Genomic DNA, 144,179 nt, shown 5'->3' with positions numbered 1-144,179 from the left:
CTGCAGCTAGCGACTGGAACAAGCTGCAACAAACACTCAAACTGGACAGTTTTATCTCAATCTCTTCATTCAAAGACTCAATCATGGACACTTACTGACAGTTGTGGCTGCTTTGCATGATTTATTGTTCTTGCCCTTTGTTCTGTTGTCTGTGCCAAATAATGTTTGTATCATGTTTTGTACTGCTACCATGTTGAGCTGCTGCCATGTTGTGTTGCTGCCATGCTATGTTGTTGTCTTAGGTCTCTCATTATGTAGTGTTGTGTTGTCTCTCTTGTCGTGATGTGTGTTTTGTCCTATATTTATTTTTAATCCCAGCTCCAGTCCTCGCAGGAGGCCTTTTGCCTTTTGGTAGGCCGTCATTTGTAAATAAGAATTTGTTCTTAACTGACTTGACTAGTTAAATAAATGTTAAATAAATAAAAAATAATATGGCTACAGGTTAATCTGCCTCACCTAAAGCCCATTCTTATGGGAAGCTGCTATAGACCACCGAGTGCTAACAGTCAGTGTCTGGATATGTGTGAAATGCTTGATAATGTATGGGATATCAGCAGAGAAGTATATTTTCTGGGTGATTTAAATATTGACTGGCTTTCATCAAGCTGCCCGCTCAAGAAAAAACGTAAAACTGTAACCAGTGCCTGCAACCTGGTTCAGGTTATCAGTCAACCTACCAGGGAAGTTACAAATAGCACAGGAATGAAATCATCACATTGTATTAGTCACATGTGCCGTATACCACAGGTGTAGACCTTACAGTGAAGTGCTTACTTACGAGCCCTTAACCAACAATGCAGTTGAAAAAAATACAGATAAGAAATAAAAGTGCCAAGTAATTTAAGAGCAGCAGTAAAATAACAATAGCGAGACTATATACGGGGTACCGGTACAGAGTCAATGTGTGGGGGCACCGTTTAGTTGAGGTGTCACGACTTCCGCCGAAGTTGGTGCCTCTCCTTGTTCGGGCGGCGTTCGGCGGTCGTCGTCACCGGCTTTCTAGCTGCCACCGATCCACATTTCTTTTTCCATTTGTAATGTCTTGATTGTACACACCTGGTTCCCATTACGTTATTATTATTTCCCTATTTAACCCTCTGGTTCTCATTATGTTTTGTGTGTGATTGTTCCTGGTTTTGTGTTAGTCTTTTGTGTTAGGGTTTGTTATCCCTGCATGGATTTATTGGCTGATTATTTTTCAGAGTAAAGTACATTATTTTACTCAGTTCTGTGTCCTGCGCCTCTGCACAACTGACACTTGACATGAGGTAATATGTACATGTAGGTAGATGCAAATAGTCTGAGTAGCCATTTGACTAGATGTTCAGGAGTCTTATGGCTTGGGGGTAGAAGCTGTTTAGAAGCCTCTTGGACCTAGACTTGGCACTCTGGTACCACTTGCCGTGCGGCAGCAGAGAGAACAGTCTATGACTAGGGTGGCTGGAGTCTTTGGCAATTTTTAGGGACTACCTTTGGCAAATTTTAGGGCCTTCCTCTGACACCGCCTGGTATAGAGGTCATGGATGGCAGGATGCTTGGCCCCAGTGATGTACTGGGCCGTTCGCACTACGCTCTGTAGTGCCTTGCGGTCGAAGGCCGAGCAGTTACCATACCAGGCAGTGATGCAATTAGTCATGATGCTCTCGATGGTGCAGCTGTAGAACCTTTTGAGGATCTGAGGACCCATGACAAATCTTTTCAGTCTCCTGAACGGGAATAGGTTTTGTTGTGCCCTCTTCACGACTGTATTGGTGTGCTTGGAACATGTTAGTTTGTTGGTGATGTGGACACCAAGGAACTTGAAGCTCTCAACCTGCTCCACTGCAGCCCCGTCGATGAAAATGGGCGTGTGCTCGGTTCTCTTTTTCCTGTAGTCCACAATCATCTCCTTTGTCTTGATCACATTGAGGGAGAGGTTGTTTACCTGGCACCACATGGCCAGGTCTCTGACCTCCTCCCTATAGGCTGTCTCGTCGTATGTGTTCAAGCCTACCACTGTTGTGTCATTTGCAAACTTATTGATGGCGTTGAAGTCGTGCCTGGCCATGCAGTCATGAGTGAACAGGGAGTACAGGAGGGGACTGAGCACGCACCCCTGAAGGGCCCCTGTGTTGAGGTTCAGGGCGGCGGATGTGTTGTTACCTACCCTTACCACCTGGGGGCAGCCCGTCAGGAAGTGCAGGATCCAGTTGCAGAGGGAGGTGTTTAGTCCCAGGGTCCTTAGCTTATTGATAAGCTTTGAGGGCACAATGGTATTGAACACTGAGCTGTAGTCAATGAATAGCATTCTCACATAGGTGTTCCTTTTGTCCAGGTGGGAAAGGGTAGTGTGGAGTGCAATATAGAGATTGCATCATCTGTGGATCTGTTGGGGTGGTATGCAAATTGGAGTGGGTCTAGGATTTCTGGGATGATTGTGTTGATGTGAGCCATGACCAGCCTTTCAAAGCACTTCATGGCTACATACGTGAGTGCTACGGGTCGGTAGTCATTTAGGCAGGTTACTAATGTTAATGTTCTTGGGCACTATGGTGGTCTGCTTAAAACATGTTGGTATTACAGACTCGGACAGGGAGAGTTTGAAAATGTCAGTGATAACACTTGCCAGTTGATCAGCGCATGCTCGCAGTACACGTCCTGGTAATCCGTCTGGCCTTGTGAATGTTGACCTGTTTAAAGGTCTTACTCACATCAGCTGTGGAGAGTGTTATCACACAGTCTTCTGGAACAGCTGGTGCTCTCATGCATGTTTCAGTGTTATTTGCCTCGAAGCGAGCACAGAAGTAGTTTAGCTCGTCTGGTAGGCTCGTGTCACTGGGCAGCTCTCGGCTGTGTTTCCCTTTGTAGCCTGTAATGGTTTGCAAGCCCTGCCACATCCGACGAGCCGGTGTAGTACGATTCGATCTTAGTCCTGTATTGACGCTTTGCCTGTTTGATGGTTCGTCGGAGGGCATAGCAGGATTTATTATAAGCTTCCGTGTTAGTGCCGCTCCTTGAATGCAGCAGCTCTAGCCTTTAACTCAGTGCGGATGTTGCATGTAATCCATGGCTTCTGGTTGTGGTATATACACGTACGGTCACTGTGGGGACAGTATTCAAATCCATAGGATGTAGTGATCACAATATAGTAGCCATATCTAGGAAAACCGAAGTGCCAAAGCCTGGGCTTAATATAGTGTATAAAAGGTCATACAATAAGTTTCCTAGTGATTCTTATGTTGATGATGTAATGAATATTTGCTGGTCTGTGGTGTGTAATGATGAGCAACCAGACGCTGCAATTGACACATTTATGAAATTGCTTATTTCAGTTGCTAATAAGCATGCACCCATTAAGAAATTTACTGTAAAAACTGTTAAACCCCTTGGATTGATGAGGAATTGAACAATTGTATGGTTGAGAGAGATGAGGCAAAAGGTATGGCAAATAAGTCTGGCAGCCCAATCGATTGGCAAACGTATTACGAATTAAGAAATCATGTGACTGAACTAAATAAAAATAAACTATACTATGAAATGAAAATGAATGATAGTAAAAAGCTTTGGAGCATCTTAGATTAAATTTAGGGAAAAGGGTAAACTTGGCCTCATTATTCATTGAATCAGATGGCTCATTCATCACAAAACCCACTGATATTGCCAACTGTAAAGTCTGCTTCCAACTCACACTCTCAAAACACCTAGATCCCCTGAACGCAGCTCACTCTCCAGATCCCAATCACCTGTTCACACACCTGTATGTCATTATCACACACTATTTAGTTCAGTTCTTTGCACCCCATCACTGTAAGGCATTGTTTGTTTTGTGATACACGTCTTCCAGAGCTCTGTTTTTCCCCGTGATTTACTCCTCCCGTGTATGATAGTTTTTGTCTGATCTCCCGGACTACGTTACTAGCCTTTTCCCAGCCTGTACTGTTGCCCTTTTGGACCCCCTGTGTATGACCTTCTGCCTGCCCCTGGATCCAGCTACCTGCCTCCTCCTGTGGTCCTTCGCAATAAACACCTGCTGTGCCCTGCGCTTGAAACCAGCTCTGTCTCCCCTCGTTCATTACACCAACTACTTTAATGACTTTTTCATTGGCAAGAAAATCTAACTTAGGAATGACATGCGATCGACAAAGACTGACGCTACATATCCAAGTATATCTGACCAAATTATGAAAGATAAGCGTTGTACTTTTGAATTCCGTAGAGTGTGTGGAAGAGGTGAAATAATTATTGTTGTCTATCAACAATAACAACCCACCGGGGTCTGGATGTAAAATTACTGAGGATAATTGCCGACGATTTTGCCACTCCTATTTGCCATATCTTCAATTTAAGCATACTAGAAAGTGTGTTCCCTCAGGCCTGGAGCAAAGCAAAAGTCATCAGCCTGTTACCAACCCTTAGTAAACTTCTGGGAAAAAATTGTGTTTGACTAGATACAATGCTATTTTACAACAGACTTGGCTGTATACTCCCCCTGCTATATTGTGGATATATACTTGTCTAACAGAACAGAGAAGGTGTTCTTTAATGGAAGCCTCCCCAACATAATCCAGGTAGAATCATGAATTCCCCACGGTAGCTGTTTAGACCCCTTACTTTTTTCAATCTTCACTAACGACATACTACTGGCTTTTAGTAAAGCCATTGTGTCTATGTATGAGGATGGCTCAACACTATACAGTACACATCAGCTACTACAGCAACTGAAATAACCGCAACACTTAAAGAGCTGCAGTTAGTTTCAGAATGGGTGGCAAGGAATAAGTTAGTCCTAAATATTTCCAAAACTAAAAGCATTGTATTTGGGACGAATCATTCACTTAACCCTAAACCTCAACTAAATCTCATAGTGAATAATGTGGACATTGAGCAAGTTAAGTGACTAAACTGCTTGTAACCCTGGATTGTAAACTGTCATGGTCAAAACATATTGATACAAAAGTAGCTAAGATGGGGAGAAGTCTGTCCATAAAAAAAGAGCTTCTATGCCTTCTTAACAACACTATCAACAAGGCAGGTACTACAGGCCCTAGTTTTGTAGCACCTAGACTTATGTAATGTGGTCAGGTGCCACAAAGAGGGACTTAGGAAAATTGCAGTTGGCTCAGAACAGGGCAGCACGGCTGGCCCTTAAAAGTACACTGAGAGCTAACATTAATGATATGCATGTCAATCTATCATGGCTCAAAGTGGAAGAGAGATTGACGTCATCACTACCTGTTTTTGTAAGAAGTGTTGACAAGCTGAATGAACCGAGCAGTCTTTAAACTACTAGCACACAGCTTGGACACCCATGCATACCCCACAAGACATGCCACCAGAAGTCTCTTCACAATCCCCATGTCCAGAACAGACTATGGGAGGTGCACAGTACTACATAGAGCCATGACTACATGGAACTCTTTTCCACATCAGGTAACTGATGCAAGCAGTGAAATCAGATTTTTTAAAAACAGGTAAAAAATACACCTTATGGAACAGCGGGGACTGTGAAGAGACACACACAAAAGGTACAGACACGCGTACATTGTAATATTGTTGTATGGTGGTATTATACATTTTGTATTGTAAATATGTAGTGGTGTAATAATGTTATGATGTACTGTTTTATATGTAATGTAAGTGCTTTAATGTGTTTGGACCCCAGGAAGAGTAGCTACTGCGTTGGGGATCCCTAAGAAATACTAAATTCTTATCCACCCTCCATTGACCCCAACATATACATTCCTTATACTTTATTTTACATTTATTTAACTAGGCAAGTCAGTTAAGTACATAATCTTATTTTCAATGACGGCCTAGGAACAGTGAGTTAACTGCTTTGTTCAGAAGACAGATTTTTACCTTGTCAGCTCAGGGATTCAATCTTGCAACCTTTCGGTTACTAGTCCAACACTCTAACCACTAGGCTACCTGCCGCCCCAATGTAACCATTAACTTCTAGAATAGTGAGTATATTTACAGCTAGAATCCAACATCATGAATCAGCAAATTTTTATGGATATATACAAAGACATTTTAAAAGAAATGCAGCTAGTTTGCAGTCTTTCCAGCTTCAGTTTGAAGTGATTGTGTTAGCTGTGTTGGCTAGCTCCTCTGAACAACAGTGATGAGAGAGCACATTGTCTATGTCAGGTGAAATCACGCATCATTAGCCCATTGTTATGGATGTTTCCAAATAAATGTCACTAGAAAACAGCTTAAACAAATGCAAATGCTGCTACTTTGCTGTTACTCTGGCTGCACTGTTTGACGTGACTAAGTTAGCCGTAGTTGGCTAGCTAGCAAGCAAGGGATAAAAACGTTGCCAGCCAGTATGGCAATAAAACAGTTTGAACAAACAACTGGGTCACGTCCATTGATACAGAACAAAAAGACTTAGCGACTGGGTCGCGTCTCTGGCAACTGAACCGATAGAACGAACGACCAGCCGGCTTGGGTAGCAACTCTAATTTCGTGTCGGGGGCTCGTTTCAGCTACTTTTCTTGTTCTTGTTTTGAGGTGTTTTGACTGATTTCATATCAATGCTAATATGGCGAAACATTTGCTAGCTAACTAACCAACAACTGTACCGATTTATTTGAGACAAGTGCTCATTGTGCACATTTATGTTTTCAAATATAGTTGATATGTTGTGAACAATCTAAGCCAATCCTGTCTGTTTTGCCCCATACAGTAGTTGCGCACTCGTCGGTTTTGTTGCTAAACAATCATCCAGTCTATATTCCTGGATTTCAAAGAATGTCCCTGAGCATAAAGCTACATCTCAATAGTCTAAAGTGGATTCCTATACTTGTCTCCTTTCATTCATCTGCACTGAAGGCATTATAATAAATAACTGCTGGTAATGTCCATTCATCTGTCCAGTTCTTTCATTTCAGTTTTTTTTATAGTTTATATCAGGAGGAAAGGAGACTAGGCGATATGATGCGTCAACACTTTGGTTTCGGGATGCTCTCATTGGGTTTCATGTTTATCATCGCCACTGTTGGAATTGCAGGTGTGTGTGTGTAGCTGATAAGGCATGTGGACAGAACCATAATGGACTCCTTTGTGAAAGGTCCTTTGATCAATGACAAAACACGTCTGTGGCTTTATTTGATTCTATTGATTGATTCCATTCAACTGAATGCCAACTGACTAAAATTAAATGAAAACCTTTCCATTCTACTTAAGTGTTGCTATAACTGTATTTGCATGGTAGTTACATAGGCAGCTACTGTAAAACTGTAGTGTTTAGTCAGACATTGTTATATTGCTTACAACTATGTAACATAGTATACTAGACATTACGGTACTATACATTACAGACCAAGGTTAAAATGCTTTCAAATAATTGAGCTGCACTTGATTTAGTTTTCCCGGTACTATGTCCCAAAAGTGCATACTCCAAGCTAAATCAGTATTTATCTAGGTCTGCTATATCCCCTTATATAACCACAATGAAATCTCATTTTAAAATGAAAGACCATGTGTCCCATACAAAATATTCTATTCAAAACCCATGATATGAACATATACTGGCTACCTCAGATAATTGTACATGATGTACATGTTGCTGAAGGACCTCAATTAAACTGCTGTGCCTGAGGATGACAATTTCTGTCCCTTTCGATATAGAGATATACAGTACCAGTCAGAAGTTGACACACCTACTCATTCAAGGGTTTTTCTTTATTTTTACTATTTTCTACATTATAGAATAATAGTGAAGACTTCAACTATGAAATAACACATATGGAATCATGTATCCAAAAAAGTTTTAAACAAAACCAAAATATATTTTATATTTGAGATTCTTCAAAGTAGCCACCCTTTGCCAAGATGACAGCTTTGCACACTCTTGGCATTCTCTCAATCAGCTTCATGAGGTAAAGGGTGGCTTCATGAGGTAGTGCCTTGTTAAAAGTTAATTTGTGGAATTTCCTTCCTTCTTAATGAGTTTGAGCCAATCAGTTGTGTTGTGACAAGGTAGGGGTAGTATACAGAAGATTGCACTATTTGGTAAAAGACCAAGTCCATATTATGCCAAGAACAGCTCAAATAAGCAAAGAGAAATGACAGTCCATCATTACATGAAGGTCAGTCAATCTGGAAAATGTCAAGAACTTTGAAAGTTTCTTCAAGTGCTGTGACAAAAACCATCAAGCGCTATGATGAAACTGTCTCTCGAGGACCGCCACAGGAAAGGAAGACCCAGAGTTATCTCTGCTGCAGAGGATAAGTTCATTAGAGTTACCAGCCTCGGAGATTGCAGCACAAATAAATGCTTCACAGAGTCCAAGTAATAGACACATTTCAACATCAACTGTTCAGAGGAGACTGCGTGAATCAGGCCTTCATGGTTGAATTTCTGCAAAGAAACCACTACTAAAGTACACCAATAATAAGAAGAGACTTGCTTGGGCCAAGAAACACAAACAATGGACATTACACCAGTGGAAATATTTGACCAAGAAGGAGAGTGATGAGTGCTGCTTGATGACCTGCCTCCACAATAACCCAACCTCAACCTAATTGAGATTGTTTGGGATGAGTTGGACCATAGAGTGAAGAAAAAGCAGACAACAAGTGCTCAGCATTTGTGGAAACTCCTTCAAGACTGTTGAAAAAGCATTCCAGGTGAAGCTGGTTTTGAGAATGCCTAGAGTGTGCAAAGCTGTCATCAAGGCAAAGGGAGGCAACTTTGAAGAATATAAAAATATATTTAGATTTGTTCAACACTTTTTTTGGTTACTACATGATTCCATGTGTGTTATTTCATAGTTTTGATATCTTCACTATTATTATACAATGTAGAAAATAGTCAAATAAAGAAAAACCCTTAAATGAGTACGTGTCCAAACTTTTGACTGGTACTGTGTGTGTGTGTACACCTCTCTTCTCTCAAAGCTCTCTATACTTTATTGGGGGAACATTGAGTTAAGGTAGTTTTCCGCGTAGCGCTCAGGGCCTCTTTTTCACCAACATCTTCATTGTGCAAGTGGTGTAGAGGCACTATCTGTGGATTGTCCATCTGACTGTCCAGGGTTTTCTGTTGTAAGTCCCACCAGAGCAAGCCAGGGTCAATGGTATTTCTCTTGGTAGGTCCTGTTTAAACAGAAAATATAATTACACACAGTGTGTATATATACAGTGCATTCGGAAAGTATTCAGACCCCTTCCCCACTTTGTTAGGTTACAGCCTTATTCTGGATTAAATTACATTTTTTCTTCAATCTACACACAATAACGACAAAGCAAAAACAGTTTTGTAGAATATTTTGCTAATTTATAAAAAAACAAAAATACCTTATTTACATAACTATTCAGACCCTTTGCTGTGAAACTCGAAATTGAGCTCAGGTGCATCCTGTTTCCATTGATCATCCTTGATGTTTCTACAACTTGATTGGAGTCCACATGTGGTTAATTCAATTGATTGGACATGATTTGGAAAGGCACACTCCTGTCTATATAAGGTCCCATAGTTGACAGTGCATGTCAGAGCAAAAACCAAGCCATGAGGTCGAAGGAATTGTCCGTAGAGCTCCGAGACAAGATTGTGTCGAGGCACAGATCTGGGGAAGGGTAAGAAAAGATGTCTGCAGCAAGGAAGGTCCCCAAGAACACAATAGCCTCCATCATTCTTAAATGGAAGAAGTTTTGAACCACCAAGACTCTTTCTAGAGCTGGCCGCCTGGCCAAACTGAGCAATCGGGGCAGAAGGGCCTTGGTCAGGGTGGTGACCAAGAAACTGATGGTCACTCTGACAGAGTTCCAGAGTTCCTCTGTGGAGATGGGAGAACCTTCTAGAAGGACAACCATATCTGCAGCACTCCACCAACATGATTCTCTGGTCTGATGAAATTAAGATTTTACTCTTTCGCTTGAATGCCAAGCGTCACGTCTGGAGGATACCAGGCACCATCCCTATGGTGAAGCATGGTGACAGCATCATGCTGTGGGGATGTTTTTCAGCGGCAGGGACTGGGAGACTAGTCAGGATCGAAGGAAAGATGAACGGAGCAAAGTACAGAGAGATCCTTGATGAAAACCTGCTCCAGAGTGCTCAGGACCTCAGACTGGGGTGAAGGTTCACCTTCCAACAGGACAATGACCCTAAGCACACAGCCAAGACAACGCAGGAGAGGCTTTGGGACAAGTCTCTGAATGTCCTTGAGTGGCCCAGCCAGAGCCCGGACTTGAACCCAATCTAACATCTCTGGAGAAACCTGAAAATAGCTGTGCAGCGACGCTCTCCATCTAACCTGACAGAGCTTGAGAGGATATGCAGAGCAGAATAGGAGAAACTCCTCAAATACAGGTGTGCTAAGCTTGTAGCATCATACCCAAGAAGAATCAAGGCTGTAATCACTGCCTAAGGTGCTTCAACAAAGTATTGAGTAAAGGGTCTGAATACTTATGTAAATATGCAAACATAAAAAATAAAAAAACGTTTTTTGCTTTCTCATTATGGGGTATTATGTGTAGGTTGATTGAGGTAAAAAAATTAATTGAATCAATTTTAGAATAAGGCTGTAATGTAACAAAATGTGGAAAAAGTCAAGGGGTCTGAATACTTTCCGAATGCACTGTATGTCTGTCTGAGCTGAATGGTCAAGACATGGTATTAAACAATAAAAACATTGAGGAAACGATAAAGAAATTGTACTTTTATTACCTGTTGCATAGCTCACAGCTACCCCAACCAGCACCACTGAAATTGTCCCCACAGCACCAAAGTAGAGGTAGGACATGGAATAAAAGTTCTGCAGACTCGTCAGTCTGTGGAGAAATGTTTCCTTGGTCAGCGTACCTCATAAGGCCAAGAGCCTTTCCTAACCATGTGACCGGACCAGGAACATCTGGGCCATATACTATCAAACATTCAAGATAAGAGACAAGTTATTGAGTTATGAACACTTCAATGAGATATATGATTGATGATAACACACTTTTGCTACTTCTACTGGTGGTACTACTCTCAGTTTGTTAGTATCTCTCCATATGTCTTCCTCACCCATGTTGATATAGGGGAAGCGGCGTGGAGGCGGAGGGTGTGTCCATGCCCAGGCTGCTGTTGACTGTGCTGTTACTTGACGGACACTGATCTGTATAGGTGGGCAGGACTCCCATGGTCTGCAGACTGGGAGGATGGAGGGTTGATCCAATGACCAGCCACAAGGAGATGGAGAAGCCCACTGCCACGCCACTAAACACGCCCTGAAGACACAAGTAAAAAGACTTGTAATATAATCTCTGAAGGCAATCAGTCATTATGAAATTCTCTGGAATGAGCTAAAACAAAACTGTGGCATTAGCTGTACCAACAATCTTCCTATGGAGGGTTAGAATTACAAAGGTGAAAAAGGGTACTGGGCAATACCCCCATATCAAATCATGGCACCCTCCTAAGCATCAAAATAGAACCATGGATGGACACCCCTGTAACTCTTATTACATGAGCAGCTGATCTTCTCTCTCTTCCCAAATGTTCCCATTGTGCAAACAGCATCTTGTCCAACTCACCGGCCTGTTACTAGCGGGAACAAACATCCCCAGGATGAAAGCCCCAAGAAGTGGGCCACTGACCACTCCCATGACTGTGAAGGACCCCTGAGGAGGAGAAGAATAGGGACAATGTGACACTGGACAAATCCTTCATTATTCTCAGTCCCCAAGGCTTATGGCTGTATGTCAGGACAGCATTTTGGTATACTTGTATTGGTGTCCATAAGAAAGCCTTTTGTGTACCTGATCTGAGTCCGTGGCCTACAGAGACTTTAAACATGAGGAGGGATGTAATATGGTGAAGGGAGGAACCTACTTGAAGAACTCCCCAGTCCAAGAAGGATGAGAGAGCAGCCACCGTGATACATCCAGCCCCATACATGAAAGCTAAAACACAGCGACACATTAGATGCTACAACGCCGGCTTGATAAGGTCACATTGTTTTGTACCACATTGATTATTTAATAATTTGGTACACAAACTAACTATTTAGGGTGTTTTTCACTTTAGAGAAAGAGTTGCTGACCTAATACAAAAATATAACTTTAAAATTGCGCTTACACAGCCCTCTGGAAATTAAAATCAACCTCTTCTGTGACATGTTGGCTAGAGTTGGTTTCAGTAGATCATCCATGGTAACAGCTGCCATGGCGTTGATGCTGGTGGAGGCGGTACTGTAAAGCAGTGAATTACCAGCAATGATGTCATCAGTGGTGTCAGTCATATGCTGATTTATGACTTGATGCATATTACAGATAGGGATTGGATACCTCAGGGTGCCACTGTATGCACAAGCCAGAAAAAGACCAGGAAAACCAGGGTGGTCTTGAAAGATGTCCAGCACCAAGTATGGCATATACTTTGAAAGAGAGAAGAGGGGAAATGTATGAGAGCCCAAATATTAACACAAGCGCAATAATTTCATAAAAAGGGAGAAAATAAAATGTTTACAATTCTGTGAAAGTTCATTGGGTGCATTTACTTTAGCTCTCCTGGTACCTCAAGTGGATGTAGATTTCACTTTAGGACCACCCCGGTCCCTGAATACCCCCAACAGTACACATTTTTATTGTAGTCCTTGTCAAGCACACCTGATTCAACTTGTCAACTAATCATCAGGCCCTCAATGAGTTGAATCAGGTGTGTTTGTCTGAGGCTACAACAAAAGTTGGGAACCACTGGTGTAGATTGTAGTAGTTATGTCATTACTCATTACCTGGTCTGGAGCAGCAATCTTTCCAGACTTCAAAGGGTCACAGTGGGAGTACAAGGCAAACATGACAATGCCGCAGGTGGCTGCACTGCCCACAACGAGACACAAGCCCACTTGGTTGACAAACAACGCCCTGCAGAGAAGGACAAGCAACCATCTACGTTTAGTCCAGTACAGCCTTGTGGGACATTATTTTTCAGCAAACATCCTTGTTTTATATTATCGGTCAATAGACAGTGTTTTATCAGTAGACGTCCTGTTCCTCCTTGTAGCCAAACAGTTGAATTATCATAAATGATCATTTCCAGGGACCATATTCATAAACAGTTTCAGAGTAGGAGTGCTGATCTTATTCATTATATAATAAAAGGTAAAACTTATCCTAGATCAGCACTCGTTATCTGAGGATCACACTTTATGAATAAGGACCCTGGTCTTGTGGGTAAGACATGGACACCCTTCCCTCTAATCCAACTAATCTGGGACAGGGACTGTGCTGGACTGCCATCATTTGAGTGATGGTCTAAACCAGGGCTCTCCATCCCTGTTCCTGGAGAGCTACTGTCCTGTACGTTTTTCACTCCAACCCTAATCTAGCGCACCTGATTCTAACAATCAGCTGGTTGAATCAGGTTAGTTACAACTGGGGTTGGATTGAAATCCTACAGGAGAGTAGCTCTCCAGGAACAGGGTTGGAGAGCCCTTGTCTAAACATATACTGAACATTTTTCTTACAGAAGTGCTGTGCGTCTTATAGAGTAAAGTGAGTCATTCTGGAGTGATTTGGGAATCATTACATCCTTCTGGTTATAATTACTCTGAACATTCCTATCAGTAATCAGCCTTTCATGTGTGAACTGATTGTGATTTGTGGCTCTTATTTGTAAATAATAAAAACACCATTGCTCATTTGACTTACTGTATAACAAACTATTGAACATGCACTGTGCTCCTCTTAACGTTAATTTGATAGCCTGTATGCGTCAGGGTTCCTTAGTATTTCAGAACTCCCCTTTGCTTCTGTATAAATCAAGGGGTTGCGTATTACCAGTTTATTTTATTCCATTTCCTGTAACTACTAGTCCAGTTGGTTACAGTTATATTCCTCCCTTTTTTTATATAGGAAGGTCTAAAGAATCTAGAATCTGCTTTTATTCATTGGCAGCGTTAAAAATACATTAATATATTTCACAAAATGTGAATTTGCATATGATCTTAATCTTACATTATCTTGCTTTATCTTATGTGAAAATAAGAAACTGTGATCCTTAGGCTTTGCTGAAAGCGGATGTCTGCACTCACCACTGGGCCTGTCGCTCAGTTCTGCAGGAGATGTAGCGTTGTACCTGTGCCTGGTTCACACCATACATGGACAGCCACAACAGCGTACCGCCAACAGTAAAGCTCCAGAATGTGTATCGCCTCCTTGGGTCGAAGTCAAAACTGATCAAAAGAGAAGGTATTGATGGTGTAGTAACGGTAAGTGTGATTTTTTGGGGCGATTGTGCAATGGATAGCTGAAAGGCATATTGTTAGTTGAATAAAAGGCCGTTTTTTACTCATTAAAGTTCATTCGTGATCCATTGTTGGCAATCTCCAAAACCATTGCTGGCCCACCAACCAAAACAGTGCCCTGGATGAAGATGGCGATGAAGCCCGAGAGCATGACCAGGATCTGGAACACATCTGTCCAGATGACTGCTTTCATGCCCCCCTGTGGTGCGGAGGAAAGACAGACAGACAAGATAGATTCAGAGTAGCACCCTGCGCCAATACAGTCCATTTACTATGAAGTATGGAGAAGTCTTACCAATGTGGTGTAAAGAGTACAAATGAACCCAGTTGAGAAGAGGGATGCCCACATATTGAGCCCAGTGGCTGGAATACAATAATTAAAACATATTAATAACAATTGTACGTAACACATTGATAATGTATCACACACACAGGTGGTATAGAGCATTATAACGCTTACTAAACCTTCACAACAGCTCATGGTCTCTATAGTCATACATGCATTTATAATGAATTACATACAGGAGGTTGCATACACATTATTGTGCTTCTCCAGAGGTCATACCTTGGCTCAGGATTAAGGCTGGAGCATAGATCACAATTCCTGTGTAGAGCAGCTGGAAAAAATGATAAAGTATAAATCAATGGCCAATTGACGCTATATGTTATACACACACACATATCTAATATGTAGGTATGTATGTATGTATGTACGTACATACATACATACATACATACATACATACATACATACATACATACATACATACATACATACATACATACATACATACATACATACATACATACACATTCTGTCCTCAACATTATGCATAAGTCATATGAGGATGACTTTGCGCATGCTCTATCAGTTTGCCTTACTTACTGTTGAGACTATAAACTGGACACTTCCAAGCAGCTGCATCTCTCTGCCAAATCTCATCTTGAGGTACTGTGACAGCAAAGCAAAGAGTAAACAAAACAGCATCCTTCCACACATACTGTTCTTCCTATCCCTCCCCCTACCTTTCCCACACACACAAACATTTAAAGTTCAACAGTTGCTTGGCCCTATTTCTTACTTGCATAGATCTAGTAGCTATGTGTTGTATGTGCATGGCATCTATGAATACTGTCAATGTAAAGGGTAACAAAACCTCATTGGTGCTGGTGATACCAAGGCGGTAGAATACTGGCAGGAACAGGTATGCAGTCAGACAGGAGTTGATGGTTTGCCCGAGGCACATGTAGAGGAACTTAAAACCATAGAGGGAGGCTTCGGCTGGCACTCCCAGGACCTGGACAGCTGACATGAAGCTGGCACACAGTGACATTCCCACGGGTACGGCTGGCATACTACGGCCACCGGTGAAGAAGTCATCCACCTTAGCATCACCCGGTTTCTTCTTCAGGGCCTGGAAAAGCCCTATTCCCATGGAAACGAGCAGCATGGCAGCAAAGACGACGTAGTCTGCCAGGACAAAGCCTGGTCGGGGTCGTTCGGTGATATGTTCTCCATCCATTGCTTTGTCCTCCTTGTCGTGTTGGATGGTAGAATCAGATGCTCCAGGTGTTTCTTGGGACTGAATAGGATGTATGCATAATGAGTATAAATTACGACGTAGAGGATATGATACAAATACTAATACTAGGTTTTGACCTTTCTAGGGAGTTTTTCCTAGCCACCGTGCTTCTACACCTGCATTGCTTGCTGTTTGGGGTTTTAGGCTGGGTTTCTGTACAGCACTATGAGATATCAGCTGATATAAGAAGGGCTATATAAATACATTTGATTTGAAATTTGATTTGATACCGCACCTTTAAACTGCTGTTTTGACCTTTCAACTGCAATTGATGCATCTGATAAAAGGTTTCTAGGAAAAATGTATTGAATGAAAGAAACTTAACATTTACAAATAAAATGAGTCCCAGTCATATATAGTGCCTTCAGCAAGTATTCACAACCCTTTCCTTTTTCCAAATGGATACACATACAGTTCCTTTTTTTAAATGGATACACATACAGTTGAAGTCGGAAGTTCACATACACCTTAACCAAATACATTTAAACTCTAGTAAAAATTCCCTGTCTTAGGTCAGTTAGGATCACCACTTTATTTTAAGAATGTGAAATGTCAGAATAATAGTAGAGAGAATATTTTTATTTCTTTCATCACATTCCCAGTGGGTCAGAAGTTTACATACACTCAATTAGTATTTGAAGCATTGCCTTTAAATTGTTTAACTTGGATCAAACGTTTTGGGTAGCCTTCCACAAGCTTCCCACAATAAGTTGGGTGAATTTTGGCCCATTCCTCCTGACAGAGCTGGTGTAACTGAGTCAGGTTTGTAGGCCTCCATGCTCACACACGCTTTTTCAGTTCTGCACACACATTTACTATAGGATTGAGGTCAGGGCTTTGTGATGGCCACTCCAATACCTTGACTTTGTTGTCCTTCAGCCATTTTGCCACAACTTTGGAAGTATGCTTGGGGTCATTGTCCATTTGGAAGACCCATTTGCGACCAAGCTTTAACTTCCTGACTGATGTCTTGAGATGTTGCTTCAATGTATCCACATAATCTTCCATCCTCATGATGCCATCTATTTTGTGAAGTGCACCAGTCGCTCCTGCAGCAAAGCACCCCCACAACATGATGCTGCCACCCCCGTGCTTCACGGTCGGGATGGTGTTCTTCGGCTTGCAAGCTTCCCCCTTTTTCCTCCAAACATAACAATGGTCATTATGGCCAAACAGTTCTATTTTTGTTTCATCAGACTAGAGGACATTTCTCCAAAAAGTACGATCTTTGTCCCCATGTGCAGTTGCAAACCTTAGTCTGGATTTTTTGTGGTGGTTTTGGAGCAGTGGCTTCTTCCTTGCTGAGCGGCCGTTCAGGTTATGTTGATATAGGACTCATTTTACTGTGGATATAGATACCTTTGTACCCGTTTCCTCCAGCATCTTCACAAGGTCCTTTGCTGTTGCTCTGGGATTGATTGCACTTTTGCACCAAAGTACGTTCATCTCTAGGCGACAGAACGCTCCTCCTTCCTGAGCGTTATGACGGCTGCGCGTTATGATGGCTGCGTGGTCCCATGGTGTTTATACTTGCGTACTTTTATTTGTACAGATGAACATGGTGCCTTCAGGCATTTGGAAATTGCTCCCAAGGATGAACCAGACTTGTGGAGGTCTACCATTTTTTATCTGAGGTCTTTGCTGATTTCTTTTGATTTCCCATGATGTCAAGTAAAGAGGCACTGAGTTTGAAGGTAGGCCTTGAAATACATTCACAGGTACACCCCCAATTGCCTCAAATTATGTCAATTAGCCTATCAGAAGCTTCTAAAGCCATGACATCATTTTCGGGGATTTTCCAAGCTGTTTAAAGGCACAGTCAACTAAGTGTATGTAACTCCCACTGGAAATGTGATACAGTGAATTATGAGTGAAATAATCTGTCTGTAAACAATTGTTGGAAAAATTACTTGTGTCATGCACAAAGTAGATGTCCTAACCGACTTGCCAAAACTATAGTTTGTTAACAAGAAATTTGTGGAGTGGTTGAAAAACGAGTTTTAATGACGCCAACCTAAACTGTAAACTTCCGACTTCAACTGTAATACCCCATATTGTTTTTAGAAATTTTCACAAATTAATTAAAAAAAGAAAAGCTGAAATGTCTTGAGTCAATAAGTATTCTACCCCTTTGTTATGGCAAGCCTAAATAAGTTACGGAGTAAAGATTTGCAAACAAGTCACATAATAAGTTGCATAGACTCACTCTGTGTGCAATAATAATGTTTAACATACCCCACACATACAGATAATTGTAAGGTCCCTCAGCCGAGCAGTGAATTTAACACAGAATCAACACAAAGACCAGAGAGGTTTTCCAATGTGTCACAAAGAAGGGCACCTATTGGTTGATGGGTAAAAAATGACAAATATCTCTTTGAGCATGGTAAAGTTATTAATTACACTTTGAATGGTGTATAAAAAAAACACACAGCTATAATCGCTGCCAAAAAGGTGATTCTAACATGTATTGACTCAGGGGTGTGAATACTTGTGCAAATTAGATATTTCTGCATTTCCTTTTCAATGATTTGCAAAATGTCTAAAAACATGGTTTCACTTTGTCATTATGGGGTGTTGTATGTAGATGGATGAGAAAATAATATTTAATAATTTGTTTTTTTCAGGCTGTAACAACAAAATGTGGAATAAGTCAAGGGGTATGCATACTTTCTGAAGCCACTGCAGGACAAAACTTTATACTGTATAATAAACTGGGGCACAACTTCCCCGACAACCCCCCCCCCACAATTATTATACAAAAAGTGCTGCAGCAATGCAACCCTTAACACTTGCCTGGCGACTCATCCTGAATTGAATTTCGATGCTCTATCGATTGTGCCAGTGTGAACCTGCTATCCAAGAAGTCGTTTGTGTTTAAGTCAAAATGACATGGTTCAGGATTCGGTTTCTCGGACCAATCAGAACGGTTTGAATGTGTTCCGATTCAAGAAGTCGTCGGGGGTGAATCAAATCCATACTCATCGTAGAGAAGAAATGTTAGTGTGCGTGGTGTTTTGCCAGAGCGATGTGGATGGGTAGCCAGGCAAGTTTGACACCGCAACCAGCGGCTTCTATAGCCAGCGTGACAGTGTGGGAATTTGGCAGTTTGGGTTATTACCTATTATGACCCCATTCCTGAAAGCTAAGACTCCCAGGAACTTACAGAGCTCGAAAAGTATTGTGACAGTGAATTTGTTGTTGTTATGGCTCTGTACTCCAACACTTTGGATTTGAAATGATACAATGACTCTGAGGTTAAGTGCTGATTGTCAGATTTAATTTGAGGGTATTTTCATCCATTTTGTGTGAACCGTTTAGAAATTAAAGCACTTTTTGTATGTAGTCCACCCATTTTAGGGGACCAAAACTATTGTGACATTCACTTACAGTTTGTGTATCAAGTTTGTGTATCAAAGTAGTCAAAAGTAGGCCAATGTCATCACAAAATGCAGCCTAAATAACGTGAATCAGTGAAGTACTCCTTCAGATAAAGGTCTGTATAGCTCTTGTTCTGGCACATAATTTGATTATATGCTGAGGGTATGAAACTAAATGTTCTGGGGCTAAAGTGTTTCAATTTGAAGGGACCAAGTAAAATTTAAAGGATCTTTAAAATGTTTTACTTCAATTTGTCCATGTGCCCTGAAAGAAGTCAATGGGGCCAGGAGAGACTGTCATCCACAGTTTTGTTTTGTTTCAAAAGACACTGCTAACTTAACAAAAAAAAACAACAGATAGGGGAAACATCGCCATGTTTAAAATGGCATGACCAAATCAACTCAGAAACTTGGTTCTAAGTTACTTTTACATGGTGAGCTGGTCCCTATCACTCCCATAGTTTTTGGGTTATTGTTGCCTTAAGTTAGCTTAAGTTGGACGTGGCTTTTGAAACAAATTTGAACCATAGATGACTGTCTCTCTTGGTCCCATGGATTACTTTCTGGGTAAATGACAAAACAGAGTCGGAAAGAGTGAAGACTATAACTATATATTCATGAAAACTTTAACAATTGTCTGACTAAATTTGTTTGATATAGAGGAAGTCTTCATAAAGACCATCAAAAGTCATTGTACTTTGCGTTAAGTTCCATTTGTTAGGCTATTTGGTTCAAGGTGCAATACAATATTGATTATTGAATTACCTTTGCTCTAGTTTGTTATTTTATCAATCCTTTAACATGTTTAATAATGATCTCTTAGCTAGCTTGATGACAGTGGCCCCTTTTTGCTTATTTTTGATTTTCATAAAAATAACTGAATAGAAGTGCCATGGATCATGTCAAATTTGTCTAGAAATGCAGGAAATGGGCTTTAGGTGGCAAGAGAAATGTCTCAGGGAGGACCCCGCCACTTTCTGTCTCCCCTACCTCTAAAACCATAGTGGGTTCATAAATATTGTCTCAATAACCCAACATTTGGTTATGAGACCATTATACAGGTTAAGCGGGAAACTCATACCATTATAACCTGTATCCATGATCAGATTAAAACCACAAAACAATTTGACAAACTTGAAAAAGTTCAAAAAACCTTACCTGTGTCCTCTCTAAAACTCAAATTCCCAGTCTCTGAAAACCCTTTACCTTCTAACCTTCTTCTTCTGCAGAGTTTCAATTGGCAATAGCCTAAGACATTAGGACATTTGTAGAATGCCAAGTGAGGACAAAGAATAGCAGCACCTTTCATTAAAAGTGGCTTTGCAAACTTGGTGAGTGGAAGGTGCTTCGTGTGTTGAACAAGGTATTGGGGGAGGAGCACGAGTAAAACAGGTCAGGAGGATTAGAATAAGAGGGATTTTAATAAGTTGAATTGTTCCTTATTGTCATGCTGCTGAAATTAACTAATGGGAAAGGAATGGGCAATCGTATGTTGTGTTAAAAACACTGTAAATGCATTAGAATTAACACTGGTTTAGATCTTGATTATGTTTAATTGAGTATATGCAGTTCACTTTCACCTACATTTAAAATGTGCTAACATTTCAGGATTTTATAAAAACATTCAAGTTCAGTTCTTTTGATGCCCATATGAGTCAACACGGGCTGAAATCCATGGGCATAATATACTAATTGACGTCCATAAATAGATCAATAGGTAAAACATTTAATTACATGTCCTTGTGTATGCAGACACATCTTTAAAGCAACAATTAGCAGTTAAAAAGATAAAGCATTTTCCCTGCCCCGTTTCTGTAAAAAGCTGAGGGATGGAGCTTGCGAAAAAAAATACTTTCAAATTCATAGACAGAGCTTTGGGATGCAAGGACTGACCATCCATGATATCACTTAAGATTTCATAAGTCCAAAAATGGATGTAGCATCTGCAGACTGTACCTTTTAAGAACTAAACACAATGGAGAATATTCAACACAAACTTGCTTTACAAATACAATTCACAAAGAGAGGTTGTGGTATTTGTGACTCCCCTCTTTAGCTTTAAGTTACCCTATTTTACAAATAGTACAGGTTAATTCTGTTTCATGCTACAAATCACCTTTACATGGGAGTCTTGAGTTCCCATTGAATGCATTTCACGATATTAGTTTAGCCATAAAGGGCCTGAACACCAAAAGTACAGGAGATCCGGCAGTGTAAATGTATTGGAAAACTCACAACGACTCAGCTTTTGTCACAATACTAGTTGTCGCAATGCCTCTTTGAAGACTATCCAACTGAATACAGCTGCACTTGACAAATGAGAATTGTATGACTCCTGATGTAGAAACACTTCACTAGCTCTGGCTGACCAACAGCTACCGTCAAGGCTCCAAAAACGTACACATACCTAATTGACTCGTTTGCTTCTTCCCTACAAGCCTACACAATTGGTTCCTTCACCAGCTACCAAATATCTGGTACGTCATCCAATATTGGAGAAAACAGCTGGTTGCAGAGTTGTATCGACAATGTCTACAAAAAAGTGTACTCTGAAGACTTTTGTAAGCCCTTAAAAGGTCCTGAAAAGATTCTGATTCCCATGTTAAAACAGCCTTTTGTGTGACTAAAATATTACCTATAATACTTTTTGGGAACAGAAATGCTCTAAAATGTGGGGAAAATGAAGTTTGAAGAGACAGACTGAATGGGCGGGAAGCTTCTAACAATGTGCTCGCCTTGACTGACAGTTCTTTGAAACAGCTATGTTAAGAAACTTGGATGCAGTGAGAAGTGTTGCAGTAAAATCATCTTAAGCAAATTTGGTGATACACAAAGCAACATTGAAATTGCATCAATGATGCCCATTTTTTATTTTTTTGACATCTCTCGTTTGGCATGTCTCTTGTGATGCGGTTCACAGCAGCACTGAGGGATGTGTTGACATTTGTAGTTATTATAGATCCCCATTAGCTGCTGCCAAAGCAAATAATACAATTTTTAAACATTTAAATGCATTTTAAAACAGATTTCACAATACATTAAGTGTGTGCCCTGACATGACAACTGCGTCAGAGTTTTGAACAAACCTTGTCCCCCCCCCTTTTTGTTTCATGCTGGCTGAAGACCTAGCTACTATAGCCAGTAACTAACTAACACTAGACAGATGAAAGGGAAAGCATAAGTTCACACTATTCATCTATGGCAAACAAATAATTTAATTATCTGATACCCTACAGTCGTGGCCAAAAGTTTTGAGAATGACACAAATGTTAATTTTCACAAAGTCTGCAGCCTCAGTTTGTATAATGGCAATTTGCATATACTCCAGAATGTTATTAAGAATGATCAGATGAATTGCAATTAATTGCAAAGTCTCTCTTTGCCATGCAAATGACTGAATCCCCCAAAAACATTTCCACTGCATTACAGCCCTGCCACAAAAGGACCAGCTGGCATCATGTCAGTGATTCTCTCGTTAACACAGGCACAGGTGTGAGTGTTGACGAGGACAAGGCTGGAGATCACTCTGTCATGCTGATTGAGTTCGAATAACAAACTGGAAGCTTCAAAAGGAGGGTGGTGCTTGGAATCATTGTTCTTCCTCTGTCAATCATGGTTACCTGCAAGGAATTGCTTTGTCATCATTGCTTTGCACAAAAAGGGCTTCACAGGCAAGGATATTGCTGCCAGTAAGATTGCACCTAAATAAACCATTTATCGGATCATCAAGAACTTCAAGGAGAGCGGTTCAATTGTTGTGAAGAAGGCTTCAGGGCACCCAAGAAAGTCCAGCAAGCGCCAGGACCATCACCTAAAGTTGATTCAGCTGCGGGATCGGGGCACCACCAGTACAGAGCTTGCTCAGGAATGGCAGCAGGCAGGTGTGAGTGCATCTGCACGCACAGTGAGGCAAAGACTTTTGGAGGATGGCCTGGTGTCAAGACGGGCAGCAAAGAAGCCACTTCTCGCCAGGAAGAACATCAGGGACAGACTGATATTCTGCAAAAGGTACAGGGATTGGACTGCTGAGGACTGGGGTAAAGTCATTTTCTCTGATGAATCCCCTTTCCGATTGTTTGGGGCATCCGGAAAAAAGCTTGTCCGGAGAAGACAAGGTGAGTGCTACCATCAGTCCTGTGTCATGCCAACAGTAAAGCATCCTGAGACCATTCATGTGTGGGGTTGCTTCTCAGCCAAGGGAGTGGGCTCACTCACAATTTTGCCTACGAACACAGCCATGAATAAAGAATGGTACCAACACATCCTCCGAGAACAACTTCTCCCAACCATCCAGGAACAGTTTGGTGATGAACAATGCCTTTTCCAGCATGATGCGGCACCTTGCCATAAGGCAAAAGTGATAACTAAGTGGCTCGGGGAACAAAACATTGATATTTTGGGTCCATGGTCAGGAAACTCCCCTGACCTTAATCCCATTGAGAACTTGTGGTCAATCCTCAAGAGGCGGGTGGACAAACAAAAACCCACAAATTCTGACAAATTCCAAGCATTGATTATGCAAGAATGGGCTGCCATCAGTCAGGATGTGCCCCAGAAGTTAATTGACAACATGCCAGGGCGGATTGCAGAGGTCTTGAAAAAGAAGGGTCAACACCGCAAATATTGACTCTTTGCATCAACTTCATGTAATTGTCAATAAAAGCCTTTGACACTTAGGAAATGCTTGTAATTATACTTCAGTATTCCATAGTAACATCTGACAAAAATATCTAAAGACACTGAAGCGGCAAACTTTGTGAAAATTAATATTTGTGTCATTCTCTAAACTTTTGGCCACAACTGTACAGTCAAATTTTGGCACCAGTAGATTGACTGTCTAGCTAAACTCTGCAAAAAAGAAACGTCCCTTTTTCAGGACCCTGTCTTTCAAAGATAATTCGTAAAAATAACTTCACAGATATTCATTGTGAAGGGTTTAAACACCGTTTCCCATGCTTGTTCAATGAAACATAAACAACTAATGAACATGTACCTGTGGAACGGTCGTTAAGACACTAACAGTTTACAGACGGTAGGCAATTAAGGTCACAGTTATGAAAACTTAGGATACTAAAGAAGCCTTTCTACTGACTACTTCCTACTTCCGGCGCCGACCGAGATGGCCGCCTCGCTTCGCGTTCCTTGGAAAATATGCAGTATTTTGTTTTTTTATGTGTTATTCCTTACATTGGTACCCCAGGTAATCTTAGGTTTCATTACATACAGTCGGGAGGAACTACTGAATATAAGAGCAACGTCAACTCACCACCGTTACAACCAGGAATATGACTTTCCCGAAACGGATCCAGTGTTTTGCCTTCCACCCAATACAATGGATCTGATCCCAGCCGGCGACCCTATGCGACGCCGTAAAAGGGGCAAGCGTAGCGGTCTCCTGGTCAGGCTTCGGAGACGGGCACATCGCGCTCCACTCCCTAGCATACTACTCGCCAATGTCCAGTCTCTTGACAATAAGGTTGATGAAATCCGAGCAAGGGTAACATTCCAGAGAGACATCAGAGATTGTAACGTTCTCTGCTTCACGGAAACATGGCTAACTCAAGAGACGCTAACGGAGTCGGTGCAGCCAGCTGGTTTCTTCACGCATCGCGCCGACAGAAACATACATCTTTCTGGTAAGAAGAGGGGCGGGGGTGTATGCCTTATGATTAACGAGACGTGGTGTGATCATAACAACATACAGGAACTCAAGTCATTCTGTTCACCTGATCTAGAATTCCTCACAATCAAATGTCGACCGCATTATCTACCAAGGGAATTCTCTTCGATTATAATCACAGCCGTATATATTCCCCCCCAAGCAGACACATCGATGGCCCTGAACGAACTTTATCTGACTCTTTGTAAACTGGAAACCACACACCCTGAGGCTGCATTCATCGTAGCTGGGGATTTTAACAAGGCTAATCTGAAAACAAAACTCCCTAAATTCTATCAGCATATCGATTGTGCTACCAGGGCTGGTAAAACCTTGGATCATTGTTATACTAACTTCCGCGACGCATATAAGGCCCTCCCCCGCCCTCCTTTCGGAAAAGCTGACCACGACTCCATTTTGTTGCTTCCAGCCTACAAACAGAAACTAAAACAACAAGCTCCCTCGCTCAGGTCTGTTCAACGCTGGTCCGACCAATCTGATTCCACGCTTCAAGACTGCTTCGATCACGCGGATTGGAATATGTTCCGCATTGCGTCCAACAACAATATTGACGAATACGCTGATTCGGTGAGTGAGTTCATTAGAAAGTGCATTGACGATGTCATACCCACAGCAACGATTAAAACATTCCCAAACCAGAAACCGTGGATTGACGGCAGCATTCGCGTGAAACTGAAAGCGCTAACCACTGCTTTTAACCAGGGCAAGGTGACCGGAAACATGACCGAATACAAACAGTGTAGCTATTCTCTCCGCAAGGCAATCAAACAAGCTAAGTCCCAGTATAGAGACAAGAGTCGCAATTCAACAGCTCAGACACAAGAGGTATGTGGCAGGGTCTACAGTCAATCACGGATTACAAAAAGAAAACCAGCCCCGTCGCGGACCAGGATGTCTTGCTCCCAGACAGGCTAAATAACTTTTTTGCTCACTTTGAGGACAATACAGTGCCACTGACACGGCCCGCTACCAAAACCTGTGGGCTCTCCTTCACTGCAGCCGAGGTGAGTAAAACATTTAAACGTGTTAACCCTCGCAAGGCTGCAGGCCCAGACGGCATTCCCAGCCGCGTCCTCAGAGCATGCGCAGACCAGCTGGCTAGTGTGTTTACGGACATATTCAATCAATCCTTATCCCAGTCTGCTGTTCCCACATGCTTCAAGAGGGCCACCATTGTTCCTGTTCCCAAGAAAGCTAAGGTAACTGAGCTAAACGAAGGACTCACTTCCGTCATCATGAAGTGCTTTGAGAGACTAGTCAAGGACCATATCACCTCCACCCTACCGGACACCCTAGACCCACTCCAATTTGCTTACCGACCCAATAGGTCCACAGACGACGCAATCGCAACCACACTGCACACTGCCCTAACCCATCTGGACAAGAGGAATACCTATGTGAGAATGCTGTTCATCGACTACAGCTCAGCATTTAACACCATAGTACCCTCCAAACTCGTCATCAAGCTCGAGACCCTGGGTCTCGACCCCGCCCTGTGCAACTGGGTCCTGGACTTCCTGACGGGCCGCCCCCAGGTGGTGAGGGTAGGTAACAACATCTCCACCCCGCTGATCCTCAACACTGGGGCCCCACAAGGGTGCGTTCTGAGCCCTCTCCTGTACTCCCTATTCACCCACGACTGCGTGGCCATGCACGCCTCCAACTCAATCATCAAGTTTGCGGATGACACTACAGTGGTAGGCTTGATTACCAACAACGACGAGACGGCCTACAGGGAGGAGGTGAGGGCCCTCGGAGTGTGGTGTCAGGAAAATAACCTCACACTCAACATCAACAAAACAAAGGAGATGATTGTGGACTTCAGGAAACAGCAGAGGGAGCACCCCCCTATCCACATCGACGGGACAGTAGTGGAGAAGGTGGAAAGTTTTAAGTTCCTCGGTGTACACATCACGGACAAACTGAATTGGTCCACCCACACAGACAGCGTTGTGAAGAAGGCGCAGCAGCGCCTCTTCAACCTCAGGAGGCTGAAGAAATTCGGCTTGTCACCAAAAGCACTCACAAACTTCTACAGATGCACAATCGAGAGCATCCTGTCGGGCTGTATCACCGCCTGGTACGGCAACTGCTCCGCCCACAACCGTAAGGCTCTCCAGAGGGTAGTGAGGTCTGCACAACGCATCACCGGGGGCAAACTACCTGCCCTCCAGGACACCTACACCACCCGATGTCACAGGAAGGCCATAAAGATCATCAAGGACAACAACCACCCAAGCCACTGCCTGTTCACCCCGCTATCATCCAGAAGGCCAGGTCAGTACAGGTGCATCAAAGCAGGGACCGAGAGACTGAAAAACAGCTTCTATTTCAAGGCCATCAGACTGTTAAACAGCCACCACTAACATTTAGCGGCCGCTGCCAACATATCAATCAATCAAGTTTATTTTATATAGCCCTTCGTACATCAGCTAATATCTCGAAGTGCTGTACAGAAACCCAGCCTAAAACCCCAAACAGCAAGCAATGCAGGTGTAGAAGCACGGTGGCTAGGAAAAACTCCCTAGAAAGGCCAAAACCTAGGAAGAAACCTAGAGAGGAACCAGGCTATGAGGTGTGGCCAGTCCTCTTCTGGCTGTGCCGGGTGGAGATTATAACAGAACTATGCCAAGATGTTCAAAATGTTCATAAGTGACAAGCAGGGTCAAATAATAATCATGAATAATTTTCAGTTGGCTTTTCATAGCCGATAATTAAGAGTTGAAAACAGCAGGTCTGGGACAGGTAGGGGTTCCGTAACCGCAGGCAGAACAGTTGAAACTGGAATAGCAGCAAGGCCAGGCGGACTGGGGACAGCAAGGAGTCATCATGCCCGGTAGTCCTGACGTATGGTCCTAGGGCTCAGGTCCTCCGAGAGAGAGAAAGAAAGAGAGAAGGAGAGAATTAGAGAGAGCCAAGATTTTCAAAATGTTCATAAATGACAAGCATGGTCAAATAATAATCAGGAATAAAAGTCAGTTGGCTTTTCATAGCCGATCATTAAGAGTTGAAAGCAGCAGGTCTGGGACAGGTAGGGGTTCCATAACCGCAGGCAGAGCAGTTGAAACTGGAACAGCAGCAAGGCCAGGTGGACTGGGGACAGCAAGGAGTCATCATGCCCGGTTTGCCGTGACGTATGGTCCTAGGGCTCAGGTTCTCAGAGAGAGAGAAAGAAAGAGAGAACGAGAGAATTAGAGAGAGCATACTTAAATTCACACAGGACACTGGATAAGACAGGAGAAGTACTCCAGGTATAACCAACTGACCCTAGCCCCCCGACACATAAACTACTGCAGCATAAATACTGGAGGCTGAGACAGGAGCGGTCAGGAGACACTGTGGCCCCATCCGAAAGATACCCCCCGGACAGGGCCAAACAGGAAGGATATAACCCCACCCACTTTGCCAAAGCACAGCCCCCGCACCACTAGAGGGATATCTTCAACCACCAACTTACAATCCTGAGACAAGGCCGAGTATAGCCCACAAAGATCTCCACCACAGCACAAACCAAGGGGGGGCGCCAACCCAGACAGGAAGATCACGTCAGTAACTCAACCCACTCAAGTGACGCACCCCTCCTAGGGACGGCATGAAAGACTGACTCAACTCCAGCCACTTTAATAATGGGAATTGATGGAAATTATGTAAAAATGTACCACTAGCCACTTTAAACAATGCCACTTAATATAATGTTTACATACCCTACATTACTCATCTCATATGTATATGTATATACTGTACTCTATATCATCTACTGCATCTTGCCATCTTTATGTAATACATGTATCACTAGCCACTTTAAACTATGCCACTTTATGTTTACATACCCTACATTACTCATCTCATATGTATATACTGTACTCTATACCATCTACTGCATCTTGCCTATGCCGTTCTGTACCATCACTCATTCATATATCTTTATGTACATATTCTTTATCCCTTTACACTTGTGTGTATAAGGTAGTAGTTGTGGAATTGTTAGGTTAGATTACTTGTTGGTTATTACTGCATTGTCGGAAGTAGAAGCACAAGCATTTCGCTACACTCGCATTAACATCTGCTAACCATGTGTATGTGACAAATAAAATTTGATTTGATTTGATTTGAAATACACCAAAAGAAAGATACCCAGAGTCCCTGCTCATCTGCGTGAATGCGCCTTAGGCATGCTGCAAGGAGTCATGAGGACTGCAGATGTGGCCAGGGCAATAAATTGCCATGTCCGTACTGTGAGATGCCTAAGACAGCGCTACAGGGAGACAGGACGGACAGCTGATCGTCCTCGCAGACCACATGTAACAACACCTGCACAGGATCGGTACATCCGAACAGCACACGAGCGGGACAGGTACAGGATGGCAACAACAACTGCCCGAGTTACACCAGGAACGCATAATCCCTACATCAGTGCTCAGACTGTACGCAATAGGCTGAGAGAGGCTGGACTGAGGGCTTGCAGGCCTGTTGTAAGGCAGGTCCTCACCGGCAAAAACGTCACCTATGGGCACAAACCCACCGTCGCTGGACCAGACAGGACTGGCAAAAAGTGCTCTTCACTGACGAGTCGCGGTTTTGTCTCACCAGAGGTGATGGTCGGATTCGCGTATATCGTCGAAGGAATGATCGTTACACCGAGGCCTGTACTCTGGAGCGGGATCGATTTTGGGGTGGAGGGTCCGTCATGGTCTGGGGTGGTGTGTCACAGCATCATCGGCCTGAGCTTGTTGTCATTGCAGGCAATCTCAACACTGTGCGTTACAGGGAAGACATCCTCCTCCCTCATGTGGTACCCTTCCTGCAGGCTCATCCTGACATGACCCTCCAGCATGACAATGCCACCAGCCATACTGCTCGTTCTGTGCGTGATTTCCTGCAAGACAGGAATGTCAGTGTTCTGCCATGGCCAGCGAAGAGTCCAGATCTCAATCCCATTGAGTACATCTGGGACTTGTTGGATCGGAGGGTGAGGGCTAGGGCCATTCCCCCCAGCAATGTCCGGCAACTTGCAGGTACCTTGGTGGAAGAGTGAGGTAACTTCTCACAGCAAAAACGGGCAAATCTGGTGCAGTCCATGAGGAGAAGATCCACTGCAGTACTTAATGCAGCTGGTGGCCACACCAGATACTGACTGTTATTTTTTATTTTGCCCCCCCCTTTGTTCATGGACACCTTATTCCATTTTTGTTAGTCACATGTCTGTGGAACTTGTTCAATTTGTCTCAGTTGTTGAGTCTTGTTATGTTCATACAAATATTTACACATGTTAAGTTTTCTGAAAATAAACGCAGTTGACAGTGAGAGAACGTTTATTTTTTTGCTGAGTTTATATAAACCACACCTTCTCCTGTGTTGGTTACAAGGCGGTACTTATTTAAATTAGGTAAGAGAATATATATCATCTTACCATTGGTATATTAAAATGAGAGTTAGGGTGATGTCACCCTATCCCCTTTATAATACTGCCTCCTGAATCCAAGTATTTGACATGGGGGAGGGGACCACTAACTTTGATAAAACTATCAATGTAGAAATGTTTCATACTTTGATCTGATTTCTTCAAATTTCATGAAAAAAAGGGAAAAAACATGATTTTGACTGTTCCTGACACTTAGGAATGCACTGTAGGACAACAACGATATTGCTCATTACAGAATAATTCCACAACAGAATGCAAACCACAGCCAATGAGAAAGGACAGTGTTATCAACATGAATTATGATTATTTGTGATCACCAGAGATGGGACTAAGTCACTATTATTCGAGTCACAAGAAAGTCTCAAGTCACAAGGTTTGAGTCTGAAGTAGGTCAAGACTCGAGTCAAGTCGAAGTTGCATTCTAAGAGCATGTCAAGTCGAGTCACAAGTCTCAAGTCAAGTAAAAAAAATGGAATCTATACATGCAATGACTTGTTCAACTACAAAAATGTGTCTATTTATTGAGGCCATGACATGACATACTAATGACATTCCACTGTCTTTGAGTAAAGCCAGTGTGTCTACATGACAAAATATTTAAAAAAAATAAAAGCATTGTATTTGGGACAAATCATTCACTCAACCTCAACTATATCTTGCAATGAATAATGTGGAAATTGAGAAAGTTTAGGTGACTAAACTGCCTGGAATAACCCTGGATTGTAAACTGTCATGGTCAAAACATGTTGATGCAACAGTAGCTAAGATTTATTTTTTACTCCTTTTTCGTGATGTGATATCCAATTGGTAGTGACAGTCTTGTCCCATCACTGCAACTACCTTACGGACTCGGGAGAGTCGAGAGCCATGCGTCCTCCAAAACACAACCCTGCCAAGCCGCACTGCTTCTTGATACACTGCTCGCTTAACCCGGAGGTCAGCCGCACCAATGTGTCGGAGGAAACGCTGTACAACTGGCGACTGAAGTCAGCGCGCATGCGCCCGGCCCGCCACAAGGAGTCGCTAGAGTGGGACAAGGACATCCTGGCCACCAAACCCTCCCCTTACCCGGATGTTGCTGGGCCAATTGTGTACCGCCTCATGGGTCTCCCGGTCACGCCCGGCTGCAACACAGCCTGGGATCGAACCCGGGGCTGTAGTGACGCCTCAAGCACAGCAATGTAGTGCCTTAGATTGTTGCGCCACTCGGGAGACCTGCTCTGTCTTCTTAACAACACTATCAACAAGGCAGGTCCTACAGGCCCTAGTTTTGTTACACCTGGACTACTGTCCAGTCGTGTGGTCAGGTGCCACAAAGAGGGACTTAGGAAAATTACAATTGGCTCCGAACAGGGCAGCACGGCTGGCCCTTAAATGTACACAGAGAGCTAATATGAATAAATATGCATCTCAAACTCATGGCTCAAAGTAGAGGAGAGATTGACTTCATCACTTGTTTTTGTAAGAAGTATTGACAAGCTGATTGCACCGAGCTGTCTGTTTTAAACTACTAGCATACAGCTCGTACACCCATGCATACTCCACAAGACATGCCACCAGGGGTCTTTTCACAATCCCAAAGTCTAGAGTAGACTATGGGAGGCACACAGTGCTACATGGAGCCATGGCTACATGGAACTCTATTTCACATCAGGTAACTGATTCAAGCAGACACACAGGCACAGACACACGCATACAAACTACATACACATACACATGGATTTTGTATTGTAAATGTGGTAATAGAGTAGTGGGCACACACACTACTTTGTGAAAAGTGTTATGAAATGTAATGTCATGTAATATTTTTTATTATAAATAACTGCCTTAATGTTGCTGGACCCCAGGAAGAGTAGCTGCTGCAAATGGGGATCCTTAATAAATACAAAAGCACCATATCATACAAAATATACAAGTAGGGGCCTCCCGAGTGGTGCAGTGGTCTAAGGCACTGCATCGCAGTGATAGCTGTGCCACTAGAGATTCTGGGTTTGAGTCCAGGCTCTGTCGCAGCTGGCCGCGACCGGGAGGACCATGGGGCGGCGCACAATTCGCCCAGCGTCGTCCGGGTTAGGGAGGGTTTGGCCGGCAGGGATATCCTTGTCTCGTCGCGCACTAGTGACTCCTGTGGCGGGTCGGGCGCAGTGCACGCTGACACGGTCGCCAGGTGTACGGTGTTTCCTCTGACACATTGGTGCGGCTGGCTTCCGGGTTGGATGGGCATTGTGCCAAGAAGCAGTGCGGCTTGGTTGGGTTGTGTTTCGGAGGACGCATGGCTCTCGACCGTCGCCTCTCCCAAGTCCGTACGGGAGTTGCAGCGATGAGACAAGACTGTAACTACTACCAATTGGATACCACGAAATTGGGGAGAAAAATAAATAAGTAAATAAACAATACAAGTAGATTTACCAAATATACACGGGCAATAGCCCAAAGGAAATAGCCTCTGTATCAGGCTTAACCTGTCCTATCTGAACGGACGCAGATAGAGGGCAAGACTGTACAGCCTCCCCTTGAGAAACCAAAAATAGAATCTGTCTAACAGGAGCTCAAACAGGTAGGCCTACATAAGCCCCCAGGACCATACACTTACCCAATTGGCAATTACAACCAATAAACTGGTTCTACAAGGTCAAAGGCGATTTCCACATCCATTGTTACAATTGTCTTAATCAGACTTAATGATATTTCGACACCATGAATACATGGAACACTCATTTAATCTTATTCAACTTCATGACTCCAAAGCGTGGCGCTCGGCCATGTAGCCTATTTCTATGCACACAGAGGCACGCATGCTCCTATTACCAACAACCAGAAAGATAGAGACATAGGACAAAGACACGCGGAACTCCGACATAACCCGGGAAACATGAACAAAGGAAACAATACATTGAATTACATAAATAGAACTTCTACCTTGAGTCTTGTGAATGTCCAGGTGCACAATAAACATTGCTCCCACTATGGTGGAAAATTGCAAGATTATGTTATAATACTTTTATTGCATCAAATGGTTGTTTTATGCAACAGAATAGAGTATTCTGTTAACTATTGTGTGTGTGTGTGTGTTCTACTGAGGATGGGCCTCTGGGAGATAACACTGACAGGAGATTTACGATGTCTTTTGGGTGATAAAACCTAAAAAGCATTCCAGAGCAATGAGTTAATGTTTCTGTTCTATACGGGGCCGGACACTGGTCTCTATACAATGAGAACTGTTGACACAGCAGATACTGTCTGCTATGTATTATAGGTATCTTTCATACAGATCTTAACCTTGTGACCCATTCTACATATCTGTTTGTCATGTTGGTTGAAAGGGGTGTATCTTGGCTATAAAAGACCTTGGTACTTTTATCTCTGGGCTCTCAACGAATCATCTGAGCATGAATCGTCGACCAGCCATGACCAGCCTTCATTATCGTAGCGCACTCAATCAATTCACTTTATATGTGTGCGTTGTATTGACCTGCTCCCTTATTAATAAGTGATTAAAGATTTAGTTTAAGTATAACTCTGACTTGTGTGATAAGTTTGTCTCTCCTCATTTGATAGTAAAGAAATTAACCACCACTTTTGGCGAGGGGAATGGGATGTGAATCTTCACTTGATGACCGCTCCTGACGACCTGGGTAAATCGTGCACGAGGGATCCCTCAAACTTGGGATCTCAGGGAGACCACACTTCGGGAACAGAGCAGATGGACCAACCTAAGATCTGAGAGTCGAGTGGATACCACATCTCGAACTTAGTTTAAAAAAAATAAAGAGTTGAGCGAAACACACAAAGTCAAGTTTTTAAGAAAAGCCTCTATTACGTAGGCTCTGAGTGTGTATTCCTGTCTGAGGGGGGCACCTTGGAGGCGTAAGCAGGGCCGAGTCAGAGGAGAGTAATCTGAGAGTTTGTGAACTCAAAGATACTCTGCCACTGGTCAGTTGCGGGCGACCTAGAGCCGTCCTGACACTGAATTGATCACAGTGGGGATTGGTGCGGTCTGTAGGGGTGAGGGGCCAGGGTGACTGTGGGTTCTTTGTGAAGCACGGTACCTGGTGAAACCCTATTGGAAGAAGGACCTCATTCTGAAAAGTGTCTGTGTGACCTTCTAAGTGATCCTCAGAAGTGGTGAATTACAATTATTTGAAATGGTTGGCTAAATTAAAATGTATCATAGGCCTATCAAACATGAAACAGAAATGTCTAGGTGTTGCAATAAACGGTACAGGGTTGGAATGATGAAACGCTAGCAATTATTGTAGTATTAGATGGAATATAGATTTACCACATAGGGCCTATGCATTTAAACGTGCGAAAGCAAACATTTCAACAAGAGAAAAAAAGCACTCTCCTCTGGCAGGAGTTTGGTGAGCGCAAGTGAAGATCTGTGCCTATGGTACGTCTTCACCACAGTAATTTATTTTAAACAAAACATTCCAAATGCAAACTTCATAAGTAAATCATAATTTTCAAGCATTTGTTACATACCAAAAGACCAGTAGGCCTATGCTAGTAATTGTTGCCCCATTGCTGGTGAGCTAGCAAAGTAAACAGTTAATATTCTTAATCACCCAAAACTTTGAGCTACATATTTATATGGCAATCCTCTCTCCTGCAATATGACGTTTGCTAGCTCACCCGATCTATGTTGATTGTCAGTTTGCTGGTCCAATCAGAGTGCTGTGTATGTGTTTCACTAGCCAATCTGTTGCATTTTTTTTTGCAAGAGCGATGCTGCTTACTGTCTCTGGTTGTGTGTGTAGAGTAATCCACGTAGACTCCGTGCCACAAAATAACTTACAAAACATTACAAAACCTGTCCAGATAAGTTCAAGTCATCAGTCAAAGTCGAGTCCTGAGGCTCCATGTCAAGTCTCAAGTTATTTTATTTTCTATAAAGTCAAGTCTCAAGTCATCAAATTTGTCACTTGAGTCCAAAACTCTGGTGATTACTTAACAATATCGTACATGTGTGTCACAGGTGTGACTCATTTGCATGTAATCAGAAACAATTATTTATTTTGGATAATTGACTGGTCATGTGATTTGTGCTGAACGTATTTAAAACCCCTGTTTTTGTGTTTGTTGGTGGCTGCCTACAGGAGGTGATGCAGTCCAGAGGCATGGTGGATTGGTCATATACTGATTAATTGTGTTTATGAAGAATAGAGATATATTGCAGTTGGCCTCAAAATAATCCATACAACAGAAGTATTGTGCTTTGAACTTTGGAGCAGAGTGCCTGTTAAAGGAGTCATTTCAGGGGTGACAACAGATGTTAACATTAAATACCTGAAGAGAATTCTAGGGGTAGTTGGTGCCCAACACCTTACCCGCTAGGTGAATGGAGGCAAGTGTCGGTTCTGTGTTTAAAAAAAAAGTTGTTACCCCTTTTTCATGGTATCCAATTGGTAGTTAGTCTTGTCACTGCAATTCCCATACGGACTCAGGAGAGGCGAAAATCGAGAGCCGTGCATCTTCCGAAACACAACCCAACTGCTTCTTGACACAATGACCACTTAACCTGGAAGCTAGCCGCACCAATGTGTCAGAGGAAACACCGTACACCTGGCAACCGGGTCAGCATGCACTGCGCCCGGCCGCACTGCGCCCGGCCCTCCACAGGACTCACTAGTGCGCGATGGGGCAAGGACATCCCTGCCGGCCTAACCCGGACGACGCTGGGCCAATTGAGCACCACCCAATGGGTCTCCTGGTCGCAGCCGGCTGAGACAGAGCCTGGACTCAAACCCAGAATCTCTAGTGGCACAGCTAGCACTGCGATGCCGTGCCTTAGACCACTGCGCCACTCGGGAGACCGGTTCTGTGTTTTAATAAAGATTTACTTACACAGGTGAAGCTTGGTTACTTAAGATTTGCTGTAAGAGCTTTCATTCCCCAACCATTGCAGTGTAAAAAAATGTAAGGATTTGGGCATGTTTCAAGAGCGATGCCTGTTCACACCGCTATCATCCAGAAGGTGATGTCAGTACATGTGCATCAAAGCTGGGACTGAGAGATTGAAAAAACTCTTCTATCTCAAGGCTATCAGACTGCTAAACAGCAATCACTAACTCAGAGGCTGCTGCCTACATTGAGACCTAACCACTGAACACTTTAATAAATGGATCAGTAGTCACTTTAAATAATGCCACTTTAATAATGTTACATATCTTACATTACTAATATCACATGTGTATATACTGTATTTTATAACATCTGCTGCACCTTGTCTATGCCGCTCGGCCATCGCTAATCCATATACTTATATGTACATACTCCTTCACACCTTTAGATTTGTGTGTATTAGGTCGTTGTTGGGGAATTATTAGATTACTTGTTAGATATTACTGCACTGTCAGAACTAGAAGCACAAGCATTTCGCTACACTCACATTAACATCTGCTAAACATGTGTATGTGACCAATAAAATTTGATTTGAAAGTGTGTGCAGACAGACAGAGTATACTGAAGAAAGGTGTGAAGGATGACAATGTTGAAATTGTGGTGGGGATCATGATCCTGAGTTCCTGAAGTGCCCTGTAAGGGTGAAGGAGATTGAGGTGGCAAAAGTTTGAGTGGTCAATCGAATCTCCTATCCTATGCGGTGATTACAAAAGCATTGAGAAAAAGTGACTAGTGAAGATATGGTATTGGATGTACCACAGCCAGTTGTAAACGTTTGCTGCCAGTCAAAATAGACCCCGTGTGATAAAAAGTTAGATTCTGTGGCGTTCATTGCCACAGTTATAAACTGTATAGCTCAAGTGTCAAAGAAACTGGACGTTATTGTGGCCTCGGCAGAAAAGTTTTTTGGGACAACAGGAGTTTACAACAGAGGACTTGCAAGGGGTACTGGCGCCAGATGACGGCCCGCCCTCCTAGGCTCCCCTTGAGCCTATGTAGGGATAATATCTGTTTTTATTTTGAACAGAAAAGCAGTTTGATTTAGTGTAGTTTATTTATTTTGCTAGTTTGTATGGAATCCTGTTTCCATTCTGCACAGTAGGTGGCAGCATGCACACTAAATTGTGCGAACGCCAATATACCATAGAAGAGCACGTGGAAAATGAGTTTGTGCTGTAATTGACTAAGTGTCTGATTTTAAGTAGCATGGTTTTATAGTAAAAGTAAGAAGTGATATTTATGGAACAGAGTTTGGAAACAAAGGAATTTAACTGTATTGAGAATGTGCTGGAAGCTGTATGCTGAAACTGAAAATCATGCCTTAAGAAAATAAATGTTAAACTGTGTTTTGTGTTCTGCCTTTGCTTCCTGCTTCCTGCTCAATCTGACCTAGAACCTCTCACTTTTCCACCCCATGAGCCATTCATGTCAACTAGATGATGTGCTTGAAACTCTGTAAACAGTTGGAACTAACAAGGTCTCTGAAATCTGGCAGACCAGAAATCTTGAAGTGCTCCTGCACTCCATAAAGAGTAATAGCAAACCCGCACTCTACTTACAACATTCGGATGAACATCTTCAAGTTAGACTGCCTTTGCAGTTTATGGTACACTCAGCAAATATGATATGAACTCTTAACGGAAGACTCATAATGGTATGGCCCTATAGTCTAAACAATGGATGATGACCAACTGTAGTACAGCATCAACACACCTGATTAAAATAATCAAGGGCAATATTGAATAATATCATATACCGATAGAGAGGTTTGCGAGGCTATGGTGAAATCTAAATTACATTAAGAGAAACATAACCTCGTATGGCAAATACAGTCAATGCCTAATGGGAAACTAAGTGTGCCCATTGAACAACACAGGGTTTTCACTTTCATATAACTTGGGTATCTTTTTTTGTTTGGTTCGCGACAGGAAACTACAAGAACCCACTGCTTGTCAGTGAAAGAGGAAACCACGGTACAGCTTCAAAGAGCTTTCTTTTTGTCTTGAACAAGTCAGTTGAATAACATTCCAACTCATGCTCAAGTCTGTTTACACATTTCTGTCTATATCTGCTACATGTGAAAAAGGCAAAAATAATTTCTCATATACTATTGCAAGAAAATGTACACACAATTATTGTCACACTTTCACTTCTTAAATTCCCTTTCCCCACAGAGGAAATGGTATTGACAGATGTAATTTATTGTTAAGTCTCTTCTGCAAACTAGAACAGAGTGAGGTTAAAACAGGTTGAAGATACTAATCAAGATACATTTTTTGGTCTGGAAATATGTTGCTCTGTCTCAAACAGGAAACTGTATTACTTTCCTCCTCCCACCACCATGAAACATAGAAGCAAAAGCCTCATCAACAAGAGACATCGAAGACATGGATGCCTGATCAGAAAGAAGACACCTTGCTGTCCATCATATTTTCAGGTAATGGAGTACGTACATAGGCTACTGTGTGGATGTAGTGGTGAAGACTGAACTTAAATTGATGTCTTTTACTGCTTATTTTTGTCAAGCTGACACTATGTAGTGTCAAGACAACATTGATTAAGTAATTAGGGTTATGTGATTAAGTGCTTGAGTCCAGTTCAAATGTTAAACTTTGAATGTTAAGACTCACAACTGTGTTGGAATGTTAGGTTTGTTTAAATGACAATGTTGCTCTCCACATGGTATGTTTTTCACTATTGTATATATTTTTCAACATATATTTTCAGTTTTCTGATCCAAAAAGCCTCAACCTGGTCTTGTTGAAATAGATTCAACAAAATGTCTTGTGTAGATTCCCATGGTTTAGTTCCTCTGTTTTGGAAACCCCTAGCTTTTAATAACATTTCATTTCCCCTTGTGGCTTCAGTAGCGAGCTTGTTGACGTCATCCTCTTCTTGTAAAATCTAGGACGTCACTATCCTTCCTCTTCCCTCAATTTACTTGCAGTTTCTCAGGTCATTTGTGTTTCAGGAGTGGTTCTGCCAATGGATCTCACTGAGGAGGAGACAGCACCTCTAATGGACAGGGAGAGGGGGGGCAGCCAAAGGTCTGGTTCTGGCTCTGGTTTACAAGTCCATCTCTACTTCCTCCCTGCCACAAAGGCAGGAACAACGTTCAACATATCCTCTGGACAAATCTCTGCTGAAAGGGTCTGTGTCCTGGCAGCAAAAAAATGTGGTAAGATATGTGTTTTTATGTGAATATGGTTGTAATATTTTTATTTTACCATGTTGAAGAGCATATATTGTAACAGTCTGAGGAATAATTGTAATATGGTGTGAAATAAACAGCATTCAGCTGTTTACCAAAAAAGTGGCGAGTTGATCACTTTGTTGTTGTTTAAATCCCAGATTGCCCCTTTAAGGGAGGAATTTTGGAAATTTCCTTGACTACGCCACCTTTTGAAAATATTTATTGGAGCCTTGTGTATCTTCCTTCGGACCTTGCTGTCTCTAAGCTTTCTATTTCTTGAGAATGCAGTCACGTATTAGCATGGATGTTCAAACCTGCAAAAAAAACGTTTTGACAATAACTTTTCTCTCTCCTTAGGAATCCTACCAGTGTACCACAGCCTATTTGCTTTGGCGTTTGATGATCTGTCCAACTTTTACCCCCCAACACATGTTTTCAGCACTGATGAAAGCATTAGCATTCACTACAGAGTCAGGTGAGAAAAAACTTTATGAATTTTTGTGTAAAAAACAAACATTTGACTAGAAATACATTTTATGCCCAATATGAACTATTATGTTGCACTTTATTTGGTCTTAGTCATGTGTAGTGCACCAGCATAGCACCACCATATTGTTGTCTCATACAAAGGGATTTTAATAGCTGTGAATGTGAACTGGATGACTCATGTATGTATAAAATGGTACTTTTTTATTTCCCCTGTTGTTACAAAGGTTTTTCTTTGCCAACTGGTTTGGAGAGGGGTCAAAAACATCATACCGCTACTGTCTGAGAAGAGGCAGAATCAGTGCAGTGCTCGACTACTGTGTCATTGATTATCTCTTTGCCCAGGTACATAGAAAACACTTCCAACCTTTGCAGTAAGCCAAATCTCACATTTAGATATAGACTATTTTGATGTAAACATATTGCAATAAATAATGTGAAATTACATCATCGCACAATTGTGATTTTCCAACACTACATAAGGCCATTTGTTGTGAATGATTAGCTTTAGAATGTCCACAAGGGCAGAACACATGCATGTATATGTACAGTGCCTTCGGAAAGTATTCAGATATTTTGTATTTTCCACATTTTGTTATGTTACAGCCTTATTCTAAAATGGATTATATAAAAATATAATCTACACACAATACCCCATAATGACAAAGCGAAAACAGGTTTTTAGACTTTTTTGCAAATGTATAAAAACACAAAAACAGAAATAGCAAATTTGCATAAGTATTCAGACCCATTGCTATGAGACTCGAAATTGAGCTCATGTGCATCGTGTTTCCATTGATCATCCTTGAGATGTTTCTACAACTTGATTGGAGTCCACCTGTGGTAAATTCAATTGATTGGACATGATTTGGAAAAGGCACACATCTGTCTATATAAGGTCCCACAGTTGACAGTGCATATCAAAACAAAAACCAAGCCATGAAGTCGAAGGAATTGTCCGTAGAGCTCCAAGACAGGATTGTGTCGAGGCTCAGATCTGGGGAAGGGTACCAAAAAAACTCTGCAGCATTGAAGGTCCCCAAGAACACAGTGGACTCCATCATTCTTAAATGGACAAAGTTTGGAACCACCAAGACTCTTCCTAAAGCTGGCCGCCAGGCCAAACTGAGCAATCGGGGCAGAAGGGACTTGGTCAGGGTGGTGACCAAGAACCAGAAGAACAACCATCTCTGCAGCACTCCACCAATCACAAACTCTTTGTCCTGAATGCTAAGCGTCACGTCTGGAGGAAACCTGGCACCATACCTACCGTGAATTATCGTGGTGGCAGCATCATGCTGTGGGGATGTTTTTCAGCGGCAGGGACTGGAAGACTAGTCAGGATCGAAGCAAAGATGAATGGAGCAAAGTACAGAGAGATCCTTAATGAAAACCTGCTCAAGATCGGTCAAGACCTCAGACTGGGGCAAAGGTTCACCTTACAACAGGACAACGACCCTAAGCACACAGACAAGACAATGCAGGAGTTGCTTCGGGACAAGTCTCTGAATGTCCTTGAGTGGCCCAGCCAGAGCCCAGACTTGAGCCAGATCTAACAAATCTGGAGAGACTTGAAAATAGCTGTTCAGCAACGCTCCCCATCCAACCTGACAGAGCTTGAGAGGATCTGCAGAGAAGAATGAGAAAAACTCCCTGAATACAGGTGTGCCCAACTTGTAGTGTCATACCCAAGAAGACTCGAGGCTGTAATCGCTGCCAAAGGTGCTTCAACAAAGTACTGAGTAAAGGGTCTGAATACTTATGTGATATTTCAGTTTTTTATTTTTTATAAATTAGCAAAAAATTCTAAAACCTGTTTTGCTTTGTCATTATAGGGTATTGTGTGTTGATTGATGAAAAAAGCTAAAAAAATTTAAATCTTAGAATAAGGCTGTAACCTAACAAAATGTGGAAAAAGTCAAGGGGTCTGAATACTTTCCGAAGGCACTGTAAGTGTTCTACTACTTCCTGCGTTCTGTGTATAGTCTTAATTTTTTGTGACCCTTTAGTCCCGTAGTGACTTTGTGGCTGGCCAGGCGGGGGTCTCACCTCCCTTGAGCGTCCAGGAGGAGTGTCTTGGCCTGGCAGTGCTCGACCTATGGCGACTGGCTAAGGAACACAACCAGAGTGTAAGGGAGGTGTGCAAGAATGTCAGGTATGAATACTGAAAAGAGGGTATGAAAATGAGTACATTTCTTTATGCCAACGGGTCTCTTGGTTTCTTATTTGGCTGTGCAGAATAGATCAATTACCATTTTTTTCAGTTACAAGTCATGCCTTCCTGAGACTCATCGGCAGGAAATCCAGCAACTGAGCCGGCTTGCGCGCTACAGAATCCGCAACACTCTGAAACGGTTCCTGAAGAAGCTTGGCCGCTGCTCGGTGGGAGAACGCAGTCTAAAGCTGAAGTACCTGATGGAGCTGGCAGGGGTGGAGCCTTCCCACGGCACTGAGACCTTTCAGGTGAACCACCCCGGCTCCCAGCTGCAGCAGAAGGAACCAACATTCAACCTTATGCGGGTCGCCGGGGAGAGCGGCATACAATTCAGTGGAAGTCACTGCCCTGCCGATGTCCTGGTGAGAGAAAGTGCAAAGTCCCTACTGTGGGTCATGATCATGATTATCATGCTGTATCTACATTGACTGACCACAAAACATAAATAATGTTCCCTTTCAATCGGTCATTCGATATAACATGCTATGGGGAGTGTCGTGGAAATTCAGTACTGAGAGAGACTTGGTCATTTCTTCAAACAATCATCTTTATTTTATATCTATTAATTATTGCAGTAATGAAACCGTCAGTCCAGCAGTCTTGACTGTCGGACCGAGTGCTTGAATCATACAGAGAATACCATGTCTTTATATACTAAACCTAAAAATGCTTCAACCATGGCTGGCTCCACCCTTCTCATATAGATTGCGGGGCACCATGAGCCACTTTGGTCTCATCCTGTCTTTATCTGCACCTGGCGTTATTTAAACCCCCGACCCTGGCCTAATTTCCCAGATGCGAGGATGTCTAAGAACCATTGAGGCCTTTGTTCTACTCCTCTCTATCCCAGTTACAACCACAATCTCCTCGATAGAATGTAGGCCCAGTTAGACGAGAGACATATGTCTCACATGCCCCACTAATGATAGAATGGAATTTGGCTGTTTGGTTTTTTATCACCGAGACATCAATCAATTGTCAGCTTCAAGCTATCTTTAGTAAAACCCATGTCCACGACACCCAGCCTAGCTGCAGGAAGCTAGAGTGGACAGTCAAACTCAGTATTAGCAGGACAAAAATATCTCACTGTTTGTTAAGTAAATAATTGCTAAATATCGAACAAATCAGGTAAATATGTAATTTTTCTATCACAGGAGTCAATAACCAATCCTATTCACCTGAAGCAAACTAAAATCACGCCCAACCTGCCAATGGATGCCGAGCCCGCCCTCGGAAGCCTCGCCTTCTTGGCTATAATACCGGGGCTCGCTCCATTTCCTCAATTCTTCGCTCTTCAGTTTCAAGCACATGATGGCTAGGAGATTCAGATCTGATTTAAGTGTCCGTTATGAGGAGAAAGTACTCGTCCCCCTAGATGTTGCGAGTTTTGGGTCTTGGTATCGGTTTTTGTGTTTGGTGAAAGCTAACTACTTTCTGCTCTGCTTGTGTAGCTAATGCTTCCTTACTTGAGTGGTAAGAGTACGTTTGAAAAGGCTAACCAGCCGAGTTTGAACCTCTGACCGTGCCCTAGGGCATGTGGTTTCAAAATGAAAAATGTAAGATACTCACGAGTGCTGTCCTTTTGCCTGGGTTGGAAACACGCTCAGGAGGCCTTGGCTCAGACCAGTTTGCAAGACCATTGTCTCCGGCTGGGTTCAACTTCCACTGGGAGTCGGGCTGACTTTGTGACTTTGAGAAAGATCGGTGGTCAGAGTTGATAGGGGTTCTTATTAGGGGTGCATGCGCCCAGCCCACCACAAGGAGTCGCTAGAGCGCAATAGGACAGGGACATCCCGACCGGCCAAACCCTCCCTAACCCGGACGCACTAGGCCAATTGTGCGCCGGTCGCGGCCGGCTGTGACACAGCCCGGAATCAAACCTGGGTCTGTAGTGACGCCTCTAGCACTGCGATGCAGTGGCTTAGACCGCTGCGCCACTCAGGAGGCCGCATTGGTAGCATTTCTATGTTGAAGATTTTCCATCCAATTCGCTTTACTTTTGTAATACATTATACTTGATCGTTCCCAAATAAGTTCCTCCATAACTTATTCTGTGCCTCTATGGTACCGTTTTTATTGCTATCCATCTGTACTGTTATTTATACTATTTCCTTTGAATATAATATTAACTATTTTGACCTAAATGTTTTGTTTTAAAGATGAGTATTGAATTGCATGACCTCTAATGGCACATTTAAAAGTGTCCCATACAATATGGGAATCTGCTGTACCTATGTTATGCAGGAAAAAAAGTTATACAATTCTTTGTCTTGGTTAAAAACAGGTTGTCATCCAGTAGGCTTTGATTACATTTCTAATATCCTCGCCCACGTGGAAATTCTGTAAGAGTTATATTTGATGGTCCGACTGCATTCTGCCCCCTATAAAGCTTTTTTTTACTTTTGGTGCCAGCATGAAGGATACAAGAAAGAAATCAAGATGACTAGCTTGATTAAGCCACCACCATGTACAGTATACAGTATATAGATTAATTGGCCAAATCTGTTTATCGTCCAATAGAATATTTAAAATGATCCACCTTACTTTCTAATCTGTTTGGAAAGTTTGCACATTCGGATCGAAATTGTTATTGATTAATATATATTTTTTATTTTATTTAACCTTTATTTAACCAGGTAGGTAAGTTGAGAACAAGTTCTCATTTACAATTGCGACCTGGCCAAGATAAAGTAAAGCAGTTCAACACATACAACAACACAGAGTTACACATGGAGTAAAACAAACATACAGTCAATAATACAGTAGAAAAATAAGTCTATATACAATGTGAGCAAATGAGGTGAGATAAGGGAGGTAAAGGCAAAAAAAGGCCATGGTGGCGAAGTAAATGGAATATAGCAAGTAAAACACTGGAGTGGTAGATTTGCAGAGGAAGAATGTGCAAAGTAGAAATATAAATAATGGGGTGCAAAGGAGCAAAATAAATAAATACAGTTGTTTGGGCTAAATTATAGATGGGCTATGTACAGGTGCAGTAATCTGTGAGCTGCTCTGACAGCTGGTGCTTAAAGCTAGTGAGGGAGATAAGTGTTTCCAGTTTCAGAGATTTTTGTAGTTCGTTCCAGTCATTGGCAGCAGAGAACTGGAAGGAGAGGTGGCCAAACGAGGAATTGGCTTTGGGGGTGACCAGAGAGATATACCTGCTGGAGCGCGTGCTACAGGTGGGTGCTGCGATGGTGACCAGCGAGCTGAGATAAGGGGGGACTTTACCTAGCACGGTCTTGTAGATGACCTGGAGCCAGTGGGTTTGGCGATGAGTATGAAGCAAGTGCCAGCCAACGAGAGCGTACAGGTCGCAGTGGTAGGTAGTATATGGGGCTTTGGTGATAAAACGGATGGCACTGTGATAAGACTGCATCCAATTTGTTGAGAAGGGTATTGGAGGTTATTTTCTAAATGACATCGCCTAAGTCGAGGATCGGTAGGATGGTCAGTTTTACAAGGGTATGTTTGGCAGCATGAGTGAAGGATGCTTGGTTGCGAAATAGGAAGCCAATTCTAGATTTAACTTTGGATTGGAGATGTTTGATGTGAGTCTGGAAGGAGAGTTTACAGTCTAACCAGACACCTAGGTATTTGTAGTTGTCCACATATTCTAAGTCAGAACCGTCCAGAGTAGTGATGCTGGACGGGCAGGCAGGTGCAGGCAGCGATCGGTTGAATAGCATGCATTTAGTTTTACTTGTGTTTAAGAACAGTTGGAGGCCACGGAAGGAGAGTTGTATGGCATTGAAGCTTGTCTGGAGGGTTGTTAACACAGTGTTCAAAGAGGGGCCAGAAGTATACAGAATGGTGTCGTCTGCGTAGAGGTGGATCAGAGACTCACCAGCAGCAAGAGCGACATCATTGATGTATACAGAGAAGAGAGTCGGCCCAAGAATTGTACCCTGTGGCACCCCCATAGACTGCCAGAGGTCCGGACAACAGGCCCTCCGATTTGACACACTGAACTCTATCAGAGAAGTAGTTGGTGAACCAGGCGAGGCAATCATTTGAGAAACCAAGGCTATCGAGTCTGTCGATGAGGATGTGGTGATTGACAGAGTCGAAAGCCTTGGCCAGGTCAATGAATATGGCTGCACAGTATTGTTTCTTATCGATGGCGGTTAAGATATCGTTTAGGACCTTGAGCGTGGCTGAGGTGCACCCCTGACCAGCTCTGAAACCAGATTGCATAGCGGAGAAGGTGCGGTGGGATTCGAAATGGTCGGTAATCTGTTTGTTGACTTGGCTTTCAAAGACCTTAGAAAGGCAGGGTAGGATAGATATAGGTCTGTAGCAGTTTGGGTCAAGAGTGTCCCCCCCTTTGAAGAGGGGGATGACCGCAGCTGTTTTCCAATCTTTTGGAATCTCAGACGATACAAAAGAGAGGTTGAACAGGCTAGTAATAGGGGTTGCAACAATTTTGGCAGATCATTTTAGAAAGAAAGGATCCAGATTGTCTAGCCCGGCTGATTTGTAGGGGTCCAGATTTTGCAGCTATTTTAGAACACCAGCTGACTGGATTTTGGAGAAGGAGAAATGGGGAAGGCTTGGGCGAGTTGCTGTGGGGGGTGCAGTGCTGTTGACCGGGGTAGGGGTAGCCAGGTGGAAATCATGGCCAGCCGTAGAAAAATGCTTATTGAAATTCTCAATTATAGTGGATTTATCGGTGGTGACAGAGTTTCCTATCCTCAGTGCAGTGGGCAGCTGGGAGGAGGTGTTCTTATTCTCCATGGACTTTACAGTGTCCCAGAAGTTTTTTGAGTTTGTGTTGCAGGAAGCAAATTTCTGCTTGAAAAAGCTAGACTTGGCTTTTCTAACTGCCTGTGTATATTGGTTTCTAACTTCCCTGAAAAGTTGCATATCACGGGGGCTGTTCGATGCTAATGCAGAATGCCATAGGATGTTTTTGTGTTGGTTAAGGGCAGTCAGGTCTGGAGAGAACCAAGGGCTATATCTGTTCCTGGTTCTAAATTTCTTGAATGGGGCATGCTTATTTAAGATGGTGAGGAGGGCATTTAAAAAAAATACCCAGGCATCCTCTACTGACGGGATGAGGTCAATATCCTTCCAGGATACCCGGGCCAGGTCGATTAGAAAGGCCTGCTCGTTGAAGTGTTTCAGGGAGCGTTTGACATTGATGAGTGGAGGTCGTTTGACCGCTGACCCATTACGGATGCAGGTAATGAGGCAGTGATCGCTGAGATCTTGGTTGAAAACAGCAGAGGTGTATTTAGAGGGCAAGTTGGTTCGGATGATATCTATGAGGGTGCCCGTGTTTACGGCTTTGGGGTGGTACCTGGTAGGTTCATTGATAATTTGTGTGAGATTGAGGGCATCAAGCTTAGATTGTAGGATGGCTGGGGTGTTAAGCATGTCCCAGTTTAGGTCACCTAGCAGCACAAGCTCTGAAGATAGATGGGGGGCAATCAGTTTACATATGGTGTCCAGAGCACAGCTGGGGGCCGAGGGTGGTCTATAGCAAGCGGCAACAGTGAGAGACTTATTTTTAGAGAGGTGGATTTTTAAAAGTAGAAGTTCAAATTGTTTGGGTACAGACCTGGATAGTAGGACAGAACTCTGCAGGCTATCTCTGCAGTAGATTGCAACACCGCCCCCTTTGGCCGTTCTATCTTGTCTGAAAATGTTATAGTTAGGGATGAAAATTTCAGAGTTTTTGGTGGCCTTCCTAAGCCAGGATTCAGACACAGCTATGACATCCGGGTTGGCAGAGTGTGCTAAAGCAGTGAATAAAACAAACTTAGGAAGGAGGCTTCTAATGTTAACATGCATGAAACCAAGGCTTTTATGGTTACAGAAGTCATCAAAAGAGAGCGCCTGGGGAATAGGAGTGGAGCTATGCACTGCAGGGCCTGGATTCACCTCTACATCACCAGAGGAACAGAGGAGGAGTAGGATAAGGGTATGGCTAAAAGCTATGAGAATTGGTCGTCTAGGACGTCTGGAACAGAGAGTAAAAGGAGCAGGTTTCTGGGGGCGATAAAATAGCTTCAAGGTATAATGTACAGACAAAGGTAGGGTAGGATGTGAATACAGTGGAGGTAAACCTAGGCATTGAGTGATGATGAGAGAGATATTGTCTCTAGAAACATCATTGAAACCAGGTGATGTCATTGCATGTGTGGGTGGTGGAACTGAAAGGTTGGATAAGGTATAGTGAGCAGGGCTAGAGGCTCTACAGTGAAATAAGCCAATAAACACTAACCAGAACAGCAAGGGACAAGGCATATTGACATTAAGGAGAGGCATGCTTAGCCGAGTGATCATAAGGGTCCAGTGAGTAGTGAGGTTGGTTGGGGTCACGGCGATTCAGAGAGCTAGCCGATTCAGACAGCTAGCCGGGCCATGGGTAGCAAGCTGGCAGAGGATGGAGGTCTGTTTTTACTACCAAAAAGTACCATGAAGATCAAGCTGCTAGACCCCCTTAATGTATCCATACGTACCAATACTACCAGAATCAATGTCTGACATCTATCCATGTAGCTGCAACTAAACCTCCAATTGTCTTCCAATATTCCTCCTGCAAAAACCTCCCCCATCCCAGAAGAGGGTGTTGTCCCTGATACTATTGTACCCGTAACATGCCTTTAGTGTCCTAAAACACACCTTCAGTGGCCGATTGGCATGGCCCAGGTAAGAAACCGGGACTATCCCGTGAATCTGTTTCAATGCTGCCACCCCTCAAGCGCCCAGCCAAAAACCCAATAAGCCTATGGCCAGTGGTGTAAAGTACTTAAGTAAAAATACTTTAAAGTACTACTTAAGTAGTTTGTTTAGGTATCTATAGTTTACTTTACTATTTATATTTTTGACTACTTTTACTTTTACTTCACTACATCCCGAAAGAAAATATTGTACTTTTTACTCCATACATTTTCCTTGACACCCAAAAGTACTCATTACATTTTTTATGCTTAGCAGGACAGGAAAATTGTTCAATCCACGCACTTATCAACAGAACATCCCTGGTCATTCCTACTGCCTCTGATCTGGCGGACTCACTAAACACACATGCTTCATTTGTAAGTTATGTCTGAATGTTGGAGTGTGACTCTGGCTATCTGTAAATAAATGTAAAAAAACAAGAAAATGGTGCTGTCTGGTTTGCTTAAGCTAAGACATTTGAAATGATTTATACTTTTACTTTTACTTTTGATACTTAAGTATATTTGAGTAATTACATTTACTTTTGATACTTAAGTATATTTCAAACCAAATACTTTTAGACTTTTACTCAAGTAGAATTTTACTGGGGGACTTATACTATTACTTGAGCCATTTTCTATTAAGGTATCTTTACTTTTACTCAAGTATGACAATTGGGTACTTTTTCCACCACTACCTATGGCATGACCACAAAAGGAGCATCCTCTTAAGGAATTAGCCACATAACAAATCAATGAAAAAATAGCAACAACAAAAAACACAAGAATTACAGGCAATACACATCCTTTTAACCTCAGATTGGTGATGTTAGTATTAAACTTTATCGTCATCAAGATCTAACAAAATCGATTATTTAAAACAGATCAATATCTTTGGTTTAGAACAAGTGTTTTTGTCATATGCCCCAGTTAGGCGCCCCTTCCATAAAAGTCTCTGGCCTCACATGAATTCATGGATTGATGGTTAAGCTATCCTTCCGTATTGGCCATCTACCAAAATAATTTTCTCACAGAGATATAGGTTGATAAATGGCTACGACAGGTTGTCATCTATCGACAGACACACATAGTATGCCCAAGTTCATAGCTTTATTTCTGTTAGAAGAGCGCAAACGGTACATGTCGCCGCGGTTATTGTCCCTGTTCCATTGATTTCAATCCAATATCAATTTTAGTGATTCATTTGCACGCGTTATTGATTACAATAGAACAAGCTAATCAATTCCAGTCTTGAGTGGCTTCTTGAAAGATATTGGTCTGTGTGCAGTTTAGAAGGTACTAATTTAGCAAAATACAAGTAATCTGAACATAAGTGTGACACGTGTGTGTGTGTGTAGGGAGCAACTTTTATGTATTGGTCTTCAAAATATCACAACTTATTTCAGCATATTGATTATGAATTTGAACATCTAAAACCGGTGTCAAAAACCCATAACAACAGGAAGCAGCAACAGTATCATTTTCAATGTATGTTTAAGGAATATACCTAAATGTTACTTTTAAAATAATTTTTCAACAGGATTCTACTTTATCAGGTTAAAACTACTGAAGGAGCCCAAAAACGTGCTATGATTTATTGATTTCGATGATATTAGTGAAATTGTGATTTTTTTTTGGTCCTGGCTATTTATAACAGTACTTCGAGTCTGCAATACTCTACACCCGAAGGCCACAACCTTCCGAATGCGACTCCACATTCGTAACAATGGTAAGTTTTGAGAATCAGGTTAACTTAATGTCTCAAGCTGGACACATTGGCAGTCAGGATCTGTATTCTCCACCGAGTGTTGTTAAACACCCCATGGTTCCCCTTATCCAACAGTCGGTTGAAAAACCAGCATTTGAGTGTTCAGAGGTAAAACACCTAAGCTCTTCCGATTGCCATGGAAGTGTCTAGTGTCTTCAGAGGTGTCTGAAACAGTCTGAAACAGTTCCCCTGTGGGATTAAGCCTTGGGCTACCTTGTGTCTTCGATGAGGCAGAGCGCGAATGCGCATTATCAAGTCACAGCAGGTTCCCTGTTGTTTTGGACTTACGGTTCCTTTTGTGAGTTTTGGCATTCCAGACTCAGGTCTTGTGTGAGCCTTTTTGGAACCGATGGGGTTTAAGGACTTGGCTGCCGTGGTCGAAGTTATGCAGGATTTTGTCCGGGTTACCACTGTTCCCTGTGGGTTTGAGCCTTGGTCTGCCGGGGTCGTGCGTCTCTGGTCGATGTTTATACAGCGCCCGTGTGCACTTTACCAAGTTACGACAGGTGTTTGTTGTTTTGGACTTGCAGTTCCTTGTACGAGTTCTGACATTTCAGGCTCTCAAGGTAAATATTGGTATTGGAACTGTGGGTTATAGGAACTTAGACTGCAGTTCAGGCTTCTCTCTGACAGTTCAGGCTTCTCGGTTAAGTCTGAGGGAAAAAAGTGGCTTCTGTAGCCTTTTTTGGCCGGAGGAACCTGTGTGTGCTTGGGCTGCCGTGGGCCTCCTAGTTTGGTACCCTCTGAGCCGGCTTGGGGCTTGATTGTATGTCCCCATAGTATGTTATATCAAGTGACTGACTGAAAGGGAACAAGGGAACGTACAGTTATGACTATAACTACTGTTCCCTGAAGGAGGGAACGAGGTATAACATATTTTGGCCCCGAGCCGTCAATGGGGTTTGGGCTCGCTGAAGAGCGGTACTGAATTGAGGAAATGGATGCGAGCCCCGGTATTATAGCCAGGAAAGCGGGGCTTCCAAGGGCGGGCTCGGCATTCATTGGCACATTGGGCGTGATTTCAGTTTGCTTCAGGGTTAACTCCCCAAAGTATGTTATACTTCGTTCCCTCCTTCAGGGAACAGTAGTATTTTCATAACTGTACATTCTTTCACAGGAGTGGCAGACATTCTGTGACTTCCCAGAGATCATCGACATCAACATCAAGAGGGCATGCCACGAGCAGGTTCCCCAGGACAGCAGGGTGGTCACGATCACCCGGCAGGACGACAGATGCCTGGTTGGTTGATATCACTGAATCAATGCTCAATACATCCTTAATTAATGCTTAATCAACAACAATTGATGCTGACTCATTGCACCTGAGCAACATCCATTTCGGGGGGTGTATGGCTAAAGAAAAAGTGTGCATGTCACCATTTTTCTCCACAGGAGGCCGAGTTTCAAACAGTGACTGAGGCGCTTTCATTTGTTTCACTTGTGGATGGCTACTTCAGGCTGACTACAGACTCCAGTCACTATTTCTGTCAAGACGTTGCACCTCCCAGCCTGCTTGAAGACATTGAAAGCAACTGCCATGGGCCAATCACGTAGGTCCTTTCAGACTTATATCAAACCCATAGAGATACATTAGATGTTAACATCTGTGTGCCTTTATATGTTGTTTTCTCAGGTCTGAGTTTGCAGTGCACAAGCTGAAAAAAGTAGGCGCCAAAGATGGCAGGTTTCTGCTAAGACGCAGCCCCAAAGACTATGACAAGTTCTTTCTCACTGTCTGCGTTCAGGTAAAAAGTTGACAATTATGACACATAATCAATCCTCAAATTGCTTTAATCTGGATTTACTTTTGGTCACACTTTATTTAGATAGTCCTGATGGTCCACCTGTATTGTATTATATTGTATTTATTAGGAATCCCCCTTACAATCAAAACAAATAAAATAACTGTACATCTTATAACATTTTTACACCACTGCATATCTACAATAGAAAATGTATAATACCACCATACAACAATATTACCATGTACCTGTGTGTAGAGTGTGTGTGCCAGTGTCTGTGTGCACGTATGCGTGTGTGTGTGTGTGCCTGTGTGTGTGTGTCTCTTCACAGTTAGCGTTGTTCCATAAGGTTTAGTTGTGCCTGTTTTATAAATCTGATTTTACTGCTTGCATCAGTTACTTGATGTGGAATAGAGTTCCATGTAGTAATGGCTCTATGTAGTACTGTGCGTTTCCCAGAGCTTGTTCTGGACTTGGGGACTGTGAAGAGACCTCTGGTGGCATGTCTTGTGGGGTATACATGGGTGTCTGAGCTGTATGCCAGTCATTTGAACAGACAGCTCGGTGCTTTCAACATGTCAATAGCTCTCACAAAGACAAGTAGTGATGCATTCAATCTCTCCTCTACTTTGAGAAGTATAGATTGACATGCATGTCATTGATGTTTACTCTGCATATACAATATGCATTTAAGGGCCAGCCGTGCTGCTCTGTTTTGGGCCAAATGTAATTTGCATATATCCCTCTTTGTGGCACTTGACAATACCACTGGGCAGTAGTACAGGTGTGACAAAACTAGGGCCTGTAGGACTTATTTTGTCAAGAAAGCAGAGTGGCGCTTTATTAAGTACAGACCTCTCCCCATCTTAGCTACCGTTGCATCAATATGTTTTGACCATGACAGTTTACAATCCAGGGTTACTCCAAGCAGTTTAGTCTTCTCAACTTGCTCAATTTCCACATTATTCATTACAAGATTTAGTTAGGTTTAGTAATAAGGTAGTAGTTAATGATTTGACCCAAATATAATCCTTTTAGTTTTTGAAATATTTAGTACGACCTTATTACTTGCCACCCATTCTAAAACTTACTGCAGCTCTTTGTTAAGTGTTGCAGTGATTTCACTTGCTGTGGTAGCTGACGTGTATAATGTTGAGTTACCCTCTGTGTTCTGTTAGACAGGTAACTCTCAATCCACGATATAGCAGCGGATGTAAAGCCATAACACATTAGTTTTTCCAGCAGCAGATTATTATCGATAATGTCAAAAGCTGCACTGAAGTCTATCAAAACAGCTAACATCTTATCAGTATGTGGTGGAAATTCAATACCAAGGAAACACCTGAAGTCAATATTAAATTAATCATTCTTTATTATCAGTTAATTGGAGAGGTTACAAGCAACACACATACAAAGTACAAGTCTGCCATAAGCTCCGCCAGGGCGGTCCCTTCTGTCCTCTTATATACTGCTACACAAAAAAGCTACATAGGCATGACTCATAGGGTTGGTTCCTGCAGGTGACTGGCTGTTATAGCGCGGGCTCAGTTTCCCAAGACACTGAGCAATTTCTCCTATCCCAACTTCCAGAACATATTCTGGGTGTTTTGCCAATTGGTCTGAGGAGGAGATCACAGTCACCTGCATGAACCAAGAAAGAGTGAGAGTAGATGCATACTGTGTACAATTACACTCCCTCCTTTTATCACTTCTGTGATAGCGATAGCGGTAATCATTAGATTATGGCTTAAACTATCAAAGGAGGTTCTATCAAAATACGCACAGTACCAGTCATAAGTTTGGACACACCTACTCATTCAAGGGTTCCTTCTTTATTTTTCCTATTTTCTACATTGTATAATAATAGTAAAAACATCAAAACTACGAAATAACACATATGGAATCATGTAGTAACCAAAAAAGTGTTAAACAAATCAAAATATATGTTATATTTGAGATTCTTCAAAGTAGCCACCCTTTGCCTTGATGACAGCTTTATACCCTCTTAGTATTCTCTCAACCAGCTGCACCTGGAATGCTTTTCCAACAGTCTTGAATGAGTTCCCACATATGCTGAGCATTTGTTGGCTTCTTTGCCTTCACTCTGCAGTCCAACTCATCCCAAACCATCTCAATACGGTTGAGGTCGGGTGATTGTGGAGGCCAGGTTATCTGATGCAGCACTCCATCACTCTCCTTCTTGGTCAAATAGCCCTTACACAGCCTGGAGGCTGTTACTTGAACTCTGTGAAGCATTTATGTGGGCTGCAATCTGAGGTGCTAGTAACTCTAATGAACTTATCCTCTGCAGCAGAAGTAACTCTGCGTCTTCCATTCCTGTGGTGGTCCCCAGTTTCATCATAGTGATTGATGGTTTTTGCGACTGCACTTGAAGAAACTTTCAAAGTTCTTGACATTTTCCGTATTGACTGACCTTAAAATAATGATGGACTGTCGTTTCTCTTTGCTTATTTGAGCTGTTCTTGCCATAAAATGGACTTGGTCTTTTACCAAATAGGGCAATCTTCTGTATACCACCCGTACCTTGTCACAACACAACTTATTGGCTAAAACGCATTAAGAAGGAAAGAAATGACACAAATGAACTTTTAACAAGGCACACCTGTTAATTGAAATGCATTCCTGTTGACTACCTCATGAAGCGGGTTGAGAGAATACAAAGAGTGTGCGAAGCTGTCATCAAGGGAAAGGGTGGCTACTTTGAAGAATCTCAAATATAAAATATATTTTGATTTGTTTAACACTTTTTTAGTTACTACATGATTCGATATGTGTTATTTCATAGTTTTGATGTCTTTGCTATTATTCTACAAAATAGTAAAAATTAAGTAAAACTCTTGAATCAGTAGATGTGTGCAAACTTTTGACTGGTACTGTATACTAAAAGTAAGTGAAATCAACACATAAAACCACACACTTTCAAACCCTTCATTCTGTGTTGTACAATCCGACTAGTAACTGATCCTTATTTCATAGCCCTTACACTTGTAAAACCATTGCAGTAGAATGGTTTAACTTAAGACCTTCACTTCATACAGTTACACACATGCTTCAGTACACAATTTAATTTATGGAAATACTATCATCATAATAAAGCTCAAATCTAGGGTCATTTAGCTATTTGATTTAGAATATTATGACCCCTTGAACTATCAAATAAAAATAGAACCAAATTATTTGATGAAAAATTATTTTGGCCATTACTGCTATTAGCCCATACAAATGCTTTGAATAACACATTCACTACATGGAACAACAGATAGTCACACAAAATATATAAAATTGAAGATCAGGAAACATTTTATTATAATTATAATTATTTTCCTTTAGATGTATTTAAATTCTATTTTTGGCAGCAAATGGTCTCCATACAGTGCATTTGGAAAGTATTCAGACCCCTTGACTTTTCCCACATTTTGTTATAGGCTTATTCTAAAATGGATTAAATCGTTTTTTTCATCAATCTACACACAATCCCCATTAATCACAAATCAAAAACAGGTTTTTAGAAATTGTTGCACATTTATTACAAATAAAAAACAGAAATGTCACATTTACATAAGTATTCAGACCCTTTACTCAGTACTTTGTTGAAGCATCTTTGGCAGTGATTACAGCCTTGAGTCTTCTTGGGTATGAGGCTACAAGTTTGGCACACCTGTATTTGGGGAGTTTCTCTAATTCTTCTCTGCAGATCCTCTCAAGCTCTGTCAGGTTGGATGGGGAGTGTCGCTGCACAGCTATTTTCAGGTCTCTCCAGAGATGTTCAATCGGGTTCAAGTCCGGTTCTGGCTGATCCACTCAAGGACATTCACAGACTTGTCATTCCTGTGTTGTCTTGTCTGTGTGCTTAGGGTCGTTGTCCTGTTGGAAGGTGAACCTTCGGCCCAGTCTGAGGTCCTGAGCGCTCTTGAGCAGGTTTTCATCAAGGATCTCTCTGTACTTTGCTGCGTTCCTCTTTCCCTCGATCCTTGTCTCACAGTCCTGCTTCACTGTATGGATGGTGTCAGATTTCCTCCTGCCGTAACGCTTGGCATTCTGGCCAAAGAGTTCAATCTTGGTTTTATCAGACCAGAGATCTTGTTTCTCATTGTCTGAGAGTCCTCTACCATAAAGGTCTGATTGGTGGAGTGCTGCAGAGATGGTTGTCCTTCTGGAAGGTTCTCCCATCTCCACAGAGGAACTCTGGAGCTCTGTCAGAGTGACCATCAGGTTCTTGGTCATCTCCCTGACCAAGACCTTCTCCCCCGGTTGCTCAGTTTGGCCGGGCGGCCAGCTCTAGGAAGAGTCTTGGTGGTTCCAAACTTATTCCATTTAAGAATGATGGAGGCCACTGTGTTCTTGGGGACCTTCAATGCTGCAGATTTTTTTTGTTACACTTCCCCAGATCTGTGCCTCGATACAATCCTGTCTCAGAGCTCTACGGACAATTCCTTCGACCTCATGGCTTGGTTTTTGCGCTTGCCTTTCCAAATCATTTTTGGCTTGCCTTTCCAAATCATGTCCAATCAATTGAATTTACCCCAGGTGGACTCCAATCAAGTTGTAGAAACATCTCAAGAATGATCAATGGAAACAGGATGCACCTGAGCTCAATTTCGAGTCTCATAGCAAAGGGTCTGTACCGACTTCAGACGAGTCTCCTGACAATTGTCGCGGACATAGAGCAAAATTGAGAACACCATCCTGTTCGGACACTACAGACAATGTTGTGAGAAGAACGATTTTCGGGATGTCTCATGGTCTGACAAACACTGCTCTAGCTCTGTCACCTTTCAGTGCAGATTCAGAAGTGTGACATAGGCAGATATGGTGGATTGAAAAAAACATATCTCTAGCTTAAACTGACGGATTTTGATGGGGATTGCTTTATTACGCTTATTTGATTTCCTCGGAGGCGCGGACACCAACCTTAGGGGGGTTTAAGTTTCTTCAAAGCTTTTTACTATCATTCTCTATATCATTTATCTTTGTTTCATAGTTTCACAGTTTCTTCTTCTTTTTTGTTTAGTTTAGTCACATGATTTCTCAATTTACAGTACCAGCTGTGTAGACAGATTTATTTGACATTCCTTTTGCTTCGTCCCTCTCAACCATACCATGTTTTAATTCCTTGTCATTCGTTGGGGATTTAACAGTTTTTGCAGTCATTTTCTTAATGGGTGCATGCTTATTAATAACTGGAATAACACATTACATAAATGTGTCAAGTGCAGCGTCTGGTTGCTCATCATTACACACCACAGATCAGCAAATATTCTCTTCAATATAGGAATCACTACAAAACCTTTTGTATGATCTCTCATACACTATATTAGGCCCAGCCTTTGGAACTTTGGTTTTCCTAGATATGGCTACTATATTATGATCACTACATTCAATGGATGTGGATACTGCTTTAGAGCAGATTTCTGCAGCATTAGTAAAGATGAGATCAATACATGTGGATGATTTCATTCCTGTGCTGTTTGCAAATACCCTGGTTACAGTTTAAAACTTTTTCTGGTAACACTTAATTTTAAGGGGTCCTTAGTACTGTATAATTACATGTGTAATTACACTGTAACAAGTATTGTAGTTAATTGTAATAACTCCGTTACACTATAATAACACCATGTAACTGCAGTCTGTAACTGCAGTCTTGCAGTCTGTAATTACAGAGGTGTAACAACAAATGCTTGTTACAAATGGGAAAGTTTCCACTAAATTCACCATTTAGTGTTTAGTTTCTTCTCAGCTGCATCTGTTTCATTAATAACTGTCACAGGGTTGTAATCTCTTGTGGACAGATGCTCTGGCTGTCCGAGATTACAATGGTTGGAGACTCAGTAGGCACTAATTACCTACCCGTGAATGTGCACTCTTCAAAATCTCCACTCAGTCGCTATGTTTCCATTACCTTACCTTTTTGGCGACATTTACAAAGTTTGCATAGAAAGTAGATGCGAAAATTGCCTGCCACAGAGCATTTCCATTGAACTATCTTGTTCCGATTAAAACTGCTGGCGGCAGGTAGCCTTGGGCGAGCAGTAACCGAAAGGTGGCTGGATTGAATCCCCAAACTGACAAGGTAAAAATCTGTCATTCTGCCCATGAACAAGGCAGTTAACCCACTGTTCCCTGGGAGGCCGTCATTGTAAATAAGAATGTGTTCTTAACTGACTTGCCTAGTTAGATAAAGGTTAAAATATTTTTATGTAAATTACAAGTAAGTGTCCCTCAAGATAAACTTCATTTTAAATAGCTAAATCCTGTGTAACGCCTAGTAATAACATTGTACTTTTGCAGATATTACATGTACTCTGTGGTGTACTTGTGGGTTTATCCTCTCACTTGGATGGCAAGGAGGTTCAAGTTGTCATAATAGGTAACATACACATTAATTATAATCTGGGATACCACCAGTATTGGTAGTTATCCAGTCAGTGAGGTTGACCTACAGTATATCTGTAAACTCAACCAAGTTAACACAGATGGTACACTTTTTGGGGGCAAGTGCTAGCAAAAACAGTAGGCAGGTTTCCATTGACCCAGGTTTATTCGATTTAAGCAATGTGGCAAAGAAAATCATTGCGACGTAATGAAAACGGCAGATGTAAGATACATTTTCTAAAGATCAACTAACATTTTATCCGTTCAACAGGGATGGATTTTCTTTTGTCGAACTTCCTTTATTGTGAAAATTGATGATGAAAACAGTGTTAAAAAAAAAAAATCTAATTTAGAAGATGTGGGGCAAGTGATGGCATCATGAAAATGCCTACTGCTTGCAAAATCTATTTATTCAACTATAAAAAAAAAAGTATGTTTCTTTGCAGGACAAGGATTGTCTTGACTTTCAAGAATGTCAGCAATTTTAAATGTCACCATCATATTGTTTCAGATTTAGTACATGAGTTCAAGTTTCACCATGGCACACACTCTGGCGATAAGTAGGCCTAGGCACATGACAATTAGGATTATGACAAATATTAGTCAATTCTTGCATTCTATCCACTGGCTTTTGCGGGCTACCTGAGACATGAAACAGATAGGTGGGCATGGCATACAGGCTGTCGTCAATTTGTTAATGCGCAATTTGTGAATAAAGATGGCACCGGAGAAGAAGGCTGACGTTTTACGTGTTCCTATCCAATTGTGTTTTTTTGTTTGTTTCTTTGCATTGTTTGTAACTTATTTTTAAACTTATTTTGTACATAATGTTGCTGCTACCATCTCTTATGACCAAAAATAACTTCTGGACATCAGAACTGCGATTACTCACCACAAACTGGCAGAATCCTCTTTTCCTTTAACTAGTCCAACGAGCTGACGTGAATGATATACTGGTTCCCTGGGAACAGGCCCAGATCCCCATCATTTGCGTGAAGAGAAGGCGGAAAAAAGGGTCCGGAGGGCGGGCTGCCTTCTGAGATTTCGTAGGCAATCGAATAAACCCCCACTGCTTTCCATTCTGCTAGCAAACGTGCAATCTTTGGAAAATAAAATCGATGACCTACAAGGAAGATTAAACTACCAACAGGACATTCAAAACTGTAATATCTTATGCCTCACAGAGTTGTGGCTGAACGACGACATTATCAACATACAGCTGGCTGGTTATGCGCTGTATCGCCAGGATAGAACAGCGGTGTCTGGTAAGACAAGGGGCTGCGGACTATGTATTTGTGTAAATAACAGCTAGAGCACGATATCTAAGGAAGTCTTGAGGTTTTGCTCGCCTGAGGTAGAGTATCTCATGATAAGCTGTAGACCACACTATCTACCTAGAGAGTTTTCATCTGTATTTTTCGTAGCTGTTTACATACCACCACAGACTGATGCTGGCACTAAGACCGTAATCAATGAGCTGTATTCCGCCATAAGCAAACAGGAAAACGCTCACCCAGAGGCGGCACTCCTAGTGGCCGGGAACTTTAATGCAGGGAAACTTCAATCGGTCTTACCAAATTTCTATCAGAATGTTAAATGTGCAACCAGAGGGAAAAAAACTCTGGACCACCTTTACTCCATACACAGAGACACGTACAAAGCTCTACTTCACACTCCATTTGGCAAATCTGACAATAATTCTATCCTCCTGATTCCTGCTTACAAGCAAAATTAAAGCAGGAAGCACTAGTGACTAGATCAATAAAAAAGTGGTCAGATGAAGCAGATGCTAAGCTACAGGACTGTTTTTCTAGCACAGACTGGAATATGTTCCGGGCTTCCTCCGATGGCATTGAGGAGTACACCACATCAGTCATTGGCTTCATCAATAAGTGCATCAATGACGTCGTCCCCACGACTAATACAATTTGATTTGATTTGGACTAAATGGGTAATATAAACACTTCAACCACTTAATTTTACTTTGACATTCTATGTTTTTTGTTTAAAGTTGTGACGTCTTTAGGTCCAGCTTTTTATTTTACCTTTGTTTAACTAGGCAAGTAATTTAAGAACAAATTCTTAATTACAACGACTGCCTATCCCGACCAAACCTGGACGACGCTGGGCCAATTGTGCGCCGCGCTACGACACTCCCAATCACAGCCGGATGTGATACAGCCTGGATTCAAACCAGGGACTGTAATGACGCCTCTTGCACTGCGCCACTCGGGAGCCCATGTGTACTTATATATGTGTACTCATATAGTACGTTAGCCATCCTGACAACCTGACCCTAATTGTATAGCTGTGAGAGGATAAACCCACAAGTACACTACAGAGTATGTGTAATATCTGCATGAGTACAATGTAATTAATAGGTGTTACACAGGATTTATCTATTTAAAATTAAGTGTATCTTGAAGTGTACTTACTTGAAGTGTACCTACAAATTATGTTAACCATTCTGACAATCTAATCGTCAGCTTCTGAAAGTGCCATCCAAGTGAAAAAATAAACACAGTGATACACAGAGTACATATCTGCATAAGTACAAGGTTTTTGCTAGTTGTTACACAGGATTTAGCTATATAAAGTGAAGTGTAACTTTATAGTTACCTATAAGCAATTTCTATATAATTACTTATTACTCATTACCAAGTGAAAATAAGTTTTAAAAAATGCTACTACTTTAGTCAACTTTATTGCAACATATAAAAGACCTTACATATCTTACAAAACAATAAGGATTTGTATTGTTAGATTAATAATTAGATTAGATTAAACAAAGATACAGGCCTACTCAATAACATATAAATATCTATTCTAGTGATGATTCAGATCTGTAGCCTATAGTATGGTGAGTAGCCTAGATAGCTATCTAATTTAGAAAAATGGGACTGTCTTTTTCTTTCCTTTTTAACATTACATGTAACAATGGAAATCGACAACTCTGACTCTTTCTTGTAAGCATTTTCCCATCCTGGAGTCTGACCTTGTGAGAATCTGTGGTAGGGAAGATGAATGTATGACAATTTGGCATAGACACTCTACATTACCCCTAGTTATCGTCATCATGATTTCTGTAGTTTAGGCATATAGCTAGCTAGTCTTTGCTAGCTACCTAGCTAGTTGTTCTGTTATCCATAATAGTGCTTGTGTTGACACAAGTAGCTAGCAGTAACATTCTGGGTGTGTCTCACTCACAGCAGGCCCGCTCAGGAGGCTGCCTATGGTGGCAGATTGACAACGGCAGCATTTTCTGAATATTTTACATTTATTTAACTAAGCAAGTCAGTTAAGAACAAATTCTAATTTTCAATGACGGCCTAGGAAACAGTGGGTTAACTGCCTTGTTCAGGGGCAGAACGTCAGCTCGGGGATTCGATCTTGCAACCTTTCGGTTACTAGTCCAACGCTCTAACCACTAGGCTAACTGCCGCCCCAAATAAAGTGTTACGGGGTGTACTTTTTGATATTCTCTTAGACTCCTCTTGGGCTGGATTACAAAGACTGTCTAATTATGAAGAATGAACAATTCAGTCTTTCGGGGGTCCACAAGTCCTTCCTCAGCTTGAGGGAACTCACTGACTTCTTCCAACAAAGCAAGCTGCTCCTGGCTGAGGTTCCTGTCAAGCTGGAAAGATGTTGTCCACCTCGACCGAAAGGTACAGGACAACAAGCCAGTTTAATATTTATATTGCTCAAACTTAAAGCTAAATCGTAGGATTCTGATCATTGACCATTGGTTACTTCACAATCAAATGAGACTAAAATATATTTCATTTTGAAATCAGAAGACATAATATTTATTTGATTATACATATCTCAATCATAACAATTAGCAATGATACATCTGCATAGTTATTGTAATGCTACATCATTCATCACAAAACTACACCTTTCTTGCTGTAGAACTCTCAAACATGGTGATCATACGCGGTAGCAGCTCAGTAGAGACACAGGGGTCTCCAACGCTGCAAAGGACCAAACCCAGTCACATCCAGTTCCACATGATCAAGTACGAGGATCTGCGATGGGTGAGTTCAGTAGAAGCCTGGAGCTTTACTCAAACATCCTATCAGTTCTCTGTTATGTGGGTTTAATGCAATTCAAGTTTAAATGGATTCCGTCATATGACAAATCCTGTATAAGGGAAGACAGGCAAGGCCATGAATGACAGTTTGAGTGAATGAATGGTTTACTCACTTTACTGTGTGTATAATTTCTGTCAGTGTGAAAGCTTGGGACAGGGATCCTTCACGCGAATCTTCAAAGGCAGCAAGATAGACATCCGCGATGGGGAGAGACATGTGACAGATGTTCTGCTTAAGGAGCTGGATGCAAACCACAAAAACTGCTGGGAGGTACGCAAAACAGATCATGTGCATTTCAGAAGTCAAATAGAATGTTAAACTGTGGCTGCATCAGAATGGATCAGAACTGTAATTTCCCCATTCATGGCATTAGTCCATATCTACCAGAAGGTGTTCTTGTTTAAACCCAGGTGCTGAGTTTTTTTCTGGATGTTATGAGTCCTTTTAGTTATTAATCAATAATAAGAGGACCATTTTAATATCCTACTTTACTTTAATTGACATGTATTGAGTCAAATGATCCGATCAACCGTAAGAGCAATACACTCGGCACAATATAATTACTCTTTGACAACAATTACAACGTCAAAGAAAAAAATGATTTAGTGGTGCAGTGGTCTATGGCACTGCATCTCAGTGCTTGAGGTGTCACTACAGACACCCTGGTTCGATTCCAGGCTGTATCACAACCGGCTGTAATTGGGAGTTCCATAGGGCGGCGTACAATTTGCCCAGCGTCCTCCGGGATTGGCTGGTGTAGATCGTCATTGAAAATAAGAATTTGTTCTTAACTGACTTGCCTAGTTAAATAAAGGTAATATATATATTATTATTCAAGTAGCCAGTTTCAGTTGGAGGGTTTTTCCATTTGGGAAGGGGTGGTCTATGGTATAACAAACTAAGCAGGTATGCAAACTTACATCTAAAGACACAGACCCTATTAGAAAACTTTTTGGAGGGGTTTTGTTAACTTGTGTCATGTTATATCAGCTCTTTTTGGAATATTCTAAAAACGTATTATCGGATGTGTTTCATTGTCTGAATCCTACGGGATGTTTTAGAGCAGGTGGCCCTAGCTTTTTGCCACATGAAACAGTAGCTAAGATAGGATACCAAAGCTTGTATCAACCCCTTGTTACACCTTACTGAAGAAAACCCTGTACAAATAGAAGGAGAGTAGCTACAGTGGTCACCCATTCTAAGTGTTCGTTTGCTTGTCATTTCTAGTCATTCTTTGAAGCTGCCAGCTTGATGAGCCAGATTTCCCACAAGCACCTTCTCCTTGTCTATGGGATAAGTGTTCACAGATCCAAGAGTGAGTAAGCATCAGCCTCTCAACTTAACATCCCACTTCTCACAGATTTCTACAAAATCACCAAACCTTAAAAAAATTCAAAATAAATCCAGGCACAATTTAAATTAACTACAACTCATGGTGTTAGAGCTGAGGTCAGTGTTAAGGCTACGGTCAGGGTTAGGGTTACTGCCGTAAATTCACTGTAACTCATTGTAACAATGAGTAATTACATTACTTGTTACATTGTAATTATATGAGTAGTGACACGGTATTAAGGGCACTGTAATCTAAAGTGCTACAGAGTCTGCTAACGCAGTTCCACTTCATTTTCTGTGGGGGCTTTGAGCAGTTCTGACTCAACTCTCTCTCAAGGAGCTGCTGCTATCGTAACACATCTAATCATGCTACGCTGGTCATCTCTTAACCTTGCAGACGTCATGGTGCAGGAGTTTGTCAAGTGTGGTGCCCTTGACCTGTACCTGAAGAGGGAAGGGTCAGTGTCGGTCAGCTGGAAACTTGACGTAGCCAAACAGCTGGCTAGTGCGCTCAATTTCCTGGTGAGATGAACCTGATCTTTGGCCTGATTTCTCTTCAGTTGATAATACTTAACTTCTGAGGAAGTATTTTGTATGTTTTCTGTGGAAGCATTTCAAATAGATTATCATTAGATGTTTGATTAACTATCCTTAGACATTCCTTCATTGTTAATACTAGTGTATACACTAGTTAAACTGCTACTTCTTGCTCAATGTTTGAGCATACACGTTCGTTAAGAACTATTCAAATAAACTGTTACAATCTGTCTCTTCCTTCATCAAATAGGAAGAGAAGAACATTACTCATGGGAATATTTGTGCCAAAAATCTGCTCTTGGCCAGAGAGGGGGACGCATCCCAAGGAAGTTCTCCTTTCATCAAGCTGAGTGACCCGGGCATCAACGTGGCAATGTTGGGCAGAGATGGTAAACAGTTATCATAATGTAATGCAGAGAGTATACATGCACACTGGGAATGGCTTCGAAAAAGTGATGTTTTATTGAAGAACCTCATGCTTTTAACTGTTTTTGTTCTGTATATACTGTGTGTGTGTGTGTGTGTGTGTGTGTGTGTGTGTGTGTGTGTGTGTGTGTGTGTGTGTGTGTGTGTGTGTGTGTGTGTGTGTGTGTGTGTGTGTGTGTGTGTGTGTGTGTGTGTGTGTGTGTGTGTGTGTGTGTGTGTGTGTACAGTGGTGCTTGACAGGATTCCATGGGTAGCTCCGGAGGTGTTGGAGGATCCAGAGAGGCTAGAGCTGGAGTGTGATAAGTGGAGCTTCGGTGCCACGCTGTGGGAGCTATTCAATGGAGGACAGGCACCACTACAGGGCCTGGACCTCGAGAGGGTAAACTCCTACCTTTTACTACCACTAACACAACAATGTACAGTATCTGATATTGACTTACCCTGTAGATAAGGGCCAAAGTAATTTATTCATGAAACCTATACAATTAGAGTTTCAGGAAAATCAGGTGCAGTTTATTTTCTCTGTAAAACCCACATGAAATTACCAACTGTTAATTCTCCTTGGATTAGTCTTTGTCTACATCCTGAGTATTACACTTACATTAATCCAATGTTGATTACTTTTTAAGCGGTTTTCAGAAAATCTGTGGTCAAATTCCACTCAAATTCACCACGGCGTTTTTGTAGAAACCCAGTATGTTGAATTAACCTCTGCTTCTTTCAAGCAGAAGCTGCAGTTTTACGAGACCTACAAGCAGTTACCCTCCTCAGAGTGGACAGAGCTGGCGGATCTTATCAGTCAGTGTATGAACTACCAGCCTGCATTCAGGCCCTCCTGTCGAAGCATAATTCGCCAACTGAACAGTCTGATAACGTCAGGTACTTCTCGCTAATGAAACCAAACCATGTTACTTAAAACACCTATTTTCAGGTGGGAATTTGTTTAATAAAACACAGCTAAACACAAACTGCCCTTTAGTTTAGGGGCTTTGTCTTTTATTGACCTGTTTGTTCTACACTCTTAGAAAAAAGGGTTCCAAAGGGGTTCTTCAGCTGTCCACATAAGAGAACCCTTTTTGGTTCCAGGTAGTAGGGCTGACCCTATTTAGTCGACTGGTTGATTGTTTGGTCGATAGGCTGTTGGTCAACCAAGATTTATTTTGTCGATATATATATTTTTTTAAATGGATGGTAGAAAAGACACCTGTCTGATTTACGCCTGTCTAAGTGGACTAATCCATTGCGGAGGCCGCGGGGATGGCACACCAGTATCACCAGTAGTAGGCTACATTTAGCCTACCGTTAATTCCCAAGATTTCAAATCTACAATGTTTGTTTGGTTAGGGTAATTTCTGTTAATGCATTCAATATATTATTATTACTCCAGTCTTATCATTGTCATTGTAGAAGTGGACAAGTTGTTTGCAGAGCGCACAACCTAGGCTACACTTTTGAGAACAAAGTTTTGGTTTATTTCATTCCATTTACGAGTTGTCAATTTATTAATTGTCTTTTGTTTGTAATGCTCTGTTCAATCTTGAGTAAGGAAACACATCTGATTACTCATAGAAGTAGGCCTAGGCTACCTGGCCTGCGTGCAAATGTAGGCCTATAAATGGCCCATTTGGGGATCTGATACTTTTTCTGATTGTCTCAACTCACCATCACTGTAAGTAAAGCAAGTCTGTTTTTACATCCATTGAGACTGACAATAGTTCCTCAAGGTAGCAATGGCAATAGAAGTTACTTTTAGATTTGTATCATTTTCATTTAGATTACATTTTGATTAACCACAACATTGATTTTCAGATATAAAGACTTTATTATATGAATATATGAATTGAATTGAAACTGTTCCACGAAAATGTGCATATGAAATCATAACTGGCACACAACTCAGTAGAAATGGTACGATAACTTGGCACTCCAAATGGAAAAGGTTGCCGATCGCTGGTTCAGCCTATTGCCGGTAACTTCAGGAGCTTAAAGGCAGAATCTGCAAAGGCCAGCAGCAGTGGGAGGAAGGTCGGGAAGAGGTTTATTTCTTCTGGTTTAGCTATATTGATATCTGGCTCCCTCTTTAGTAATTTGTGTGTTTTCATTTTTAATCGCAGTGCTTAAAGCATCAGACAAGCTCAGTAGCCTACATATAGTTGATTTTATTACACATTTTAAAAGACTCTCGGTTGACCCCAAAACATTTTTGTCAGGGGCAGTCTTACCAGGTAGGACCCTTTTTGGTGTCAGGTAGAACCTTTTTGGGTTCCATGTAGAACCCTCAGTGGAAAGGACTTTACATAGAACCCAAAAGGGTTCTATCTGTAACCAAAAAGGGTTATCCTATGTGTATAGCCCGAAGAACCCATTCCAACACAGAAAATCTGCTTTTAACGTACTGAATTAGCATTTTTTGGAAGGAAACTATTTCACTCATTTTGTAAGTAATTATAGGTCATATTTCATAGAAATCTGGAAACACTGGACAGTTACCTTAAGCTGACCTCTACTTATTGATAACCTTTTATTCCTTTCATTTGTAAGATATCTTTGCTCTGAGGCAAACACTTTTAAATCTGTCCCTATGTGAAAGACAGATTTATGAAAGGCATCAGTAGTGACATAGCCTCTGAGCGCCTTTCTTCCTGTGCCATAGATTATGTGATACTCCACGCTGCGGAGCCTCTCCCTGACAGGGACAGAGCATTAGGCCCCTCCCACCAGCAGGACCAATCAGTGTATGAGGAGAGACACCTGCGCTACATCTCCCCTCTGGGGAAGGTAACTTGTCACCTGCATGAGTTGCATTCCCACATGCTGTGCTTCCACTCCTCATATCCTTTTGTTAATAATTGAGTCTTTGTAAACAAACATTGTATAGCTTTAAAAAGCTATGATGATTAATTTCTTATAGGCTACTGTCAGTCCTTGCATCCATACAGTAGCTCCGTCTATGACATTGAGAGTAGTTGCATTTCCCCAGCCCTATCCCCTGGCTCACCAAACAAAGTGGCAGGGTCAGGCAGTTGAAATTACACATTGTGCCTTTATGTTGATTCTAAAAAAATGCATGGCTGAACGCAAGTCGACTGACTCTCTGTTTTCAGAAGTTATTTGGCGAACAAAAGAAAATAATGAGAAAAAAACGAAGCCCTAGAAATGGTCACTTCACTTTTTATCATGTACCACAAGAGGACAGTGTTCTCCTATCCTTCTGCAACCCACACTATTCTGAACAAAACATTTTAGGCATCCTGTACCAAGGGTCAAATCTATTTCAACATACAGTACAGTAACTTGAATTCAGGAATTGGAGAGGTGAACATTACTTTCAATTATGACAGTTTTCAAAACATCAATTTAATCTAATTTAGAACTCAATCCTAGAATTGACTAGGTTAAAATACAAACACCCCCACCCTGTTGTACTGTATATTACAGTACATGTTTTAATATACAACGTTCTGTCCTCATTGTATTTAGGGGAACTTTGGCAGTGTTGAGCTGTGCCGATATGATCCTCTGGGGGACAACACAGGCGAGCTGATTGCTGTGAAGAAGCTACAGCCCAACAAGCAGTCAAACCTGGAAGACTTTCAAAAGGAAATCAACACCATTCGCTCCCTGCATTGTGACTACATTGTCAAATACAGGGGCGTCTGCTACAGCATGGGTAAGAACATGCAAATACATTCATACACCAAGACCCCAATAACACTTTTTGTAGGCTATAATGACACCTATGAAATAAAGGTTATCTGCAGCTGCACCACAGTTGATAGCATGGGAAATGAACCTGTTCTATCAAGTGTCGCTAGACGAACTCATATTTGAAGTTTGTTGGGGTTTTTGGTATCCTTTCCGTCATTGTCAATAGACCATGCAACAGTCAATGGAACATAAAATGGGCTGAAATCTTTGTGATTTTCATAATCATAGCTGAAATGCCAGAAATGCCATTACTTGATAACTTTAGACCATCTAAAAACTGTCTTTGTCAACCTCCATATCTTTATTAGCTTCTTAAATGTGCCCTCTTTGTTATGTATACTCAACACACTGAATAAAATATAAATATTTGTTTTTCCCCAGAGGGAACTTCTTTCTCTTCCTATTCTTGGAAAAACATGTAAAAGATTAGGTAGTGTATTAGAAGTAAGAACCTTCAGCCTACATGTAAATAATAGCTGTTTCAAGGCAGGAATGTTTGTGTTAACTCTCTGAAATGTTTATCCACATTTTGGGTAGGTCGACTCAGCATGAGCTTGGTGATGGAATATTTGCCCTATGGCAGTCTGATTAGATACCTGGAGAAGAACCGGCAGCACGTCAACAACAGGCGGATGTTGCTTTTTGCCTCTCAAATCTGTAAAGTATGAGCCCAATTCAAATAGCAGAAATCCTGACTATTCCATAAAAGACTGTTTATCTCTACATTGTAAAGGGGGAAACCTTAATTGTGTTGTTTTGCACACTTAGGGATTGGAGTACTTACAGAGCATGCGCTACGTGCACCGGGATCTGGCTGCTAGGAACATTCTGGTAGCAAGTGACACACTGGTCAAAATAGCTGATTTTGGCCTGACAAAGATCATTCCCTTTGACAAGGAGTACTACCGTGTGACACATCCTGGAGAAAGCCCAATTTTCTGGTAACTGCCATTGCATTTGGAATTTACTTTCCACTCATGTGTGGAAATGACATGATATCCTGGAGACACTTGTTACCTTTTCACACTACTGATCCAAACTGAGCTGTCCTGCGCTAGGCTGGATGAACATCCATCAATGTTGCTGGCACAAAGTAAAAGTACAGTACTGTTAGGGTTAGCGCGATAGTGTGGAACGGATATTAGTGTGTGCATATTTCTGTTCATGCACTAACGCACCTGATTCTCCAATGACTCCAGGTCAATAGACTTGAAGTGCTGCTGAGAGCATCTTCATTTTCTATGGAAATTAGCTCTAAGGCAAGTTGTCTTCTAATAAGGCTTCTGTTCATACCCAGGTATGCCCCAGAGTCCATCACAGAGTCCAAATTCTCCCACAAGTCAGATGTGTGGAGTTTTGGAGTCGTCCTTCATGAGCTCTTCTCCTATTGTGAGCACAACTGCAACCCAAAGAGGGTAAGTGGCTAAACCAAGCCTTAATACCTTCTTCTACTGGTCTCATTAAATATGTGTGTTTCAGCTTGAGCTATCTCAAATCTACCAACACTGACATTACATGTTTTTGTGTCAATGATTTTAACTAAATTATTATGATTGTACATTACCTGCCCATAAATGCCTAATTTGATTCTGACATATTTTCTCTCCCATCCACTGCACATTTAAAGCTATATATGCAGGAGATTGGCAATGACATGCAGGGTCTCTCCATTTCAATGCATCTGGTTGATATCCTGAAGGACAACTGGAGGTTGCCTGCTCCACCAATCTGCCCTCCCAGAGTAAGACACCTTCCACAGCCATATGCCACGCTTAGGGTGGCAGGTAGCGTAGCGGTTAGATTGTTGGACCAGTAACTGAAAGATCACTGGTTCAAATACCTAAGCCGACAAGGTGAAAAATCCATCAATGTGCCCTTGAACAAGGCACTGAACCCTAATTTGCCAAAAACCAAAATATGTAGCCCTTGGGGTCCCGAGGACCGAGTTTGGGAAATGCTGCTTTAGCTAGTCCATACTTACAACTTACAACAACACAATGCTTTTAAATGCGTGTTGAGGAGTGCACAAAGTTTAAGATAAATAAATGACTACTGGTCCTATCCTGAGTTTTTACAGGCATAGACACTAGACATAGGGATGTCTCAGGTATGAAAGTTATTATTTTGCCTGTTTTTGTAACCTTCCCTTGTTTTATTTAACAGATTTATAGTATGATGACGATGTGCTGGGGATACAGCGCTGAGGAACGGCCAACTTTCTCCACCCTGGGAGATCAGATTGAGACCAGCATCCAAGATGAGAGAGAAGGTTCAAAGGGATGAATATAACTGAAGCCAACCCTATTAGAGAATGTTGGATTCTAACTTGAAATATACTTATTCCTGTTACCATATTAGAACTTATTGATTACATTACATGTATAATAAATGTACAGTTGAAGTCGGAAGTTTACATACACGTTAGCCAAATAGATTTAAACTCAGTTTTTCACAATTCCTGACATTTAATCCTAATAAAAATTCCCTGTCTTAGGTCAGTTAGGATCACCACTTTCTCACTCAATTAGTATTTGGTAGCATTGCCTTTAAATTGTTTAACTTGGGTCAAACATTTCAGATAGCTGGTGTAACTGAGTCAGGTTTGTCGGCCTCCTTGCTCGCACACGCTTTTTCAGTTCTGCCCACAAATTTTCTATAGGATTGAGGTCAGGGCTTTGTGATGGCCACTCCAATACCTTGACTTTGTTGTCCTTCAGCCATTTTGCCACAACTTTGGAAGTATGCTTGGGGTCATTGTCCATTTGGAAGACCCATTTGCGACCAAGCTTTAACTTCCTGACGGATGTCTTGAGATGTTGCTTCAATATATCCACATAATTGTCCTGCCTCATGATGCCATCTATTTTGTGAAGTGCACCAGTCCCTCCTGCAGCAAAGCACCCCCACAACATGATGCTGGCACCCCCATGCTTCATGGTTGGGATTGTGTTCTTCAGCTTGCAAGCCTCCCCCTTTTCCCCCCAAACATAACAATGGTCATTATGGCCAAACAGTTCTATTTTTGTTTCATCAGACCAGAGGACATTTCTCAAAAAAGTACGATCTTTGTCCCCATGTGCAGTTGCAAACCGTAGCAGTGGCTTCTTCCTTGATGAGCGGCCGTTCAGGTTATGTTGATATAGGACTCGTTTTTCTGTGGATATAGATACTTTTGTACCTGTTGCCTCCAGCATCTTCACAAGGCCCTTTGCTGTTGTTCTGGGATTGATTTGCACTTTTCGCACCAAATTACGTTAATCTCTAGGAGACAGAACGCATCTCCTTCCTGAGCAGTATGACGGCTGCGTGGTCCCATGGTGTTTATACTTTATACTTATAGTATTGTTTGTACAGATGAACATGGTACCTTCAGGCATTTGTAAATTGCTCCCAAGGATGAAACAGACTACTATTTTTTCTCTGAGGTCTTTGCTGATTTTTTTTGATTTTCCCATGATGTCAAGTAAAAGAGGCACTGAGTTTGCAGGTAGGCCTTGAAGTACATCTATCGGTACACCTCCAATTGACTCAAATGATGTCAATCAGCCTATCAGAAGCTTCTACAGCCATGACATCATTTTCTGGAATTTTCCAAGCTGTTTAAAGGCACAGTCAACTTAGTGTATGTAAACTTCTGACCCACTGAAATTGTGATACAGTGAAATATAAGTGAAATAATCTGTCTGTAAACAATTGTTGGAAAAATTACTTGTGTCATGCAACAGTTTAGTCTCAGTTCCTGATAAGGCAGGCCAGTTTCCAAGAAAGTAGTACCAGGAAGCATGTGGAACTCAACTCGAGTTACAGTTAACAGTTGAAGAGAGAAGGAACTTTGGCAGGGCCATGACAATACCAGTAAGAGGAATAGACTGAATTCTTGCCTAGCAACATAGACAGATTGTTTATTTCATACATACAAGGAGGTGACTCAGCCTAGTCAGAATGCATACACACATGTTTGAGTGACTTGTATGTTGTGTTTGCAGCTGAAACATCCAGTGGGTTGAATACATTTGTTTGAGCTTTTTCTAATCATCCGTGTGAGTTTTACTCTTTTTGTTCACAACCTAACAACGACTGGAAAGAAACCTTTTGATAATAAATCATGATGTAATCTTTAGAGTGTCTAAGCACACAAATAAACAGTACTCTTATAAGAGCTTGTCATCTTCAGGTTTACTTTTAAACTTTTTTAGTTGAGCCATTATTTTAACAGGGAAGTCAACATTGAGGCCCAGGTCTCTTTTCCAATTGAGCCCTGCACACAAAATCCCCACACACAAAAGCCTTACATACAAAATACATAAATAAAATACAGAATATACAGAAAATACAGAATAGGTAGCCTATTTTACAACTTTAGTCCACCCTGGAATTCATTCAATGTCTGAGGGGCACAGAATCCAAATATAGTTTTCCCTAGTTCTGTAGAGTGGAACATGTGATCAGATGTGAGATAGGTACCGATATGGGATATTCATTTGACCAGTGTTGTTGTAGCAAAATAATCCTGCAGCAACAGGATTTGAACGTTTAGTCCATAATGTTGCTTGATCGGTGGTTAGCCTATGGCCTACCTGGTTAAATAAAGGTGAGATAAAAATAAATTAGCTGGACAAAAGTAGGCTACGTGAAAAGTGCAATACTGTTAATATAACCGTGTAGGTGCAGCTTTTCAGTGAATGTATGTAAATCACGAAGCTCATCTGAATTTCCTGTGGCGCAGGAAATTTCTCATTCTCAAATTAAGATCATACATCAAGGCCATCAACTGCCTTCTCTCAAATACCTTTTCTCTCAGTGTAACGGCAGCCTTCCCTCTCTTCACTAGAAGAGAGAGTGTAGCAGGGATCGGACCAACACGCAGCGTAGCCAGTGCTCAACATGTTTAATAACACTAATAAACAGTGAACACTTAACACTTAACACTTAACAAATAACAAAATAACAAAATGTGGCAAACCGATAACAGTCCTATCTGGTGCAGAACACAAACACAGAGACAGGAAACAACCACCCACAATCCCCAACACAAAACAAAGCCACCTATATATGATTCTCAATCAGGGACAACGATAGACAGCTGCCTCTGATTGAGAACCATATTAGGCTGGACACAGAAACAGACAAACTAGACACACAACATAGAATTCCCACCCAGCTCACGTCCTGACCAACACTAAACAAGCAAAACACATAAGAACTATGGTCAGGACGTGACACTCAGGAGTGCGACATGAGTCCATGTGGAGTGAGCATGGAGAGAGATCCTGTCCAAACTTCTCTCATGCTGCTGGTGTACTGGTAGAAAAATGGGGGCTGTGAGGAGGAATGTGAATACTAGAAATATAAGATGAATATACTGTATGTCAATGTAAATGTACATTCTGCAAGTGTCGGTGTGTGCTAAATTGAGGGTCTTAAATTGAAGTGATAGACCCCACGTGAAGGACTAGGGACTGTCATTCTAAATTTGGGTTGGATAATTTATCAATAGGTTTAATAATGAGAGAATAAGGTTTAATAATGAGAGAATAATGCGAGAAGGAGAGACAGAGAGCTGCCCCTAAATGGACACATGCTCAAACTAGTACACGTTTGATAGACTTAAAGGGGCAATCTGCTACATCAATTTTTTTACTTATAAATTATATATATAAATATATATAAAAAGCTTAAATTATTGTTAATATAACTCCACTGTCCAATTTACAGTAGCTATTACTGAGGAAAAATGCCATGCTATTGTTTGAGGAGAGCTCCTAACAACAAAACACTTTTCTCACCGCGATAGGTTTGATAAATTCACCTCTGAAGGTGAAATGTGTACTTACATTCTGAAATCTTGCTCTGATTTATCATCCAAAGGATCCCAGAGATAACATGAAGTGTTGTTTTGTTAGATAAAATCCTTTTTCATATCCTAAAAAGGTCCATATAGCATGCACGATCAATTTTGTATTTCCACTCGTTCAATTTGCAAAGAAAGGAATCTGTGAAAATCTAAACCTAAACATTATTTCAACCAGTCACATCACGTTTGTATGTATTCTTCAGAGATCCTAGAATGTAACCAGACTTCACTATATCATTAGGGGTGTAGTATATCCTATAGGACACCAAATTTGGTCAGAGAGTGACGCCTTCACGGCACGCCGATGACGCGGTCGGTCTTTACTTGATCAACTCTAACCTTGCCAAATAAGCACCAATCGGGGTCAAACAAAACTAGCTAGATAGCCAATGAGAAACCCTGTTTCTGTCGCAAAATGTAGCCGCTAACCTTGTGCGACAGCATGCCTTTTCCTTTTGGACAAAAATTATAAGAATATTCAGAGTTATGAAGTTATAAAAACTTGTTGTTTTGCAAATGTTGAACTTATAATATGGCTACTAATACTGGAAAAGCTAAATCAAAGTGCAAGTATACAGATTTGACAATATTCTTGCAGAAAAAATGTATATGAATGCAAATGTCTCCTTCACGATTTGCCCAAATGTACCTGGGTGACTTCACACTAAATGTCATGTAGTTCGCTCATACTTCAAGTTATCCATCTGAAACTTTGCACATACACTGCTGCCATCTTGTGGACACCATCAGAACCAGAGTGATGGCTAGAAGTGGGACCTTTCTGTTGCATTTCAAAGATGGTGGTAGGAAGAAAAAGATTTTAAAAATGGTTGTTTTTTTCTATGTATTTTCTTCTACCAGATCTATTGTGTTATATTCTTCTACATTCAATTCACATTTCCACAAACTTCAAAGTGTTTCCTTTTAAATGGTACCAAGAATATGCATATCCTTGCTTCTGGGCCTGAGCTACAGGCAGTTCGATTTGGGTATGTCATTTTAGGCAAAAATTGAAAAAAAGGGGGCTATCCCAAGACAATGGAAAATTATCTAAATATTGAAAGAGCGTGGGCAACGGAGAGAAACAAAATGTTAAAAAATATATATTTTTAAATAATCTTTAAAAAGAAAGCAGACTTTTTGAGCTGACCTCGCCATGGGTTGCCAGGTTTCAAAACTAATCCAATGAACTTTTACCCAGTCCAAAACACGCATACCCGGGCACCCAGTCTAGATTAATCGAATCCCTCGTATGAGGACAACAGACAAGGTGTTATGGGCTATTAGCTTGTGTAAAGATCCATGACCTTCCAGAGCCGACTAATCAAGACTGGTCAAGCTCTGTTTTTATTCTGACTTCTCAATACTGAGCTTCTAAATCAAATCAAATCAAATCAAATTGTATTTGTCACATACACATGGTTAGCAGATGTTAATGCGAATGTAGCGAAATGCTTGTGCTTCTAGTTCCGACAATGCAGTAATAACCAACAAGTAATCTAACCTAACAATTCCACAACTACTACCGTATACACACAAGTGTAAAGGGATAAAGAATATGTACATAAAGATATATGAATGAGTGATGGTACAGAACGGCATAGGCAAGATGCAGTAGATGGTATAGAGTACAGTATATACATATGAGATGAGTAATGTAGGGTATATAAACATAAAGTGGCATAGTTTAAAGTGGCTAGTGATACATGTATTACATAGAGATGGCAAGATGCAGTAGATGATATAGAGTACAGTATATACATATACATATGAGATGAGTAATGTAGGGTATGTAAACATTATATTAAGTGGCATTGTTTAAAGTGGCTAGTGATACATTTTTACATAATTTCCATCAATTCCCATTATTAAAGTGGCTGGAGTTGAGTCAGTATGTTGGCAGCGGCCACTAAATGTTAGTGGTGGCTGTTTAACAGTCTGATGGCCTTGAGATAGAAGCTGTTTTTCAGTCTCTCGGTCCCTGCTTTGATGCACCTGTACTGACCTCGCCTTCTGGATGATAGCGGGGTGAGCAGGCAGTGGCTCGGGTGGTTGTTGTCCTTGATGATCTTTATGGCCTTCCTGTGACATCGGGTGGTGTAGGTGTCCTGGAGGGCAGGTAGTTTGCCCCCGGTGATGCGTTGTGCAGACCTCACTACCTTACGGTTGTGGGCGGAGCAGTTGCCGTACCAGGCGGTGATACAGCCCGACAGGATGCTCTCGATTGTGCATCTGTAGAAGTTTGTGAGTGCTTTTGGTGACAAGCCGAATTTCTTCAGCCTCCTGAGGTTGAAGAGGAGCTGCTGCGCCTTCTTCACAACGCTGTCTGTGTGGGTGGACCAATTCAGTTTGTCCGTGATGTGTACACCGAGGAACTTAAAACTTTCCACCTTCTCCACTACTGTCCTGTCGATGTGGATAGGGGGGTGCTCCCTCTGCTGTTTCCTTTCCTCTGCTGTTTCTACTTCTTATCATTGAAGATATTCTTAACATGTACACACTCGGAACAGGCCATTTTACGTAGTGCAAGTGATCTATTTTGACTGCAACTAAGCATTTGTAAGGTGGGGGGTGGGGTCAATAAACTGTCAATTCGACAACTAGAGAACTGTTGTGGACATTCTCTCATTTATGATATATCGAGGATGTAGTGGGGTAATATTTATCTTATGTATATTATTTATACCTCACATGCGACTCATAATAAGACTATGAAATTAATGGACAAAGTCTATTAAAAAGTATATCTGACTTCATTTAACATTATAGTAAAACCATGTGCAATCAAGTATTATGCATTTAGCTAAGATCAAGGAATGGTCATGAGAAGAGAATATCAAAGCAAGTATTATTGAATAACTTTGTAAAATGAATGGATTCACATACATGGCATACAGCTTAAGTTATAACGCAATACTGACATTAACAAAGAAGAATTCTGGGTATATAGATCCTATGGTCAAATTACAAGACAAGGCATGGACAAAGACATGCCTATTAGGCCAGAGGCCTAGAAGCCTAGGAAAGGAGAAAATATCATATAACCTTTCTTCAATGGACAGGATACATGATAAAAGAGAGAACAACAGACCCAGCTGACAGAGAGCACATAGTTTAGGGCCGAGCCTACAAGGTCATTACAATATGTATAACTTAATATTGTCTCTAGAGAAACCTGGATTAAAATACAAAGTCCATAATGATACAGAAACACTAAACAAAGTTTTCGATTAATTAAGAACAAGTTGATTGACAAAGTCATGAAAAATGTGAAGAATTGTATAAACCACCTTTGGCCTATGATTAAAAACAATATATGCCTCTGGGGTCAGAATGACCTCAGTCGGTAGTATGAGGGTTAATGAACAACAGTAAATGTCCTGTTTAATGAGTTATTGGACAGCCTTAGAGAGCACTATGACCATCAAGGCATTTAGAAAACATAAGGGACTTAAAAAACATGTTTGTTTCCAACAAACTCTACAACACATACAGATGGTAAAACGTTTTTTGATTGATGTCTGGACTGGAACATGACTTGAGTGAGTCACCTACATACGTGTGGTTTGAAAACGCAAATTACATTTACAGAAGTAGTGTAAGAGAAGCAGTGGTGGAAAAAGCACTCAATTGTCATTCTTGAGTAAAAGTAAAGATACCTTAATAGAAAATGACTCAAGTAAAAGTGAAAGTCACCCAGTAAATGACTACTCGAGTAAAAGTCTAAAAGTATTTGGTTTTAAATATACTTAAGTATCAAGAGTAAAGTACAGAAACCCCCAAAAACTACTTAAGTAGTACTTCAAAATATTTTTACTTAAGTACTTTACACCACTGAAGAGAAGTCCTTTGTAAAAGGCTTATTTGTTTTGGTTTTCACCTCTTGCGTATGCTGTTGACTGTCCAAGTTGTGCTGTGTTTAATATCCTAATGATCTATGACCTCTATCAATAAGTGAATTAGGCCAGTACATAGAACACAGTATCTGATAAATTGCTACATATCAGTGTGAGAGTGCTTTGTACTAAGACATCAATAACGGAACAGGAACAATGATTAGTAAGGGAATAGGAATATATATATATATTTTTTTTATTATTTAAAATAAATCAATACCACCAACGCAATTTGCAACAAAAACATTGTTACACAGGAGCTAATCCTGGCCTACAGGAAAAGTAGGGCCGAGCACATCGACGGGGCTGTAGTGAAGCAGGTCGAGCGCTTCAAGTTTCTTGGTGTCCACATCACCAACGATCTATCATGGTCCAAACACACCAAGACAGTCGTGAAGAGGGCATGCCAAAACCTTTTCCCCCTCAGGAGACTGAAAAGATTTGGCATGGGTCCCCAGATCCTCAAAAAGTTCTACAGCTGCACCATCGAGAGCATCCTGACCAGTTGCATCACCGCCTGGTATGGCAACTGCTCGGCATCTGACCATAAGGCGCTACAGAGGGTAGTGCATACGGCCCAGTACATCAATGGGGCCAAGCTTCCTGCCATCCAGGACCTATATAATAGGCAGTGTCAGAGGAAAGCCCATAAAATTGTCAGAGACTCCAGTCACCCAAGTCATAGACTGATTTCTCTGCTACCGCACGGCAAGCGGTACCGGAGCGCCAAGGACCAAAAGGCTCCTCAACAGCTTCTACCCCCAAGCCATATGACTGCTGAACAATTAATCAAATGGCCACCGGAATATTACATTGACCCCCCCTATTTGTTTTGCAGATAGCTGCTACTCGCTGTTTATTATCTATGCATAGTGACTTCACCCCTACGTACATGTACAAATTACCTCTAACCTGTACCTCCACACACTGACTCGGTACCGGTACCCCCTGTATATAGCCTTGTTATTGTGTTACGTTTTATTATTTTTTACTTTAGTTTATTTGGTAAATATTTTTCTTAACTCTTCTTGAACTGCACTGTTGGTTAAGGGCATGTAAGTAAGCATTTCACAGTAAGGTCTATACTTGTATTCGGCGCATGTGACAAAGTTCGATTTGATTGATTTGATAAATAATTTCCTGTCTAATGTTTTTATTTTGAAGTCGACCACAAACATTTCCTGCCCAATCGTCACACAGCTAGCAATGAGGAATCGGCCCAGAAGCGGCCCTCTTCCGGGAGGCTGGAACTGATTGAATCGGCCCGGAATCGGGTGTTGGACTCGGCCCGGAATCAAAATGAATGACTGCCCAGAATTGGCCCAAGTACATCGGGCCGTTTCCGTCTACTGGAATTCAGCCGACTTTGCCGGCATCTTACCAGAATACCCCCAGAATCGGCCCGATGCAAATTTAAATAAATATATTCAAAATTACCCGATTTAGTAATTATAAATATTACTACTAAACATTTTATACATACAAATTATACCAATCCACAAAAAAAAAACATTTTGTGTCAGAGGAAACACCATACACTTGATGGGATAAGGACATCCCGACCGGCCAAAACCTCCCCTAACTCGGACGACGCTGGGCCAGTTTTGCATCGTCTCATGGGTCTCCCGGTCACGACCGGCACGGGTCTCGAACCAGCATCTGTCGCAACGCAGTTTGCACTGCGATGCAGTGTCTTAGACCACTCCGCCACACAGGAGGCTCCATCCACAAAGTTTTTAATGCTTATCAATTGCCTTGCACAAAGTATCAAAATACTACACAGGCCTCTTAAAGAATTGTATTTTTCATCACAGAAACAATGAGAAAATATGGAAAAATAAATAATGAAATGTTAATTATATATAGCAGCCCATGTAATCATCCACTGTGCTAGTTGGGCAGGCTTGTTCTGAGCTTAGTGGGTGGTGGGGGATTCCTGAGGCATTGTAGTTACACAAGTGAAAAATGTTAAGAAAATGATTAATCAAGAATGTGTTGTGAATCGTTTACTTTAATAACAATGCCAGTTAAGGCAGCCCCCCGCACCTCTCTGATTCAGAGGGGTTGGGGTAAATGTGGAAGACACATTTCAGTTGAACAAATGACTAAGTATCCCCCTTGCCAATACAGTATTAGGCACCTGTAATAACAGAATGTTGTTTGTATGCTTCCAAGTTTTTTTATTTAACTAGGCAAGTCAGTTAAGAACAGATTCTTATTTACAATGACGGCCTACCGGGGAACAGTGCCTTGTTCAGGGGCAGAACAACAGATTCTTACCTTGTCAGCTCTGGGATTCAATCCAGCAACCTTTCGGTTTACTGGCCCAATGCTCTAACCACTAGGTTAGCCACCCCATGTCTCTACTTGGTTTATGTAATAATAGTATTACTTTCATACTATAAACGTTAAAATGTGTGGCTACAGCTGAAGTACTGCAGAGAAAAGGATGACAGATTCTGTGTAGGCTCCCGAGTGGCGCAGTGGTATCACATCCAGCCTTGATTGGGAGTCCTATAGGGCAGCGCATAATTTGCCCAGCATCATCCGGGTTTGGCTGGGGTAGGCTGTCATTGTAAATAAGAATTTGTTCTTAACTGACTTGCCTGGTTAAATAAAAGATGAATTCATGAAATCCATTGTTTATGGCGATCTGCAGTGGAAATTATTGTGAAATATGGCTTATTTGTGGTCCGGTGGGTTTATATATTTATATACTCAATAATATTTACCTCATCAATTACTTAACAATCGCCAGAATGACCTAAAGCCATACACATGGCAAAAATCAAAGATGCATATTTTATTAGCGTTTGATATAGAATCAATATCATATATTTTTTTTAATATGCATGTTTTCATTTATTAAATAGAAAGAAGTGATAATGACTTAAAACAAAACATTATATAAACTTTGATAATTTCAATGTACATACACAGAAGCAATCAATCCCATAACTTACATCTTAAAATTAGTCTGTATTTACAACAACAACAAAAACAACTTTCAGACATAACACATGTTTGAAAAAAAAGACTGGAAAAACAAACCTCAGCAGGCAACTGATTTCAACAGGACAGATGGCTAAAGAGAACCTTGCGAATTACTACATTTCAAGTTAGGTTCATGTATTCCGTGCCACATAATATATATCTGATGTGGCAGAAATCTGTGTACTAAAATGATTTCCCTGTAATAACAAGGATCGAAAGTGTCCACGTTTTGGGAGGGGACATGAAGTCCAGCAGTCCTGACTCCGAAATGGGACTCTGGCCCAAGACCAGCCTTTTCCAAACACATTCCCATGTAGACATCATCAATTGGCAAAATGGGAATGGTATGGGTCATTTTGTAAATGACCATAGCTGTGTTTCCAGAGAGCAGGAAGCCCCCACCCCCACAGTAAGGGGGATATGAGTCTGACTCTTGAACCTGGACTGGGACATAGTATTTGCTCCCTGACTCTCTAATGGGTCCTACATAGCGGATTAGATGACCTGCAAAAAGGTGCTTGTCACCATCATTGTCTTTTAGACTCTGAAGGTAGTCCACTATGTTATCTGTGTTGGCGAAGATATCATCGTCACCGTTGAGGAGAAATCGGGCTTGGCGGCAGTTCTTGTCCATCCATTCTAAGAACAAAATCTGCTTCAGGGTGAGGTTGAAGAAGGAGTCGTTGAAGTCCCACTGCAAGATGTCATTATGCTCACGGTTCTCCAGTCGTAGAAGCTTGTTTAGCTTGCGCTTCTCAAAGCCTGTGCCTGTGGTTCCCGAGAGAAAAATCCTGTGGATCCAGACTCCATTCTGCAGTCTCTCCTTGGCCCAGGTTTTCCGTAGTACCTCACGGCGGTCATAATTCGCAGGTGAGCTTTTTATGACCAGCAGAAGGAAGACGTCAGCAGACTTGTGAGGGTCTCCACATTTATCAGGTACATCCAGCAGCATTGGGAAGTGGCGGCAGTGACGATAGAAGAGGAAGTCTTGGATGTGAACTGGCAGAGAGGAAAACCCTGACACATTGGCCGCAGACTCATTCCGTTCACAATGGCCCCAGGTAGAAACACCTGCGCTCTCACTGGTTGGTTTCTGAGGTCTGTTTTGATAGGTTGATTCCCTCCTGTTTATCTGGAAATGGTTTGAGGGTTTTTTAGGACGAATGTCCTCTTTAATAAAAATGATGACCAAGCACAGAATGCTGATCACAAGTAAAGCTGTAGACTCAAGCAAACGAGACGACCTTCTCATTTTTGTTGCTCTGTAATGAGAAAAAACAAGGCATTAAAGGTACAAAAAAAACAAGGCATTAAAGGTACAAAATGGGCCAGAGATTAAGTGCCCTCTGTAATTACTGGGACAGTGACACATTTTATTGTTGTTTTGGCTCAGTAATCCAGCACTCTGACTATGAGGTTAAAGTGCAGACTGGCAGCTTTAATTTGAAGATATTTTCATCCATGGGCTCCCGAGTGGCGCAGCGGTTTAAGGTACTGCATCTGAGTGCAAGAGGCGTCCCTACAGTCCCTGGTTTGAAATCAGGCTGTATCACATCTGGCCGAGATTGGGAGTCCCATAGGGCGGAGCACAATTGCCCAGCGTCGTCCGGGTTTGGTTGGGGTAGGCAGTCATTGTAAATAAGAATTTATTCTTAACTGACTTGCCTGGTTAAATACATTTTAAAAATCAGGTGAACTGTTTAGAAATTACAGCACTTTTTGTACATATTCCCCCCATTTTAGGTGGACCAAAAGTATTGAGACAAGGTCACTTATGTGTGTTAAAGTAGTCAAAAGTTTAGTACTTGGTCCCATATTCCTGGCACGCAACAATTGCATCAAGCTTGTGATTCCAAAACCTTGTTGGATGCATTTGCTTTTTGTTTTGGTTGTTTCAGATTATTTAGTGCCAAAAATAAATGAATGGTAAATAATGTATTGTGTAATTTTGGAGTCACATTTATTGTAAATAAGTTTTACAGGATTTGGTTTTTCTATATATGTTTTGATGTTGGACTTTAGCACATATAGCGCGTGAGAAGTAGGGCGCACCGACTGGGTAGTCCATCTCGCTAGTCGGAAGGAGGTTTCACCTGTGTTGGCTTGAGAAATGTGCAGGGTTAACACCTTTAGTTGGCTCTCCCCATTTTGATTTCTAGACAAACAATCTTTAATCTGATCTGTCCTGTTTTTGCTTTGTGCCACTTTTTGGTTTGCGTCCTGTCTTTAAGGTTGGTGTGGGTTTTTATTTTGTTTGCTTCTTCTTCGGCAAATATGGGTGTATTTTAGGTTCCAGTTGTTGTTGCTAGTCTACTTTCAGTGGACACACCCATGAGTGTTATTCAGAACCCGCACCTGTTCCATTTTGGTTGTCAGTCTTTCATTGTTAGTTCCCCCTTCTGTTTGAGTGACATTGTTTGGTTTTCCTGCTGGGGAATATAACAATATCATCCAAAACAAAGCGCAAATGCATCCAACAAGTTTGTAGAGTCACAAGCTTGATGTAATCATTGCGTGCCAGGAATATGGGACCAAATACAAAGCTTTTGACTACTTTCATACACAAATAAGTGAATTGGTCACAATACTTTTGGTCCCCTAAAATGGGGGGACTATGTACAAAAAGTGCTGTAATTTCCAAACGGTTCAACCGATATGGATGGAATTACCCTCAAATTAAAGCTGTCAGTCTGCACTTTAACTTCAGTTTCAGTCATATCATTTCAAATCCAAAGTGCTGGATACAGAGCCAAAACAACAACAAAATGGTCACTGTCCCAATAATTACGGAGGGCACTTTACATGTGTGTGACACACTGGTGTGTTTACTGTAAAACAAATGTTCCCATATTCGATCCTGTTGGGTGTACTCGAGCACCGGAGTTGGGAACCACTGCTGTATGATATGTCCCCCGTACAAATAACTATTTTAGATGACACAGTGTTAACTTCAAGCCAAAACCATTTTTGCAGTTGCATGCCCAAAATATGTCTGCAGAAAACTTGTTTAACAACATGCTCCCTATGAAATGTGTGTTTGTCGAGCAAGCATAAAATGACTGAGAAATTCATTAGTGAGGAGAATAGTATTGAAAAATGTGTTGTTTATGAATTCGAAGGACCAATAAAAAGGTTTTTAGGCCGGTAGTAACCACCACAGGGTGTCCGTTCAGAACACGAGGAAGCAGTAGCTCTAGTTCAAGGGTTTAATGAAGATCCACACACACAACACCACTCTCTCTGATAGTATTTGTGGTTCTGTAAAGAAAAGGGGAGAATTTAGGCTATAGCACAGTATGGGAAAAAATATGCCTAATTCAATATGCCTTGTCAACAAACTAAACAGGCTATGTGGACCCAAACACATGCTAGATGCACAATGAAGCAATAGAGCAATGTAGAAATATCTACACATTATAAAACATTAATAATCTACAACCGAAAATAGCCTAGCACCACATAGAAATGCTAACAAATGCGCTAATAAGCATGCTAAATAGTCATGCATTCCAGATGACAATGCAAATGCTAACACTAGCAGGAGTATTCAAGCTAGCTAGCAAGTTTAACACAGACATTTAGCTCCAAACAACAAGACAACAGTGTTTTGGCACTTACATTTAGCTGCATGCACAATAAAACATCAGAAAGAAAAGCAATTTTTCCTAAGGATGTACTGACATGCATGTGTAACTGATAAATGGACACACACACACACATGTTAATGTTAATGTTTTTAAATGTACACTACCGTTCAAAAGTTTGGGGTCACTTAGAAATGTCCTTGTTTTTGAGAGAAAAGCTAGTTTTTGTGCATTAAAATAACATCAAATTGATCAGAAATACAGTGTAGACATTGTTAATGTTGTAAATGACTATTGTAGCTGGAAACAGCTGATTTTTAATGCAATATCTACATAGGCGTACAGAGGCCCATTATCAGCAACCATCACTCCTGTGTTCCAATGGCACGTTGTGTTAGCTAATCCAAGTTTATCATTTTAAAAGGCTAATTGATCATTAGAAAACCCTTTTGCAATTATGTTAGCACAGCTGAAAACTGTGTACTACTCCCTTCACAGAACAGTGCAAACTGGCTCTAACCAGAATAGAAAGAGGAGTGGGAGGCCCAGGTGCACAACTGAGCAAGAGGATAAGTACATTCGAGTGTCTAGTTTGAGAAACAGACGCCTCACAAGTCCTCAACTGGCCGGGATGTTGGACTTTCAGGCAGACTTGCAAAGAAAAAGCCATATCTCAGACTGGCCAATAAAAATAAAAGATTAAGATGGGCAAAAGAACACAGACACTGCACAGAGGAACTCTGCCTAGAAGGCTAGCATCCCGGAGTCACCTCTTCATTTACAACATTAACAATGTCTACACTGTATTTCTGATCAATTTGATGTTATTTTAACAGACAAAAAAATGTGCAATTCTTTCAAAAACAAGGACATTTCTAAGTGACCCCAAACTTTTGAATGGTAGTGTATGTAAATTGTAAGTATTTTGCGTTATGTGTCGGACCCCAGTGAGACTAGCTGTCGCCATTGGCGTTGGCTAATGGGGATATGTATACCCGTATATTTTTCCTGACACCAAAAAGTACTTGTTACATTTTGAATGCTCAGGCTGTTATGCTGGTGAATGAGGACCCAAAAGCGACGTAATAGAAACAGAGTCTTTATTCCAGTCTTAAACAAACAATGATTCTCCTGGATATTATCAAAGGTAAATCCAAAACAGGAAACTGAAATCCTCTCGTCAGAAGAGAGGAACGACTGGAGACGCGACCACAGACTGCAGGTCGCTTCAGGAAGGCACAGGCCGTAGCTGACATAGACACCTGCTCACACGCAGCATCTGAAGAAGGCAAAAACACGACAGGGCGGAACAAGGACACAGAACAGCAAACATCAAACAAGAATCCGACAAGGACAGAAGCGGAAGACAGAGGGAGAAATAGGGACTCTAATCAGAGGGTAAAATAGGGGACAGGTGTGAAAGAGTAAATGAGGTAGTTAGGAGAATGGGAAACAGCTGGGAGCAGGAACGGAACGATAGAGAGAGAGAGCGAGAGAGGGAGAGAGGGAGGGGGAGAGAGAGGGATAGAAAGAGGGAAAGAACCTAATAAGACCAGCAGAGGGAAGCACAGGGACAAGACATGATGATCAATGACAAAACATGACACAGGCAGGACATAATTATGGTCCAATTCACAAACCTATCAATATAACGCGTTGTCATCCCTACTGCCTCTGATCTGGAGGACTCACTAAACACAAATACTGACCCTGTCTGTCTATAAATTAATAGAAATGTAAAAATGGAAATTGTGCCATCTGGTTTGCTTAATATAATGAATTTGATGTATAGTATTTGCTTTTGCTCAAGTATGACAATTGACTACTTTTTCCACCACTGCAGACAGGTTGCCTCTCGCATTAATAACCCAAGGACATTGATTTGAACCTATCATAGACGTTCCCGAGACGTCCACAGACATCCGGTCCGGGCATACATTTGGGCTCTATGGACAATTCCTTCGACCTCATGGCTTGGTTTTTGCGAGGACATGCACTGTTCACCATGAGACCTTATATAGACAGGTGTGTGCCTTTCCAAATCATGTCCAATCAATTGAATTTACCACAGGTGGACTCCAATCAAGTTGTAGAAACAGCTCAAGGATGATCAATGGAAACAGGATGCACCTGAGCTCAATTTCGAGTTTCATAGCAAAGGGTCTGAATACTTATGTAAATAAGGTATTTTTTAAATGTATTTTTTTTATAAATTAACAAAACATTTCTAAAAACCTGTTTTTGCTTTGTCATTATGGGGTATTGTGTGTAGATTGATGAGGGGGGGAAATTATTTGATGCATTTTAGAATAAGGCTGTAATGTAACAAAATGTGGAAAAGGGGAAGGGGTCTGAATACATACCGAATGCACTGTATGGATCTGTGCCATTCACTTTGAACTGGACTGTTGTTACAGCATGAGTGGTTGTGAGTAGATGCGCTTGTTTTGAGATCAAAGTGAGAACTACATGTAGCGACGTGTGCACATTTGTACATTTTCTCATAACCTTTGCTAGTTAGTGAGTTATTAGCTCAGTTATAGATCATTTGTAGTCAGCAATGGGGGAGTGATTGCTTCTTACAAGAGCACAAAACGTGTCATTTCTAGACATCTTTGGTAAAGAGATTTGTTTTGTCTTAAAGAGGAAGTGTTGTATATTGAGACAGGCGTGAATAAGCTAAGTAGCCAATAGGCAGAGGGTAGCATAATTTGTCTGATTCTCTGTAATAATGGTATGGAACTAATGAGGAATTTTATTTTGTAAAGTGGTTTCTTGCATCAAACAACACAATATTTTCAGTCAACATTCTCAGTCACATCCTTGTCTGAAGGACACGTGGATAAACAGGTTAATGTCAAGCCCTGCATGTAACCTCTTGACGCTAGGGGTCAGATATTTTTTAATTTTTTTTAAATAACGTTCCCAAGGTAAACGGACTATTTCTCAGGTCCAGATTGTAGAATATGCATATAATTTACAGATTAGGATAGAAAACACTCCAAAGTTTCCAAAACTGTCAAAATATTGTCTGTGAGTATAACAAAACTGATTCTGCAGGCGAAAACCTGAGAAAATCTAACCCGGAAGTTATTATATATTTTTTTTAATCTGTGTTTCCTGGCCCGTCTTTCTTCCATTTAAAGGGGTATCAACCAGATTCCAATGGCTTCCTCAGGCTGTGACCAGGCTTTAGACATAGTTTCAGGCTTTTATTTTGAAAAATGAGCGAGATTTTTCAAAAGTAGTCAGGTGTCCTCAGATTAGATCCTGCGCGCGAGAGGGTAGCTCTCCATTTTCTTTCTCTCTCTTATTGAGTAGGTTACGGTCCGGTTGAAATATTATCGATTATGTTTGTTAAAAACAACCTGAGGATTGATTATAAAAAACATTTAACATGTTTCTACGACCATTACGGATACTTTTTGGAATTTTCGTCGAACGGAACGAGGCTTTGGTTTTCTGAACATAACGCGCAACCCAAATGGCGTTTTTTTGTTATAAAAGTAATATTTATCGAACAAAAATAACATTTGTTGTGTAACTGAGAGTCTCGTGAGTGCAAACATCCGAAGATTATTAAAGGTAAGCGATTAACTGTATTGCTTTTCTGACTTTCGTGACCAAGCTAACCAAGCTAATATAAGGCTAACTGTTCTAGCATTGATTGATACACTCACAAAAGCTTAGATTGCTTTCGTTGCAAAGCATATTTTCAAAGTCTGACACGATAGGTGGATTAACAACAAGCTAAGCTGTGTTTTGGTATATTTCACTTGTGATTGAATGATTATAAATATTTTTTGTAATATTTTTGAATCTAATACGTTTGGGAATTTTCTTCTGGCTTTCAGGACCGGAACGAGGCTGTAGTTTTCTGAACATAACGTGCAACCCAAATTGCGTTTTTTTGTTATAAAAGTAATATTTATCGAACAAAAAGAACATTTATTGTGTAACTGGGAGTCTCGTGAGTGCAAACATCCGAAGATTATCAAAGGTAAGCGATTAATTTGATTGCTTTTCTGACTTTCGTGACCATGCTAATTTGGGGCTAGCTGTTCTAGCATTGATTGATACACTCACAAAAGCTTGGATTTCTTTCTCTGTAAAGCATATTTTCAAAATCTGACACGATAGGTGGATTAATAACAAGCTAAGCTGTGTTTTGGTATATTTCACTTGTGATTGCATGATTATAAATATTTTTTGTCATATTTTGCGCCCTGCAATTCAGCGGTTGTTTAGGAAAATGATCCCGTAAAAGGGATCCGTAGCGCAGAGAAGTTTTAAAGAGGAAGTGTTGTATATTGAGACAGGAGTAAATAAGTTAATTAGCCAATAGGCAGAGGGTAGCATAATTTGTCTGATTCTCTGTAATAATGGTATGGAACTAATGAGGAATTTTATTTTGTAAAGTGGTTTCTTGCATCAAACAACACAATATATTCAGTCAACATTTTCAGTCACGTCCTTGTCTGAAGGACAAGTGGATAAACAGGTTAATGTCAAGCCCTGCATGTTTTTCTTCAAAAGTCTCATGGAATGTAGGCCTACATTGAACACCACACATTGGCTGCTACTGTAGGCTGAAAGATAGAACAGCTATTTCCATGTTAAAATTTTATGGGATGCATTTTCTCCATTGCTTTTGTTGATAGGCCACTCGGGTAGGCTTACATTATGATCAAATAGCCACAGTAGCCTACATGACCACTGTTAAAACTAACTTAAAGTGGGTACAGCCTCAGTGTTCACAGTAAACGCACGCCGGAAGTTGCATTGAATTTTCACAACTTTCAAGTTTGCGCTCCTCAGACCTGAAATTTGCTCAGTGATAAAAAAATGTTGACCGAACATTGGTCCGGACCGGACCAAATCTGAACCAATCATTGACATCTAGGTTTCGCAAGTTTGGACAGCACAGTACAGCAAAGTACAGTACAGTAGAGCACAGCAGAATATTACAGTACACATTACAGTACAGAAAAGTACAGTTGTCAGAAGGTGAGTGTAGCTGGTGCATGAAGTCAGGCGCAGGAGAGCAAAATGAGTGAGCAACGTACTTTACTCAAAAATAAAGGCACAAGGTAAATAAATACACTTGACCAAAATACAAACGGTAATTATATTACTCACGGGTGAACACAGCACTCGTCGAAAAACCAGCTATCACGTACCGAAATGAACATAGAAACAATCACGCACAAAAAACATGGGGGAAACAGAGGGTTAAATACATGAACATGTAATTGGGGAATGAAAACCAGGTGTGTAGAAAACAAAGACAAAACCAATGGAAAATGAAAGGTGGATCAGCGATGGCTAGAAGACCGGTGACTCGACCACTGAACGCCGCCCGAACAAGGAGAGGGACCGACTTCGGCGGAAGAAGTGACAACAGTGCAATACAGTAGCACACACAAGAGTACAGTAAAGTATAGTGTACTGTATTGTACCATACTTAACTCTAATGTACTCTACTCTACTGTACCGTACTGCACTATACTAAATTTAACTATTCTGTACACTACTGTACTCTACTATAATGACTTAAACTGTACTGTACCATACTGTAATCTTCTGTGTTATACTGTGCTCTACTGTACTAAACTGTGACGTGATGTTCAAACTTGTGAAACATAGCCTAGACTTCTATGATTTGTACAGATTTGGATATGGTCTGCACCGACCAAATTTGTACTTGTTTTGGGGTCGAGCTCATTAGAATAATACCCAGCATGCTTTGCGAGTGTTCATTTTTACATTTACATCAGCAGACTGTAACAATTGTCCTCTGGAGAAGGAGAGGAGGACCAAGGTGCAGCGTGGTAAGTGGTCATATTTTTTTTTATAAAATACGAAAATACTTGACAAACATTAAAAACGACAAACGAACAGTCCTGAAAGGTGAAACAAAACACTAAACAGGAAACAACCACCCACAAACAAAAGTGGGAAAACAGGCTACCTAAATATGGCTCCCAATCAGAGACAACGATAGACAGCTGCCTCTGATTGGGAACCACACCAGGCCAAACACACAGAAACAGAAAACCTAGACCTACAACATAGAATACCCAGACATAGAATACCCACCCACATCACACCCTGACCAAACTAAAAATAGAAACATACAAAGCAATCTCCGGTCAGGGCGTGACACAGACGCTTTTATCCAGAGTGACTTAAAGTCAATGCATTCAACTTAGGTAGATAAACCACAATCGCAGTCATAGCAATAAAAAATATGTTATCTGTGACAGTTATTGTAGTTGAAGTGGTCTGCTGGTTTATTCTGTACGTTAAAGTATTTTGAACATCATTGCTGCTAGTTTCAAAGCAATTAAAAAATCTAGCATAATTGCATGTGATATACAGGAGAAAAAACAAATATTTTGTTGCAATCTTCAGTTGGCTATTCTTTCCCATTAAGAGGCGTGAAAATGTATTATTGTGATATAATGCTTACTTCATTGAGAATGTATAGCAGTTGAAATTTGGCCATACAATCAATGGCTGAAAAATACGTATTTTCAACGTCCGGGAAAATAAATATTTTAAATGTCCGGAAAATCCGTCATTTTGTATGTCCATATAAGACATATTTACGACTTCCAGAAAATATGTCTTCTAACCTTTCATTCAGCACCTGAGACACTTGATATCAACGTCTGGAAAATACGTCTAAAAGTAATTTTGCTTAATGGTAATGTTTCGACATACACAGTGCTGCATACTTACTTAGTGCTGTTGAAATAGGTCTGGGATTCCCAAGACTAGATGTTGACAGACAAAATAGGTCTACACACCCACTGTTCAAGTACTTGTAGAACTACAATGATTAAAAATACATAATAAGCTACTGACCAATTTGAGTGGGTGAGAGTTCCTGTGTTGGTGAATGTATTTCCTTCATTGACAATAACAGGATAGGAGTGGTTGTCAGTGATTCTTTGTTATTTCCCCCTTCTGTTTGAGTGACATTGTTTGGTTTTCTTGCTGGGGAACGTAACAATATCATCCAAAACAAAGCGCAAATGCATCCAACAAGTTTGTAGAGTCACAAGCTTGATGTAATCATTGCGTGCCAGGAATATGGGACCAAATACTAAACTTTTGACTACTTTCATACACAAATAAGTGAATTTGTCACAATACTTTTGGTCCCCTAAAATGGGGGGACTATGTACAAAAAGTGCTGTAATTTCCAAACGGTTCACCCGATATGGATGGAATTACCCTCAAATTAAAGCTGTCAGTCTGCACTTTAACTTCAGTTTCAGTCATATCATTTCAAATCCAAAGTGCTGGATACAGAGCCAAAACAACAACAAAATGGTCACTGTCCCAATAATTACGGAGGGCACTTTACATGTGTGTGACACACTGGTGTGTTTACTGTAAAACAAATGTTCCCATATTCGATCCTGTTGGGTGTACTCGAGCACCGGAGTTGGGAACCACTGCTGTATGATATGTCCCCCGTACAAATAACTATTTTAGATGACACAGTGTTAACTTCAAGCCAAAACCATTTTTGCAGTTGCATGCCCAAAATATGTCTGCAGAAAACTTGTTTAACAACATGCTCCCTATGAAATGTGTGTTTGTCGAGCAAGCATAAAATGACTGAGGAATTCATTAGTGAGGAGAATAGTATTGAAAAATGTGTTGTTTATGAATTCGAAGGACCAATAAAAAGGTTTTTAGGCCGGTAGTAACCACCACAGGGTGTCCGTTCAGAACACGAGGAAGCAGTAGCTCTAGTTCAAGGGTTTAATGAAGATCCACACACACAACACCACTCTCTCTGATAGTATTTGTGGTTCTGTAAAGAAAAGGGGAGAATTTAGGCTATAGCACAGTATGGGAAAAAATATGCCTAATTCAATATGCCTTGTCAACAAACTAAATAGGCTATGTGGACCCAAACACATGCTAGATGCACAATGAAGCAATAGAGCAATGTAGAAATATCTACACATTAATAATCTACAACCGAAAATAGCCTAGCACCACATAGAAATGCTAACAAATGCGCTAATAAGCATGCTAAATAGTAATGCATTCCAGATGACAATGCAAATGCTAACGCTAGCAGGAGTATTCAAGCTAGCTAGCAAGTTTAACACAGACATTTAGCTCCAAACAACAAGACAACAGTGTTTTGGCACTTACATTTAGCTGCATGCACAATAAAACATCAGAAAGAAAAGCAATTTTTCCTAAGGATGTACTGACATGCATGTGTAACTGATAAATGGACACACACACACACACACACACACACACACACACACACACACACACACACACACACACACACACACACACACACACACACACACACTACATGTTAATGTTTTTAAATGTACACTACTGTTCTAAAGTTTGGGGTCACTTAGAAATGTCCTTGTTTTTGGGAGAAAAGCTAGTTTTTGTGCATTAAAATAACATCAAATTGATCAGAAATACAGTGTAGACATGGTTAATGTTGTAAATGACTATTGTAGCTGGAAACAGCTGATTTTTAATGCAATATCTACATAGGCGTACAGAGGCCCATTATCAGCAACCATCACTCCTGTGTTCCAATGGCACGTTGTGTTAGCTAATCCAAGTTTATCATTTTAAAAGGCTAATTGATCATTAGAAAACCCTTTTGCAATTATGTTAGCACAGCTGAAAACTGTGTACTACTCCCTTCACAGAACAGTGCAAACTGGCTCTAACCAGAATAGAAAGAGGAGTGGGAGGCCCAGGTGCACAACTGAGCAAGAGGATAAGTACATTCGAGTGTCTAGTTTGAGAAACAGACGCCTCACAAGTCCTCAACTGGCCGGGATGTTGGACTTCCAGGCAGACTTGCAAAGAAAAAGCCATATCTCAGACTGGCCAATAAAAATAAAAGATTAAGATGGGCAAAAGAACACAGACACTGCACAGAGGAACTCTGCCTAGAAGGCTAGCATCCCGGAGTCACCTCTTCATTTACAACATTAACAATGTCTACACTGTATTTCTGATCAATTTGATGTTATTTTAACAGACAAAAAAATGTGCAATTCTTTCAAAAACAAGGACATTTCTAAGTGACCCCAAACTTTTGAATGGTAGTGTATGTAAATTGTAAGTATTTTGCGTTATGTGTCGGACCCCAGTGAGACTAGCTGTCGCCATTGGCGTTGGCTAATGGGGATATGTATACCCGTATATTTTTCCTGACACCAAAAAGTACTTGTTACATTTTGAATGCTCAGGCAGGACATAATTATGGTCCAATTCACAAACCTATCAATATAACGCGTTGTCATCCCTACTGCCTCTGATCTGGAGGACTCACTAAACACAAATACTGACCCTGTCTGTCTATAAATTAATAGAAATGTAAAAATGGAAATTGTGCCATCTGGTTTGCTTAATATAATGAATTTGATGTATAGTATTTGCTTTTGCTCAAGTATGACAATTGACTACTTTTTCCACCACTGCAGACAGGTTGCCTCTCGCATTAATAACCCAAGGACATTGATTTGAACCTATCATAGACGTTCCCGAGACGTCCACAGACATCCGGTCCGGGCATACATTTGGGCTCTATGGACAATTCCTTCGACCTCATGGCTTGGTTTTTGTGAGGACATGCACTGTTCACCATGAGACCTTATATAGACAGGTGTGTGCCTTTCCAAATCATGTCCAATCAATTGAATTTACCACAGGTGGACTCCAATCAAGTTGTAGAAACAGCTCAAGGATGATCAATGGAAACAGGATGCACCTGAGCTCAATTTCGAGTTTCATAGCAAAGGGTCTGAATACTTATGTAAATAAGGTATTTTTTAAATGTATTTTTTTTTTATAAATTAACAAAACATTTCTAAAAACCTGTTTTTGCTTTGTCATTATGGGGTAATGTGTAGATTGATGAGGGGGGGAAATTATTTGATGCATTTTAGAATAAGGCTGTAATGTAACAAAATGTGGAAAAAGGGAAGGGGTCTGAATACATACCGAATGCACTGTATGGATCTGTGCCATTCACTTTGAACTGGACTGTTGTTACAGCATGAGTGGTTGTGAGTAGATGCGCTTGTTTTGAGATCAAAGTGAGAACTACATGTAGCGACGTGTGCACATTTGTACATTTTCTCATAACCTTTGCTAGTTAGTGAGTTATTAGCTCAGTTATAGATCATTTGTAGTCAGCAATGGGGGAGTGATTGCTTCTTACAAGAGCACAAAACGTGTCATTTCTAGACATCTTTGGTAAAGAGATTTGTTTTGTCTTAAAGAGGAAGTGTTGTATATTGAGACAGGCGTGAATAAGCTAAGTAGCCAATAGGCAGAGGGTAGCATAATTTGTCTGATTCTCTGTAATAATGGTATGGAACTAATGAGGAATTTTATTTTGTAAAGTGGTTTCTTGCATCAAACAACACAATATTTTCAGTCAACATTTTCAGTCACATCCTTGTCTGAAGGACAAGTGGATAAACAGGTTAATGTCAAGTCCTGCATGTTTTTCTTCAAAAAACCTACATTGAACACCACACATTGGCTGCTACTGTAGGCTGAACGATAGAACAGCTATTTCCATGTTGCATTGAATTTTCACAACTTTCAAGTTTGCGCTCCTCAGACCTGAAATTTGCTCAGTGATAAAAAAAAATGTTGACCGAACATTGGTCCGGACCGGACCAAATCTGAACCAATCATTGACATCTAGGTTTCGCAAGTTTGGATAGCACAGTACAGCAAAGTACAGTACAGTAGAGCACAGCATAGTACATTACAGTAAACATTACAGTAAAGAAAAGTACAAGTTAAGTACAACCCTACTTAACTCTATTGTACTGTACTGAACTGTACTCTACTGAATTAAACTATACTCCTCTACTGTACTGTATTCTACTCTACTGAATTAAACTCTACTGTACAGTACCTTACTGCACTATACTCTACTAAATTAAACTATTCTGTACTCTACTCTACTGTACTTTACTGTACTCTACTCTAATGACTTAAACTGTACTGCACCATACTGTACTGTACTCTTCTGTGTTATACTGTGCTCTACTGTACTAAACTGTGACGTGATGTTCAAACTTGTGAAACATAGCCTAGACTTCTATGATTCGTACAGATTTTGATATGGTCTGCACCGACCAAATTTGTACTTGTTTTGGGGCAGAGCTCATTAGAACAATACCCAGCATGCTTTGCGAGTGTTTGTTTTTACATTTACATCAGCAGACGCTTTTTTCCAGAGACTTAAAGTCAATGCATTCAACTTAGGTAGATAAACCACAACATATCGCAGTAATAGCAATAAAAAAAATATTATCTGTGACAGTTATTGTAGTTGAAGTGGTCTGCTGGTTTATTCTGTACGTTAAAGTATTTTGAACATCATTGCTGCTAGTTTCAAAGCTTTTGAATAATCTAGCATGTGATAGACAGAAGAAAGTGCATGTGATAGACAGGAGAAATAACAAATATGTTGTTGCAATCTTCAGTTGGCTATTCTGTCCTATTAAGAGGCGTGAAAAAGTATTATTGTGATATAATGCTTACTTCATTGAGAATGTATAGCAGTTGAAAATTGGCCAAACGATCAATGGCTGAAAAATACGTATTTTCAACGTCCGGAAAATACATATTTTCAAGTCCGGAAAATACGTAATTTTGTATGTCCATATAAGACATATTTACGACTTCCAGAAAATATGTCTTCTAACCTTTCATTCAGCACCTGAGATGCACTTGATGTCAACGTCTGGAAAATACGTCTAAAAGTCACTTTGCTTAATGTTAATGATCCGACATACACAGTGCTGCATAGATGCATACTTACTGCTGTTGCCAAAGGTCTGGAATTCCCGAGACTAGATGTTGACAGACGAAATAGGTCCACACATCCACTGTTCAAGTACTTGTAGAACTACAATTATTAAAAATACATAATATGCTACTGACCAATTTGAGTGGGTCAGAGTTCCTGTGTTGGTGAATGTATTTCATTAATTGACAATAACAGGATAGGAGTGTCCCAGTCAATCATGCAGTCTGAAAATACGCCACCAGAAACTGTGGTAAATCGCTGTTATAATACATTTTAGCAAACAGTGCATTTATAGGTTAACACTTTCTTATAATAACCACATTTGTCTTTGCCACAGTAATAAAACAAACGTCTCATATACGAGTAGCTATTGCGCTGTTAATTCATCAAGTTTTCTCTGGGTAGCCTACGGATCTGCACGACTTTATTCTAATTGTATCGGACCGTCCAAAAGCTGTTTATTTGTTTGTTCGCATGTATAATTTTGAACTGGCACAAATAATGACTTTTTCGAGATTATTAGGCTATTAGATTAATATAAAATATGCCTACAAACGAACAAATATGGAATCTGTATTTGTAGTATGATAAACTTACAGTATAAAACCCATTCATAGTCATAGAAAAGCATATCTCCATATTTCCAGTGCACATTAAAGTCGTTGTCTATTACCTTTTCTGCCTGCGTCCTATTGACAGAACGGCTGGAACATGTGTTGCCTTGGTTCAGGAAATCAGTTTAAAAATACACTTGCTCGTGAGCGCTAGGTGTTATAAGTGCACTTGCTCATGAGCATTGGCCTCTATCTGCCAGTTAGATTTTAGGTTGCTGCTTTGAGCGCGCGCCTACGTCAACCAAAGTCCCAACCCTAGACTATGAGAAATGTCGTGTATTAATCAAAGGTGGCAATCTGCGCTACATCAATTTGTGATAAACTGAATAATGTTATACATCAATTAATGATATACTGTGTACCCATTATTTTGAATTATATAATTTATAAAATACCCCATGATCTTAGTTTAACTGTTGTACCCCATCAGATCACAAAATATAAGCTTGTTTTACTCAATTGTTTGTTAAACTGTCGATGATTTAGAGTTTATGAGAATGCATATTAATTTATTGAATGTAATACGTGTTTAGCCATGTCCACTAGTCTGTGCGACATAACAAGGGCCTGTAGGACCTGTCTTGTTGATAGTGTTGTTAAGAAGGCAGAGCAGCGTTTTTTATGGACTGACTTCTCCCCATTTTAGCTAATAGGTAACGTACACATTAATTATAATCTGGGATACCACCAGTATTGGTAGTTATCCAGTCAGTGAGGTTGACCTACAGTATATCTGTAAACTCAACCAAGTTAACACAGATGGTACACTTTTTGGGGGCAAGTGCTAGCAAAAACAGTAGGCAGGTTTCCATTGACCCAGGTTTATTCGATTTAAGCAATGTGGCAAAGAAAATCATTGCGACGTAATGAAAACGGCAGATGTAAGATACATTTTCTAAAGATCAACTAACATTTTATCCGTTCGACAGGGATGGATTTTCTTTTGTCGAACTTCCTTTATTGTGAAAATTGATGATGGAAACAAGTGTTTTTCAAAATGTATAATTTAGAAGATGCGGGGCAAGTGATGGCATCACGAAAACGCTTACTGCTTGCAAAATCAATTTATTTAACTATTTAAAAAAAAAAAAAAAATGTTTCTGTGCAGGACAAGGATTGCCTTGACTTTCAAGAATGCCAGCAATTTTAAATGTCACCATCATATTGTTTCAGATTTAGTACATGAGTTCAAGTTTCACCATGGCACAGACTCTGGCGATAAGTAGGCCTAGGCCAGTCCTTCTCACATAGTGGGGCGCGCCCCCCTGGAGGGGCTCGGAGCGATGCCAGGGGGGGCGCGTGTGACCCCGGGGAACATGCTTTTTTTTGCCGCAGGGAGTAGTTTTTTTTTGCACCGAACAAGAGCACACAGAACAGAGCAGGATATATGAAGTGCAGATAACAAACCCTTAAGAGACACCATGGAAAAATATTTAACAGGGATGAAAAGAAAGGCGGAGAGAGACGGAGATAAATGAGACAAACGTAAGTCTCCCGAAAGCTAAGACGAGGAAATATGACGACGCGTATGTAGCGCTTGGCTTCACTGTGACTACGGTGGGAGACGAGGAAAGACCGGTATGTTTACTATGTCTAAAAATGTTGGCAGCGGACAGCATGAAGCCAAATAAATTAAGGCGTCACTTAAAGACATTACACCCCAATCACGCTGATAAGCCGCTTGAGTTTTTTCAGCGAAAACGTGCCGAATATTGCCAACAATCGTCCCGCTTTGTGAATGCTACTTCAGTAAACCAGCGATTACTGCTGGCATCATATAAGGTGGCGTACCAAATTGCTCAGTGCAACAAAAAAACACTCCATAGCAGAGGAGCTGATACTGCCTGCAGCATTAGACATGGTCTCTGTCATGCTGGATGACGCAAGTGCTGCAAAAATAAAAACTGACTTCCTCATTTTGATTTTTTTTAAATCAGCACAAATTGTTTTATTCATTTTTGTTTTATAGGTCAGTGTTTCATATATTGTGCTCCTGAGGTAATGTTGCTGATCAATTTGAATGTATTATTATTCATTGATTATATTTTATTTTATTTTTCAGTATCAAATGGTTAAAAAATGTTTACAGTTTAAATAAGGCTTGAATTTCTTTTTACATTTCAGGCAAATTGATGCACTTTAAGTCTTTTCTGTTACAGACTAAAAAACAATGCTAATAAAGTTATTCTTTGTTGTAAGTTGATCTATATTTCTTTCTTTTTTCTTTTTTTGTTTTCTTTAATGTTAATAAGGATACAATGTTATGCAGAGGTGTACTTATAACAATTTTATAAACAAATTATACTATTTACAGTCGCGGCGGAGAGTTGGGGGGCACGAAATGTTTACTTCTTCCTAGGGGGGGGGGGGGGGGGGGGGGGGTGCGTAACAGAAAATAATTGAGAAGCACTGGCCTAGGCACATGACAATTACACAGAACCCAAACCGGCTGCAGTGCGCCATCGTGCGCTGTCGTGCACACATTTATTTTGTCCCCATACACCAAACGCGATCACAACACACAGGTTAAAATATCAAAACAAACTCTGAACCAATGACATTAATTTGGGGACAGGTTCAAAAGCATTAAACATGTATGGCAATTTAGATAGTTAGCTTGCACTTGCTAGCTAATTTTTCCTATTTGCTGTTGCTAGCTAATTTGTCCTGGGATATAAACATTGAGTTGTTTTACCTGAAATGCACAAGGTCCTCTACTCCAACAATTAATCCACACATAATACGGCCAACCGAATCATTTCTAGTCATCTCTCCTCCTTCCAGGCCTTTTCATCTTTGAACTTATATGGTGATCGGCATCTAAACTTTCATAGTATTACCACGACCACCGGCAAAACAGTCCGTCTTTCAATCACCCACGTGGGTATAACGTGGGTATAATGAGGAGATGGCACGTGGGTGCCTGCTTCTATAAATGAATGAGGACATGGGAGAGGCAGGACTTTCAGGGCAATCTGCATCAGAAATAGAAAGGAGTTCTATTTTAGCCCTTGACATCGCAGACACTCGTTGGCATCGCAGACGCTCGTTGGCGCTTGCGAGAAGTGTGGGTGCAATAATTTAATAACATGGATTTCCACATTTATTTTGCGACGCTCGCGCACGTGACGTGTCAGCATGTTAGCCCTTGGCATCGCAGACGCTCGTTGGCGCGCGCGCAATAATTGAATAACATGGATTTCTACATTTATTTTGCGACACTCGCGCACGCGACGTGTCCGGTCTGGTCAGCATGTTAGGATTATGACAAATATTCAGTTCTTGCATTCTATCCACTGGCTTTTGCAGGCTACCTGAGACGTGAAACAGATAGGTGGGCATGGCATACAGGCTGTCGTCAATTTATTAATGCGCAATTTGTGAATACAGATGGCACCGGAGAAGAAGGCTGACGTTTTACGTGTTCTTATCCAATTGTGTTTTTTTGTTTGTTTCTTTGCGTTGTTTGTAACTTATTTTGAACATAATGTTGCTGCTACCATCTCTTATGACAAAAAATTACTTCTGGACATCAGGACTGCGATTACTCACCACAAACTGGCAGAATCCTTTTTTCCTTTAACTTGTCTGACAAGCCCGACGTGAATGATATACTGCTTTCCCGGGAACAGGCCCAGATCCCCGTCATTTGCATGAAGAGAAGGCGTAAAAAAGGGTCCGGAGGGCGGGCTGCCTTCTGAGAATTCGTAGGCAATCGAATAAACCCCCACTGCGTTCCATTCTGCTAGCTAACGTGCAATCTTTGGAAAATAAAATCGATGACCTACGTGGAAGATTAAACTACCAACGGGACATTCAAAACTGTAATATATTATGCTTCACGGAGTCGTGGCTGAATGACGACATTATCAACATACAGCTGTCTGGTTATACGCTGTATCGCCAGGATAGAACAGCGGTGTCTGGTAAGACAAGGGGCTGCGGACTATGTATTTGTGTAAATAACAGCTGGTGCACAATATCTAAGGAAGTCTTGAGGTTTTGCTCGCCTGAGGTAGAGTATCTCATGATAAGCTGTAGACCACACTATCTACCTAGAGAGTTTTCATCTGTATTTTTCGTAGCTGTTTACATACCACCACAGACTGATGCTGGCACTAAGACCGTAATCAATGAGCTGTATTCCGCCATAAGCAAACAGGAAAACGCTCACGGCCACTCCTAGTGGCCGGGAACTTTAATGCAGGGAAACTTAAATCGGTCTTACCAAATTTCTATCAGAATGTTAAATGTGCAACCAGAGGGAAAAAAAACTCTGGACCACCTTTACTCCATACACAGAGACACGTACAAAGCTCTACTTCACACTCCATTTGGCAAATCTGACAATAATTCTATCCTCCTGATTCCTGCTTACAAGCTAAATTAAAGCAGGAAGCACCAGTGACTCGATCAATAAAAAAAGTGGTCAGATGAAGCAGATGCTAAGCTACAGGACTGTTTTTCTAGCAAAGACTGGAATATGTTCCGGGATTCCTCCGATGGCATTGAGGAGTACACCACATCAGTCATTGGCTTCATCAATAAGTGTATCGATGACGTCGTGCCCATGACTAATACAATTTTATTTTATTTTCACTAAATGGGTAATATAAACACTTCAACCACTTCATTTTATTTCGACATTATGTTTTTTGTTTAAAGTTGTGACATCATTACGTCCAGCTTATTATTTTACCTTTGTAGGCAAGTCATTTAAGAACAAATTCTAAATTACAATGACGGCCTACCCCGACCAAACCTGGACGACGCTGGGCCAATTGTGCGCCGCCCTATGACACTCCCAATCACGGCCGGATGTGATAGAGCCTGGATTCAAACCAGGGACTCTAGTGACGCCTCTTGCACTGCGCCACTCAGGAGCCCATGTGTACTTATATATGTGTACTTATATAGTACGTTAGCCATCCTGACAACCTGACCCTGATTGTATAGCTTCTGGAACCACAATCCAAGTCAGAGGATAAACCCACAAGTACACTAAAGAGTATGTGTAATATCTGCATGAGTACAATGTAATTAATAGGTGTTACACAGGATTTATCTATTTAAAATTAAGTGTATCTTGAAGTGTACTTACTTGAAGTGTACCTACAAAGTATGTTAACCATTCTGACAATCTAATCGTCAGCTTCTGAAAGTGCCATCCAAGTGAGAAAATAAACACAGTGATACACAGAGTACATATCTGCATAAGTACAAGGTTTTTGCTAGTTGTTACACAGGATTTAGCTATTTAAAGTGAAGTGTAACTTTATAGTTACCTATAAGCAATTTCTATATAAGGCCTACTCAATAACATATAAATAACTATTCTAGTGATGATTCAGATCTGTAGCCTATTGTATGGTGAGTAGCCTAGATAGCTATCTAATTTAGATGTCCAGAACACCAAAAAGCTCCCATCTCTTAACACTTTAGAATTGACAACTTCCCCAATCACAGCCATCAACCTTATTGGGCTCATCGCCCCATCTCCAACTTCAGAATTCCTTTATGCTCCTCTCACCTCCATGATCCCCTCACGACGTATCTTGCCCTTACTCCTTAGAACTCTCTACCTCCAAAATGCCGCTGGTGTTGGAAACTATGTTGCTCTCCTCAAACTTCCTTTTCTTCTTCATCTCCACCTCCATAGACCTCTCCCGCTTTCTTTTTCTCTTTCCTATTCTCCCATTATTTGTACCGCTATGCTCCAGATTTGCTGCGCTTTCTTCTCCATCACTATCTCCTACCATCTGTGACCTAGTCACAGTACAGCCGTGCCGAACCGCAGCCACACCGATAAAAAGTTTATTGTTTGCTTATTCCCTTCCAATCGAATTGCAGTCTCTCTCCGCTCTTCCTCTACTGACATCGTCACTAGCATAGCACCCCCAAACCATCACACCTCCTCTTCCATGCTTCACGGTGGGAACCACACATGCCGAGATCATTCATTCACCTACTCTGCGTCTCACGGCCGTTGGAACCAAAAATCTTTAATTTGGACTCATCAGACCAAAGGACAGATTTCCTCCGGTCTAATGTCCAAAGCTTGTGTTTCTTGGCCCAAGCAAGTCTCTTCCTCTTATTGGTGTCCTTTAGTAGGGGTTTCTTTGCAGAAATTCGACCATGAAGGCCTGATTCACGCAGTCTCCTCTGAACAGTTGATGTTGAGATGTGTCTTACTTGAACTCTAAAGCATTTATTTGGCAATTTCTGAAGCTGGTAACTCTAATGAACTTATCCTCTGCAGCAGGTAACTCGGTCTTCCTTTCCTGTGGCGGTCCTCATGAGAGCCAGCTTCATCATAGCGCTTGATGGTTTTTGTGACTGAAGAAACTTTAAAAGATCTTGACATTTTCCGTATTGACTGACCTTCATGTCTTAAAGTAATGATGGACTGTTGTTTCTCTTTGCTTATTTGAGCTGTTCTTGCCATAATATGGACTTCTATTCTGTATACCAACCCTACCTTGTCGCAACACAATACTACAACACATTAAGAAGGAAAGAAATTCCACAAATTAACTTTTAACAAGGGACACCTGTTAATTGAAATGCATTCCAGGTGACTACCTCATGAAGCTGGTTGAGAGAATGCCTTTCACAGCTTTGCACACTATTGGCAAAGGGTGGCTACTTTGAAGAATCTCAAATATATTTTGATTTGTTTTACACTTTTTTGGTTACTACATAATTCCATATGTTATTTCATAGTTTTGAAGTCTTCACTATTATTGTACAATAAAGAAAATAAAAATAAAGAAAAACCCTGGAATGAGTATGTGTGTCCAAACTTGACTGCTACTGTATATAAATGTTTTATAAATCATTAGGCCCTCAGTGTTCCCACTGCCTGGAGATATCAGGAGTCTTCTAGCTATAGAATGAAGCACACTGAGATAATTCTATTAGCAATTTATAGTTTAGTTTTTTAAGGTGCATTTTTCTTAAATAACCTTTTGTTTTTGAGTAGCTCATCAATTACTGATCGTTTTAATCTAGTCATTTTTTAACCTCAACGTTGAAAGTGGATGACAAATTTGACTTTTTGCCATCAACAATGTCTAGAGCCAGCTGATTGTTTTCTTTTGAATTCCTGCATTGAATACCTGCTTTGAACACCTGATTTGAAGTGATTAACCTATTATCTCCTGGAGGACTACAAAGTACAGGAATGGGGGACACATCTTTTACTCAGGATTCCATCGTAGTTTCAAGAGGATTAAACAAACCCTTAGTAAGGAACTCAAAACATTGCCCAAATGCCGAGCCATCCAAGCCCACTCCACTCGCCAGTCCCCACTTCATTTGCCAGTCACCTGGCAATTTTGTTGTTTTCAATACTCGTTCCCTGAACAACCAAGCCCTACTCATCAGTGACATTGTGGACAAATGTATTGATGTTCTGTGCCTAATAGAGACATGCAACCACCCAATTGCTATTACCTGCTTAACCAAGCAACATCTGGCTGTTTACCTTGACAAACCTAATGCTGTGGGTCGTAAGTGGGCTTGCTGTCCTTCATCGGTCTGACTTGAAGATCAAAGTCACACCTGTATTGCAGGTAACATTTCAATGCATAGCCTGTACAATATCTGGCCCTCAACCACTGTTTATAGTACTAATTTACCAGTCACCTACCTAAACCTCTAGTCTTCCTCTCGGAATTAGCTGAGTGCCTAACATCGGTCTGCTCCTTGTGTCCTGCCACACGATTGCTAGGGGACTTTAACATTCATGTGGACTCTGATGGATGTGCTTTTGACAGAAACTTCATTGCCCTGTTGGATTGCTTCAACTTCACACAGCATGTCAACTACCCCACCAATGTACTTCCCCTTGTGTGCACAACTGCCACGGCTCCCTCCAACCTCTCAGGTCTGGACATACCCATCTCTGACCACAAGGCCATACTGTTCAGTGTGTCCGCCCCATGCCCAAGCCTACCAACAAGTGCACAATTTCCTACATAAATATCAAAAGGATTAACACTGCTGACCTAATGGATCAACAGCAATCACATGACACCACTGACCCTAATGTATCCTCAGTGACTGACCTGGTGGCTCATTACAACAGTGAGCAAGCTCTCCTCCCACCTGGATGTTCTGGCCCCCCTTAAAATAAGGGTGGTCTCCAACATCCCAATGCCAGGGTACACTCCTGCCATGAAAGCCAAAGGATGACAACTAGAACAGCTCTACAAACAGACAGGGCTCATCATCCATAAGGGGGCCTACAAAAAAATCACATTCACAAGGACTCACTTCCCACAATAAAATCTGCCTATTTCTCCAACATCATAAGGAATGAACAAGGAAACCCAATACTGCTCTTCTCAACCAACAACAAACTTCTCCACCCACTGGACAAACCCTCTCTCACAATCAACACCGACCTCTGTGACAGTTTTCTGGCCTCCTTTCAAAACAAAGTGAACGCCATCTACCAATAGCTGCAACAATCTCAACCTTCATCTGCCCCCCGCCCCCCAGCACTACCTGACTCACCACCTGAGAACAGACTTAAAGGACATGTTTCACTACAACCCCCCCTAAAAAAAAATGAGTAGTGCATATACAGTGGGGCAAAAAAGTATTTAGTCAGCCACCAATTGTGCAAGTTCTCCCTCTTAAAAAGATGAGAGGCCTGTAATTTTCATCATAGGTACACTTCAACTATGACAGACAAAATGAGAAAAAAAAATCCTGAAAATCACATTGTAGGATTTTAATGAATTTATTTGCAAATTATGGTGGAAAATAAGTATTTGGTCAATAACAAAAGTTTCTCAATACTTTGTTATATACCCTTTGTTGGCAATGACAGAGGTCAAACGTTTTCTGTAAGTCTTCACAAGGTTTTCACACACTGTTGCTGGTATTTTGGCCCATTCCTCCATGCAGATCTCCTCTAGAGCAGTGATGTTTTGGGGCTGTTGCTGGGCAACACGGACTTTCAACTTCCTCCAAAGATTTTCTATGGGGTTGAGATCTGGAGACTGGCTAGGCCACTCCAGGACCTAGAAATGCTTCTTACCAAGCCACTCCTTCGTTGCCTGGGCGGTGTGTTTGGGATCATTGTCATGCTGAAAGACCCAGCCACGTTTCATCTTCAGTGCCCTTGCTGATGGAAGGAGGTTTTCACTCAAAATCTCACGATACATGGCCCCATTCATTTTTTCCTTTACACGGATCAGTCGTCCTGGTCCCTTTGCAGAAAAACAGCCCCAAAGCATGATGTTTCCACCCCCATGCTTCACAGTAGGTATGGTGTTCTTTGGATGCAACTCAGCATTCTTTGTCCTCCAAACACAACGAGTTGAGTTTTTACCAAAAAGTTCTATTTTGGTTTCATCTGACCATATGACATTCTCCCAATCTTCTTCTGGATCATCCAAATGCTCTCTAGCAAACTTCAGACGGGCCTGGACATGTACTGGCTTAACCTCTTTAGGATTAGGGGTGGAGTTTACACTTTTGGGGAAAATCGTTCAAAATTTAAAACGGCCTCCTACTCAATTCTTGCTCGTACAATATGCATATTATTATTAATATTGGATAGAAAACACTCTCTAGTTTCTAAAACAGTTCTAATTATTTCTCTAAGTGAAACAGAACTATTTTTACAGGACATTTCCTATCCGGAAGTGAGATTTCCAATATCGAGGTCTCTCTTCAAAGGCTTGTCTATAAAAGGGCTTGTCACTTATGACTGTAGAAACACGCCATACGCCTTCCCCTGGGTGTCATGCGGAAGTGAGAGAAGAAATGAGGTGATTATCTCGTTCAGGGGTTGAATACAACCTCTTTGATTGAGAGGACCGCCATTTTTTTGGGGGGGGGAGGCGCGAATTTGGACCTGGTATCGCCTCCTGGAAAACGTTCGTTATTGATGAATATGATCTCTGGCTTCGATTTTATTCGATACATGTCACAATAGCATCCTAAAGTATGTTTTTTCAATATATTTTAATTATATTATTGAAATTTATTCTGGACTTTAGACGTGATGCGACGCAAGAATTTTGTCAAGATGGAGAGGTTAGCGTCGCACTGCCAGTGTGCTTGCTAATTCAAGAGGGAAATCGTTCGTTCTGGATCGAAATAAAGACGTTTCTGAACAAAGGACCCCTTGGAGAACATTCTGATGGAAGATCAACAAAGATAAGGACCCAATTTGGGATGCTTTTTCATATATCTGTCGAACTGTGCTATGCTACCGTTCGACTAGAATCAATGATGCTGTGTGCTAGCTAATGTAGTAAGCTAATATAACGATATATTGTGTTTTCGCTGTAAAACACTTAGAAAATCGGAAATATTAGCTATATTCACAAGATCTTTGTCTTTCATTTGCTATCCACCATATATTTTTCTGAAATGTTTTATGATGTGTAATTAGGTAGTTGACGTTGGTGTCTATTTACTCTGGCTGCTCCCGTGCTATTTCTGACTGTAACTATGATGGTAGCTATGATGGTAGCAGTAATGTAAAACTGATTTATAGCTCAAATATGCACATTTTTTGAACAAAACATAGATTTATTGTGTAACATGTTATAGGACTGTCATCTGAGGGAGTTGTTTCTAGGTTAGTTAGGTTGGTTCTAGGTTAGTTAGGTTGGCTTTGTGCATGCTACCTGCATGCTACCGGTGCTGTGAAAAATGTCTGTCTATCTTTTGTATTTGGTGGTGAGCTAACATAAATATACGTGGTGTTTTCGCTGTAAAACATTTTAAAAATCGGAAATATTGGCTATATTCACAAGATCTTTGTCTTTCATTTGCTATCCACCATATATTTTTCTTAAATGTTTTATGATGTGTAATTAGGTAGTTGACGTTGGTGTCTGTATTTACTCTGGCTACTCCCGTGCTATTTCTGACTTTAGCTATGATGGTAGCAGTAATGTAAAACTGATTTATAGCTCAAATATGCACATTTTTTGAACAAAACATAGATTTATTGTGTAACATGTTATAGGACTGTCATCTGAGGGAGTTGTTTCTAGGTTAGTTAGGTTGGTTCTAGGTTAGTTAGGTTGGCTTTGTGCATGCTACCTGCATGCTACCGGTGCTGTGAAAAATGTCTGTCCTCTTTTGTATTTGGTGGTGAGCTAACATAAATATACGTGGTGTTTTTGCTGTAATACATTTAAAAAATCGGACATGTTTTCTGGATTCACAAGATGTTTATCTTTCAAATGCTGTATTGGACTTGTTAATGTGTGAAAGTTAAATATTTCAAAAAAAAATTTTTTTGAATTTCCCGCTCTGCCTTTTCAGTGGAATGTGGGAGGAGTTCCGCTAGCGGAACCCCTATCCTAGACAGGTTTTAAGCAGGGGGACACGTCTGGCACTGCAGGATTTGGAGTCCCTGGCGGCGTAGTGTGTTACTGATGGTAGGCTTTGTTACTTTGGTCCCAGCTCTCTGCAGGTCATTCACTAGGTCCCCCCGTGTGGTTCTGGGATTTTTGCTCACCGTTCTTGTGATCATTTTGACCTCACGGGGTGAGATCTTGCGTGGAGCCCCAGATCGAGGGAGATTATCAGTGGTCTTGTATGTCTTCCATTTCCTAAAAATTGCTCCCACAGTTGATTTCTTCAAACCAAGCTGTTTACCTATTGCAGATTCAGTCTTCCCAGCCTGGTGCAGGTCTACAATTTTGTTTCTGGTGTCCTTTGACAGCTCTTTGGTCTTGGCCATAGTGGAGTTTGGAGTGTGACTGTTTGAGGTTGTGGACAGGTGTCTTTTATACTGATAACAAGTTCAAACAGGTGCCATTAATACAGGTAACGAGTGGAGGACAGAGGAGCCTCTTAAAGAAGAAGTTACAGGTCTGTGAGAGCCAGAAATCTTGCTTGTTTGTAGGTGACCAAATACTTATTTTCCACCATAATTTGCAAATAAATTCATAAAAAATCCTACAATGTGATTTTCTGGATTTTTTCTTCTCATTTTGTCTGTCATAGTTGAAGTGTACCTATGATGATACATTACAGGCCTCTCTCATCTTTTTAAGTGGGAGAACTTGCACAATTGGTGGCTGACTAAATACTTTCCCCCCCCCACTGTATATGTATGAATCTGTTATGTCACTTATATTTTCAATCTGACATTGTGAATTGGAGATATAATCGATTATATACTTCTGGGCTGCACGTGCACCATAAAACTAGAACTAGAACGTTGTCCATGCTTGACGAAGATTCAGGTGAATACTTTTGGAACGATGAGCTTATGGAATACTTTTTGAATGCACTAGATGGCAGTGTGTGAGTGGGTTTCTTCTGACAATGAAGTACCTGACTACAGCCATATTGTTTTGAACCTAGAAGACCTATAGACAGGAGTAGGCAAGAAGGAGTCAGCCGATGTTGGCTAACGCAATGTCTAGTTTGTAACTTACCATACTTTTCTGACCGAGTGAGTGTCTGATAACTGCCTAGTTGGTTAGCTAGCTAAGTGTAAAATGCAGATAACTACAATCATCATTAACCATTATTTTCTAGCTAGCTACAGTAGCGGAATATCTGTCAGATATAAAGTAAGCAGGATCGTGGCATGCCACAAACAATGCATGTTGGCTAGCTAGCTCACATTAGCTAGATCACGCTAGCTAGCTAGCTAGCAAGCTAATGCCCACAGATGTAACAGCTGTTTTTGCAGCGGCATCCACAGCCACTGATATCATTTTGCCCAGCGCTGCTGCTGCTGGACCTTTGTCAGCACCACCGGAGAATGAGCCCGCCGCTAACGTTATAGAGAATGGGTCTGGGGTTACAGTCGAGACAGAGGGAAAAGAGCCTAAGGCATTATAGATTTACCGGGGAAGTTAATATTTTAATTGAAGATGATACTAATTGTAGACGATGTTCAAATATAGGTGAACAATTTGTCATGAATGGTTGTACTAAAAAGTGGAATGAGGCCAATAATGATCATATTTGACAACACAACTGCTTAGCTAACGTAGCTAGCCAAAAATGACCAGGTGTTCAAAAATGAAAAAAATCTGAGCCCCATCACCACCTTCTTAAAATAACTATTTGTTATCACATATGGCCATTTTTTGCTCTAGGTTGCAGGAAATAGCAGTTACAGGTGTTCAAATTGTTGAGTTTGGACAAAAAGAGCCGTTCAAAAAATGAGCCGTTCGTTCGCAAAAGAACCCATCGCTAGTCTTCATATACTGCATTTTCTTCTCTACTCCGTCAGGCATTCTAAATGCAAGTTGTGAGTGATGTAAAAGTGCTGGACATCTTCCTGTAAGTGGGCTTCCAACAGAGATTGGATATCACATTACAAACCAGCATATAATGTGACACTAAGAAATATTCAAATAAGGCTTCACACCCTTATAACTCAAAGGAAGTAAACTGAAAGAGAAATGTACTCTGCTGTAGTTGATTGTTAATTCCAAACACAGAAAAGTGTAAAATAGGAAGGGAGATGATTAAAAAAAAAATCTACTGAAGAGTAAAATGGCCATTGGAGTTCAATTTAAGCAACTCTGAGAGTTGGATATTTACACAATTGTGTCGTTTTAACTCCAAAAATATCATCACCATGACCAGAGTAGTTTTAACACAAAATGGGGGTGGGACCATATAGTGTTACATTTGACACCATATGAGTTAAATTAACTCTTGCGATTTGACTGTGCGCAATGAAGTGTTTAAATAGAATAGTATAAAATATATATATACATTCATAAAGATTACACACGCTTATGATAAGCAATGATAAGAGTCATGGACATGATAGACTATGACAAGAATCAGCTTTAATTTGTGCAAGTAAATAGAGCAAAGATTGCAACATGGTATACTGCATTTACAATGTACTGTAACTTACAACCCTCTGGTCTGCGCACTTAAACAAACACACTATGCACATAAAACCACATACCACTGACTTTTACAGGAACTGCTCTACAATAACAGGAAATTGCTCAAGTTTGCAGTATCAGTCCCTGACATAAGGTGACACCCACATCCTCCCTTGTACATCCTCTCTATGAGTCTGCGTTGTGTGTCCCCCGTCCTTATCATTAGCTCCATTTCACTCCTATTAGTCCAGACCATACCCCACCTCCCCACTGGTGATTTGGTAGAGAAGTCTTGAAATACCCCCTGCAATGTCAAAAAAGTACATCCTGTCTAGAGCTCAGTGGCTCCTGCCTTCCTCCAGGTCGCCCATAGAGGGATTGAAGCACACGTCCAGTTTGCGACGGAGACGGGCCCTGAGCATCAAGCGGCGTTTCACACTGGTTGAGGTGGACTCCTGGTACTTGAGCTTGGCATAGTAGTCTGAGAACTTGTTGAAGAGGAGAGAGATGGGCATGCCATTGAGAATGATGCCGAAGAAGATGCAGGAGAATGCCACCACGCGGCCAGGAAGGGATACGGGCACCACGTCCCCATAACCCACTTGGGAGATGCTCACCTGTAATGCAGGGTTAGAGGGACACACTCTCAGAGCTTGCCTTCCTTTGTCGTTGTCAACATGTTTTATGTTAATAATGACACTATGGTTATAACAGTAGTATGTAGTGGAGATAGCGTGGAAGGAAGTCTCAAGATTGAAGTATTAACATTACTGTAATTTACCTTGTTTGTGTTATTTGTGATATCTTGTTTTGACCTTTTGTTTTGTCCCTTAGAGGTAATGGCAAAATTAAACTTGTCCCTGAACAATTACTCTTGGCATATAGAGGTGGAAATGGTATGGAATGTCAGCTTCAATACAATAGACTAAGAAAGGAAGTGAATGTAAAAATTGGGAAGTTGCAGAATTGTGTAATACGTATCAAATGATCCATGAGGATCTGCAACAAAATACTGCTCTTCAACTTTCCCCACAAGTCCAAAATGCCGTGACAAGAACAGTATAATTGCAATTCAGTTTGTATTTCACATGTACTAGGATTACATCAGAGAGAACTAATCCTTTAAGTATTTAATCTGAATCTAAACTTGATATACAGTACATTGGGCCGCACACAAACATGATATGCTTCTCTGTTGTCACACAAGAGAAATGCTGGTTTGAAATGAGTTCTCACGGGTTTTATATAGGGGAAAGAGACGATTAGGGGAGGAAATAACATCCCTACGCAATATTCCCCCTGCTGGTGTCCAATATGCCCCTTGTCATTTTATATGTCAAAAGATAATTGGGGGAGGAAATAACACCCCTATGCTGAGTATGTAACTACACAGAGGGAGTGTTGGTTATTTCTCAACAATATGAAAAACAGTATTTATATTGTATTGGTCAAACAACATATTTTAAGGTTAGATGTAGCATCAAGGACAAAGTCAAGTAAGTCAACCAAAAGCTACATACATAGTATAATTTACATTCAAGTCTGAGTACAAGTTTGGGTACTCACCGTCGCCCACCACCAGGTATCAGGAATACTCCTGAATGGAGATCCTTCGACATCCCGTTCTACCGAATGCAGGAGGGCAGAGAACATGAAAATGCCCATGGCGATGAAGAGGAAAAGGCAACACACCTGCTGGTAGCACTGGCGCAGGGTGAACCCAAACGCCCTCATGCCGGTGGAGTGGCGGGCCAGCTTCAGGATGCGAAAGATGCGCATCAGCTTGACAACTTTGAGCACTTTGCTGACCTTGCTGACATGAGCCAGGGTTTTGAGATCTTCCTGGGCACTGAGGTCCTCCACATTGGCAAACGCTTCAAATATCAGCTGGATAAAGTAGGGCATGACGGCCACCAGGTCCACCAAGTTCAGGGAGCTTTTGACGAAGTGCTTTATGTCACAAGTGGTAACAAGGCGCATGAAGTACTCGAATGTGAAGAAGAGAATGGAGAAAATCTCTACCCATTCCAGGTAGGTCTTGCCAGAGAGGGTGTGGGTCCTCAGTTCCTTCACAGTGTTGAGGGTCATAGCCACGATGGAGATGAGCACCAGGAGGCTAGAGAAAACTGCAAAGGATTTGGCCGACAGCGAGGAGTAAGGGTTTTCCATCAGGTCCCAGAGGTCTTTGCGAATTCCACCCAGGAACATGGTCTTGTAGCCTTCCTCATCATGCTTTATCTCGATCTCCGCTAAGAGTTCCTTTTCCACCTTCAGATTGTCCCGGAGTTCATCCACCTTCTCCTCAAACAGGATACGGCAACAACGCTGGGTGTCGTTCCAGCTCAGGCCCCAGTACTGCATCTCCTCCTCGAAGTTGATAGGGCACAGTTCCTGCATCACCCACAGAACACCGCTGCTATAGAAGTGAAAGATGTAGTAAAAGAAAGTTGGGTCGCGATCGAAGAAGAACTCGTTGGTGAGCACCGAGTAGTCATCGCATAGAGTGAGCTGTTTGACGCGGTCTGTGCACAGGGCCAAGGAGCCTATTCGTGTGCGAGGGAATCTGACGGCCATCTTCTTGGGAATGTGAAAGACTTTTCCCCCTACGTTGATGTTAATGTTCTGTTGTGGTCTCAACGTCTCTTTTTGGTGTCTTGGGATCTGGCCCTCAGGAGCAGGGCTGTCCAGGTGTTCCAAAGAGTTCCATGGCTTAACAGAACTGCCCTGGGAGAAATAGAAGGCCTTTTCTTCCTCAATGGTCTGTGAGAAACTGGCTCCCAGCACATTGATGGTAGAGCGTCGCTCTTTCAGCTTAGTCTTTAGCTGAGCACTATTGGCATCCATGATACACTTTCAAGACACTTTTGTTGGTTTTCTGTGAGAGCTGGCTTTTAATTGTGCATAGAAACCAACCAGTCCCAATTGGGTTAACAATGTAAGAATAGCACACAAGAATATCAGAAAACACAAAAGAGAATTTACTCAGTTTCAACACTCAGAAGTGCGAGTCGTATCAACCAGGGTGCAGTCTTCATCAGACGTTAACAGAAGAACAAGGGAGGAAACACTGCCGGAAAAAAAGCTCCATCGACTCAGTGCAGCTTGCCGAGCCACCTGAAGCGTCTTATAAAAATCATCTAGGCCCAGTTATCCCATTCAGTGGCATTACTTCGTGCAGTACTTCTCAGTTGTGGTCCTGTAAGTCCAAAGGGCAACAAGGGGAAGAACAAAGCCTCCTTTCTTCCCCTGATGAGGACCGTTATGTGGGGAAGAAGAGTAAAAGTCATTTGAGCAGAAGATCCATGAGGCTCTGATCTAATCTCATTGCTGCCCTTCCTCTTTCTTAAAGCAGTTATAAATAGGAGGGACAAGGGGAGATTAGTGCACACGTTCATGTGGAGATTTTGAACTTGGAAGAGGACGCTGGCTTCAACACTTGCACAAGGCTGTCACTAACACTTTGTCAACTGCTCTTTCTAAAGAAATGTGGTTTCCATCCAGAACCAACCCACTCTACTTCCTAGACACTTCATGTTGATCCAAAAGTGGATAGGTTTAAGCAATTTGGTAGTGAGAAGATAAGTTTGTCTGTTTCCACAGAAATTTTAATTAGAAAGTCATTACAGGTCATAAAATACACTTGTACAGAACATGGTAGATGCCAGATCCACTTTGCCCTCTGATTTGGCTAATGAGGAATGTGTGCCTTCTTGCTGAAACATATCCATTCCTTTCAGATCTACACAAGTTCTTAGTGTAGGAACTAGGAGTTGCATCTGAACAGGGCCAGTCAGATCCCAGAGCCTAGTGTAGGGGCTAGGGGTTGTGTCTGAACAGGGCCACAAGTAATTTCTCTTACACTCACTGTATTGTTCTCTCACCGATGACATTTCACATCCTGAACCAGTTAACCAATCTTCCTCAAACAATGGCCGATGAATTTTCTTTATTCAGATTTGAATTATGGAAGTGGTATAATCTGCTCTAATTTAATTCTACCTGGGAACATTGTAGTTGACAGTTTGTGGCAAGATGAGGGGCAGAATGCACCCATAGATAGCAGTCATTGGTGCCAATTTGTTACTTGTTTATTATTTCACCTTTATTTATACAGGTAAATCAATTAAGAACAATGAGGTCATTCATTCATTCAATCATTCAGTAATCCCCGCCACCGTAATCCACTCTACTGGACCTGATTGTGCATCATCAGAAAACTACTTAACCTGGATGCCCTATCGCCTCAAAAGACTTGAGGTCAAAAGTCCAACAGTCACCTAAGGCTATACATTTAGAAGACAGCCATGCACAAGTGGGCTTAACTATGGTAATGTTTGATAGGTTGATGTTTAACTGCCCTGTGATAATAAAAGTACTACTCTAAGTGATCGCTTTACAATGCTTCTGTATCTTGTTTCCGACGATATCACAATAGTAATCCAAGGCTGCTTTATTACCTTGTTAATTTTCCTTGATCTGAACTAATAAGGAAGGGAATTAAGGCGCCGCTCTCCTCTCTGCTCATAATTCTTGTCATGCCTGGTTTAAAGGCAACCACATTACTCACTGTACAAAGCAATTGTACATTCAAAATGTATTGTCATTATTGCAAAAGCAGGATCAAGCCTTTTATCAATTAAGGTGATATGATATTAATAGCCAACCATGCAAGATAGCATATTAGTTAATGAAATCACCTCATGAATATGGAGAAAACTATTTTATTTCATTCCATTTCAATTAAATAAACTCAACTGTCAACAAGTAAAGATGAACTGAAAGACTATTCAAAAGTAACCACAAAAATGGTCAGGCTTCAATAACGGCAGTCCTTCCAAAAATAAATAGAACCTCCCTTCAAAACATAAATACAGTTCACTCAGTAGTTGAGAATCCCCCCCCAAAAAAGCCTAAGACTAAACACAGGACAACAAATAATTTACAATAATCAAACAAAGACAAACAATTGTTTTTCAATGAAGGCATAGCAACTGATCTAAACAATGCAGACCAGTACAAAAAATGACTCGATTACAGTGTTAAGTGAATACTCTACTTCAATGTCAGAGCCACATTCTACCCCCTTGTTGCCATTTTATATTAAAACACAACTCAACTTCAGTTGATCCCCAAACACCAGATAAGAGCAGAGATGCATGTAACTAGTAGCAGAATGTACAACCCATGTCTCTGTGTATGGCTGGGTCAGTTGTAAGGCTGGTACATTGTTTTGCATACACTGTATCAAATGTGGAGTGATAGATACATTGTGTGTGTGTATGTATATACATACACATATATACACACAATGTATCTATCTACATATTAGTCCAAATATGAATTACAAAACTTTCTTTGGACATAGTCAACTGAGTGCAAAGGGACATTGAGATGTCACAATGAAAGTGTATGTATGAGGGATACAGTACCCCAGATAGGCGGAGGTGTCCATCTGTAGCTAAATAACTGATATGCATGAGGACCGCCAAGGCTAGGGTCAATTCTAATTAAATTACAGTCAAGTTAGGAAAATCAATGACTTGGAAAAAAATTCACTGAAAATATTGTTCAAGTCAATTGTACAAGTCATTTTCTAGCCTTCATTGAAACTGAAGTGGAGAGCCACAGTCAAGCGGGAGCACTGCTGGACACCGGTCTCTCTTATGCAAGTGGCTTGGGACACTCAGTTGCTGTCCAAGTCCAGCTTTAGCAGAGTGTCCTGAGGGAAGAGATGGCTGTATTCTAAGCATATAGATCACATTCTTCACTTAAGCCCTTTAACAGAGGGCAGTCTGTCAGGTGAGGCACGGTTACGAGACACCAGGGTCCTTGGAGTCAATTAGATTACATTCATTTAATTCATCCTTTATTCATTTAAGGAACCCCAATTTTATTTAATTTAATTTATTCTTCATTCCCATTGAGATCTATCGGTTTTAACAGGAATCCCTTAAATAGAAGTTAAAACTCAACTTGATTGAATTTCATTAAAACTGAGACATTGCTCATAACGTCAAGTAATAAATTGTATTAAAATTCCTTCACTTGCTACATCGATTAAAAGTAAAAATGACCCATATTAGACGCTTCACTGGAGGAAATTATCCCCCCTTCATACTGTCGTGAATAAGCCCACTGACTCATCCTGTTCATTGGCAGGGCTTACCTTGATAGGACAAGTCTCAGGGGCAATGTATGAGTGGATCCTGGGACTCTTTCAGGGAGAAATCTTGGAAGGCGAGTGTCCTGGAAGGCTTGAACGCATCCCTCCACCACAACGCCACTCCCACCAACAGCATACTCAGGACCACTGGGCAGAATATAGAGCGGTTCATTTGAGGTAAGATTTTATATTAAAAAATAATAAAAGTACTGCCACTAATTTATAGTTTAAATGTGTTTGTAAATAAGTTAATACATATGTCTTATAAGCCATTGAGAGCTTTGGATTTTAAGGTTCTATCTGCAAAAAGATTCAGAGATAATTGGCTTTAAAGTTCAGAAACCTTCGTTGGTTTGAATAGTGTCAAGAGATTTTTATCTTGTATTCTTTTGAACATTAACGGGGGTATTTTGAGTACTATATTGGTAGAGAAAATTTAACAGAACAAGGCTGTCGATAATGAAATTCTGACCAAAATGCAGATAGAACATAGTCAGTCCCAAGCGATCGATATATTAGGCCTTAATTGTGTTCATATTTAAAATCATGCTTTACTGGCCAATCCTTAATATAGACATTTATACTGAACAAAAATATAACGCAAGAATTTCAAAGATTTGAATGAGTTACAGTTCATAAGGAAATCAGTCGATTGAAATAAATTAGGCCCTGCTCTATGGATTTCACATCACTGGGAATACAGATATGAATCTGTTGGTCAGATAACCCCCCCCCAAAAAAAAATTGGGCCATGGATCAGAAAACCAGTCAGTATCCGGTGTGACCACCATCTCCTTCGCATAGTGTTGATCAGGCTGTTGTGGCCGGTGGAATGTTGTCCCACTCTTTAATGGTTGTGTGAAGTTCCTGGATATTGGCAGGAACTGGAACACGCTGTCGTACATGTCGATCCAGAGCATCCCAAACATGCTCAATGGGTGACATGTCTGGTGAGTATGCAGGCCATAGAAGAACTGGAAAATGTTCAGCTTCCAGGAATTGTGTACCGATCCTTGCGACATGGGGCTGTGCATTATTATATTGAATGGCGGCGGATGAATGGCACAACAATAGGCCTCAGGATCTGGTCACAGTATCCCTGTGCATTCAAATTGCCATTGATAAAATACAATTGTTGTGCGTAGCTGATGCCTGCCCATACCATAACCCCACCGCCACCATGGGGCACTGTGCTCACAACGTTGACATCAGCAAACCGCTCGTCCAGACGATACTATACACGCAGTCTGCGGTTGTGAGGCCGGTTGGACGTACTGCCAAATTCTCTGAAACGACTTGAGGCGGCTTATGCTAGAGAAATGAACATTAAATTCTCTGGCAACAGCTCTGGTGGACTTTTCGCAGTCAGCATGCCAATTGCATGCTCATTCAATTTGAGACATCTGTGGCATTGTGTGACAAAACTGCACATTTTAGAGTGGCCTTTCATTGCCCCCAGCGCAAGGTGTACTGTGTAACGATCATGTTATTTAATCAGCATCTTCATATGCCACACCTGACAGGTGGATGGATTATCTTGGCAAAAGGAGAAATTCTCACTAACAGGGATGTAAATCAATTTGTGTACACAATGAGAGAAATCAGCTTTTTGTGCATATGAAACATTTCTGGGATCTTTTATTTCAGCTTATGAAACATGTGACCAACACTTTACATGTTGCATTTATATTTTTGTTTGTTTCTTGTAATAAAGAAATGTACACACCAGACTAAGTATGCTGTCTCAATGTGGAACTAAGGTACGTGTCAAACAAGGTCCATTGGCCGAATTCGGCCCGTGACATTTCTATCTGGCCGCGCAATGATTTGTATTGTAAATTCATTTTATGCCCACGATGCGCTGCATTGCACTACAAGTCACAGCAAGTACTGCCAACGTGATGCACTCAAAATGGTAGTGCATTGCCACACCACACACGAGCCAGCCAGTGCACTGTATCATGTCACTAATGGCACTTTCCAAGTTTCAGTTCAATGGGTCAATGCTGTAGCCTTCAGAAAATTTCATCTTGGTTGTCAAAAAGTTACTATAAAAAATTCGTACAGTGCAGTCGGAAAGTATTCAGACCTTTACTTTTTCCACATTTTGTTATATTACAGCATCCTAAAATTGATTAAATAGTCCCCCCCTCAATCTACACACAATACCCCATAATGACAAAGCAAAAACAAGTTCAGACATTTTTGCTAATTTATTAACAACAAAAAACTGAAATTTCACATTTATATAAGTATTCAGACACTTTACTCAGTACTTTGTTGAAGCACCTTTGGCAGCAATTACAGCCTTTGGCAGCGATATGTCATTGACAGAGCTCCTCTGTGGAGATGGGAGAAACTTCCAGAAGGACTACCATCTCAACAGCACTCCACCAATCAGTCCTTTATAGTAGAGTGGCCAGACAGAAGCCATTCCTCAGTAAAAGGCACCTGACAGACGTTTGGAGTTTGCCAAAAGGCACCGAAAGACTGAAGACCATGAGAAACAAGATTCTCTGGTCTGATGAAACCAAGATTGAAGTCTTTGGCCTGAATGCCAAGCGTCACGTCTGGAGGAAACCTGGCACCATTCCTACAGTGAAGCATGGTGGGGCCAGCATCATGCTGTGGTGATGTTTTTCAGCGGCAGGGGGTGAGAGACTAGTCAGGATCGAAGCGAAGATAAACGGAGCAAAATACAGAGAGATCCTTGATTAAAACCTGCTTCAGAGCGCTCAGGACCTCAGACTGGGGCGAAGGTTCACCTTCCAACAGAACAACCCTAAGCTTGAGAGGATCTGCAGAGAAGAAATGGGAGAAACTCCCCAAATACAGGTGTGCCAACAAAGTACTGAGTAAAGGGTCTGAATACCTATGTAAATGTGATATGTATTTCAAAAACTGAAATTTGTAAAAATAAAAAAAATAAAAAAAGAGAAAAAAAACGATTTAATCAATTATAGAATAAGGCTGTAATGTAACAAAATGTGGAAAAAGTCAGGAGTCTGAATAATTTCCAAAGCTACTTATATAGACACTAATAAACTACAAATTAGTGGCCAATGTGTACCTTAAAATAAAGGGTTATAGTTGTTTTGCATATAAACACCTGCTGTGTCTATATAAACCATAAGGCACTGACACATTTATATCACATATCATTTGAATCTTTCCTTACATCTGATTGATATGATATTTTGTACAGTTCCACAGATGAGATACACTGCTCAAAAAAATAAAGGGAACACTAAAATAACACATCCTAGATCTGAATGAATGAAATATTCTTATTAAATACTTTTTTCTTTACATAGTTGAATGTGCTGACAACAAAATCACACAAAAATTATCAATGGAAATCAAATTCATCAACCCATGGATTTGGAGTCACACTCAAAATTAAAGTGGAAAACCACACTACAGGCTGATCCAACTTTGATGTAATGTCCTTAAAACAAGTCAAAATGAGGCTCAGTAGTGTGTGTGGCCTCCACGTGCCTGTATGAACTCCCTACAACGCCTGGGCATGCTCCTGATGAGGTGGCGGAGGGATCTTCTCCCAGACCTGGACTAAAGCATCCGCCAACTCCTGGACAGTCTGTGGTGCAACGTGGCGTTGGTGGATGGAGCGAGACATGATGTCCCAGATGTGCTCAATTGGATTCAGGTCTGGGGAACGGGCGGGCCAGTCCATAGCATCAATGCCTTCCTCTTGCAGGAACTGCTGACACACTCCAGCCACATGAGGTCTAGCATTGTCTTGCATTAGGAGGAACCCAGGGCCAACCGCACCAGCATATGGTCTCACAAGGGGTCTGAGGATCTCATCTCGGTACCTAATGGCAGTCAGGCTACCTCTGGCGAGCACATGGAGGTCTGTGCGGCCCCCAAAAGAAATGCCACCCCACACCATGACTGACCCACCGCCAAACCGGTCATGCTGGAGGATGTTGCAGGCAGCAGAACGTTCTCCACGGCGTCTCCAGACTCTGTCACGTCTGTCACGTGCTCAGTGTGAACCTGCTTTCATCTGTGAAGAGCACAGGGCGCCAGTGGCGAATTTGCCAATCTTGGTGCTCTCTGGCAAATGCCAAACGTCCTGCACGGTGTTGGGCTGTAAGCACAACCCCCACCTGTGGACGTCGGGCCCTCATACCACCCTCACGGAGTCTGTTTCTGACCGTTTGAGCAGACACATGCACATTTGTGGCCTGCTGGAGGTCATTTTGCAGGGCTCTGGCAGTGCTCCTCCTGCTACTCCTTGCACAAGGGCGGAGGTAGCGGTCCTGCTGCTGGGTTCTTGCCCTCCTACGGCCTTCTCCACGTCTCCTGATGTACTGGCCTGTCTCCTGGTAGCGCCTCCATGCTCTGGACACTACGCTGACAGACACAGCAAACCTTCTTGCCACAGCTCGCATTGATGTGCCATCCTGGATGAGCTGCACTACCTGAGCCACTTGTGTGGGTTGTAGACTCAGTCTCATGCTACCACTAGAGTGAAAGCACCGCCAGCATTCAAAAGTGACCAAAACATCAGCCAGGAAGCATAGGAACTGAGAAGTGGTCTGTGGTCACCACCTGCAGAACCACTCCTTTATTGGGGGTGTCTTGCTAATTGCCTATAATTTCCACCTGTTGTCTATTCCATTTGCATAACAGCATGTGAAATTTATTGTCAATCAGTGTTGCTTCCTAAGTGGACAGTTTGATTTCACAGAAGTGTGATTGACTTGGAGTTACATTGTGTTGTTTAAGTGTTCCCTTAATTTTTTTGAGCAGTGTATATACATACACCATAAGAGATCTAAATATGTTGGATTAATTGCTAAAAACCCACCTATAAGTGAAAGGATTCCAGCATAGGTTGTATCAGACACCGCTGGGTCTGGAAGTGGGTGAGAAACGTCTATATAAAAAAAGCAAAATAACAATTCTGCAATGAAGTATATTGCATAAAATATACTAAATGGGAAATGTTTTGTACTGCTCATGTTTTTGCCATTGTTACTAACCTCGTGAACAAGAGCCAGTTGTTATACTAGATGTTGTACACACAATAATAAAGTAAATTATAGTGCCTTATAATAGAAATCGCAAAGCGCTTCATAAGCAAAAAGCAATATGCACAGAGTGTACAAAACATTAGGAGCACCTGCTCTTCCCATGACAGACTGACTAGGTGAAAGCTATGATCCACAGCTGATTTTCAGTTTCCCCACCTGACTCAGACCACTGCCAGACAGTCATAGAAAAATTATTGATTGAGAAATTGCCCTTTGCTAAGAAACCATGTTTCTTTTTGACCATTTATTAAAAACTAAAAACACAGTAAGGAACTTAATTGTTACCCAGAAATTATTTGATTGGGATAAAAACTGCTGCACTGAACCTTTCGCTAATAACCACCCTTCATTCCACTTCCGCATACTCACCTACCTGTTGGAGAAACGCAGGTGAAGCTGGGAGAGCCTGTTCCAGAGAAAAGGTCTGGCACACACTCATATGGACAAACTCTACTGGTATTTCTACCTACAGCAGAGCCTGGATACATAAGTGATATACCATCAGTCAAATAACATGACAAACTGGGGTTGAATCTAAGCGTTTTTGCCTTGGAAACATTATCACACAGTTCACTCCATGGGCTGAAAGAAACCTTTTGGTTGAAGAACTGGGTGAACTAGAACCAAGGCACCAGGGAAAGCGATATTGGGCAGGATGACTCTGAAGCGGCTGCCATTGTGCTTGTCAGCACTACAGATTGAGTGGGTGGCCTGTTCACTCCAGTATACATGTCCCTGATAGAGACGTGAGAGAGCAGTGAACAAACATTTGGCAACATCCAGAATACCACACTTCAGAGTGTATTAACTTTTACATTTCAGTCATTTAGCAGACGCTCTTATCCAGAGCGACTTACAATTAACGCATTCATCTTTAAAAAGCTAGGGGAGACAACCACAGCAGTCGTAGTAAGTCATTTTTCCCTCTGTGGTTGTTGATTATTGCTAGAGAACCATTTTCAGTTCTTGCCATAGATTTTCAAGTAGATTTAAGCCAAAACTGTAACTTGGCCATTCAGGAACATTCACTGTCTTCTTGGTAAGCAACTCTAGTGTATATTTGGCCTTAAGGTTATTGCCCTGCTGAAATGTGAATTAATCTCCCAGTGTCTGGTGGAAAGCAGACTGTACCAGGTTTTCTACTAGGATTTTGCTGGCTGGCTGTTTAGCTCCAACTCAAGTCCTTAACGATTACAAGCATACCCACAATATGATGCAGCCACCACTATATATGCTTGAAAATATGGCGAGTGGTATTCAGTAATGTATTGTATTTGCCCCAAACATAACACTTTGTATTCAGGACAAAAAGTTAAGTGCTTTGCCAATTTTTTTGCAGTATTACTTTAGTGCCTTGTTGCAAAGAGGATGCATGTTTCGGAATATTTTTATTCTGTACAGGCATCCTTTTCACACTGTCAATTAGGTTAGTATTGTGGAGTAAGTACAATGTTGGTCTATCTTCAGTGTTCTCCTATCACAGCCATTCAACTCTAACTTTTAAAAAGCCACCATTGGCCTCATGGTGAAATCCCTGAGCAGTTGCCTTCCTCTCTGGCATCGGAGTTAGGAAGAACGCCTGTGTCTTTGTAGTGACTGGGTGTATTGATACACCATCCAAAGCATAATGAATAACTTCACCATGCTTAAAGGGATATTCAATGTCTGCACACAGTGAGTCCATGCAACTTATTATGTGACTCGTTATTGATATTGGGCAAGATGACTAAAAACGTCTTCCATTTTGCTTCTCAGTACTATACTGACGAAGTTGATGGGCTGTTCACTCTAGTAAACACAGAGAAAAGTAAGGGAGCCGTGAGCAGCAGAGTGTATGGAACAGTAGTATTTCCACTGAAATGTCAAACATAATAATTGCTAACCCATTAGCTAACCTTTTTACGACACCAATAATCACAAAACATTGATGGATTGATCACAAAATAACACTGTTGAAAGAAACATATTTCTTAAACGCTGTTGAATATGGAGATAATACGGGGTGCTACTCTATAAACATTATTGGTTTGTGGGTAATTGTGTGGGTCACAGAATGGCTGCCCATGATTCTAGCCAGGGGAAAAAACAGTGTTTTTGATAGCCTACTGTAGATTTAGTATTGTATGTACAGTGCATAAGATTCACACATGCGATGCGATTCCTCCTTCTGTGTCTGTGGGGGGGGGGTCAAAGTTCTGTATCATGAGTGGGTGAACCTGCCTGCTGTTGGCCTAACTTGTTTATAGTTGTTTGCGCCAGTGACTGGCTGCCACACACAAACACATGTGCACTGGCTCCTCTTTTGCCCTCTGTCTTTCACACATTGATAGCGATCTGGAGCTTGCCATAAAGCACAGTGTACAACAGACCCTCCTCTCCTCAAGCCCCCACGTTTTTTTCTGATGTAGTACAAATTACTTACTTGCCATTACTTTAATGTTGCTTACACCTCATCGAGGACAGACTGAAGTAGAGCATGTTTCTGGTTTGGAATTGAGCCCCGATTTTAAATAAATAAATATATATATATATATATATGTAACAGTATAACTTTAAACCGTCCCCTCGCCCCGACACGGGCGCGAACCAGGGACCTTCTGCACACATCAACAACAGTCGCCCACGAAGCATCGTTACCCATCGCGCCACAAAGGCCGCGGCCCTTGCAGAGCAAGGTGCAACCCTACTTCTAGGTTTCCGAGCAAGTGACGTAACTGATTGAAATGCTACTAGCGCGTACCCGCTAACTAGCTAGCCATTTCACATCCGTTACACTCACCCCCCTTTCAACCTCCTCCTTTTTCCGCAGCAACCAGTGATCCGGGTCAACAGCATCAATGTAACAGTATAACTTTAAACCGTCCCCTCGCCCCGACACGGGCGCGAACCAGGGACCCTCTGCACACATCAACAACAGTCACCCACGAAGCGACGTTACCCATCGCTCCACAAAAGCCGCGGCCCTTGCAGAGCAAGGTGCAACCCTACTTCTAGGTTTCCGAGCAAGTGACGTAACTGATTGAAATGCTACTAGCGCGTACCCGCTAACTAGCTAGCCATTTCACATCCGTTACATATACACAATACACACACACATATATATATTACATATTGAACCACCAGCTTTCATATGTTCATGTTCTGAGCACGGAACTAAACGTTAGCTTTTTTACATGGCACATATTCCGCTTCTACTTTCTTTTCCAACACTGTTTTTTTGCATTATTTAAACCAAATTGAACCGGTTTCATTATTTATTTCAGACTAAATAGATTTGATGTATTATATTAAGTTAACATTAAATTAAAAGTGTTCATTCAGTATTGTTGTAATTGTGATTTACAAATGTATATATATATATATACATACATCACTTTTTTTTTTATCAAATACATTTTAAAATGTTTTTTTAAATGGCCCGATTTATCGGTATCTGCTTTTTTTGGTCCTCCAATAATCCGTATCGGTATTGAAAAATCATAAAATTGTCCGACCTCTAATCTAAACCCTGTGAAATCCCGTGCAAGTTGGAGACTAAGCACAAATTAGATCGGCCTACTAATTTATATATTTTAGACGTCATAAAAACAATTGAGAATTTTTTCAAATATTTCTTACAAATACCGTTTAGAATATGATTATGTAGTTGAGCCTGGGTGAATATACAGTAGGTCTCCAAGACCAATATTGAGAACCTCCAATCCAGCTTACCCCAACAAGGGCTCCACAGCCACTCCAGTGGGCATGGCAAGCCCTCCTATCAGGAGGCGTTGTACAGAGCCGTCCAGACGGGCCACGTCGATGGAGTGAGTGCCAGCGTTAGTCCAGTAGAGATGCTCATGGATCCAGTCCACAGCCAGACCCAGGACAGCACCATGGCTTTTCAACAGCAGAACAGGATCCAGGGGCTTCCCATCCATGGGGATCTACAGGATAGATCAAACAGAAACTAACATCTAGGCCTATTTCACAGAAAAATTACCTGTGGTCAACATTAATGCTATTATTAAGGGACAGATTCAGAAAGTGTTTTTAAACTGAGGTGTGTACCTGTAGATAGATCCTTGTCCAGGCCTTGCCCAGTAGACAGTGCGGTTTGCAGTGAGGGCAGCCATAGGCCCTGGTCCCAGTAAGTGAGCAGCTATCTCCCTGTACTCCATACCTGCAGTGTTGACCCGGGGTACCCCCTCAGAATTGCTCAACACCAGCTGAGCCACATCTCCTGGAGGTACACTCAAAATCAGTCCCAGCCACTCACCCAAGAATAACACAATTACATCAACAAGCACATTGAAGAGAAGGGCATCAATGAAGGTAGACAGATATGTACATCAAAAGAAAAACTTGTACACTGCTCTTACCAATATTACTTTGTTTATTAGCTTATGGTACTGGCAAGAGCAGTGTGCATGTTTTTCTCTTCTTTTAAAAGTTGCACTGCCATTTCCTGGCTGCTAAAATTCTAATAGTTCACCTAATTTCAGTTTGTGACAAAACAAGCATTCATTGTGTAGAGAATCATTGTAACATCTAAACCACTGAAATCTTTTCCATAACCAAAAATATTGTATTTTCAGCTGGTGTACAAGATTGAATATAAAAGATGCAAAAACTAAACTTAGGAACGGGAAGCATAGAAATAGCGCACAGTATTTCCTTAAAGCTACAATATGTAACTTTTTGTGCGATCCGTAACTTTTTGTACGATCCGACATTCTCCTTACCACGAGAATGAAAGATCCAGAAATAACATTTGTGTGAATTTGGTCGGATCGCATAAAAAGTTACATATTGTAGCTTTAAGGAAATACTTGATTCTCCCTTCACAAAGATGAAAGGCCTGGTAATCATTGCCAGGGTAATGGACTAACTTGCATGATCTGGTGTTGGATTTCTTATACTTCCTATTCACTAGAGAAATAGTCAACTACATTAATAACCCTGATCACAAAAAATGACTGCTTCGCTCAACACACCCCTTGTTCAAGCCCTCTGTTCCGCACACATTCACAAGGGCAGAAAAAAGTTACTTGCAGTAGATCATTGACATTCACATAAAATCCTGTTAGATAAAGGAAGCTGTCAAGTGGCGCAAATTCCCCACCTTGGACAGGTGGGTTGGTAAATATTTGAGCTGGGTTACAATTTGACAGGACCCAGATCCAAAAGGAAAATATTCAAAGAACTTATTGTACCCTAAGTCCTGGTGCAAACAAAAATCAAATCAAATGTTATTTGTCACACACACCGAATACAACAGGTGTAGTAGACCTTACAGTGAAATGCTTACTTACAAGCCCTTAACCAACAATGCAGGTAAGAAAAATAAGTGTTAGGTAAAAAAATAGAAACAAATAATTAAAGAGCAGCAGTGCAAATAGGGACAATGCAAATAGACTGGGTAGCCATTTGATTAGCTGTTCAGGAGTCTTATGGCTTTGGTGTAGAAGCTGTTAAGAAGTCTTTTGGACCTAGACTTGGCGCTCCTGAGCTGAGCTGTAGTCAATGAATAGCATTCTCACATAGGTGTTCCTTTTGTCCAGGTGGTAAAGGGCAGTGTGGAGTGGAATAGAGATTGCATCATCTGTGGATCTGTTGGGGCGGTATGCAAATTGGAGTGGGTCTAGGGTTTCTGGGATAATGGTGTTGACGTGAGCCATGACCAGCCTTTCAATGCTCTTCGTGGCTACAGGTGTGAGTGCTACGGGTCGGGAACAGCTGACGCTCTCATGCATGCTTCAGTGTTGCTAGCCTCGAAGCGAGCATAGAAGACATTTGGCTCGTGTCACTGGGCAGCTCGCGGCTGTGCTTCCATTGGAAGTCTTATAGTTTGCCAGCCCTGCCACATCCGACGAGCATCAGAGCCGGTGTAATACGATTCAATCTTAGTCCTGTATTGACTGACTGTTTGATGGTTCGTCGGAGGGCATAGCGGGCTTTCTTATAGGCGTCCGGGTTAGAGTCCCGCTCCTTGAAAGCGGCAGCTCTATGCTTTAGCTCAGTTGCCTGTAATCCATGGCTTATGGGTATGTACGTACGGTCACTGTGGGGACGACGTCATCGATGTACTTATTGATGAAGCCAGTGACTGATGTGGTGTACTCCTCAATGCCATCGGAAGAATCCCGGAACATATTCCAGTCTGTGCTAGCAAAACAGTCCTGTAGCTTAGCACCTGCGTCATCTGATCACTTGTTTATTGACCGAGTCACTGGTGCTTCCTGCTTTAGTTTATGCTTGTAAACAGGAGGATAGAATTATGGTCAGATTTGCCAAATGGAGGGCGAGGGAGAGCTTTGTACGAGTCTCTGTGTGTGGAGCAAAGGTGGTTGAGGTTTTTTTTCTTCCTTTGGTTGCATAGTTACATGCTGGTAGAAATGAGGTAAAACGGATGTAAGTTTCCCTGCATTAAAGTCCCTGGTCAATAGGAGCGCCGTCTCAGGATGAGCGTTTCCTGTTTGCTTATGTTCTAAAAACAGCTCATTGAGTGCGGTCTTCGTGCCAGCATTGGTTTGTGGTGGTAAATAGACGGCCACGATATAGATGAAAAAACAAAGTGTTGGAGAAGAAAGTGAAAGTGAAAACTCTTGGTAAATAGTGTGGTATACAGCTTATCATGAGATACTCTACCTCAGGTAGAGGTCGACCGATTAATCGGAATGGCCGATTTCAAGTTTTCATAACAATCGGTAAAAAAAATGTTTACACCTTTATTTAACTAGGCAAGTCAGTTAAGAACACATTCTTATTTTCAATGACGGCCTAGGAACGGTGGGTTAACTGCCTTGTTCAGGTACAGAACGACAGATTTTTACCTTGTCAGCTCGGGGATTCGTTTTTGTAACCTTCCGGTTACTAGTCCAACGCTCTAACCACCTGCCTTACATTGCACTCCACGAGGAGCCTGCGTGGAAGGCTGACTACCTGTTACGCGAGGGCAGCAAAAAGCCAAGATAAGTTGCTAGCTAGCATTAAACTTATCTTATAAAAAACAATCAATCTTAACATAATCACTAGTTAACTACACATGGTTGATGATATTACTAGTTTATCTAGCATGTCGTGAATTGCATAAGATGCGGTGCCTGTTAATTTCTCATTGAAGTGCTTACAGCCTACTTCGACAAACGGGTGATGATTTAACAAGCGCATTTGCGAAAAAAGCACTGTCGTTGCACCAATGTACCTAACCATAAACATCAATGCCTTTCTTTAAAATCAATACACAAGTATATATTTTTAAACCTGCATATTTAGTTAATATTGCCTGCTAACATGAATTTCTTATAACTAGGGAAATTGTCACTTCTCTTGCGTTCCGTGCAAGCAGTCAGGGTATATTTTATTTTTATTTCACCTTTATTTAACCATGTAGGCTAGTTGAGAACAAGTTATCATATGCTACTGCGACCTGGCCAGAATAAAGCATACCAATTCGACACATACAACAACACAGAGTTACACATGGAATAAACAAAACATACAGTCAATAATACAGTAGAAAAATAAGTCTATATACAATGTGAGCAAATGAGGTGAGATAAGGGAGGTAAAGGCAAAAAAAGACCATGGTGGCGAGGTAAATACAATATAGCAAGTAAAACACTGGAATGGTAGATTTGGAAGAATGTGCAAAGTATAAATAGAAATAATGGGGTGCAAAGGAGCAAAATAAATAAATACAGTAGGGGAAGAGGTAGTTGTTTGGGCTAAATTATAGATGGGCTATGTACAGGTGCAGTAATATGTGAGCTGCTCTGACAGCTGGTGCTTAAAGCTAGTGAGGGAGATAAGTGTTTCCAGCTTCAGAGATTTTTGCAGTTTATTCCAGTCATTGGCAGCAGAGAACTGGAAGGAAAGATGACCAAAGGAGGAATTGGCTTTGGGGACCAGTGAGATATACCTGCTGGAGCGCGTGCTACGAGTGGGTGCTGCTATGGTGACCAGTGAGCTGAGATAAGGCAGGGCTTTACCTAGCAGAGACTTGTAGATAACCTGTAGCCAGTGGGTTTGGCGACGAGTATGAAGCTAGGGCCAACCAACGAGAGCGTACAGGTCGCAATGGTGGGTAGTGTATGGGGCTTTGACAAAACGGATGGCACTGTGATAGACTGCATCCAGTTTGTTGAGTAGAGTGTTGGAGGCTATTTTATAGATGACATCACCGAAGTCGAGGATCGATAGGATGGTCAGTTTTACGAGGTTATGTTTGGCAGCATGAGTGAAGGATGCTTTGTTGCGATATAGGATGCCGATTCTAGAATTAATTTTGGATTGGAGATGCTTAATGTGAGTCTGGAAGGAGAGTTTACAGTCTAACCAGACACCTAGGTATTTGTAGTTGTCCACGTATTCTAAGTCAGAGCCGTCCAGAAGAGCCGTAAAGAGATCACTGTTTTACTATAGCATGTGTTCATATGTGCTATATATACACACACACACTGAATTCTTACTATTTATTGAATTACTGAAACCATAATTAAAGGAAATAATCATAGGTCCACTGTGTCTGTAAAAGGAACAAGTAGGAGTGAAGTTCTTTTGCCCTCTGCTGGTCTATGAGGATGAGAGCAGCAGAGCATGGTTGTGTTCAAATTAGACAAGTCCAGGGGGTCCCTGTTTCAGTCTGTATTCTTCCGTTTTCTGCCTAATGATATAGATGTAATAAAGTGTCAATAGTTCTCACCACAGTCGTCCTCGTCGCTCGCGTCAGCACAGTCCGGCGAGTGGTCACACCTCCAGGAGTGAGGCATACATTGGCCGTCCCCACAACTGAACTCAGAGCTGAAGCAAGTGTGAGGGGCCCGGGTCTGGCCAGAGGGACATGCGTCGGGACCCACATCCTGCCCAGCGGGGCAGTTGCCTGGCAACGCAGCTCCCTGTCTGCTCACAGAGGAAGGACTCGGCTGTACAGTTCTTATGACAGGATATGACTTATGACAGTTCTTATCCACAGTCGTCAGTGCCATCACAGCGGAAGAGGGATACACATCGCCTACTGCCACAGGCAAAGTCATCCTTCTTACATTGGAGCAAACCTGGGAAAGATGGAAGCCCAGAGGGCAATTAGTGGTCATGTACTTTAAATAAAAAGGGACTTACTACATTTTTATAAAGTCTGCATCTATTATTTTCAGAGGGGAATACAAATAAATGATCACATTAAACTGACTAACTTTCCGATGGGGTCATTTTTCCTTTTGTAAACTTTTTCTGATTACTGTAATGCTTAAATCCCTCTGGAATTTAAGCAAATGTTTCATTTGTGCAACGGCTTAGTGAATGTGGCCCATAGTGTTTAAGATTATGAAAGAGGCTCTTAAAATTGGATTGATGAAGAAATGTGCACTTCGTTCATACACTGACGTTGAGCATGTGTAACTTGAGCCCAACCCAGGTGGCAGAGGTATTCTCTTTCCCTTAGCTCTTACCACAGGTATCCTCGAATTCGTCAGAGCCGTCATGACAGTCCGCGGTGCAGTCACAAAGAGCACTCTGGGAAATGCAACCTCCATCTGTACACAGAAACCCTGGGCAGGTCCACTCCCCTGAAACACAGCCAAAATAAGAATATCTTGTCACAATTACAAAATTGTCATATGCAATTATTACCTCTCAATACATTTTATATACATGTGATCTGGATCATATTCATAGTGCACGGTAGCAAAACATTTTGGAATGGAAAACAAAAAAGAGCATTTCTTATTTGACAAGTTCATGTAGTCTCTCCCCGTTTTGGTCTGTTTGGTGTCTAGTGAACCTGATCCAGATGGTACAGTGATGACACAGGTGTACAGACCTGCAGTATGCTCCAGCAGAAATGTCACAACTGATATGGCCACGTATTAAAATCAGCAAACTCAAACCCTGGACTTTGACATCCCCGTTACTGGACGCTATCAAGTTAGTACAGTTACATGCTGTACTGTGACATTCAGTCTCCCCTATGATCCAATGGTCTTATTTTTTATTTTATTTTTTATCCCATTTTCTCCCCAATTTTCGTGGTATCCAATCGCTAGTAATTACTATCTTGTCTCATTGCTACAACTCCCGTACGGGCTCGGGAGAGACGAAGGTCGAAAGCCATGCGTCCTCCGAAGCACAACCCAACCAAGCCGCACTGCTTCTTAACACAGCGCGCCTCCAACCCGGAAGCCAGCCGCACCAATGTGTCGGAGGAAACACCGTGTACCTGGCCCCCTTGGTTAGCGCGCACTGCGCCCGGCCCGCCACAGGAGTCGCTGGAGCGCGATGAGACAAGGATATCCCTACCGGCCAAACCCTCCCTAACCCGGACGACGCTATGCCAATTGTGCGTCGCCCCACGGACCTCCCGGTCGCGGCCGGCTGCGACAGAGCCTGGGCGCGAACCCAGAGACTCTGGTGGCGCAGCTAGCACTGCGATGCAGTGCCCTAGACCACTGCGCCACCCGGGAGGCCCCCCGATCCAATGGTCTTTAATAAGGTAAAAACCCCTCCACTGTCACTCCCTGCTGCAGAATTCATCACTGCCATCCTCACAATCGCCGTCCCTGTCACACACCCAGAGGCCGAGGATACATCTCCCATTCCTGCACTTGAACTGTTCACAGGTCGGCAGGGTGTTACCTAGAGTGCCTACAAATGAATAAATGCATTTTGAATATTATATACTTAGAGGCTACTCACTCTACAGAAAATGAAAAACGAAGTGGCTACAGAAACGTTGAATGAATGACTTCAATTTGGGGTAGTCCCTACAGTGCAGTAGCATGTCAAACATTTTACAGCATGTATTATGTTTTCATAACGTGCTATCAAGTGCAGAGCTGCACTTGATGGCGCATGTTATGAAAATACTTGCTTTAAAATGTTTGACATATTACTGCATAACCTGTTGAGAACTTGTGTTATGGCTTTTCAACCTCCGCTCTGAATCCACGATATGGCAATATAATAGAACTCAGGAGGGTTTTCTTTAATGGAAGCTTCTCTGTCAAACATGTAACGTGTGGTGTACCGCAGGGCAGCTCTCTAGGCCCTCTACTCTTTTATATTTTTACCAATGACCTGCCCCTGGCATTTAACAAAGCATGTGTTATTGTTTTTATAAGAAACATGAATGTGTTGTAAATTCCAAATTGTTTGCATATTCAACTTTCACACAGCACTGACACACACTTACCCCACCAGACATGCTACCTGGGGTCTTTTCACAGTCCCCAGGTCCAGAACAAATTCAAGGAAACGTACAGTATTATACAGAGCCATGAGTGCATGGAACTCCCTTCCATCTTACATAGAGGAAGTGACCAGCAAACCTGGTTTCAAAAAAATAATAATAAGCAACACCTCATGGCACAATGCCTCTCCCCCATGTGACCTACTTGTGTGTACAATGCATTCGGAAAGTATTTAGACCTAGGGCTGTTGCGGTGACCATATTACCGCCACATCTGCTGTCACGAGTCATTAGAGGCCTACCAAACTAGCTAACTGCCTGGAACTCAGCACTCTATTGTCCCTCTAATCACTGACAAATGCAAATGTGATCAAAAATCTAAATCAAAACACTTCATGAGTCCAGGAGCATGTTGCGCAACATTATTATAGGCTCTGCAATTGCGTGAAAAAAACAGTGATTGCCTCTTATTTTCTATTTTTAACATAACACTTTTTTTTCTTAAAACATTGTAAGTAAGCATTTCACTGTAAGGTATTGTTGTATTCAGCACGTGACAAATACAATTAGATTTTTACTAAAAAGAGGATCCCATCAGCTTTCAATAGGCTAGGCCTACTATATTTATTTCTGAACTTTCCTAATATTAAGCGCATTGCTTATATTTGCAACAGTAGTACAGCCTACCTGGCTGGCATGAAAATTAACCACCTGAAAAGCATCCTCCATTCACTATTTAAGTGTATAGATGACATGCATTTTTCCCCACTGCATGATAATGGTCCATTCAAAATCAAAACATTTTACACATGATTTAGTATATGGAAAGACAAGATTAAATCAAGAACAGTCTGATGGGTGACACTATTAGATTATCACTTGTGAATGATGCCCAGCATAAGAAATAATGCCTTTTTTTTGCAACTTTATTGAATCATAGTCTCACACCTGATGTTGCCAAGCCCATACGCCTATCTGTTTTGAATCACAACTAAAGTGGCCAAATAACTTGTTAAAATTAGGAACATTAATCCGCTTTACAAGGGGTGTAGAGCCTAACTGGCATACATAAGCAGGGTGTGAGTTTCAAGTTTGGGGAAGATCATTTTCACCATAAACATGCACCTTCATAATAAAAGCATTACATGCATAATTGCATTTGCGGTCACTTTTGATAATGGTGTTTCCGCTAATGGAACATTTGCACGTATAGCCTACTACCATGTGTGCATTGCTGCGCTTATGTGAAGAAAGAGCCTAATAGTTTATCAACAAATGTTCTGATCTGTTACGTCAGCCACACTGCGTAAAAAAAAGTTTGGGGGATGCTAGTGGTTGTATTCACTTGGGATCTACCGCATCCCACAACTGTCCCAGACTGCTTGGAATATTTATTTCTCGCACAGAATAGGTCAACTTTAGTACTATGGGGGATAGTAGATTGACATAGGCTACTGCTTTTGCTGTTCGTTAGGCCTACTCATCTTGTTGGCTGACGAAAAGTAAATGTGGACAATTCTTCCAATATCTTCAATATGCACCTTGTAATTGGATAAGGACGCATGCAGTTGCGTCCCCGATTTGTCTGTCTTCACTGGTAGCCTGTGAGAAAGACCTTGTCACATAATGGAGAGCCATGTGAGTGAAAGGTAGGGCACAACGGCCACTGGCCGCAAGAGACAGATTTTTTTAGGGTGCATTACGGCAACACTAAGGGGATGCTGCCCTGAAATTCTAGGCATTATCAAGTGCTTGTCAAATTGTGAATGAGAGACTGATGAAGTGTGTGCAGCCTGCACAAAAAACAATGCAGAGCTCATGCCTTTAAAGCGACTTTTTTCAAATCAGTCGCATCATGCAGCCTTACAATGGATTAAAAATACTTCGGAAAGTATTTAGACCCCTCGACTTTTTCCACATTTTGCTACATTACAGCCTTATTCTAAAATGTATTAAATTGTTTCCCCCCCCCCTCAATCTACACACAATACCCCATAATGACAAAGCAAAAACAGGTTTTTAGAAACGTTTGCCAAAATATATTTAAAAAACTGAACTATCAAATTACATAAGTATTCAGACCTTTTACTCAGTACTTTGTTGAAGCACCTTAGGCAGCGATTACAGCCTTGAGTCTTCTTGGGTATGACGCTACAAGCTTGGCACACCTGTATTTGGGGAGGTTCTCCCATTCTTCTCTGCAGATCCTCTCCATCTCTGTCAGGTTGGATGGGGAGCATTGCTGCACAGCCATTTTCAGGTCTCTCCAGAGACGTTAGATCGGATTCAAGTCTGGGTGGGCCACTCAAGGACATTCAGAGACTTGTCCCGAAGGCACTCCTGCGTTGTCTGGGCTGTGTGCTTAGGGTCATTGTCCTGTTGGAAGGCTAACCTTGACTGCCTTCAGCTCATCTGCAATGAAGAGACCGGTGTGTCTGTTGTCCCTTGTGTCTGTGCTCTTGTGGAATACTGGTTGAGGGGTAGAGAAGCAGTTAATTATTCCTTGCCCACGAACAGTCCCTTGTGTCTGTGCTCTTGTAGAATACTGGTTGAGGGGTGGAGATGATGTAGTTCATTATTCCTTGCCCACGAACTATCGACCACCCATCAGAGATGATTGCAATACAGTCTGCTTTCTCTATGATTTGCTTGACCTTCACTTGAACTCTGCATCCAGCAAATGAGTAGATAAAGCATGTCTGGTTGGAGGGGTGTATGCTGGGCGAAGAACATTCAGAAATCTCTTCCAATACACATTGCCTGTGAGCATTAGAGGTGAACCGGTTGCATACACAGCTCGAGCAAGACATTCATCAGCATTTCTCTGACTACGTTCCTCCATTGAGTGAAAAATACCCGTCTGATTCCAGGAGGACCATGAGCTGTTGCTATCGATAAGGTGTCTGATTCATTGAAACAGTCAATGAAACATGTATGGAAATAGGTGAATTAACACCCCTCAGTTAACAGGCTCAAGCAAGCTAAACCCCACATGGTAGCAAAAACTAACTAGCAGAAATTGTTAAAAGTTAGAAATGATTTAAACACACTTTGCTGTAGGCTACTATTTACTAGTTAACAAAAAAATAATGTCATATAAAATATATTCACCCCACCCAGTATTGTAATCAAAACTTAACAGAACGCATTTAGTCCTTGGCTCAGACAGTGTAGTAGTGTGGGCTTAATAGCATCTCATTAGTGTGCAGGATCTTGAGAATCGGCTGTACATGTGATTGAAGAGCGCACTGCACATGATGGAAGAATGCACTGTGCATGCAGAGGGTTGCAATTTCATTGAATTGGGGATAGTTTAACCAAAATATGCCACAAGACCTAGAATTGCCTTGTGTATCCCACAAAAAAAGGTTCACTGTTATAAGCTAATCATGTATGTCATGATATTGTCCGTGTCGTCGTTCAGCCAGGACTCAGTGAAACATAAGATATTACAGTTCTTAATGTCCCGTTGGTAGAATAATCGTAGGTCATCCATTCTATTTTCCAATGATTGCATGTTAGCAAGTAGAATTGATGGCAATGGGAGTTTACTCGCTCACCTACGGATTCTCTAAAGGCAGCCTGATGATCTAATATGAAGCGAGGGCCAGCCAACGAGAGCATACAGGTTGCAGTGGTTTGTAGTATTTGGGGCTTTGGTAACAAAACGGATGGCACTGTGGTAGACTACATCCAATTTGCTGAGTAGAGTGTTGGAGGGTATTTTGTAAATGACATCGCCGAAGTCAAGGATCGGTAGGATAGTCAGTTTTACAAGGGTATGTTTGGCAGCATGAGTGAAGGATGCTTTGTTGTGAAATAGGAAGCCGATTCTAGACTTCATTTTGGATTGGAGATGCTTAATGTGAGTCTGGAAGGAGAGTTTACAGTTAACCAGACACCTAGGTATTTGTAGTTGTCCACATTATTCTAAGTCAGAGCCGCCCAGAGTAGTGATGCTAGGCGGGAGGGTGGCGATCGGTTGAAGAGCATGCATTTAGTTTTACTAGCATTTAAGAGCAGTTGGAGGCCACGGAAGGAGTGTTGTATGGCATTGAAGCTCTTCTGGAGGTTTGTTAACACAATGTCCAAAGGGCCAGGAGTAGACAAAATGGTGTAGTTTACATAAAGGTGGATCAGAGAATCACCAGCAGCAAGAGCGACATCATTGAAGTATACAGAGAAGAGAGTCGGCCCGAGAATTGAACCCTGTGGCATCCCCATAGAGACTGCCAAAGGCCCGGACAACATGACCTCCGATTTGACACACTGAACTCAGAGAAGTAGTTGGTGAACCAGGCGAGGCAGTCATTTGAGAAACCAAGGCTGTTGAGTCTGCTGATAAGAATGTGGTGATTGACAGAGTCGAAAGCCTTGGCCAGGTCGATGAAGACGGCTTTTAGCGATGGCAGTTATGACATCGTTTAGGACCTTGAGCGTGGCTGAGGTGCATCCATGACCCGCTCGGAAACCAGATTGCATAGCGGAGAAAGTACGGTGGGATTCGAAATGGTCGGTGATCTGTTATCTTGGCTTTCGAAGACTTTAGAAAGGCAGGGTAGGATAGATATAGGTCTGTAACAGTTTGGGTCTAAAGTGTCGCCCCCTTTGAAGGGGGGGATGACCGCGGCAGCTTTCCAATCTTTAGGGATCTCAGACAATACGAAAGAGGTTGAACAGGCTAGTAAAAGGGGTTGCAACAATTAAACGGATAATTTTAGAGAGGGTCCAGATTGTCTAGCCCAGCTGATTTGTAGGGGTCCAGATTTTGCAGCTCTTTCAGAACATCAGCTATCTGGATTTGGGTGAAGGAGAAATGGGGGAGGAATGGGCAAGTTGCTGTGGTGGGTGCAGAGCTGTTGACCGGGGTAGGGGTATCCAGGTGGAAAGCATGGCCAGCCGTAGAAAATGGTTATTGAAATGCGATTACCGTATATTTATCGGTGGTGACAGTGTTTCCTAGCTTCAGTGCAGTGGGCAGTTGGGAGGAGGTGCTCAAACCATATTCTGCAGTCTCAGAAATTCAACCTGATGAGAGTGAGGATGAATTACCTGTGGTGGCAGGTGTGGTGCAAATCTCCAAATCCGATCCATATGTAGTTTCAGGCTGGGTAGAAAATAAGTTAGGTACTGTTAAAATCGGTGAAGATAGCGAAGTCATTCAGAGGGAGCGGGCACTTCACGTCACATGACTAGGGACAACAGCAGGGCGCCTTTGAAACGAGTGATTATTCTGGTGGCGTTTTAAGTGTGTCTGCGGTACAGGGGTTTTGAATTTGTATTAAAACAATGTGTGTGTGTGTTTGTGTGGGTTTAGTTGGTGGTGCAATGTGTCCCTCCCTCCCTATTTTATTTATCAAAAACGTAACTAACCACACTACCGCACAGTAGGTGGCAGCATGCACAAACAAAATGTGTGGACGCTATGATACCAAATAAGTATTAGTGTACCCATTGTTGGATTACTTCATGTAGAAAAAGGAATTCTTAATTCAAACGAACCACCTGCAGCTGGACACATTTTAGAATATGCATGTTTGGCCGAATCGAGAACGAAGATAGTAAAGCCATGTTAAGGTTGTTCGAAAAATCTCTGTGCTATGCAAAACAGTGCCTAATTGAGCATAACATTGGCTAGCTTCAATGCAACCAAAATAGTTTTTACATCGACGCTAACCCGTTAATCTGTTAACTAGCTAATGCAACTGCAATAAATGTGGGCCTCACGTCATAAAACAGCTGCTAATCGGGCGATGGCAATGACGTTGCACGCGCCACCAATGCAACATGACGAATACCAATAAAACACATGTGCAAATATGTAACTGGCAAGTTTATCTTACCCCAAATATAATGGAAGGTTAGTAACTGAGTAAGAAGTATTCTACGAAAGTTTCCCATACTCTGTGTCTGCAGTTAGAGGCACGTGGAAATGACGTAATTGTGCTTTAATAAGGAGAGCTGTGTTCAAAACAGAAGTGTTGCAATGTGTTCTGAAATCCAAACTAATCACGTCTGTGAAGCTCCCACGTCTGATCAAGACGTAAATCCCTTTCCTGGTGCTGATGCCGCGCTCAAAGCAACTGGGAACTCGGAAATCGCCGACTTCTGTCTTCAGTGTGTTCAAAACAACTGGGAACTCCAACTTGGAAAAGCGATAAAAATGTTCATCCAACTCGGAATTCCAACTCTGGAACATGGGCCTCTTTCTAGAGATCCGCATTTCCGAGCTAAATATCACTGACGTCATGATTTGACCTCATATTTTTCAGAGTTCCCAGTTATGTTGAATGCAGCTTAAGTCGCATGCATTAATGTCAATAGCGTGCCACTGTAGCAAGTATGGGTAACTCATAGAGATAGAGATATTTCGAGGACTCATCTTTATTAATAAGTTGATTGAGGACCTTGTATTTGTGTGATGAACGTGTTTGTTTTTTATGACTGGATTTTTCTTTCAGCTTGCATTTTGTATTTATATTTGTATGTGTGTATTTTCTGTCATGTAATTTAATTCAGGGCTCATCAGTAAATTAGACCATCTCAGTTTGACTCTCTAATAAAATAAAGGTAAAATTTAATCTGTGCCATTATAGTGACTGTGACAGCGCCATTGAGGTTACAACTCATAGGAAATCCCACCCAGGTAGTTTGACTACTTTAAAATGGTGGAAGCCCTCAATGGCGCTGCCCATGCTAAAACGACCTTTTGGCCACTAGAGGCCTCTATCATTCTCTATGGGGTAACAGCATGCTTGGAGTGTGTGAAAGTGGATGTAGCCACTAGATGATCCAAATATACATTATATATACAAAAGTATGTGGAAACCCCTTTAAATTAGTGGATTCTGCTATTTCAGCCTCACCCGTTGCTGACAGGTGTATAAAATTTAACACACAGCCATGCAATCTCCATTGGCAGTAAGATGGCCTTACTGAAGAGTTTGTATGGAGGTCAATGAGTCGAATTTGGTAAACGAAAATGTGTATGGCTTATTTGCTACGTAAGGTTTATTTGATAGAATATATGTTTTGTAATGCTTATATTGTTAGGAGTGTACTGATATAAGTAGGACATGGACATCCCGGCAACTTTGAGAAAAAACACTTTATATCGAAATTGTCTCGAGATGGATATTCCATTGAATACAGGCAGTTGAAGTCAACAACCCTCATCAACACTCTCGCATTGACCACTATACAAAAACTCCTCGCTTGGTGACAGAAAAACACCACCTGCTGGAGAAGACAGATTTTGGGCTCAGCTATCCATCTCGCTTCGCCTTTTCCTCTGGTGAAGCAAAAGAAGTGGGTGGATGAACAGCGATGGGTGTAGCGTAAGTGTTATCCATGACTAAGTGGGCGGCCTTGATGCCATGGTTAATAATGGGGAAATAACAGAGTTTAGGAAACTGTCCTTGACATAACAACTCTGCGATGAATCATTTTGGCAAATATATTTTATCAATGGTTGTCTTGTCTCAATTAGTTTTATACTTACCCTGAGATTCTATAATATGCAGCAGACTACATGCATGAATGGTTGAGTCGACTCCTGATAATGATGAGCTACTTTGGGGATATTAAAGGTAGACTCAGTGAAATGACGTTGCCACAAGCAGCACCGGAGATAGAAATGAGCGAGATGCAACACTTCGCTCTCACACAGCATCTGCGCATGTGCATGGGTTCCCATAACGCAGTTCAGTGTGGTAGCCAGGGCACCAAACAGCGGAGAAGTTGAGCCTCGCGCTTCAACGCACTTAGTTGTTGCGGAAGTTGACCCACTATGCTGTTTACTTTCTGCATCTACGCCATATCGCTGAGTCTACCTTTAACCAGGTACCCAAAACTGTGATTGACTCACAAAGTATATATGCTAGTAACATGAGCAATTGGTCATTACAAAACATTTCTTCAAACATTACATAATGTATTAACAATTTAATATTTTACAAGATTTGAACAATAGTTATAGCAACATTGTGCTCTGCTGTCAGACCTACAATAAGTCAGGAATAAAACAATGTTGTTCAGAGGTATGGCTGGTCTGTAGACAGCGTTAGCTCCCTGGGAACATTTCCAGGTGTGACTGGACGCTTTGCTGGCACCTCCAGAGCTTGGCTGTAAGGGAATGAAAGCATAAGTTAATGTTGGTACATCACTCAGAAGATACAGTAGGAAGTTAATTCTCTAGCTAAATCAAATGCACACCGATATTGTATAATACTATCCAAAATATTTACTATGATCCAAAAATATTGCTTGATTGGCCATTTACAGATTTAAGTGTCTGCGTAGGCAAGTTAAGTTGTATTGTCAAGTGCACAAGTACAGTGAAAGGACTTTCTTACAACAATCCAGTAATCAATATCCGTAGTACTATAAATTTAAATAGAACAAAAACACACAAGAAATATGAACACAAGAAAGTAAGTAAGCTATATACAGGGTCAGTGCCAATACCATATTTACAATGTGGAGGGATACTGGAGGGGGAGAGTTATATATGTATATGGGTAAGATGACTACGCATCAGGATATATGATAAGAGTAGCAGCAGGGTATATGATGATTGTATGCGAGTGTGTGTGAGCCAATGAAGGGAGTAGTGTGAGAGAGAGTTGTGTGTGTGTGGTTGTGTGTGTGTGTGTGTGTGTGTGGAGTGTGTGTGTGTGTGTGTGTGTGTGTGATTGAGGAGTGTGTGTGTGAGTGAGTGAGTAGTCTGTGTGTGAGGAGTCTGTGTGAGTGAATGAATAGTCTGTGTGAGTGAGTGAATAGTGTGTGTGAGTGAGTGAGTAATGTGTCTGTGTGAGTGATTGAGTGAGTAGTGGGTCTGTCTGTGTGAGTGAGTAGTGTGTCTGTGTGAGTGAGTAGTGTGTGTGTGAAGCAATTTTCACAAGAGACTAATGCAGTCTAATCTAAGCGGGACTGCTTTGACTCTGCTTGAAAACTGTACAGTAAAGTAGTCATATGCACTCAACTTCCACCCAGTTTGCCAGAGAAGGAATCCCAACACTTGTTCCACTGTCATAGCCTTTATTATGTCCCACTTACCAAGCAGTCAAGGCCTTTTGACACGACATCACAACCATTGCAGGTGCAGACTCTCTACGCCCATCTCTGCCATTATAGTAATTGAAGGCAAACTTGTGGCTGGGCCCAACAGGAAGTTTGGGTGGTGGTAGGGTCCTGCACAAAAGATTGTAACAAAGATTGTGGCATTTACAAAGTGTACAAACACCATCCTTTCCTCCCCTCCCATTTGAGTGTCATGCAAAACCTGCTGAAAACGTTCTGCCTAAATTGATTCTTAGCTATCATGAAACATTAAAGACATGAGTGAGCTGCCACTTACCTCTTTGCAATCTCACCGTAACGCAACTGTAGCTTTGCTTGCAGATTATGCTGTGGAAATTTGATAAGGTGAATTAAAAGTAATAACTTGCTTTTAAAGAGTCTTCCATTTCCAACATACAATGTCAGCAAACTATAGTAACAAGCCATCTGGCTAGCTAACGTTAGCTGTGTCCTTAGGCAGTTAAACAGGCTGCAAACTCTTCAAATGTGTTGGCAACTTGAAATAAGTGACACTTGCACTAAATACACAATGTGATGAGATGGCTTACCCCCGACAAAATATTTCTGAGCCTCTGGATAATTTTTGTAGCAGTAGCCATTGTTGTCAAGGGCAGAATACTCTATTTTCAAGACAGGCAATGGGCATTACTGACACCTACCGTTCTGGGGTGAAATCAGAATGTGCTGCCATGGTGCATTATTATTATTTACCTAGGCAAATCAGTTTTTTTTATTATTATTATTAATTTTTATTAACAACAAATCAATACAGAAAGTACATAATAAAAATTATTATTTTCAATGACGGCCTAGGAAGTGGGGTTAACTGTTCCTTGTTCAGGGGCAGAAGTAGTACTAGTCCAACGCTCTAACCACTAGGATACCTGCCGCCCCACTTACGCGATCTAACGTTGCCCCTCCGCACTAGATTTAGCCCGAGGGAACCACATGGTCACTTGCGGGGTTGATACTACCCACAATTCAATGCAAGCTCTAGTCACATGTCAAATTAGTGATGGGCATTCCGTCTCTTTTCAGTGAGCCGACTCGTTCGGCTCAGCTCACCAAAAAGAGCCGGCTCTTTTGGCTCCCAAACGGCTCTTGAAAAAATACAAAACATGTTTTTTTTTAAGTCAAACAGTTTGCGATAGTTTGACTATGATTGGTGTTAAAACAATTCTAATTAAATTATTAAATGAAATCATACTCTACCTTACTACCTTAACCACAATGTATTTAAAAAGGCATTGGTTTGTTATGATAAATAAATATTAAACATTTGCATTTAAAGTATAATTTTTTAATGTATATAAACAAAGTG

At 41.4% G+C, this 144,179-nt stretch overlaps 6 protein-coding genes across 8 annotated transcripts; 1 reads left to right on the top strand and 5 right to left on the bottom strand.

The window, feature by feature from the left end:
- Positions 1-8,890: 8,890 nt before the first annotated feature.
- slc5a5 (solute carrier family 5 member 5) lies at positions 8,891-15,739 on the bottom strand. Its single transcript, XM_039001413.1, has 14 exons — positions 15,374-15,739; positions 15,103-15,168; positions 14,782-14,833; positions 14,512-14,579; positions 14,261-14,415; positions 14,004-14,144; positions 12,705-12,834; positions 12,259-12,347; positions 12,050-12,162; positions 11,804-11,874; positions 11,506-11,592; positions 11,009-11,199; positions 10,658-10,755; positions 8,891-9,084 (listed from the first exon to the last, which is right to left on the bottom strand). The coding sequence occupies exons 1-14, from the start codon at positions 15,737-15,739 to the stop codon at positions 8,891-8,893; spliced, it is 1,821 nt and encodes a 606-aa protein (XP_038857341.1).
- Positions 15,740-38,558: 22,819 nt separating this feature from the next.
- Positions 38,559-71,233, top strand: jak3 (Janus kinase 3 (a protein tyrosine kinase, leukocyte)). The gene is made up of 24 exons (XM_039000954.1): positions 38,559-38,622; positions 39,157-39,363; positions 39,736-39,853; positions 40,092-40,209; positions 41,874-42,019; positions 42,129-42,441; positions 51,633-51,755; positions 51,908-52,065; positions 52,149-52,260; positions 62,138-62,318; positions 62,566-62,690; positions 62,886-63,017; positions 63,975-64,062; positions 64,477-64,601; positions 64,867-65,005; positions 65,270-65,421; positions 65,771-65,921; positions 67,696-67,820; positions 68,523-68,712; positions 69,288-69,412; positions 69,519-69,691; positions 70,048-70,165; positions 70,378-70,491; positions 70,914-71,233. Exons 1-24 carry the CDS (start codon positions 38,577-38,579, stop codon positions 71,031-71,033), a joined length of 3,399 nt encoding a protein of 1,132 aa, XP_038856882.1. The 5' UTR covers positions 38,559-38,576; the 3' UTR covers positions 71,034-71,233.
- Positions 71,234-80,794: 9,561 nt separating this feature from the next.
- Positions 80,795-97,714, bottom strand: LOC120053736 (N-acetyllactosaminide beta-1,3-N-acetylglucosaminyltransferase 3-like). 3 transcript variants are annotated; one of them, XM_039000952.1, is made up of 2 exons: positions 97,600-97,714; positions 80,795-82,756 (listed from the first exon to the last, which is right to left on the bottom strand). In XM_039000952.1, exon 2 carries the CDS (start codon positions 82,744-82,746, stop codon positions 81,586-81,588), a length of 1,161 nt encoding a protein of 386 aa, XP_038856880.1. In that variant the 5' UTR covers positions 82,747-82,756; positions 97,600-97,714; the 3' UTR covers positions 80,795-81,585. The 3 variants fall into 3 exon arrangements, with proteins under 3 accessions (XP_038856880.1, XP_038856879.1, XP_038856881.1); XM_039000951.1 differs by lacking the exon at positions 97,600-97,714 and adding an exon at positions 97,524-97,599; XM_039000953.1 differs by lacking the exon at positions 97,600-97,714 and adding an exon at positions 96,939-97,035.
- A 13,605-nt stretch (positions 97,715-111,319) lies between these two features.
- Positions 111,320-115,028, bottom strand: LOC120053735 (potassium voltage-gated channel subfamily V member 2-like). The gene is made up of 2 exons (XM_039000950.1): positions 112,951-115,028; positions 111,320-112,001 (listed from the first exon to the last, which is right to left on the bottom strand). The coding sequence occupies exons 1-2, from the start codon at positions 114,226-114,228 to the stop codon at positions 111,723-111,725; spliced, it is 1,557 nt and encodes a 518-aa protein (XP_038856878.1). The 5' UTR covers positions 114,229-115,028; the 3' UTR covers positions 111,320-111,722.
- A 961-nt stretch (positions 115,029-115,989) lies between these two features.
- On the bottom strand, positions 115,990-132,152 carry LOC120053393 (very low-density lipoprotein receptor-like). The gene is made up of 4 exons (XM_039000518.1): positions 132,042-132,152; positions 131,297-131,648; positions 117,551-117,694; positions 115,990-117,103 (listed from the first exon to the last, which is right to left on the bottom strand). The coding sequence occupies exons 1-3, from the start codon at positions 132,123-132,125 to the stop codon at positions 117,567-117,569; spliced, it is 564 nt and encodes a 187-aa protein (XP_038856446.1). The 5' UTR covers positions 132,126-132,152; the 3' UTR covers positions 115,990-117,103; positions 117,551-117,566.
- A 9,554-nt stretch (positions 132,153-141,706) lies between these two features.
- LOC120053392 (NADH dehydrogenase [ubiquinone] 1 alpha subcomplex subunit 7-like) lies at positions 141,707-143,509 on the bottom strand. Its single transcript, XM_039000517.1, has 4 exons — positions 143,407-143,509; positions 143,136-143,185; positions 142,835-142,969; positions 141,707-141,901 (listed from the first exon to the last, which is right to left on the bottom strand). The coding sequence occupies exons 1-4, from the start codon at positions 143,455-143,457 to the stop codon at positions 141,811-141,813; spliced, it is 327 nt and encodes a 108-aa protein (XP_038856445.1). The 5' UTR covers positions 143,458-143,509; the 3' UTR covers positions 141,707-141,810.
- Between the last annotated feature and the right edge of the window lie 670 nt (positions 143,510-144,179).

Source organism: Salvelinus namaycush, chromosome 9 (genome assembly GCF_016432855.1).
Source record: "Salvelinus namaycush isolate Seneca chromosome 9, SaNama_1.0, whole genome shotgun sequence".
Classification (NCBI taxonomy): domain Eukaryota; kingdom Metazoa; phylum Chordata; class Actinopteri; order Salmoniformes; family Salmonidae; genus Salvelinus; species Salvelinus namaycush.
The sequence above is the reverse complement of the archived record's forward strand: the minus strand, read 5'-3'. Positions and strand labels throughout refer to the sequence as shown.

Excerpts from the sequence above, each read along its gene's own strand:
- slc5a5 (XM_039001413.1), bottom strand. The coding sequence starts at position 15,739 with ATGGATGGAGAACATATCACCGAACGACCCCGACCAGGCTTTGTCCTG. Across the intron at positions 14,834-15,102 it reads TCCAGTTTATAGTCTCAACA|CTGCTCTACACAGGAATTGT; the intron begins GTAAGTAAGGCA and ends CATTTTTTCCAG. Across the intron at positions 14,580-14,781 it reads AGCCTTAATCCTGAGCCAAG|CCACTGGGCTCAATATGTGG; the intron begins GTATGACCTCTG and ends ATTGTATTCCAG.
- jak3 (XM_039000954.1), top strand. The coding sequence starts at position 38,577 with ATGCCTGATCAGAAAGAAGACACCTTGCTGTCCATCATATTTTCAG. Across the intron at positions 40,210-41,873 it reads TTGATTATCTCTTTGCCCAG|TCCCGTAGTGACTTTGTGGC; the intron begins GTACATAGAAAA and ends GTGACCCTTTAG. Across the intron at positions 63,018-63,974 it reads ACCACAAAAACTGCTGGGAG|TCATTCTTTGAAGCTGCCAG; the intron begins GTACGCAAAACA and ends TGTCATTTCTAG.
- LOC120053735 (XM_039000950.1), bottom strand. The coding sequence starts at position 114,228 with ATGGATGCCAATAGTGCTCAGCTAAAGACTAAGCTGAAAGAGCGACGC. Across the intron at positions 112,002-112,950 it reads ATACCTGGTGGTGGGCGACG|GTGAGCATCTCCCAAGTGGG; the intron begins GTGAGTACCCAA and ends CCTGCATTACAG.
- LOC120053393 (XM_039000518.1), bottom strand. The coding sequence starts at position 132,125 with ATGGAGGTTGCATTTCCCAGAGTGCTCTTTGTGACTGCACCGCGGACT. Across the intron at positions 131,649-132,041 it reads CGAATTCGAGGATACCTGTG|GTTTGCTCCAATGTAAGAAG; the intron begins GTAAGAGCTAAG and ends CATCTTTCCCAG. Across the intron at positions 117,695-131,296 it reads GAGCGACGAGGACGACTGTG|TGGTCCTGAGTATGCTGTTG; the intron begins GTGAGAACTATT and ends TATTCTGCCCAG.
- LOC120053392 (XM_039000517.1), bottom strand. The coding sequence starts at position 143,457 with ATGGCTACTGCTACAAAAATTATCCAGAGGCTCAGAAATATTTTGTCG. Across the intron at positions 143,186-143,406 it reads TCAGAAATATTTTGTCGGGG|CATAATCTGCAAGCAAAGCT; the intron begins GTAAGCCATCTC and ends AAATTTCCACAG. Across the intron at positions 141,902-142,834 it reads CAAAAGGCCTTGACTGCTTG|CCAAGCTCTGGAGGTGCCAG; the intron begins GTAAGTGGGACA and ends ATTCCCTTACAG.